The 137157-nt window shown below is 38.4% G+C and overlaps 3 protein-coding genes across 3 annotated transcripts; 2 read left to right on the forward strand and 1 right to left on the reverse strand.

The window, feature by feature from the left end:
• Positions 1-4875: 4875 nt before the first annotated feature.
• On the forward strand, positions 4876-18359 carry ACAT1 (acetyl-CoA acetyltransferase 1). Its single transcript, XM_084306488.1, has 12 exons — positions 4876-4959; positions 6693-6740; positions 8340-8457; positions 9281-9376; positions 10385-10485; positions 12853-12996; positions 14037-14187; positions 14746-14841; positions 15350-15463; positions 15867-15931; positions 16504-16661; positions 17999-18359. The coding sequence occupies exons 1-12, from the start codon at positions 4903-4905 to the stop codon at positions 18117-18119; spliced, it is 1269 nt and encodes a 422-aa protein (XP_084162614.1). The 5' UTR covers positions 4876-4902; the 3' UTR covers positions 18120-18359.
• A 617-nt stretch (positions 18360-18976) lies between these two features.
• NPAT (nuclear protein, coactivator of histone transcription) lies at positions 18977-40235 on the reverse strand. The gene is made up of 18 exons (XM_084306540.1): positions 40100-40235; positions 37230-37348; positions 35580-35640; positions 34276-34348; positions 33763-33803; positions 32431-32661; positions 31850-31934; positions 30505-30637; positions 29824-29915; positions 29653-29740; positions 29272-29368; positions 28785-28910; positions 26338-28032; positions 24195-24310; positions 23997-24105; positions 22875-22932; positions 21008-22157; positions 18977-20222 (listed from the first exon to the last, which is right to left on the reverse strand). The coding sequence occupies exons 1-18, from the start codon at positions 40134-40136 to the stop codon at positions 20145-20147; spliced, it is 4389 nt and encodes a 1462-aa protein (XP_084162666.1). The 5' UTR covers positions 40137-40235; the 3' UTR covers positions 18977-20144.
• A 1243-nt stretch (positions 40236-41478) lies between these two features.
• On the forward strand, positions 41479-107999 carry ATM (ATM serine/threonine kinase; the record flags this gene model as incomplete). Its single annotated transcript, XM_084306309.1, has 62 exons — positions 41479-41550; positions 41633-41745; positions 42900-43045; positions 43445-43609; positions 49159-49324; positions 49616-49854; positions 50672-50835; positions 51210-51373; positions 52724-53095; positions 53648-53842; positions 54190-54285; positions 55278-55503; positions 57282-57413; positions 58118-58243; positions 58363-58452; positions 59474-59645; positions 60820-61019; positions 61567-61649; positions 61762-61917; positions 62385-62460; positions 62613-62743; positions 64193-64313; positions 65768-65944; positions 66728-66897; positions 67208-67454; positions 68058-68173; positions 69078-69204; positions 69831-70030; positions 70357-70528; positions 72575-72739; positions 73015-73147; positions 74179-74274; positions 75546-75717; positions 76377-76518; positions 77158-77334; positions 77791-77965; positions 79096-79183; positions 79533-79688; positions 80699-80801; positions 81474-81562; positions 81657-81759; positions 82732-82880; positions 83866-83970; positions 84524-84643; positions 85523-85757; positions 87679-87846; positions 92575-92694; positions 93672-93886; positions 94416-94623; positions 95548-95661; positions 96054-96212; positions 97467-97605; positions 97989-98071; positions 99394-99534; positions 100472-100588; positions 101339-101488; positions 101837-102002; positions 103263-103349; positions 103436-103550; positions 105631-105694; positions 106364-106500; positions 106624-107999. The coding sequence occupies 62 exons, from the start codon at positions 41479-41481 to the stop codon at positions 106802-106804; spliced, it is 9186 nt and encodes a 3061-aa protein (XP_084162435.1). The 3' UTR covers positions 106805-107999.
• Between the last annotated feature and the right edge of the window lie 29158 nt (positions 108000-137157).

Raw genomic sequence — 137157 nt, forward strand, 5'->3', positions numbered from 1 at the left:
TTTTTTTTTTCTTCACTCTTAGGGCAAAATGTCGCCTTTCACAACAGTGGTCTTCCAGGTGAAGTCATTCTCTAGAAATAAGCCAATTATCACAGCAGTTGCTTGGCTGAATCAGCTCCTGCCAGTTTACATTGATCACAGCGTAGCCAGAATCAGAGGCCTAACTATGAAAGGTTTTAAACCTGCTTCATTCTCCTACTGAACTAAGAGTGGGGCTTTCTTTCTGTCTTTGCTTTACCTGTAAACATCACTTTGAACAATACACAGGTGTGGTCTCTGCATTTCATTTTCAGTTGTTTTAGTGATGGAGATCCACTGTGTAACTTCAGCTGGATACCGTGCACCGCATCCCGCGAGTGATCTGAAACCTGTAAGAGAGAAGGGCTGGTGGCGTGTTGTCTGCTGGTCTGGGGCATGGTCACAGCAAATCTCACTTCCCAAGCGAAGGGAGAGGGCGCATTGGTCATTTTCGGTCATCTAGAAGACTGAAAAGTGACAAAGAGCAGCTGTAAAATCAGTGTATTGTAGATGCTATTGGTGAGAAGTGATGGTAAAAGAATTAAAGAAGGGAATGCACTATTGTTTTTTCTGTACGCTTTTCCCATTTTTAAGTCTGTGGTTTAACGTGATGTGTGTACAGCTCAGGCTTTGCTATCTGTTGGTTTCTACCACTAAAGACATGAAGGAAATTGGCACACCTGCAGGTTTTGTAGCAAGTAGTGGGAGGAACTTGGATCAAGGTAGGTACTGTGTGGGAGTTATTACACCAAGCAGGTGCTAGATGCCTGTAAGCCCCTCTGGCCCCGATGCTGTTCAGCCAGAATTTTGGGGGGCACTAGGGCGTGGAAGAGCCGCTGTCAATGGCATGTCACCAGTCACTGCAGCCAGACTCATGCCAGGGGCCTTGCATGCTGCCAAAAGCTTTTGACAGGCTTCCACACCAAGCAGGAGCAAGGAAGGCTGATAGTCATGGAAATGGGGAAGCGAGGACTTGGGGAGAACTCAGGTGTGGATGTGACTGAGGTTTCCAAAGGCAGAGTGGCAGAGAGTAGGGCAAAACTATTTTCAGAGTCCTGTAGCATCAGCACTGTCAGGTATCTGATAAAAATCAGCATGCTTTAAAACGCTACACCAGGACTTGCTGCCTGCATCCCCAGCTCCCCCTGGAAACAGGCTGGGTAAATTCAATTCAAGCGTAAGAAGTCCATAAACAAAGCTCTTCTTTATTTTTTTATTTATTTATTTTTTTGAAATGTGAATTATCCTAAAAAAAAAAAATAAATCTGAGGAAGCAACAGTTGCAAGGGGAGGGAGGAGGACAATGAAGAGGGAGATCCCAGGGCCAAAACCGTAAAATGCTGGGGAGCAGACTTGTCAGTGCCCACTATCCCCTGAAGGCATCTCTGTGGCTTCTGCCTTGTGGAAAGAGACGTGCCACAGCCAAAAGCATTTCTTCCCTCCTCCCCCTGCGGCATCCTCCTCTGCTGCTGTGTGTGGCCACCATCTCGTAACTTGGCATGGGGTCAGGGCACAGCTGCTGTAAGTAAACTCTCCGTTTATTTACCTTCCCACTTCCTAGGGGAAAGTGCACCCTGCTGCATCCCCAGGCACACGTGTGCATGAGGGAATGCTGGCTTAGATGCATTTTCGGTTTGCCTCATTAAAGGAGTTCTTGCTGTATTTTTTGATGCTTGAGTAGGAGCTTCGTATCCTGGAATGTGCTCTCTGGGGATGAGAGGTTTCTTTTTCCTTTACAGAGCTTCTCTATCTGCTAGAGTTGTTCTGCAGCTTGAGACTGACTTGAATAATTGTTACTTCAGGAACATCTGTCCTCTTGTTGGAAAGTTAAAAATGCAAAGCAATAAAATAACTTCACTGTAGAGCTATGTTGTATGTTCCAAATGTCCATAGAGCTAATACTTATTATCACTGAAAACTGATAAACTACCCTGTGGGCCAGGGATGTGATACTTTGTATGTTTGATTGTCACATTCCAGCCGAGTCCTAAGCAAAATACGACGGTGCATCAAAGAGGTGCTTGTCCACGTCTCAGTTAATCTGGGAAGCTGCTGGCCTGTGTTGTGCTGTGCCTCGGGTGCAGCTTGGCCTCCTGGCCTGGCCTGTGCTGCACATTCCCCTTGGCTATAGGATAAGTTCATCTGCCTGATTGTGATGAAGGAACCTGTAGGAGCTCCCACATGGACTGGCAATTACACCACCTCATGTTCTTGTTATCTTAAAGGGAAGCAGCATGCTCTCCTGAGAATCCTTTTGTTTGACTGGAGAAGTGGTGTCTAGAACAGTTTTATTCTTTGACAATCCTGTAAGAGCTCTGAAGACTTGGGGGAACTTCTCCATGATGGGATCTGGTACCTGCCCCACCTCCCTGGTGTCCCATCCCAGTGCCTAACCACCCCTCCCATGAAGAAATCCTTCCTGGCTTCTAATCTAAGCCTCCTCTGGTGCGGTTTGAGCCTTTTCGCTTGTGTCCTACTGCTTTAATCAATATGTTTGGGAGTCCAAACACCTTTCCAGCTGGGGTGATGTGAACACTGGCCCCAGTGCATGACGTTTGGCACAGTTGGCAGGATCCCAGTGAGCTCTGGCAAAGGGAGAGTGAGGAACAGACTGGGTGGCCGGCTGGCATGCAGCCACAGCATTTGGCCAGGGTGACCTCCCTTTGGAGCTAGGAAAATGAGATGGAATCACCAGGATGCCTCACCTCAGCTGAAATAGTCTCAAAAAAAAAAAAAAAAAAAAAAAAAAGGGAAAAAAAATCAGCAAGATTTGCATTGTACTTGGTTGTCAAGCAAGATGCTTGAAATGAATATGCCACTGTTTTACTGTGAGGCAAGAAGTGTGAGAGCTGCAAATACAGCAGCTCAGAGGCAGCTGGGGCTGGTGTGCCTGTTGTTGAGGTGTGCCGAGCAGGAGGGAAATCTGAGACACCAGGGGGTGTGTGGTGGGAGGGAGATCTGCAGGACTTCACGCTCAGGAGTAGGCAGAGGAGTCAGATGGTGGGATGTGGTGACAGCATTGTTAATCCTTTCGGGATTAACGAAGCATACATGTAGAGGACCCCAGGGGCATCACAGCACACCATCAATGTGCTCAGTTACATGGAGTCACAAAACTCTGCAGAAATAAACCAGCAAAGGCTGTGAGAGCACTTATAGTGAGCATGGGAGCTTGGAGGAAACAGCACCCATTCGAATCCTCCTGAATTAGTGTGTTTGGGTGCTGTCTTGCAAAACCCTGTGGCTGCCCAGGGGCTGAGAGCACTGGATCTTCCGTGAAAATACCTCTCCCTGTGAACGGGGCTGCAGGAAGCCTTAAAACTAGAGGATCCCTCGCCCTTTCATTGGGACAGTGATGCAGTATCTTGAAAAGCATAGCTGAGGCTGGTTGGTATTTACTGGAACTAGCCACACAGTGAGGCATGTGTTCTCCGAATTTTGTAAGCACTGACAGGGAAGCTGTCACCCTGGGCATGCAAACCCATGTGTAAGGCAAGCGTCCCTCTTGCTTTGAAAGGACCATGAACATCCCTGCAAAGAGCTGAACTCGGAAAAGAGGGCAGAGGTATTACTGTACTAGTGGGGCAGCATTGTTGGGCTGGAAAGGAGGCCTAAAGCACGTGAGCTGCAAAGAAAGGCTCCTCAGAAAGAACAGTTCCTGGCACACCCAGGGAAGAGATGGATGGCAACCTAGCCCCTTACTTGCAGGGTTTGTATAAAGAAGCAAAGGGTTAAAGGCCAAGGGATGCTGAAGCTGTGCCTCTTTTACTTGCCCCCCAGGCTGCCTGGCTGGCAGCAGGGCTTGGGAAGGTGTCGTCCCTCTCTGTTGTAATAACAGGAGACAATTTCTGGGGCTGTTGCCCCTGTGTCTGCTTTGTAACGCACTGCAGCTGCTGTAATAAGCAACAGGGTATAGCATTTTAGATGACAAGTCAGAGGTAACCCTAATTTGTGGAAACCTGTCCTGGTTCCTCCAGAATAAATTAATAAATATTCAAATTGGGAAGGGGAGGCAGTTTGGTTCGTAAAGAAACTATATGTGTCCTGGTGTGCAAAAATAGGTTAACAGCTATTGTATGCAGGTGTCCTTCCTCAGGCTGCAGGAGCTTCTGTCACCCCGTCAGGCCGGGCAGAGGCAAGCACCAGGCAAGGTGCTGTCACCCTGCTGCGTGCCTTCTTTGCTGCAGCTGTTGGTAAGTCATAGGATCAGCGCTCCTTTTCCTGGGAAGCCCTTCAAGTTCAAGGGTACCCGCACAGGCACGTGATTTCTCATGGGATTGTGCCTTGGTGCTTGGAGGACTGCAGTTGATGCACAAGGTGCAAAGCTGTCCCGCTGCATGGGTGCCATCCTGCTGCCTGGGCTTACTGAGTGAGGGAGGTGGGGGCACAGGGTGTCATGGGAGATAAAGCACAGTGGAAAATATGACAATCCAGCATTCTAAAATTGACATGGTCAGGTGATGAATTTAACGGGTTGCCCAGGGAGGTGGTGGTGTCACCATCCCTGGGGGTGCTCAAGGAGAGGTTGGACGTGGTGCTTGGGGACATGGTTTGGTGGGTGATGGTGGTGGTAGGGGGATGGTTGGACCAGATGATCTTGGAGGGCTTTTCCGACCTTAACGACTCTGTGATTTATTTCTATGGGGGCAAAGCCAGGTCCCCACAGCATCAGAGCCTCATGGGGACGGGCGGTGCCCACAGCGACTCCCCCCTCAGCAGACCCCCTCAGCCCCCTGAGGCGGGGCGAGGGCAGGGCTGACATGGCACCGCGCCCAGCCAATAGCAGAGCCGATCGCGGTCCCGCCTCCGCCGCGCGGACCAATGGGAAGGCGGGAGGGGGAGCGGGGCGGTGCTGTCCGTGAAGGTGACGGGGCCGGCGGCAAAATGGCGGGCGCGGCGGGGCTGGGCCGGCGGCGCGCGGCGGTGGCCGGGCTGCTGAGGGTGAGGCGCGGGGCGGGGGGGCGGCGGGAGGGGAGGGGAGGGGGGGGGGGCGCTGCGCGGCTCCGTCCTGTCACAGCCCCAGCACCGCTGTGTGGCCCCGGGGGCTCAGCCAAGGTCATGGCTGTGCCTGAGGAGGAGGAGGAGAAAGAGGAGAAATAGAAGGAGGAGGAGAAAAAGGGAGGAGGAGGGAGGGAGGAGGTGAGGTAGGGGCAGGGGGAGGCAGCCAGGTGTGGCCGCGCTGTGAGGGGCGCTGTGAGGAGCTGTGAGGCAGCTCCCCGCCGCCCGGGAAGTCTGGTTTTGTTCTTCTTATTTTAAATAATAAGCCTTTTGTTGGCACGGAGCATGGCCGCGGCTGGCAGGAGGCGGCTGCAGCGCTGTCTCCTTCCCTTGCAGTGCGCTGCAAAGGCGGGGGCCGGGCGGGATCTGGTGAGTGCCGGGATCCAGTGCGGGGCCGTGCAGGGGGGATCCTGCCAGCACACGCGGTGATCTGGTGGGGGGGTCCAGGAGGGATCCTGGGAGCACGGGTGAACGTGGTGCTGTGAGGGGTTTGGTGCCAGCGAAGCCTTCACAGCCCGTGCTGGAGCCCGCTGCGGATGGAGGGCGCTTTGGGAGGAATTTTGTTCAAAATTCTGTATTGGAAACCCCAGCCTGAGCTGGGAGGGGGGAAAATAATGTAAAAACAATTGGAAAAAGGGCTTTTGTTAGTTGGAGCTTGTCAGGTGGAGAGAGAAACAGGCCGTGCTTTGAGCTGTCAGCGCAGTACAGCGGGCGTTGCTTGCTCGTGGATGGTGCCTCTGTGGTGTCTGGGGGTGGCTTTTACTTTTAATTAGCAGTCCTTCAGCTCTCATCCAGCGGTCAGAGTGCCTTCAGTGTGCTGGAATATCATCTGAGTAAATGGCTCGACCTCTTTGTGTTTTAAACGTCTGGTTTCGGCTGGAAGATGGCTCCCAGCATTTGCAGTAACACTTGCGGGTGTATCTCTGCCCATAGCACTGCTGCTCACATGGAGCTCCCTGCCCGTGGGTCATTATGTCCAGGTGTGGTTTCTGTCCTTTCCTTGGTTTCATTGGCATCTCTTGTAGCAATTCTGAGCTTGTTATTCCCATTTTGCGCATGAAATGCCAATGAAGCGATGCTGTAGGTGTAAACTGCCACCATTTAAAAAGCAGTGAATTTAATGAAAGCAGTGGATGAACTGAAGTCCAGAGAAGCAGACGGACTGTTGCTGTATTGCTGTAGACAGACTAATGCTTCTCAAGATGGGTAGCTCCCTGGCTGTCGGACTGCTTGTAAGTGTACATAGCCAGGCACTGGGATGGGTTGCCCAGGGAGGTGGTGGAGTCACCGTCCCTGGGGGTGTTCAAGGAGAGGTTGGATGTGGTGCTTGGGGACATGGTTTGGTGGGTGACATTGGTGGTAGGTTGGTGGCTGGACCAGATGATCTTGGAGGTCTCTTCCAACCTTAATGAGTCTATAACAGATTTGCCAAAAATAAAATGCTTTTTGTTTTTGAAAGAGTATCTGATTATTTTTTTCAGAAGATATTTTTATCATAGATGTTATGGTGAGACTTTGTATTAGATGATATATAAAAAAGGCTTTTTTTTTTTTTGTGTTTTAATAGTCTTTGCTTCTAAGAGTACTTTTTGGGGAAAAATACTTCTGTGGAAATGGTACTTTACTGAAATGTATTGGCTTTGTTCATATGAAATTACGAGGTCTTTATTTTTCAGGCTTTGAAGTATACAAGCCGTGGCTATGCATCACAGCGTACTTTAAATGTAAGTATAAAGTACCATCTGAGCACAGTAAATCCCTGCTATATTTGCTTCTTAACCTCTGAAGTTCAGAAAGTTATCACAAGAAACCTGCATTGTTGACAGTGTGTCTCTTGCCCAAGTCACGTTACTGCAAAAATTGGAATAAAGGTCAAATTTCCTTTTTTTTTTTTTTTTTGCTTTTCTGACTGTTAGTGTGGGACAGAACCAGTTAGAATTGTATCAGGTAACTTAAATTTAATGTAGCTTTCTACCATTTGTATATGAATACAAATATGTCAATACAGATGATGCTTTTTGAAATTATTTGTATGCTATTCCACCTCCCTTGCTGTTGTAATGTGAACGATTAATACATTAACAATTAACATTATTATCACTTAAGTCAGTCATGGCTCCAAAGAAGGAGATACAGAAACAGACCAAATATAACTTGTCCTTTTTTTTTCTGGTTTAAATATTTTCTAGTGTTTTGTTTCTTTGCTTGTCCCTGAATAAAGAAGTCAAGGTGAGACCCTGTGAAGTTTGACCAAACTTCCATTTAAACCAGCACAGTTGGAGTTTTTGCTGATTCTTGTCAGTAGCTGTCCAGGATAACCAGAGATCAGAAATGTGCATCTTTGTGGTGCCAGGTCATCGTGCTGCCCTCCCAGGGTTAGCAGGTAGTCATGCTGATGTAACATCAAAGCCAAGAGGAAAAATAAAATAAATCTGTTTCAAGAGACTACAAAGCATGGATTGAATGTCGTACCATGTCTTAAACCACTGTTTACACATAAGCAGATCTTTAATCTGGTGGAGTTTTAGCAAAGCCTGGTAGGTTTCTTGCTCTTCCAAGGCCCAAGGTGGTACTTCACTAAGCGTGGGGTTAATGTTCATATAACATTATGAACATCATCCTGGTGGCCCTGCCTTGGGCTCTCTCCAGGTCCCTCTGGTACTGGGGAGCCCAGAACTGGACCCAGCACTCCAGGTGCGGCCCCACCAGTGCTGAATAAAGGGGATGAATCACTTCCCTTGACCTGCTGGCAACACTTTAGTTTATGCAGCCCAGGTTGTCCTCAGCCTTCTTAGCAGCAAGGGCACATGGTTGCCTCAAGTTCAAGCTGGTGTCCCCCAGGATCCCCAGGTCCTTCTGTGCTGGGATGCATCGCTCCTGAGCTGGGAGGAGGGGATCCTGGAATATTACCCAGCTCTCTTGGCCCCCTCTTCCCTCCAGGGCCCTGGGACTCTTTCGGGTATCGCCCACCCCAGGGCAGAGCTCAGTGCATTCCAGCTGTCCTCCCGTATAAAGGATAACCCCACACCTCAGCCTCCCATCCCGTGTCCCTTCACTGCAGTGCTCCAGCCATCAGAGCCACCCTGCCCCAACTCTGTCCTCCCACAACACTGTGGCCCTGCAGCTGTGCCCAGATACCCAGTTCCTTGTACATTTGTTATTCCTCGTGCTGCATGCATTCAGAAAGATAATTCTGGTGCTGTGAGCTACTTGCAGGATAAAAGGGAAGCTGTGACATGAATAAAGTGAACAAATTTAAAACGTTGATGTGTGTGTGCACGTGTAATGATGCTCTGACTTCTACTCTGTGCTTTTCCTCTTAGGAAGTGGTGATAGCGAGCGCTGCAAGGACGCCAATTGGCTCTTTCCAAGGATCTCTCTCATCACTGCCAGCCACCAAACTGGGATCCATTGCAATTAAAGGAGCAATTGACAGAGCTGGTAAATATAAATATTATTTATTTTTTTTCATGAGAAAACATCAGACAGCTCTGAATGTTATCAGTCTGGGTCTTTTGGTTTTAAGTTGCTTTTTAAACAGGTGGCTCTGGTGTCTTGTTTTGTTTTTACTTCTAGCGCTTTTATGTCTTTATCCACAAATGGTATTTAAATAAACCTGCTTCAGTCTGAATTAAATGCTGTTTCTAAGAGCAGAATATGATTTAGGAATATCTGTGCTAATCCAAATCCCACTGGACAAGCTAGTTGTCTGGCTGTAGTTCTGTGACACCCCTAAGCTACTTGCTGCTGAAACCAGGGCTCCGTCCTTGTCCTCTCCATTTCTTGACATGGGTACTCACGCTTGTCTGACACCCCTGTGAGCCTTTTCATAGACTTTTAAATCAGGCAAAAAGTCACTTTGGAGAAGAGGAGGGTTAATTTTCTACAGATTTGGCTTCTTGAAATAGCAAATTACAAGAACTTTACACCAGGGCTGTTGCAAGAGAAGCAGTGGGAGAGCAGGCCCCTCCTGTCTGGTGGCAGCTGGCTGTTAGCTTGGCTCGCAGGCGTTATACCAACAAACCTGTTTCTTTGGACATAATTCTGGGAGGTAGAAAGCTTTGTGGGTCTGGGATCCCCAGTTCCTCACGTCCCATGAGTGTGGGGATCCAGATCTGGAAGGCACCAGACCTGGAGTGCTTTCAGCACACAGGTTGGACGCGGCATGGGAAACTTTACTATGGGAAACTGTAATGGGAAGGCTCACAAAAGGGAATCACAACTTTTGTGAGAAGAATCTCAAATCAGGAGTTTTGTTTTATAGGTATCTCCGTGGAAGAAGTGAAAGAAGTGTACATGGGGAATGTCTTGCAGGCTGGGCAAGGACAAGCTCCGGCAAGACAAGCAGTCCTGGGCGCAGGTACGCAGTGTCCTGACGGGGCTCAGGGTGGTCTCACCTTTCTGCAGAGAGCTGCTGGCGAACTGGAGGGGTTGGAGCCCTCAGCTAAGGCGGGGTCTGGATCTGAGCCCAGCCCTTCAGCAAGACAGGCTGCACGTGCTGCTCTTCCCATGGGGGGAAGGGCTCTGTGCTGTAGCCATGTAAGTGAGCTGAAAGTGCCAGTGCTCAGGAATCAGTTTTCGCATGACTACATTGACTACAGCACAAATTTCTTCTCCCTTTTGCTGTAGGGCTGGCTTTCCATGCCTTAGTATGGTTCTAAAAAAAAATGTATGGGTCCAGGCAGAACTGGGTGCTTCCTTGTCTCTGTCCCTGTACGTGTTTGAAAGAGAAGGAACCCCTGCTACCAGGGGCAAAGGGATGGATATGGCTCTTTTCTCTCCCCTGGCCAGTTTCCCCACCTCATCGCTGGCATGGAGGTGACGTGCTGGTAACGGAGCTGTAGGACAGAGGCAGCCATGCAGGGCTTTGGAGCCCAGCTGCAAGAAAGAGAATGCAAGGCTGTTGTCCTGAACACTCAGTAGCAGTAATAACAGCTCAGTAACTGTGGGTGACACCTAATAAATTTGGTCGTGTTCAGTACTGCATAGGTTGAGAGTTCCTGTACTGCTGGGATAATTTCTTGTAGGATTTAGCAACTGGCAGCAGCTTGTTCGTGGCTTCTTAGTTGTGTGCTTCTTAGAGTCAGGGGTCAGGCTGTGAGGAGGAGGAATAGTTCTGTTCTCTGATCTGCTGCTGTCTGAATCCTCACTTGCTTCCTCTCATCACCTGAGTCTGTTGCCTGAAGGAGAGAAGTGACAGAAGTCTCCAAGGACAGTAATCAGGGGTGAAGGTGGGCAGGCCAAATAATGCCAGCTGGATACCCTGGGGTTACATAAAAACTAGTCCCACATGAAATCTTGTTGAAACACCAACACAGAGGTAGTCTGCCCTTAAATAATAGCTGTTTGTGTAACTTACTTGACTTAGGTCTGCCCATCTGCACTCCTACTACAACTGTCAATAAGGTCTGTGCTTCAGGAATGAAATCAATCATGATGGCAGCACAAAGCCTGATGTGTGGGAGTCAGGTATGTGAATTTTGGTGCTGTTTTATGGAAAAAACACACAACTGATGTTGTAGATCCCGTCCTGCTGATGGCTGGGGTCCTTGATTTGGTGCTGTGTTTTGACTTGCAATGATGGAGCTAATTAGCGAGGTTTTATTTAGGGCATGCAACCTTAATGTTATAGTTACCCAAATATGTTTTGGTTTAAGTCAGGACAAAAAAAAAAAATATTGTAGTTAGGGAACTGTCAGATTAATTTTTAGAGCTGAGCAAGTAGGGTAGATTTTGGTTTATGGTATTTGCATCCTCTCCCTATTTTACCTCTTCCCCCCCCCGAAAAAAAAAAAAAAAGAGCTTCAGGCTTTCTGATATGAAAATTCAAGATTTTTTTTCCCTAAATTTAGATTTTGTTGAAAGAGATTTCATCTTGCCTTTCAGATCCTTTTACCACATAAATGAATTAAATGTACATATTAAAACAATCTTGTTTCGAAGTACATTAAAGATGTTCCAGGCTTTTTATTGCTACCAAAGAAGCTGAAACTACTGTTGCTGAACAGCATTTTCATTGAAGAGCTTGTTGGAGGGGAATTACTCATCTCTGCCAACTGTATTCTAAGATTTTCTGTATGAATAGGAAAAATTCTATCCTTGAATGGAAGGATGAGACAATGCACCATTTTCACCAAGCTGCTAAATGCTCGGCAGCAAAGAATAATTCAGAAGTGTGAATTAGAAACAGTTTTGCTTTTAATTCCATATCTAAAACATTTGACAACATCCTTTCTCTAAAGTGCAGATACTGTGAGTTCAACATATATTTTTGGCTTACAAAATAAATGGCTCACAAGTGAGAAATATACTTACCTCTGTATACATTATCCCCCACGTGAGCTTTGGGCTCGCTGTGCAGGGAGCGGCACTTCACCCAGTGCCTGCTGAACTCGGTGGAAGTCCTCCCGCTGGACTTTGAATCGGGTCCAGCTGTGGAAACAGCCACGTTTTGGATTTAGTAACGTGCCTCCAGCGAGTTCACTGCAGTGGGCACGGATGTGGTTGGTTTGACAGCCGCAGGCCGTGTGCTCTGAAGGGAGCTGGGCTTGGAGCTGAGCTAGGCACTGCTCTGCCGCCAGCCCAAGCAAAAGCAGACCCGCTGCCCAGTTAGTGCTCTCAGAGCTATAAATAATGCCTTTTTTTTTTTTTTGGGGGGGGGGGGGGGTTGTTTTTCTTGGCTGGAGACTGTGAGGTATCTGTGGTGGGAACCAGGGATAGATCCCAGAGGCTTGAGTCAGCGCGCATTTAGCATTGTACAAACAACTGCTTTAACTCCAAGTCTTTCACGTGATGGAGTGAAGTGCACACGACTCCCGTTCCTCTGCTCTATTGCTGCTCCTGTACCTCAGCTGCCTTTCCCATTTCCCTGCCTTTCCATTTGTCTGCAGCCTCCTTTGTTTTCTTTATTACTTCATGCTGCTGTTCTGTATCGAGTTTATAATCTGTGCTGAACCAAACCGTTATTTTTGTCTCAATTGTGAGACCTAATTATTACTCTTTTGATATAAAATATCTTTTCTAGTTATATTAACAGCAATACTGAATTCTCAAAGACTAATGCTACATTTTTTTGGTGTTTTTCTTGCAATTATTTGTATCTTAAAAGTGCCATTAATCACAGCTGAGAGTCTGTTCTTCACACACTGAGGTGCCAGAGCTTTTACGGGTTGTAGCCTGATGGAGAGCAGATATGCATATGGCCCTCATAGCTGTTTGTATTTGTTCTGTCTCAGCTCAGCTTGGAAAATAAACTGATTTATCAACACCCACAATGATTCAGCTTAATTCAAGTTCAGTGATCTTTATTTTTTAAAGTCACTTTTTTTTTTCTGGCATTTCAGATGAAAAAACCTGAAGTCCTCTCTTTTTAGGTAGTGAGGTGTAACAATATTACGTAAAACTGCAGGTACTTGTAAACTTCTGTCTCTTGATTGATCTCTTAGATTCTGGCTGCTGCTTGTTCCATAGGGAGCTGCTAACGAAGAGCAAAAATGAGAAATTTAGAGGAGAAAGGAACTGTTTAAAGTAAAACTTACAATCTGATCTTGGAAGCTTTTGGAGTAAAAGTGCAAGAGACCAACGTGGCTCTTGCAGCTTTCCAAAATCACATTCCAGGTAAAAGTCCAGCTGCTCTGTCAGCACAGATTAGCTCTCTTCAGCTGTTGTCCCTGCTGTTTGCCTTCAAAATGCATAAGTTTTTTTTTCCCTTTTTCTCTAAGACTCCTCAGAAATACAAAGTGTCCACTCTTAAGCTTTTCTTAGTATCTGTTCCCAGAAGAAGTCGTGTAGAACACGCTGCATTATTAATAATTTGAACGTGTTTTGTTTGAGCAGGACGTAATGGTTGCTGGTGGAATGGAGAGCATGTCTAACGTTCCCTATACGATGAGCAGAGGAGCAACACCGTACGGAGGAGTAAAGCTGGAAGATCTGATAGTAAAAGATGGACTCACAGATGTCTATAACCATATCCATATGGTAAATATTCCTGCAGAATTCTGAATTATCCACCATACACCTCATGCTGCTTTGAAGACGTTTATTATTAGGCTGCTTCATGTAGCAGACCTAGAAATGAGGAACATTGAGGGAGGAAAATGTTTTCCATTTCCAGGCTTCCTGCAGTAACTGTGATGGAGAGACTGCACAGAGGGTCAAAACAGAGTAGAAAATTGTGTTAATGTTTATTTGTCTCTCACTGAAGCCTGAACAGCCTAGAACAGGGATTGAAAAAACCAACCACCCCACAATTTCTGCCACTGCTTTCTCTCTTGGTGTAGGAGAGAGCAGTCAAGTTACTTGTGTTTGGGGGTAACCACTTCTTATGGCTTGGTGGGCTCTCATGTTTGCTTTCCCTCCCCCCATGTACATACCTCCTATCTTCTGTTAGAAGCTTGGAGTCAGCTGATGCACTTGGCTCATTGGCACAATAACTTACATCAGACAAACAGCTGCAAACTGGGGATGGGTGTGGAAAAAATCTGATGTGAAGATAGCGAAGAGCAAGCATCAAGAAAGAACATTTTGAAAGGAGAGGAACTATTTTCAGTGTACCAACACTTCTGAACCTTGCCTCTAATAATTCAGTTGTAGGGTGTTATTTACTGCCGAGTTAGTGTTCTTGCTACTATCCCTGAAAACATCTCATGAAGAATGTTCTGCAGTCTTTAGCTGTTCCATGTCCTTGGTACAGACCTCACTGTGGCTGAGCAGTGTTCTTCAGTCTCTGAAGAAGTCTGCCTAAGCACTTTAAAACTTGCTTTACATGCAGTTCTTTAATTTACTCAAAAGCCTTGTAAGGAATGTTCCTTCCCAGCTGGATAATCTGGATCCAGAGAACAGGTGCTAAATCTGAAGTTCACACTTCAAAGGCAGAAGCTTCTGGTTGATCATGATTGTAGAAATGAACGCCAAATATTAGCCATGTTCAATTCTGAAAAACTGCTGTCTTTTTTATTTAAGTTTCTAGTTCACTTCTCCAGAAATACCAAACGTAACATGTCTGATTTTTCTCCAAGGGCAACTGTGCTGAGAATACTGCGAAGAAGTTCACCATTTCACGAGAGGAACAAGACACTTATGCCATAGGCTCTTACACAAGGAGCAAAACAGCCTGGGATTCGGGAATACTCAAAAATGAAATAGTTCCTGTCACTGTTTCAAAAAAAGGTATTATGGAAAGGTGTGATAAAATGAGTTGTTTCTTATTGAAAGCCGTAACGTCCGTATTTAGTACAAATGATGCTGCTTAAATATGCAGATCTCAGGATCGTACAAACCCCTACAAGTGTATCTATATCTGTACTTTTGCTTCAGAATAGCTAAGAGTTTTCTGCTATGCAGACTGTCTGGTGACCAGCAGTCAATCACCTGTAATGTGTTTTTATTTTACTTTTTTCTCTGTTACCATAATTTTTTTCATATCTTGGATGACTATGTATTGAATTTAGCTAGAACAGCTTGATGACACGTACTAATTTCCCTGTAAATCACCTTAAAAATATGTTTTGTCCCTTTCATTCACCCATCAAGGAGTATAAATGGATTTGCTGTGAATAAATGGGATTGAGAAATATATATTTTTTTCATTTTCAAACACTTTTGAGATGCATAAATTAGTTACATTTTTTCAACTAAAATGAATTGTTTAAATAAGGCAGCATTTAATTGAAGAATGTGTTAAAAATGGACTGTATTACAAAAAACTCCACTGAATTTGAATTTCAGGAAAGCCGGATACAGAAGTGACAGAAGACGAAGAATATAAACGTGTGGATTTTAGTAAAGTTCCAAAGCTGAAAGCTGTTTTCCAAAAAGAGAATGGTAAATATTGTTAAATCAACTGCTTAATTGTTTACCAGGTACACAGATTCTTTGTTAGAGTGAAGGGCACTGCTCACAAGAGCTCGATTGCACTTACAGTGAGCCATTAACTTTTAAATGCCTGCGAAGGAAATATCCTACCAAGAAATTCAAACCTTGTTTTCACACCAGTATAAGCTGGCCTGAGTGAAAAGAGGTGGTCCAAGAGCCTGTAGAACAGTGAGAACCTGAAGTTGGTGTTCACTCGCAGCCGTGTCCGAACTGGAATCCTGCATTAATGCTGGCAATGCTGCTGGTGTGGAAGGCATGACGTGAACTGCCATTTAGATAAACCCTATGAATACATGGGGCTATATTTGTTCAATCAAACTCATCTGAAAAAAACAAAACCAAGACTAACGAAAAATTGGTAGTTAACTCGGTGCAGTAGCTATTACCAAGGGCCTGGGCGATGTACCTGGGCTGTGCCATTTTCCCCTGTGTTTAAACAACGCGTTACCTTTTCTAGGAACAGTTACAGCTGCTAACGCCAGCACTCTGAATGACGGAGCAGCTGCCCTGGTTCTGATGACTACAGAGGCAGCCAAGAGACTGAAAGTTAAACCTCTGGCACGGATAGTTGGTGAGTTTTTTCTTATCTTTTGACTACAGCACTGGAAAATATCCTTCTAGCGTATTTATACTTTGACTGAGAATCCTGTTTGTCCTGTTAGCCTTCACAGGACAGAAAAGAGGCCTCAGGCATATGGCTGTATCTTCTTAATACAGTCCTTGATATCTTAAGTGTCATACCAGCAAGCTGTTAGTCATAAACAGTTTTTTATGTGGAATAACATCAAACATCTGCAAAAAAATGTTACTAAGCAACTCATTTGAGACATTACACTTCAGGTATATCTGTTTTCAGGGACCATCATATTCAGAATTCTGCCTTGACTGGGATTGCTATTTGCACAAATGAAAATCGTATATGCTAAAAATAAAAGGTGTTTAAACATCTTTTTTGACTTTTTTTTTATGTACAGCTTTTGCAGATGCTGCTGTCGATCCTATTGACTTTCCTATTGCACCTGCATATGCTGTTCCAAAGGTAGGAATCAAACTGCCTGTTTTCTGAAAGACAGCAAAATTCCTCAGTGCTGGATGGTTGGTTGAAACCTTGGTGTATCTTCCTGTAATTACCACTGAAATTATGATTTCTTCATAAATACAAACTACAGGTGTTTTTCAGAGGATCAAGGATGTACATCTTTAAAGTCACAAACTTAGAATTTATCTTGGAAAAGAATATTGCTTTCTACTGCTTTCACCAACTTTGGCCTTGTTTACACTTCTGCAATTAAGCAGCTGGTGTGGCTAAAAGGCAAAATAAATATGGTTATACAGGTACAGACTAGTTCAGAACGAAACTATTGGCAGCTGTATGGCAGTACTGTCTGACTTTAAATGTACTTCGTGTATCAGTGGTCTTTGTATAAATGTGAGGAAAACATGTTCCTGCCATAGAATACTCTCCATTTCTTCCTTTGCAAAAACTAAACTTGTGCTCCAGTACCTCATTTTTGCTTTTTTCCATCTGAAAATAGACCTAATTAGTTCTGTAAAGTACTTTTAGCTTCCTATTTTTTTCACATAAATAATTATTCTGATAAATATTTCTAGATTCTAAGCGAGACAGGCCTGAAAAAAGAAGACATTGCAATGTGGGAAATCAATGAAGCCTTCAGTGTCGTGGTGCTGGCCAACATTAAAATGCTGGGCATCGATCCACAAAAAGTAAACATTAATGGAGGTGCTGTCTCTCTCGGGCATCCAATAGGGTATGTAAAAGAAGCATTGGTTTTTGTTTTGCATTGTTTTTTATTCTTCATGGAGGCACTGCCTTCTACATGTTGCTAACATACTCGATTTTATTCTCAAATTTAATGCAAGTAGGAAGAGCTATAAGAAATGTAACAGCAAGTGCATGTGTACTTGCATTAATACAGGTGTTAGATGTCAGGGTACTTTGAAAAGAGTATGATCACAGTTTTGTTTTCACAAGTAGCTACCACCTTTTATAAAAGCTTGCTTGTTACCACAGCTATCCAGGTTTACGAAGCTTTGAAAAAAATCACTAACATGAGAAAATAAACAGTAATACTTAATCAACCAGTTAAGCTAGTAAAATGTACAGATAAAGTTATTAAAATAGCCTAAGGACTTTTAAGTACAGGGACTTGAATTTCCTTGTATCAGCAAAGTGAAATTCCTAGTCTTGTCCCAAGTATTCCCTGCAGGGAAGCCAAACGTTGTCCATCACCTAATGCAGCAGATGGGGATAGCCTGAGGGATGTCTGTGAGGCTTTTGTGTGCTCTGAAGTTCCTTCACCTGCCTAAATTCCCTGCTGTGTTCTCCAGGAGCTGTAATTTACTCAGGACCCAAGTATATCTCATTAGGCCTCCTTAAGGGTGGTGAGGCTGCAAGCTCCAGGGCTGTGAGGACAAATCCATGTCAGATCTGCTAGCTACATGTAGGTGAGAAGGAGCCACGCTGTACAGCTGGAAGCAGTTGGAGTACTTCGTGGTTCAGACATTTGCCTTCACTAGATCTTTGCCAGCATAATCTGTCAAGATATGCTGATGTCTCCTGTAGAGTAGCAGCTTCCTCTGATAAGGGAATAGGAATTTTTGTCTTAAAACACAATTTCTACAGCCTGATGACAGCATTTACATGTCTTAACTTGGCATGAGCTGGATGACTGTACTGTACTGCATTATAGCAAGTTGTAACCAAAGAAACTGAAATGAATCATTAGGTTTTTTTTGTTTTGTTTTGTTTTTTTTTGTAGTAGAGACTTAACATTACTTTCTTTGAAAGATCTTTGATACTGGCAGAGATGCTATGTAATACATGGAACACCTAGAGGTGACTTCCATTTTCAGAAGAAACGTGGAGGTTCTGTTTGTGCACATGCAGAAATCTTTCTGCTCATTAATACTGTAGCTAAAGAAAAACAGCCCACACTGCTTCTAGATGTAGGTTTGTTCTTTTTGTTGGTTTTATGTTCTTAGTTTTGTTTCTTTCCAATGAATCAGTTCTATATATTCTGCCAATGATCTTGTTTGAGCCAAATTTCCTTCAACCTAAGGTGTGTATATTCTTTCTTTTAATCAGAATGTCCGGAGCGAGAATTGTTGTTCACATGGCCCACGCCTTGAAACAAGGACAGTACGGGCTGGCAGGAATCTGCAACGGCGGAGGTGGTGCTTCTGCCATACTCATTGAGAAGTTGTAGGCCCACACAGCTGCTGGAAACAAAGCCTTAACCATGCTGACGTGAGTGATGAGCAGCACCTGTTACATCCCACCTCTGAGTGGTGGAATTCCTTAATGGCTGTTGTAAAATTTCTAAAACATCACCAATACAGACAATGGGGCTTTTGTAACTTTGACTCAATGCAAGTTTTTATACAGTACAAGAAAAAAGAAATCATGATGATGTATCGAGACCTGACAATAAAGAATGTCTATGTCAGCTGTGCTCCTGTCACTTCCTTCTCAAATGCCACTGAAACTGACTTCTCCGGGTAGGTCATGTAATGCTGCTAGTAGAACAACTACCTTCGTAGAGTCCAGTTGCTTAATTTGCTATTTTAAAGTTATTAATTCAAGCCTGCTTAGCACACAGCTTTTACAAGAGATAAACACTTAGACACTTCAAAGTTCTTTCAGCTGGGGTTTAAGATACCTGCTTTCTTATTTTGCCATTAATTTCATCAGGAAGTCCTCTTTATCAGATGCTTGAAGAGGTAGCAAATGAGCAATGGTGCTTAAATGCTACAAATTAATAAAAATCAACCTTCATCCACTTTTTTTTAATCTATTCTTAAAAAAAACATTCACCCAAATTACAGCAGCTTGGGTGCTGAAAAAGCTTTTTTTTTGGTTGCTTGCTCTAGCCCCTGCCAATTGCTGCTGTTACAGCTGAGTGTTTAATACTGATGCCCTTGTTTTCAGAAATGACTGGGTTATGGCAACACAACACTTCTATACAGTATCCCCAAAGTTGCTTAGCTGATGTAAAACCATTAAACAAGACACACTTTTTATTAAAACAAAAATATTTATTCAAGCTGTAAATGCTATGCAGTATTCAGTTATTGGATGGGTTTAATATAAACATCTACTGCATAATACTGGTTCCTTAGGAATCCTTGTATACTGTCTGAAACATTGCCCTGTTGCTGTACAGAACTCTTGTAAGAGAACTTGCGTTGTTTAAGAACTCGACAACTGGAGAACAAAGGAAGAAACACCAGTAACGGAAATTCTGCAGTACTGGAGCAAGGCTTAGTGGGATTGTTTTCTCCCATGCTAATTCATACTGAAAATGTAGCTCGAACATCTCTTTATTTGAACAATCTATATAATAGCTATCAGGAGGTCTATGTTCAACAGAAGGATGCAAGTTTTACTGTGATTAAAAGCATAATAACAAATGCTTTCTTAACAACAGAAGTGACGGATGAAAGAACTTGGGTTTGCAGTAGAACACTTTGAAATCCTTGTCCAGCTGCAGCTGAACTGTGCATACTGGAAGTACTTTGAAAATAGCTTTTGCATTCAAAATACATCCTACAAATACTTTAAACACGTGGACTATACAAATGAAAATCTTATCTCAAAGACTGGTTGGGAAAAGCTTGATGAGATTAGAAATGCTTTTGGGTGGCTTTTTTTTTGGCCTCACATTTAGCTACTGGTGTTTTTGTTAACTCATTTTGTTAACTCATTCAAAGCCTTACAACCGGGGTTTGACAGTTCCAAGAGAACGGAGTTTTAGTACCAGCCAGTTTTAGCTGAAAAGTAAGTTACTGTAGGATTCAACAAGACAATGGAAATTGGCCAAGTCAACTGTTAGGTCTCAGAACAGCAAATTCCAAACAGCGCCTTCAAATCCACAACCTTTTTGTAAATTGACCGAGCAATTCATGTGGTGAACAGAGAACGCAGCAGAACACAGACAACACGGTGTAACAGGAAACATACAACCTTTCTTACATTACATTTATACAAATTTACAACTTTGCAAGTTAAATGGCTCTGTAATTATGCAAGTGCTTTTTCAAAAATAAACATATACCAACGCAATATTTACACTTAGCAACCTGCTTCAGAAAGAGCATGATTTTGCTATAAAGTGAAACTTCAGTGCACTGGAAGTGCAACTCACCCTTTAGAATTACATGTAAGTTCTCATGCAAATCCTCAGCATAACAATACCTAGCTTTATCTGGTCACAGTTCACCTTGCCTTTTTTTCATTCATCGTAATGCAAAGATAACAAGAACTTGTCCACATCCATTCCTGCTGGGAAAGAATTCGGTAGCTTCTTTTTCTGTAGGAGAGGAAAAGAAGAGCTGTGTTAAATGCTAAGAACCTGGGCACACTGAACCCATCTGTGAGCCTTCCTTTTTCCTCATCCTTCCACGTACTTTGTAGAAATAACCACACAAAGCTCACTCAGAAACCAGGCGGTGAGCTGTGTAAACACTTGTGTGCCCCTGGTGTAACAAGTGCCTGACTGCGGGCCAGGAGTGACTGCAGTTCTCAGCTTGGGCAGCAGCCCACCCCTGCTTGTGACAGGCCTGCCTCCTCTGGCTCTTGTAATGCACACAGCACGGGTGGGCGAACATTCTGCATTTGTTACTTCCATACATAACCTTCTCGTCTCACTGCACCTCTGCTATTTACCATTTAATCAAATCTCCGAGAAAAGGCAAGGTTCCATGCTACGAGGACTGGGAATACACAAAAAGTGGGTTCACAGTCCTGGTGGGGAGTGAGGATGCAAGAACAGCCTGGAGTTTAGTAAGGCCTAGGTTGAGTTTGGTCTGATTTCCAACTTCAATCTAGAAACTTTGAATTTCTAAACTCTAACTTCAATCTTTTATGAGAATTCATTTAATTTTCATAGACATGTGCAATGCGAGTTAGTTACATGTATCTGCAGGTACACTAAGCTTAAGAAAACTGTTAGTTCAGAACGGGCTTGAGGCAAAGTTAGTAACTGACAAGCATAAACAGGGTATCAGGGACTAGGACTAGCACCTCTGAACCACTATAAATTAGATATATGTCTAACATATTTAAAACTTTAAATCAGATAATGCCTGTACTTGCCTTTATTTTCTTCTTCTTTGACGGTGTGGGAGAGCTTTGAAGGTCTTTTCTGTTTGCAGAACGAGAATTCCTCTCGCCCTCACTCAAGTCCTCCAGTTTCCTCTTCTTGACCGTGCTCCTTAAGGACCTGAACTGCTGCGTGTTGTCCTTCAGAGGGGTGGCGGCGCTAGTCCTTGCGATGGCAGCCCGCGACAGGATCATCAGCGTGTGCGCAGCCATGCTGACGCTGTTCTCGCTGCCCGTTTCGCTGGCGGGGCTGCAGGCGGGCAGGTCCGGCGTGGCGGGAGGGACCATGATCCGAGGGGTCGCGCTGTCCTCGTTGAAGCGCCGACAGGTCGGCGTCCTCACGCTGTCTGCAGGGTCATCCGCGTGCCTGTCCCCAACTCCGGACGGCGTACGGGGCACTGGCAACTCTCCGTTTTCAACTGCCTTACTCGTGGGGCTGTGCCACTGGATGTCCTGCAACATCTCCACGCACTGCTTAGTGAACGGGCTTGGCAGGCAGAGGCCCTGGCTGGCAGCTTTAGCTGCTTCTCGCTTCGGCTCCTTCGAGGACAGAGAAGCGGGGGCCGCAGGTTTGCTGTTCCCGTTTGAGAGCGACCCTTGCTTTTTGTTCAGGTCCTGCACCGCAGCGACCGTCTTCTCGTTCCATAGGCTGACGCTCTGCTGACCGTTCGAGAGTTTGGCCGGGTCCTGGTTCTTCTGCTTCTCATCAGCATCTCTCCGCAGTTCGTTCTCTTTATTTGCTGTGGTCTTGTGGAAGGGATCTAAGGGGAGCCCTGCAGCTACCACCTTCCGCTCGGGCTGCGGATCCTTTGCGGACGTGCTTCTGTTGCTTACTTCTGGCTTACACAGAATTCTCGGCAGCGTCTTATCCTTCTCTCGCTTTGCAGCCTGTGCTTTAGCCGAGGACGGTGCGGAGTCAACAGCAAGCAGGGTGTTTTCACTTCTTTCTTTTTGGGGCAAACTTTTAGCAGTCTGAACCTGGGCGTTCCCTCCTGGTGTCGGTAGGACGGTATCAAAGCAAAGCACTCTCCTGTGACTTTCTTGTCTTGAATTGGAGCTTGTGCTCTCTACCGGTACCGCAAGCAAGTTCTCCTCCACCTTCCTTCCTAGTTCTGCGGGGATAAGCTTGTCTGGGTTTCCCGTCCTGAAAGTGAGATGAAAATACCTCAGCAACACGCTTGTTCCTACTGCACGAGTTCATTTCAGCTGGCTAGAAGTTGACCCCAAGATCTGTTTAAAGCCCTCCCCATTATGTAAATAAACATAAATACAGGGCTTGGTCTCCACCTGACAACAGCCCCAATAGAGTGGAAAAGTTACCAGATGTCAAAAGCAAGAAAGACGCTTCTGCTGTGCCAGCTCATACCACTGCTGTGTTTGTGCCCTCTTCCTGGCTTATTCTGCATTCCCAAAAAAGGCTTATGCTTATTTAGGTGTGTGAATAATTCTCTCCCATGAAAACATAAACTCTAATGGCTTATAAAAGGAAAAGCCGTACTGGGATGGTAACTTTGGGATCTCTGGCACAGCCAGAAGGTGTGAGTGGTAGTAGTTTGATTTATTTCTATGAAATTTGAGATAGGACAAACGACAGAGCAGAAATGACAAACTACATTTCTTTGCAAGAAACATTTTCCTCCCTCTGCTATGCAAACCATGTCTGGAGATTGGTTACAATTAACAGGAAGCTGAATTATCAAAACATTATGTCAAATCTTTTGCTTTTGTGGCTTTCCTAAAAGCACTAATTTCCATATGCATGCATTTCACGTGTATGCCTGGGTTTGTGTATTTTTAATAAGCTGACTTACTAGTGCACGGCAGGAAAAAGCAGCAGGTTTGAAAACCGAGTGCTACTCACCGCTGCGTTCGAGAATTCGTATGGTTCAAAGTCTCTGATACACTTGCTACCAGTTTTCCTGGAACAGATAAAGCATTAGTAAACTCCAATGTTTGGAGATCATCTCACAGTCAGTACAATTTACATTTCACCCGACAGAATCAATAAAAACACAGCAACAACACTGCAACTTTGTCATAATTTTAACGTTTACAGATACCTAGCTCAGCAAAGGTATTACCAACTAAGTATAAACGAGAAGCTTGCTGTCTACACCTGGGTAACAGACAGGCCTGGCAAGACAAAAAAAGTTAAACTGCACTTACAAATGCAGAGCCAACATTTCCAAGCAGAAGGGAAGTAACTACAGGGAACTCTAAGTTATCCATCAGCGAACCTAAATGCAGCCTCACTACGCCATCCTAGTTTTTTTCTTAATTTGTGACTTCATTGTCTTCGTTTTTTTATCCCTAAGCCCATCCTTTTTAACAAGAGGTAGATGGGCTAATATGCAGGTTGTCCTTATAACTCAATTGATTTTTTATTTTAAAGTATTTTTCTTACCCTCCTCCCAATACTAAGAAATAATTTTAACTCTAGTCTTGTTTAAATCTGCTATTAATGAAGGAATGTTTCAATGAAATGAATATGCAGAAGTGTACACCTGAAACCAGAATGAGAAAACAGGCAGCAGAATGCAGTTTTGGTAATAGATACGCAACACAGCTATTAAATTTTTTTCCTTAATAAATGGTTAAAATTGTTGCTCTTCTAATGAAGTCCATATTTATCTGTGTCTTGGTTTCAATAGCAGCAGTAGGCTTTACTTATAACCCAGGAGATAAAAAAGAATCAGAAATATAAAGAAAACTGTTGGTCTTAAACTGCAATAGAGTCTTTAAACATTAGATTTCCAAAGTAGGCTTGTTCCAGATTTGGGATCAATCTAATATGCTGGGAGTTCTTCTTTGTAAATGCAGCAGATATAACTACTGCTCACAGGAATGGGCCTCTCTTAAAGCCATCCCAGCAAACCCTGGGCAAAGAAGTGTTGGCATTTACAAAAATGTAATCAGTCAGAACAGACACATCTTTGGAAACCTAACTTTTCTTCTGCCCTTCTCAAGAACACAAGGTGAGTACCTGTGTTGGTCTTGTTTCTTGCTCCAGGAATCTTCTGTGATTTGGGAGGGATGGGAAGTTTGGGGATGCTTCTGTTGCACACCGGATTAGCGACAGGCATATGCAGAACCTTAGAAGAATCAAAATATTCCATTATGATTCACCAAAAGGCTTCAGCTTTAATTTTGAAGACACAAAGATTCCTTTATGACACAGTACCTGGCGGGCAGGGGCTGAGAAAGCATTTCCATTTTGTCCTACCACCGAGAGAGGAATCATTCCCACCATGCCTTGCAGAACGGGCTGCACTGGGGATGCAATTATGATGGCAGAACCTAAAAAACATCAAAGTATTAACACCGTACAGAAACTAAAATATTTGTGAAGGTGACAAGAAAGCAAAAAGAAAAGTTTTAAAACAGGATTTCCTAAAAGTTATATGGTTACACCTGTAGCAAGAAAAGCTCTGTCTTTTCAGAAGAAAAATCATTGCTGTTAATGTATATTACTACCAGAAAACAGGCTGTGGACAAGTTATTTCTAGTTTCAACTGAATTCTTCAATTAAACTCTGGTTTTCTTTGTAAGAAATGGTTCAAAATTCAGCTTGAAGTATAACACATCTATGTTAAGGCTTGAACTTTGAATTAAAGTAACTTACAAAAAGCAGAAAAACTAACATTGAATAGTTTGTTTTGCTGCTTAACAAAAGGAAACTATTATTTGCATCCTGTTGCATACAATTACCATGCTCACAAGTTGTTAGCAGCATTTTTTCCCTTCCGTTGTACCCACAACACCTTCCCTGTACAAGCACACACAAGCTGGAGAAGGCTAGTTTGGTCTGCATGTACGTATCTGATGTTTATTCTGCCTGGTAAGAGGTGTTACATGTGGCGCACGAAGACTGGAGTTAATTAGTGGTTTAAGATCATTTAATAAAGCCCAGCAAGACTTATTTGGGCTATTTAACCTCAAGTTCCTATTTAAATCATGATTAAAATAGTTCTTTTAAATCAGTTCTGCTAGTAAGTTGTGTTTCCAGCTGCCAGACATATGGGAATTATAAAAAGTGAAAGAAAAATTTATTCCACGGTTCTTTGCTTGCATGAGCATCACCAGGAAAAAAATAAAGTAAAATGCAGAAGAATTAACAAACTTATTTCTCTCTATGAAAAACAACAAACAACAAACAACAACTAAATACAACTAATAGCTGCATTAAGAAGCCCTAATGATTTGAAACGCCAGGAATCTTAAGACCCTGCACACCGATCAACACCTGTTGAACCGATCTCTGACCACAAGAAGTGACTATGCACAGAAATAACTGGGACAAGTTTTCAGTTTTGGAAAAAAATAATAATGTGAATGTGCTGATTGTAACTAGTTTATGGTTAGCTTAACATTTTTAAAAGCATTTAAAAACGTTAAGTAATGTAGCAATATAAACAACCACACCAAGGAAAAAAATTGATTATGGAAAGAAATAATGTTATACTTCTATTTATATTACTTATATTCATAATTTAATCTACTTCACAGAATCACAGAATCACAGAATTTTCTAGGTTGGAAGAGACCTCAAGGTCATCGAGTCCAACCTCCAACCTAACGCTAACAGCCCTCCACTAAACCATATCCCTAAGCTCTACATCTAAACGTCTTTTGAAGACTTCCAGGGATGGTGACTCCACCACTTCCCTGGGCAGCCTGTATATAAGTATATATACTTATATATATACTATATATAATATATATTTATTATACATTATATTATGCTTATAATAATTATTTATTTTATTTTTTTATTTATTTATTTTATTTATTTATACTCCCATTTACATTTATTTGTCTAAATACACTTCCAGGGTAAATTAGGCCTTTGGAAAAATGAAACAATATAAAACAAGGCAGTAATTTTAGAAGGACTACCTTCATCTAGCCAGTTACCTAAGGTAAACATGGATATCCCTAACATTCTACTTATAGCAACCATCTTATTAAAACAAATAAAAAGCCTGCTTTATTTAGCAAGTTAAGGCAAAGTTAGCAGAAAAAAAAAACACAAGCATCTTATCTAGTGCAAGCCAAGGTACCCCTCCTAAATTTAGCACTGCTAAATTTACATGATTTAAACTTCTGAAATGTGAGGATGTTTTTTTCAAAGCAGCATAGCCAATGACACTGCCTTATCTTTATTTCGTTTTTAGTAGCAATTAACATACTCACAACATACTAGTTTCAAGGGGCAGATAGAGCAGTCTTTAAAAATTCAGTTTACTTCTAATTCACTTACAAAAAAGAGAACCAAAATGCTACATAGAGAACACGCTTCCAGTTGTTTTTACTAACGAACTTACCTTGTGGGAAATTTGGGGAGACGGTCTGGTTTGCTGCAAAGGTGCTGCTGGATCTGGGAGGAGTCCGTAACTGCTGTACTGCTGCTGGAGCTTGGGCAGCAAGAGGCATGGAATTGCCAGGCAGTACAACCACGTTTGATGGTGTTACAGCTGTGCCCAAGGTAGCTGGATCAGTCACACAGGTGGCAATATAAAGGTTGTTGGAATTGCCAAACGCTGTGCTTGTTGCTGGCATCAACTGTATAAATCCCCCTTCCTTGGAAAGATTACTTGTACCTGCAACTGAAAAAACCGTGCAGTCCTCACTCGGAGTGCTAACGGAGGTGGCCACGGGATCCTTCGGTCTGAGCACGAGAAGATTCTGCTCCGCCAAAGCCGAGTCCACACCTTTTTCTGGGTCCTCTGAAGTGAGGCATTTGGGCAGGCCTGTAGTTTTGGTTGGGGATTTGGCCGGGGAAGACAGTATGATGGTTGGCAAGTTTTCTCCTGTGATGCTGGAAACAGCATTATTTAACTCTGTGTCTGAAGAAATAAAGGGATCATCGCTGATGATGATCTTCAGGGACATGATATTAGAAGGATCAACATCCATTGGTTGGCTACTGGAAGATACACCACTTACACTTTTGGCTTCAGTACCCGACTCATCTGTTGAGGAAGCCGTTTCTGGGAGAGGAGAGTGGCATATTTCCGATGTAGTAAGGTTATTTTCAGTGGATACTACAGGAATTTCTGTACATGCCTCAGCACCAGGGGAGAAATATATATTATCAGCATCTACTTTTGTAGAAGACGAAGGCTCCTGCATTTCCACTTGTGCTCCCTCTGAGCTTGAGGGTCCTGAAGGGAGGTTAAAATCCTTTTTAGGATTATCGAGCGCATGCTGATCACTCGAGTATGGTTTGTTAGAAGTGTCAACAACTTCAAGCTGCAACTCCGTTTTGGCAAGATCTGGAATTTTCGCTGCAGATCTTGCAGCACAGTCTGACTGCATACTCTGCTCCTGCTGATTCGCATGGTGGCTGGAGTTCTCCTGTAAAATACCAGGCAGTGGAGCTGTCTCGTTTGTTACAGGCTGTTCTTTTTCTGCATCTGCTGACAGGCCAGAAATTGGTGCATTATTTTTTCTCAGCAGTACACTGTGACCAGGGCTTCCATCAGAAGGGCTTTTACTAAGTGTTTTTTCAGATATTGACGTATCTGGTGATAAGCAACATTTACTTCCAGACTGCATTCTGTTTTCACTGGCTGTAGAACCTTCTTCCAATGAAATCAAAGAAATCTGCGGACTACCAGAATGAACGTATTCTAAATTAGGACTATTTTGTACACTATGACTTAGTGTGCCCTTTCCAATTTCCATAGGTTTTTCACTTTCAGAAACTAGTGCAGGCGACTCTTTTTTATCATAAGCATCTCCACAGTGTTCGTTACACTCACTGTCAGGAATCTGCCTCTTGTCAGGCTCAGTCAAAACAGGCACAGAGTCAAAAGCAATTTCAAGCTCGCCAATATGTTCAGGGGTAACAGTTTTAAGTACATCAGCCTGCTTCCTTGATCTACAACTTCCATGCAATTGTTCACTGGTTGCATTTTTCTTCGCTGTATCATCATCATTAATGGTGTTCTTCAAGGCACATGACGCTTCTTCTAACTGAAAACCTTTACAGGATAGTGCTTCTCTAGAATTATCACCTGAAAAACAGAGACTATGTTTGTTTCATATTTATTACAACAGATGATCCTTTTACAGGGTTTTAGAATTGATTACTCACTTCAACGGAAAGATGTGTCACACAAAACTAAGTAGGTATAATGCTGCTCAACCTTACTTTTGAGCCAAGTGAAAAATATATGAAACATACAGATAGATTACACAGATTGGGCAACCTGGTAATTCATTTTGAGCATAAATAATAAGCACATACATAGTAAGTAAATGGCTCAGGTCATTAAATCAGATTTCCAGAAGCTCAAAGAACATCTCAGGATAGAGCCAAAAGGTTTTTATTTCTAAACATACCTTTTGTCCAGAGTATGCCTATTTGGGGGATTAATTAACCAACAGATTTCAGAAAAGAGAGAAAATAGTTATATGGCTAGACAAAAAAACATTATCTTTGTATTTATGTGCTCCACGGTGAGAATTGCAATGTCTCTCTTCTGAATGAGAAAACAATTTTACAGATATTCTGATTTCATTTAGGAGCTTAACCACTTGTAAGTACACTGATGGTCTGCTGTTAAATTCAATAGCCTGAAACTTTCTACCAGACCAGGTACACGTGTATGTCCATGCAATGTAAACATTACCACTGAAAATATAAAGATTTTGAAATGTACAATCAGATTGTCTGAAAATACTCTCATAATGAAAAATGAACAGACTAAAAGAGACTGTAGGGGAAACGAGGGGAAAAAACAAGAACAGACAAACCTATACTTACTAGTTTCTTCTGTTCCTAAAGAACTTTCAAGTGTTTCCAGGTTATCCTCATCCACCAGGATTGTATTTTCTACCCCACTCTGACCAGAAATACCAGCAGGTAAATTCTTGTTTACCTTGTTCTTCCCTATTTTAAAAATGATGCATGAAGAATGATTAGGAGTGTCATTTTACACACATGTAATTATTGCATTTTAAATGAAGCACATAGATTTCAAATTCAAGAAATGCCATCCTGAACTCAAAGGAAAACATTTTTCTGAGTTCATTACAAATCCACCAATAGCATAGAAACTTCCTTCAATTTTATGTGAGGATATCCCTGATAAAACAAATAGAAAAAAAATTACAGTAGAATAGAAAAAACAAGTACGGACTATCGACCTTTATACCAGAAGAGTCTAAGTAACAGGAATAACACACTAAGCCAGCACAAAACCAGAATTTCAGCTACATGAAACCGTACGATTGAGAATAATACAGCCTACCATAATCAAACAAGTCAAAGAGTGCCTGAAAAGCTGGATCTGATTCTGTCTGTTCCAGAATGTCCTGTATAGCCTCTTCTGACATATGAATTTCACCCTGAGAAAAGACAAGACAGAGAGAACTGTTAGACAATTAAAAACCAGATACCTCTATTTCATAAACATACAACTGGCTTGAACTCTCCTTAGGCAAGGGAAGTTGTGGGGTAGCCCCTCAGGCAGAATTTATCCTTTAAATGGGCTTAGCTGTGTTTCAAAGTGTGAGAGGGAGGAGGGCAATCTGATACTGGACAGTAGGCAGAAGTTCAGCATAGTCCCTGTAACTGTTCATTCTCATATGGCTGGTCTTCAAAAATTGTAAATAGGGCAATCCACACCTACCTGAAGTCCAAGAATTTCATCAATTGACGTCTCTTGTTCTGCTGGGCCACTGTCTGTCTGTTTGGGTGCCTGAGTGACGTTGCCATCACTGGAACACAGCCATTGTTAGTTCAGAACTCCAAAATAAATCAAATGAATGTACATATGAAGGTTAGAGGTCCTTTTTACTACCTGCCCAGGATTTTGTTGATGTTCTCAGCTAGCTTCTCCTGAAGAGATTTGTTGCTCAGGATCTTTTCTCTGGCATTTTCAATAACCAGTTGCTGGAACACAGAGTTTTAAAGCTGTCAGGTTTCACTCTTATTATTACCAGAAATTGAATTTCCAACTTACTTGTAAAATCAATCAACTCAACACACAGAACACTCTTTGAAACAGCAGACAGCGATAAACTATTTTAACCATTTCTTGTGTTACTAGTACAAACTCCTCCTCTATCTGAAGGAACTGACTGACTTCTGCCCGTTTCATCTTTACACTCCACCAGGACAGCCGATCTATGACTGCATGACACCTCTATGAGAAGCATCACAAAACATTCCTCTTCTTCTGCTCTCCTCAAGTACAGCAAGTCTTATTGTGGTTTCTGGTTTTCATTTTCTAAATAAATACTGCATTCTGACAGCTTAGAGGTGTCTTAGCAAAGCCAGTAAGTCAAGGAAAAAAACCTCTACCTACCCATGCCACAATCACTAGCTCAGCACACAGAGCTGGTTCAAATATAAAACAATGACTTAATTAACTTCTAAAGTTAACTGCTATAATACTGATGATAAATGACACATAAAAGACTAGTTCTCCTTTCTGAAATCAGTTCTTAAATGTAAATACCTTCCATAAGCATATACTCACTGGGAAGTTACCATCTATAAATTCTTCAAGTGGCTCACTTTCTTTTTCTGTTACTACTTCATCGGGGTCTTGAGAAGTTCTACTTGCTGAAAGAGGCCCAGAGGTCGCGATAGTTTTCCTCTTCTGAGATTCACTGAAACATTCCAAGACATTTATGGCATGTTTTGTGAGAACATAACAAACAACAGAGCTAACAGTCACTAAATCAAGTATCTCTCTTCCTTATTAGCAAATCAAAGATTTTAATCAACATAAAATTAACTACATATTGGAAATACAATAAAGCCCTATGCTTGCTTCAACATGTTGTATGTATATATTGTGTCTGAATTCATAAAGGTTACAAGCAAACACACAAAAATCGTGGATAAACAGCACAATGGCAAATTGCATTTCATGCCCACTGGTCAGTATTTTTTCCCTCCAGTACGCACTACTTTAACTGGTGGCACAAGTTCTAATTTACTGGCACTTAAGAAAAATACTTTGGCATCACCACTGAAAGTAGTGAGGTACAGCTGTTGTCAAAAAGGCAACCAAATGTTAGTTTGCATAAGCATTTAATGGCAAATATGAAATGTAATTTTTTTTTTTTTTATATGAGACCTGTGTGAGTGTATATGAGTGTAGACTATTTCGAAACCATCAATCAACATCAGCACTAAATCACATATAAAGAATTAGAACAGGAATCAAGAGGATACTGAAAAGGTAACAATAAGTAAGGATCTGGAAAACTGATAAGCAACTGACAACCCTGATAAGAGTGGGATTTAGGATAAAGACAACAAAAGGAACAGAACACAAAGCACATTTCTCCCTTCATTAAAAGGACACTTGAATCAAAGAGCAAAAAAAAAAAAAAAAGCATGATCAGTGTAAGAACAGTATTTTACACTGCTTTTAGCATGATTATTAAAAAAATTACTGAACTTTTACAAAAGTAAGCCAATAGTTACAAAAGTGTACAATAATAAGCCAGTAGTTACAAAAGTGTAGCCAATAGTTTTTCTAAGTACAGACCAAACATACATTTATAACAACGTTTAGAATTTTCTTAAGGGTAAGGATATTTTGGAGGGAGTACTAAGTCTCAGTCTTCATGTTTATTTGTCTATCTCAGAAACTAAACCAATGTAAAGATCAGCTATACGCAAGGAGCACAGGAAGCCTCGCACCAGTCTAGGATTAAGTTCTTAGACTTGACTTTCCTTGGTGAAACACCAGACACTGGCCACTGTCTTAAATGTGGTCTTAAATCTGAAAGAATTCACCACCTGGAAAAAAATTACACTAAGGATTACAACACTGCCTAATCTCTAAGTCATCCAGAAGAGCTGCTTACCTTTTCCGTCTTCCTGGAGAAAGCAAATTTGAATGGAGCTTTCGTTCCTGTGTTGTTGGAACTTGAATGTGTATGAAATCTCCTGCTTTATAAGGGAAGAAAACAACCATGATGCCAGTATTTCTTCCCGCGACATTCTTAAGGCACTAAAGAAATCTACATATAATATATTATGTTCCAGGGAACTCCTGGGAGTTCATCGAAAATGATTTGGTATTATCATGAAAATGAGGCACTACTTTTAAACACATCCTGAGAAGAATCACATCCTCTCTGCTAAAACAAGTGTTTTGGGGGAGGGTGATTACTCATAATACAATAACGACAAATTGATGCACTTTTGATCTCTGAACTTGCATCAGTAAGCAAGGATGCAAGAGCCACTTCTCTTTTGGGCACTCCTTTTATTTTAATCTCTTGAACTATTTTGGAGAGCCAGGAAACAGAGCAGGAATTTTCTAAAACTTTTTTCAGTGGATGGTTAGCCTCAGTTCTAGAAAAATTTCACCTACATCCATAGACTTTTCACACAAAAACAAACACACATATTTTAGAGAAAAAAAAAAAAGAGTGCAACTTACTGTTGATTTTGTTTTCTTGGGTTTGTGACTGGTGTACAAGCAACGTATTCAGTCTTGCCTGTGATATATTCTGATTTATTGCTGGCCTGTGAATAACTTGAGGAGGTACAATAGAAGAGGAATTCTGTGGCACTGACTGATGGGCTACGGATAATAATCCTGGATTTGGAGGGGCTGATTGCTGAAGCATTCTCTGTCTTTTCATTTCTACAATTCCACTTCTAGTACGTGCTGGAGAAAGTAAAGACAAGATGAAAACACATGATAAATGATCTTAAAAAGGCTGTTGAATTCCAAGAATTAGTCCTTGAATATAATAATTTTAGACCTAATTACAGACGCTTCATTGGAACTTTTCTGTGCATCAACAACTAGTTTATGAAACTTAACAAGTAAGCAATATGTGCCTTTGTCTTCTGTGTTACAGGTTTGAGATAAAATAATTCACGAAGTACAGACAAATTACACAAGCATGGTTACAATTTCTGTCACTGCTTAAATATTTAGACGAGCAAATCATGCCAAAATGACATTTTCCTACATAATATTCAACTCACTTAACTGACCTTAACTGAAATAGTTAAGCCAATAGATGTCTGCATTTATCAGACCAAATCTCACAAGTTTAAATAAGAGCATGCTGCCCAACCCAGTGAACCTCAGATCCAAAAGCAATCACTACCTATATCTCACATTCTCTTTTCCCATACTGGTTACTCAGCCATACTACAAAGAGAAAACATATTTTCAAGTTAAATAACTTTGCCCTTTTAACTGTTCATTTGGCAGTTTTTGTATTGAAAGAAACAATTCTAGATAGAGCAAATATCTTTTTTGTTACAAAGAACACTATATTCATATTTTATTTAGGCATATATTTGTATGCATATAACAAATTTTAAATTTGCCATTCATTTTTATATTCACCTTCTACAGAATTGAAACTGCATCATAAGGCGTTATGGTTGTTTTCAGTTCCTCTGTGAACCACAATTTAAATCAACAGCTGCAGCACTGAAGCAGCAGTTTTCAGACTTTTTAACCGTGTAAATTTCTAAGAAGTTTTCAGCAGAGAAAAGAATGCTATATAGCGAATTTAAGCCCCTTGCAAAAGGCTCGTTTTTTCTGATTTCCCTTTCCTGACCATCACAGTAATCCATGGACTGTACTGGCAACAGCAGACGTGTTGAAAAACCACTGCATTAGAGATTGGGCAATATTTTAAGGGTAAAGATGAGTTATTGATTGCTGCAGCATTCCCTCATTCTTCACCAGAACAGATCATTCGAACATAAAGCCTACTAATCCCATGCAATTGGTTCAGTTACTTACTCCTTTGATTAGCAGAAAATCCTGTGGAATTCTGCATGCTCCTATAAAATAAAACAGGCGATATAAATAAAAGAAGCACAATGAAAGCACTCAACTACATGTTGTGATGGTATCATGCAGTTAATGTCAGTCTGGTCCCAGTCAAGCATTTTTTCAGAGAGCTTCAATCTACTAGTGTTTATTTTTATTATTTTAAACAATGGTCACAAATTCTTCAAATGACACTTACTGACGTGTTTTTGATCAAGTAACCACAATGGTATCGGATTCTATATGACTCATAGCATATTGCTTTATGGCAGGAAGGCCACGTATAAAACCGTACTAATGCCCTCCTTATCAGCTGTCTTGAAACATACACACAATTACCAACTCTCACATACCTCCTATCTCTCACCATCTTTCAGAGGCAATAAATATCAAAACCATTCTCATACAATAAGGAGAGTTGATCAACATAGGACCTCAATCTTACAGTACATTTTACTTTTTTTGGTTTCAAAATTTTATTACCTGATCTGAGAAAGTGTGTAATCTAGTTTTTTCCACAAAGATGACATCATCGCTGGAACTTCATTTGTTGTTTCTAAAGCAAAAGATAAAAAACAAAAACAAACAAGCAACAACAATGAAAAAACACAAACCAAACGAAAAAAACAACACACTTTTTAAGTGTCTAAAACAGGTAACACACTCAGAAGAAGTAAAATCACAATCAAAATAATAATAATAATGGTGTGATTCAGGCATCATCTAGCTTTAGGTATCTTCTTGCCTTCTCAATATTCTGGTAATTAGAGAGCTCTCCTAATTTAACAAAATTAATTTGACATGATCATACACTCATCATGGATATACTTCTCAGTTTCAGAAGCCTTAACGAAACTGAGGAAAGTGTTTCAAAATGGTAATCCTCAATGGAATCTGCATGCGGTTTTAGTATCTGGACAAACACATGCTAACCTAACTTTCTAACTCAATTCTGAAAATGGGATTTATATTCTGAATTCACTTATGTGATTTTGGAAATTGTAACTTTACACATGACCCTTTAAAAGTAAAGGTTTCTTTTAAGATGTCACCCAAACAAGTAAAAACACTTGGTACTTCTGACATACATAACGTTGAAGTATAAATTTATGGAAGTAAGCACATACATTTAAGTGTTTTTCAAGGTGCCAAGTGCAAATGATTGTAAAGAAAGTGTGTTTGTGTCTTAATTGCCATTTCTATTAAACACGGTTTGAAAGGAAAAACACACTTGAAAGAAATGCAAACATGCTACTTCTTAAATTAGTCTTGAATCTAAGCACTGCTAAAATCTAATCACACAACATATCAAAAATTTTAAGATTAGGCAACAGAAGCTCAATAACCATTTTAAAAAATTGAATAGAAAAAGTTCTCTCTCTTTAATATTCAAATATAAAAAAGTTACTATGAATTCATTTTAATCAGTTTTAAAAACAAGACAAGAAGCATTTAACACCATAGGATTCTTCCTCATTATTTATCTCACAATAAACTGTTCAACTTTACAAACATAAGCTTCCATATTCTGCACACTTCATTATATTTCTGTGCTTTATTCAAATTTGAAGTGAGAATACTTAGGCTGGAAACTGCAGAGAAAGATAATTTGCTCACACGATGCTGTTCTAATTGGTAATCTGCATAACAGGGAAACCTTGAACTTCAAGCATAGATGGGGGTTGCTCAAAGTCCAAATCTAGGTGGAGATACTACCCTTTTCCTCAAGGACTTTCACAACAAATAAACACAAAGAATTTTAAAAGAATCTCACCCTGAAGACTTACCTTTTGTTTTCATGGCTACATATTCATTCAGAATAGTTGTCAAGTTTTTTCCACACAAGGACTGGAAAAAAAAAAATACAGATCTTAGAATCTGCACCTATACTTGTACTTCAACTGCTGCATCACATTATATTCAGGTAGTTCTTCAGAAGACTATACCATGCTGACCCTCAACACAGGAACTATGCTCTCAGCTGGTACTGAGTTGTCCCAAACTAGGCAGAGAGCAATCTATGGAGCAAAATGCCATTGCAAACACAAAATTTGCAGCAGATGGTATTATTGCACAACGAAGGTAGAGCAGTCAGACCTGCATACCCTCAGGTCATCCTTGTTATTACAGAATAAAGACACAAGCAGATGATGAAGAAGAGCTCTGACAGATTAATGAGTAGGTACCACACTGGAACACTTCACATTACGACGCAAATGTGAAAAGAACTTCTGCCTCAAGTAAAATTCTTAACAGTCACACTGAATTAACTTTTGTATCATATTTACTTATTCTGTTACTTTAAGTGAAATGAAGAGAATTAAGATTTTCATGTTATCACTGTCATTTGCTGTACCTTCTTGTCTTGTTTGCTAGAGGAAATTCTATAGTGCAAGAAAAAAACAAATCCCTTTATTGCAAGTATTTTGAGCTCCAGTGAAACTTTTTTCTTAGACACTATTGTATTATCACTTTCCTATGAAAAACAAGAAAAATCTTTCCACTGACAACAATAATAGTAATAAAACAAACAAACAAACAAACACACCTGCATAATCTCTTTCTATTTACCAATGTTTTCTTTCCTAACTCTTGCTGGCCATAGGTTTGTCTCCACTCCATCCCACCACAGTAAAGTTGACCAAACATTTGTAAATGAAACAGGTTCAGAAGTCTGTTTTGAACAGACACATCAAGACCTCAAACAGCAGAAAAAACATTCCACACATTTTGAATACTGCGGATAAAACACCAGACCACAAAATAACTGGTATATTATTAGAATGAAATGGAAAACAGGAAAACATACAACCATTAAAGGCTGATATGCAAAACACACAATTTGCATGCTATATTAAAAATCTCATTTTATATACATTAAAAGTACAAAGTATCTAGTCACCCTACAGCTAAATACACAGACCTACATATATAGCTACCCACTGTATTTAGATTCCTCCCCAAAGTTCCACATTTCACCTGGGACAAAACAGATGATACCGAGCAAAGAGGACCATAAAAAAAAAACATCCGTCAACAAAATTTGGTGCTCTCAGATAAAACTGAGGTAGCTTGCTTAAATTAGTATTTACATGAAATGGCACATTACCGGCTGCTATATCTAGGATAAGAAAGCAATCTTCAGTAAATAACAAGAGCAGCCCTGAAATGAGTAAAACCCTCACAACACCCTTATATCAATCAATCCTCAAAGCTGCAAAGAAGATTCGATATAAAATGTCAAACACAATTTGCGTATTTTACACTTAAAAAGGAGAAAACAAGTAACTGCTGATACCGTGGGATGCCAAAAAATAGAACGAACAATCATTATTTTAAATGGCATTCAAGAACCAATTGTCACATTGAAAAATGTCAATATTCTTCTCCACAGATGTAGGATAATTTAAGTTGCTGCTCTGCCAATAAAAACTCACCAGCAAGCAGGCTGGAATAAACCCATCCTCTGTACAGTGCTCTGCGTATTCTTTCAAATCCGAGCTTTCTAAAATAAATTCACGGCAGGTAGCTAGAAGTTTTTCCTGTTGTAAATACCCTGCAACAAATCAGATTAAAAAAAATGTTCTATTTCATTCATTATCTCTGTTCAGTAGGTATCAAAGCATTAAAATAACCAGTTGTGTGCTGAAATAATTTGGTAAGGATCTATATGTTGGACAAGGAAAGTAGAGTTAGTACAGAAGAGTGTGTATCTCATAAAATACTCTTTTAATAGTTACAACAAGAAAGGACAAAAACCATTATTGACACTAAACCATATTGACAAATATTCAAGACTGGAAAGGGGGCACTATTAACAATTTTGGATTCTTGGCTTAACAGGCTGGCAGATTAAACATTCAATGGGCTGAGCACCCACCCCAGTTTCGTAATTAAAAGGAATTATACATTACTTTATTAATAAAATGCAGTGCTATATAAAAATAACTCTGCACCCACCTTCCTATTTCAAAACAGGTAAAATACGCAGTCGTTACAGTTGTATTTCATTTTTTTCAAATAATTGCATTGTATGAAAATTAACCAAAAAAAAAAAAAAAAAGGCTTTTACCCCTCAATTACAATAATTTACACTTTGAATAGATGCACTAGCTGCCATTGGAACAGTATACATCCCAGGACTTAATGCTAACAGGAAGAATACTGGAAAAATAATTACTTTTCCAAAATTACAATCCTTGGCAAATATGTTTGGTTTCAATCAAGCTTTTTGAGTCTGCTTTAATCTTCACACACTCTATGCACTAAAAGATAGAAATAGCTTTATCTGAATGATGGATTCTAGAACAAAGAAAATGTATTTTCTTTCTTGTCTGTAGCAGAACTGAACATGAAATGTTTGAAAGAGTTGTTGAAATATGGAACTCGTTATGCAATGCTGAATATGTGTATTTATGTAGAATCCCCAATTGGTCTGCCTCAGTCCAAGAATGCCTACCGAAAAGTGCTGCCTGTAGTTTGTATGAAGACACAGTATCTTTTGGAAGATCCAAGTATAGAAGGAAAAAAACATCCCACTTAAGACATAAAGCTCTTGTCCGTGTTTCCAACAAATAAGCAAACTTTAAAAGCAGTCTGGGAATAACCACCATGAGTTTAATCATGATATGTGAGCTGGCCTACCTGGCAAAAAAAGGTGTTTGGACCTGCAGAAATGGAAGGGCTGTCCAATTTCATTTTTCAAACCCATTTTGCTAGAAAACTCTCAAACTTGCTAAAAGCTGTAAGCACATTTGGGGGAAATACAGTTATCTGCCAGCCTCATTCAAACCCACTAAACCATGAGGACAAGGTATTAGGTCAGAAGGAGCTTTGATCTGTGCTGGTCTGGCTGTTCTTACAATCAAACTCCACTGGACAATGACATAAAAAGTTGCATTTGTTCTTTCTCAAACCTACTGCTACTACACTACACAAGGGATGACAGCCGCATACACCAACATCCTACAAAATAAGGCCTTCCGGACTTTAAAAAACGTCTGTATCAATTTTTTTCTGGGCATCTGAGCTTAAATGCTTACGTGCTTTACAATTCTGTAACATCACACAGCCTTCAACACTGCCAAAACCAAATTAAAGGCACAAAAGGCTGAGTACCTTCTGAACTAGGAATGAGTCAATATTTTGTTCCATCTTAAGAAACATAAACACACGTCTAACCCATAGTACTATCTCTCTCTCATGTTAATTAGAAAAAAATAGTTTTCTTCTGCATTTTTCTCTGGGTGATCTCTTCTTATCAATTTAGTTTTGTTTCCTAACCCAATACTCACCACCCTTCACAGCAACAGAAAGCCTTGGCTAGAGAAAATCATAACTAAGATGGAAGAACTGTGCTGGAAGTTTGTTTGCGCTCACAACCCAGGGATGCCTCATGGACGAGGAATCCCTGTTAGAGGACAGAAATAACTACGGGGCACGTCCTGTTCTACAACCTCGGCTGCTCAGAAGCTTTCTGGGCACGATGCACGCAGCATGGCACAGCAGGCGCGGGATGGGATGGGATGGGATGGGATGGACTGTCCCTAAGACGTGACATTGCCCAGATTTTCTACCGAGTATGTTTGTGGCCCTCTGTTAAGCCTGTGAGATAAGGTGTTTGCCCAGGCACCTCTAACTCAACCAATTTGTGGTAGGAAAGTTCAGTGACATATCTTTATTGGGTAATTTGAATTCTTCGTTTACAATGCAGGGAGTTTATAAAAATCCTCTGTGAGTTCACCACCACAAGGCATCTCTTACTAGCCTCAGTTCTCAACACACTGGGCAGCATTTATAATAAACAGAGCCATGGGAACACTGCAGAAAAGACTCAGCTTTAATGGGTTTAGATAGGAAAAACGCTGGACACCTGGATACAAGACAGGACAATGCAGACACTAAGAAATCCTAGCGACCCGTGCCAACAGGTGCTCACAGCTTATCTACCTCATACTACAGTGGTGTAATTTTTGGATTTATGCCTGTTTGCTCCCATTTTGCCATTACCCAGACACCCCAAGCCATAAGGTCCTTTAAAAACCACCCATGTCCTGACACCCTTACTGTAAGGCTTCCCAAACACCAACCGGGCTGAGTGCTGCCTCCCCAGCCACCAGCACCGTGTGGGAGAGGAATAAACCCCCCTCAATTCCCTGTTGGTTCCCCAAACCTCCCTCAGCGGGGACACACCGGGAGCCACTGCCCCCTCCCCAGCCTGAGGGGGACCCGCCCGGTCCCCCCGAGCCCCCCGACGACGCCCCCGGCCCCGGGCGGGCACCCCCTCCCTCCGCCCTCCCGCACTCACCCAGCACCAGCCGGGCCACGTCGGACGGCAGCAGCATGGCCCGAGGAGGAGGAGGAGGAGGAGGAGGAGGAGGAGGAGGAAGGCTCGGGTCCCCTGGGGGGGCTCAGTACGGCTCGGAGGAGGGCAAGGCGCCGAAACTCCCCCGTCCCCAGCGCCGCGCCCGGCCCTTTCCGCCGGAACCCGCCGCCCTCCTGCATCCGCTTCCAGCTCCGCCCCGCTCCCCGTTTCGCTCCGGTTTCGCTCCGGATCCGCTCCGCGGCCGTTGCTGCCCGCTGGAGGTGGGCGCCCAGCCCTGGTGGGGGCTGTGAGGGGCAGGGGGGAGCTGCTGGGGGTGAGGGGGGGCTGGCGGCTCGGCCCCCTCAGGGGGCAACGTGCGCGCCCTCAGCCGCCCTGCACCGCGGGGGCACGAACACGTTGTGAGGCTTTAAAGTCCTGCCTTGGTTTCTGGTGAATGCCCAGGGGGATGGATGCGGGCTAAGGCAGCAGGTCTTTAAAGTTTTAATTGCCTTGTCTGTCTAAATGGGTGTTTCTGTGCTCTCAGCTCAGGAGGCAGTGAGCGGGGTGCCCGTTCCCAGCGGCTGGGGGTGGCTCAGCGGGTCTGCCTGGCGCTTTCAGGCAGAGCTTCTCTGTATCTGGCCTCAAGTGGTAAAAAGGAGAAGTATGGAAGCTGTATTCAGTGCCATTTTCGTGATCAGCATAATCTTCCAAAAAAGAGAAATGAAAGATTTAGCTAATTTCTATCTCTGGTGAAGGAAATAAGGCATAGTTTTAATCAGTCCCTGAAGCAGAAAGTCGTTTCCCCAAACATGTTTTTGTGTAGTCAAACGTCCTTTGGCAGGGTGAGACCTAAAGGACTACCTGATATGGTGGGGTGTACCCATAGAAATGGAGGATATTCAAGAGGAAGAGACTTTTTGCAGTGCTCCTATCTCCGGGCATCTGGTTAAGAGTGCTTTTGGTAATGGCCAACTGCTGAAAATGAGCAATTTGTCTGATTGTCTTCAGCTGTGTTATTCTATTACCCTTGATAGTTCACTCAGTATTGTCTGACCAGCTCTGCTCTGCTGTCACTCACAGAAACAAAATAAGTCAGAGTGGTGTGAAGGGGGCCTCTGCTCTTACTATCTAGGATGGTTTGCTGTGGGAATAGCCTCCATTCTTGACATCAGATTTGTCTACTTCAGTCTCATGACCAGTAGGACTGACCCAGAGATAAATCACATTGTTAGTGAAGTAACACTGTAATTGTGTTTGAACATTGAATTTTCAATAGATCGCGTTCCCACTTTTTGAACTGGTTGGCTTGGCTTTGTATTAAATAAAATAATTACTGTTTTATCCCTTTCTTTTGATTGCAGACACAAATGTTAAGCTGAACCATGAGTTCAGCATTGCATGATCTGCTTAAGTGCTGTCATCGCCTTGAAAATGAGAGAGCTACAGAGCGAAGGGTAACAAGTTTTCTTCTGGTGTGTGTGCCTAAAGCAATGAAGGGAACCATTAATAATTCCTCTTCTTGAAATAAATTTTCAGAATGAAATCGAAAATTTCAAGCGACTCCTCCGTGATCCTGGAACTGTTCTCCAGCTGGACCAGAATTCTGATTCTGGGCAAGGAAACCAACTCAACTGGAATGCTGTGTTTAGGTAGTTTCCTTTTCCTGTCCAGATCAAAGTTCTTTTGCATGGAACATCGTTATTTTGTTCATCAGACTTATATTAATACTTCTGCAGATTGATTCAGATTTCTTTTTGGTTTGTAAACAAGAAATGACTAATGTTAGTCTCTCTCACAAGGAGCTAAAGTTAAATTAGCCAAAAATTCATAAAGTGGTTCAGTGCAACACATACCAGACGCAGACAGTGCTGTAGATCTAACCACTAGGAAACTAATCATTAATTAGGTAGTTGATTTTTCATACAAAAATAGTAGTTACTTTTGTTTATTGAAATTCTCTGTGTCTGATTTTCAGTGTATAGTTTGTGTGTAGATTGGAGATAGCTCATCAGAATTGTTTGTGTTACTTAATTCTTCAAAACACAATGGAAGGGCTGTGGCTTTTCAGTTAAAGAAGTTGTGCTGTGAGGTTTGTAGAGGCCCATGTTGGAAATAGTCTGCTTTAGGTATAATACAAGGAAAGACTGAGTGGGATTGTGGTAAGTTCTTAGAGCAGTTGAGCCCAATGTTAATTTCATGTTAAAAGTACATCTAAAGTATTAGTTTTCATAAGCTGATGTCTAGGCAGCTTTCCAGCGTGTTTTTTAGTTGGACAATATTTGAATAGTTCTCATTTCTTAGATGTTCCACTAATAGTGTGAGAAGTATTTGACAATTTTTTTATGTTGCTTTTGGGATGACCAGTAACATAAGAGAATACAAAACTGGACTTTCAACTAAATACAAGTAGTAGGACAGAAATTCTACAATAATTGGCAGTAACAAAATGAGCGAAAAGTTTATTCATGCTGTATTTTAATTGCAAATCATAGAGAACTAGGACTTGAAGGGACTATTATTATTTTGTGGTATAATTTTGTATCATAAATAAAAACTTGGTATTGCATTTTTTCTAATGAAAAATGTTGTATGTAATATCATGCAAAGATAATAAGAAAGTTTGGTTCCTATTCATGTTGCTTTTGAGTTATCTTAAAAAAATAAGCCAGTTTTTGTTGTTTTTAGTTTTTAATAATTAGAAATGTGAAAAGGTTAAGAGCCAATGTTCTGGCTTAAAACATTTACCTGTTTTATTAGTCATAAATGTGCAGATCTTTCATTGGTATCTCTTATATTTTTGAAGTGTCTTGAAGAAATATTTCGAGAAGGAAATGGAAAATCTCAGACTGACAAAACCAAATGCATCTGCTTCAACCCAAAGTGCCAGACAGAAGAGGATGCAAGAGATTGGCAGCCTGGTCAAATATTTCATCAGACATGCTAATAGAAGTCAGTAATAAATGGTTGTATAAAATTATTGTTTTGTTTTGATGCCTTACCTTAAACTTCAAATTCCTTCCCTGAAATGAGTTGCCAGGGTGAGATCCATATTGGTTGCTTCCAGACATTTATAATTCAAATATCTTCATGTGAGTTAGTCCTTTGTGTCTCTGTCCTTGTTCATGATTAGTGGTGCCTTTTTCTGATTATTCAGTGTGCTTATAACTGGTGTATCTTCTCTCATGCATAATTTCATTCTTAGAAGCAGTTTAAGTGGATGTTCTCTAACAGAATGGTTTCTGAACTGTAGTTTTAAGTAAACACAGAAATGTTCATTTTACAAGCAATTCATTCCACGTTTATTTGGCACGCTCTGGATTAATTAAAGTCTACCGTTTTTTCCCATAGGAGGACCCAGACTGGAATGCCAGGAACTTCTGAATTATGTCTTTCAAATTATAAAAGATCCAACAAGTTGTGCTGCTTATGGCTCTGACTGTAGTAGTATACTCCTAAAAGACATCCTCTCAGTAAGGAAGTACTGGTGTGAGATACACCAGCATCAGTGGCCAGGTAACATTTTCAAGCCTTCTTAGAAATGTCTTTTACTGTTTGGAAGTATGTTTAGGGGCATTCTAATTGTTTGATGCTTTTCCTGCAATGCCATGTTGTATGAAGTCCTACACAAACCTTTATTAAATTTAGTGTCAGCACTGAAGGCTTGCGGTTGAAATATACAGAGCAGCAAAGGTTAGGAATTGATTTATTTCTGCTTACTGTTTGTGTATTGCTTGCTGAAACATGCACTTATAAAAAATGGAGTTATGTGCAAGTTCTCTACAGGGTTTAACATGTATAATGATTTTATTATGTATAAAGAATCCATGGAACATGAGTACAGGAAACAGCCTCTGTAACACTGATGTGGGTGTGCAGTTGTTTACTAGTTACTAGGTACTGGCTAGTATCATTTTGGAATATTTAATGTACTAATGTCAGATTTTATTATTTGAGTTTTGTTGGCTCATGGAAGTCTAAAAAAGCATTGATTCACTGTTGTTAGGCAAAAGAAGGGAGTAGAAATTTTACAGTTTAGTTTGTTGAATGTTGCATGTGTAATTCTGGAGAAAGTGTAGAAGTGAAGCATAGAACTTTGCATTATTTGTATGGTGTAGTGTTTTAGAGGTAGTTGTTTTCTGAAAAGTGTTTTCTGAGAAAATGCTCTGCTCTGTAGCTTAAATAGTTGCTTAACTCCAGGATGGAAATAAATTTGCAGAGGACTCAGAGAGGAGTCTTGTAATACTGGGAGTCAAAATGGAGGCCAAAAATTTTGTGTAAGGTTGGCAAAGCTACGAGGCTGAACTGTACCAGTATGGTATGGGAGATGTGATAAGAAAATTGGAGAGACTGAGGGTGGGATCAGAGAAGCTAAAGAAGATGGTAGCATTTGGCTGTAGAGGTAGAACTGGAAATTGGAGGTCAGAGTGGAAGCTTGAAATGTTTGCGGGAGCTTCCTGAGGCTAGAAACCAGTGAGGTGGGGGGAAAAGACAAAGGGGGCTGCCAACCCACAGGTAAGAACTGGGAGCTTTGGTAAGATTGAGAATAGGCAGATAGGGAATGGGACAAGAAGTCAAGGGTGTTGGAGGCAGATATTGAAGAAGACAAAGAAAGGAAATGGAGTCTGAACGTCCCTGGAAGGGTTTGTACAGGTTGCATGAGGAGCCTGTGGAAGTTGTTGTGTAGCAGTTAGGTAGCTTAGGAACACGTGAGCTGAGTCTATTGGAATATGGCCAGAAGCTCCTAAGGGAGGGGCACAATGGAATGCAGTCACTGAAGTGAGGCAGGACGGAAGGCCATAAATCTAGGGGAGGTTAAATCTGTTATATGAAGCAAGTTGCTTTATTAGAGGAAGAATATATGAGCTTTATAAAGGTTATTGTAACCTTTGCTAGTGATTCCAACTTAATGCTTGTTTATAAAATCTCAGAGTACAATTGATAAGTTTGTTTTCTGTTGATAAAATCAGTGATGTGGTACAGGAGTTGAGGATTTGAGTGGAATAGAATAGTTCAGTTGGAAGGGACCATCAGAGACCATCAAGTCCAACTGCTTGGCTGCTTCAGGACTAACCAAAAGTTAAAGGGTATTCATGAGGGCATTGTCCATTTGACACTTGAACATTGACAGGTGTGGGGCATCAGCCACCTCTCTAGGAAGCCTGTGTTTGACCACCCTCACCATAAATTTTTTTTTCCTAGTGCCTAATCTGACCCTTCCCAGCATAGCTTTGCGCTGTTCTCACAAGTCCTGTCAGCCATTACCAGGGAGAAGACGCCAACACCTCCCTCTGTGCTTCCCTCCTCAGGATTAGAACATAGATTCCAGCTCTTGCTCCAAAGCAGTTAGATTTGGCAAGCAAATACCTACTTCATGAGGCCTTTATCTTTTGAAAGTTCTGAGCTTCTTGATGTAGATAATCATCTTCGTAAAAATTATGAGGAGCTCTCACATTGGTGTATATTGTCTGCATTGTCAAAGGACTCACCAAACTCCAGTAGAAGCAGTATTTCAGCAGAAGCTGAATGCAGCCTTACTAAAGGAAACCAGAAGACCCACGAGGTGCTCATGGGGCTGTGCACCCCATGCATCTTGGGCACTGGCTTGTTAATGAGTGGATATTTTAGAGACCTATGAGGACATCAATGGGCATTTGATATTATCACTCTGGAAATGACTCTGCAAACTTCCTGAGGGTGCACTCAATTCCCTCATCCAAGTTATCAATAAAGATATTAAAAAGGATGGGCCCCAACACTGACCCCTGGGGAACACCACCGGTGACCGGTCGCCAGCTGGATTTCACTGCGTTTACCACCACTCTCTGGGCTTGGCTATCCAGACAGTTTTTAACCCAGTAAAGCGTGTATCTGTCCAAGCTGTGGGCTGCCAGCTTCTCCAGGAGAATACTATGGGAGACCGTGTCAAAGACCTTATTGAAATCTAGGTAGACTACGTCAGCAGCCTTTCTCTCATCCACCTAAGGACCTGGCACTGAGGTCAGGCTGACAGGCCTGTAATTCCCCGGGTCCTCCTTACAACCCTTCTTATAGATGGGCATCACATTAGCAAGTCTCCAGTCATGCAGGACCTCTCTGGATGACCATGACTGGTGAGAGATGATGGAAAGCAGCCCAGCAATCACATCTGCCAAGCTCCCTCTGCACCCTTGGGTGGATCCCATCTGGCCCCATGGATTTGATAGTGATAGTCCAGGTGGAGCAGCAGGTCTCTAACTGTTTCCACCTGAACTGTGAGGGGTTCTTCTGCTCCTCATCCCATACTTCCAGGTTGTGAGGATGAGCACCGTGAGGATAAGTGGTGGATAAGAGTGGGAAGAGGAGATGAAGGACAGCATGAAAGCTGTGTTTGAAAGGATCATGAAGGGTATTGACTCACTTAGATGAGGCCTGATGGGGGCTTGGGAACATGAAAATCTAGAGAGGTGGCAGAAACAGAAGTTCCATTATGAAAAGACACTAGACAGTGCTCTTTAGAAGTGACTCATGTGCAGCCTATTGGACTTGGAGAAAAAAGCTGAGTCAAGCAGTGAGGAGGACTGCAACTCCTCCAATGACTTGTGTGGAGGACTGGTTCACAAAGTGTCTATCCTATAAGTAGAGCTAGGAGGATGGTGCATGACAGCGGGGTTTAGAGATGATTTTTACAGTTTAGGCTTTTGTCTCTCCATGAATGGAGGTGGTGTGCCTGCTTGTTTAGTTTGGTCAGGTTAATAAAATTTTGTTAATGGTAGTTTTCAGTAGACCCTGATGGCCTCCAGAAGACAGATTGTATCACTGGCTGCTATACTTCTCCCTTTCCTATATTCAAATCTTGATTTTTAAAAGATCATATGCGGTATTTGTCTTCTTACCTGTTCATCTCTGTGTACATTATGGCTATATTTGCTTTCCCAGGGAATCACAAAAGCAGTTAATAGTATTTGTAGTCCAACCTTCCTGAAGCAAGCTCAGCTATGAGATCAGCTGGTGCTGTGGAATCAAATTTTTTTTTATGCTTTTTGTTGACTAGCTTGTTTTGCTGCATGTCTTACTCTTCAGATTCTTGGCTTTGTGTAAATCTGTCTGCTTTCCTTCAGTGTGTGTTCTTTGAGGCGAGGTCAGCAGGGAGCACAAAGAGTTGCTATGAATAGAGTTCAACCAGAAAGTGCTCTGTGGGTGTGACAGCAGGAGTGGTTTTCCAACCTGAAGAAGTTCCAGTACAGAAATCCCCCCCGGTTAGGGAGCTTTGGGCTATTGTGGCCTTGAGCTGCTGTGCAACTGGCAATTGTGTAGGACTCCCAGTTATGAGAGTGTTGGAAATGCTGGCTTCAAGTTTCTTGCTGAGGGTCCATCATCTCGCAGTGAGATCACTGATGCCCATGCCACTTCCACCCTTTATGTAGAAGAGACACAGTTAAATCAGGTGTCGGCACTGTTGTCTCCAGCTTAAACGTTTGTGACCCAGTAATGTAGGGCTATGAGGCAACCCTGACTCCCATGATGCAGTCACCTGAGCGCTGCAAATGGCCCTATGCCTGCTTGGGAAGAATGTGTTGGTATTCCTTTTGAATAAGAGGCCAGAGTTATGAAAGACCTGGTGAAGGTGGCATTTTGAGCTCCTGGAGGAGACCGCCAAGATGTCTGTAAGTCTACCAAGGCCTGCACAACAGTGAAACAGTAACCCTTGCAATTTATTTGTAGTTGTCCTGAGCTGGCTCATCCACAGTTCAGGAATCTGAGATCAAAACTGGATGAAGTCATTGATATCAGCCCTTCACAGAGCATTCAAGAGCATTCATATTTTGAATACCTCAGAGGCCTTGATCTTGACTCTGTCTGTCAAGAGCTCACTCACCTTAAACTGATGAACTACTCACCCGTAGAGTTGAGTTTTGTCAGGCTCATCCAGGTGCTAGTCAGTCTAGTGAACAGAACTACAGGCTCCTGAAGTTCATTCAAGCATGGTGAAAGTATGGGGCCAGTTCTTGACAGAAGGCCCCAGTGGTTCCCCTTCCATGGGGAAGTTCAGTGGTAATTGGTCATTCTGAATCCCAAGGACTATATGAACTCAGAGCATGACTGTGAGCTAAGTAGTCATAGTGGCTGGGATTCCCAAAAGATCATTCTGCCTATGTATTTTCTTAGAGAAAAGGCCTGAGAGAGGTGGATGTACCTTCATTCAAAGTGTCCTCACAGCACAGCTGCTAAAGTCATGGGTTTGAGTCAGTCTTTCTTCCTGGTGTGGATGTTTGCATTGGCTACTGTCCATCCAAGGACTGAGGGACAGTATCACGTCACTTGTAGATGGCATAAAGCAAACAGTAATAAGGCTTTTGTATCTGTCACGTTAAACTCATGATGATGGTGGATCAGTAATGTGCTACTCTGATACTCATGATGCTCATGGAAGGATGGTGTTGTAATTCTTAAATGGGCCTTGAGATAAGAAAGCAAAAATCTGTGGAAGGGACCTTTCCTTCAGAAAAAAAATTAAATGAATGCAAAGTATGGATGTGTAGCTTTGGGGCCTGGAGTAAACTATCTGAACTGCTTCTGAAGGAAATATGGTGAGTCTTGGTACCAATTGCTCTGATCCGTTGACCTGTTCCTGCTGCACCAAATTCTCTGTTAATGTATTTGTAGCTGTAAATCGCTTCTGAGTACTTTTATTGTGTATTCCACAGCAAATGGAGCCCACTGCGCTATAAGCAGTCAATGTAGAGTGGAAGGAGTTGAATCTAGAAGTAGTTGTGAAAGTTGGCCATGTGGCTGTAGCCACTTTGCTCTGTGTAACACAAAACAGATTTTATCCCAGCTCAGAATGAGTATAACTTTACTTCTAGTGCCGACAAGACCCCATATATTTTCTGTCTTTTTTTTCTTCCTGATTAACTTTAGTGGATAATGACATACAGCTGAATTCAGAAAGGTGGTTTATGTATATTTAATGTAATATTTTGCTTCCAGCATTTTTAAAGTAATCTTCTTAAATATATGTCTGTATAATTATGTATTTATAACATCTCTACGCTATTACATATACTTTCAAAATACATTTGCAGATCTGCTGATGCTGTATGGACAATTTTACCTTACGCCTTCTGGGAAGATGAATAGAGTCTTGGTGGCTAGGATAATTCACACACTAATGAGGGGATATTGCTTCCAAACTGATGAGTTGAAATATGATATGTTTAACTTCTTTTCAAGAGCAATGCAGTGTGCAAGGTATGTTGCAAGTGTTCCTTTTTTATGTTAATACCTGCTTTTATAGATAATAACTATTTAAAGTATTTTGGATTAAACTCGTGTAGTAGCAGGTAATCCTCTTTAGGCGTATTTCATCGTTCTGTCTTTGAACGCTTTTAATAAATTCTTTATTAACAACTTCTGCACTTATTATATATGCAAATAATATTCAGATTATAGTTACATGCTAGTATTTACTTTTAAATAATTCATGTGAAAAGAAATATGATTATTTGTTCTGGAAGTTTGAGTCTTTGGTTTATATTGCAGGCAAGACAGAAATATTGCGGGCCTGGATCATATTATTGCAGCAATGAATATCTTCTTCAATACATTTGCTGTTAACTGTCGCAAGCGGATTTGTAAAATTGGAGAAGAAATTTTGCCTACAGTGCTTTATATATGGACTCAGTATAGACCAAAAGATTCCTTGAAGGAATCAATAATTGAGTTATTTCGTCTCCAAGTTCATATGCATCATCCAAAGGGTGCAAAATCTCAGGAAAAAGGTACTATTGAAAGCTCCCTGTTTTATTTCTAGCACTGTATAGCTCAAATTATTGTGCTAATTTTCTGAATTTTGTTACTGAGTCTTGGAAATACTGATGGAAATGATGATTACTTGCCAGTAGTTTTATTTTATAGATCTACACGGAAAATAAGTTTGCAAATTGTGTGCATTACAATTTCAATTTGTGTGCACTGTGTGCAAATTGTATGCATTAATTGTATTAAGTCCTGTAAAGTTTGGTTGTTGTTATCCTAAAGTTATTACTAAATCAAAGCACAAAGTCTTTGTCAAAGGGAATAGTAGTTCAGATTGAATTTAGATTGCCATGTGTATCATATAATCATGAGTGTTAGGAAATGATTGCAGTCTGACTTACTATATAATACTGGCCAGAAAACATCACTCAGTAATTTCTGTTTGCCTGTCATGGCCCGGTTTGGTTATAGCATCATTATTTTTTAAAAAAGATGGCTATTTATGACTTTGGCTACAAATGGCAAAGAGTTTACAATTAGTCAATATAATGGCTTACCCACAGCATTTCACTGTAGTCTTTTTAGTTAGATAAAGAACTGAATATTTCAAAATTCTTCCCTATGCTTATTATATACTATGATTAAGTTGTCTTTTAAGTTTTTTCAATCTTTTACTTCATTCATTCTCCATTATAAGACTTATTCTGCAGGCCTGCATTTGTTGTTAAGTTTTGTGTGCTCTGCTCTGATTTTTGCTATATTTTGTATTGTCTAAGTAGGTTTATATATTGTATGAAGTGAGTGGCACGTGTTATCTTTTAATTTTTCTTGCATGTACAGGTGCATATGACTCCAAAAAATGGCAAAGTATCTTACATAACCTATATGATTTGCTGGTGAATGAAATAAATCTCATAGGCAGTAGAGGAAAGTATTCTTCAGGCTCACGAACTATTGCTGTGAAGGAAAATTTGGTTGGATTAATGGCTGATATTTGTCATCAGGTAACATTTTTATCTGAATATAAATTTGATGTATATACTTATGGTATAGTACATTTCGCTTTTTAAGCTGATACGGCTTTAACATTTCCTCAAAATCATTTACTGAAGTATTAGTTCCTTTTGTCTGTGTTCTGTTAGTTTTTAGTTTTTGTGCAGGTTAGAATATTTGGACTTCTAAGTTACGCTATTTTTCACTAGTATTCCATATTAGAATGGAAGCATAAGTTCTTTTGTAGTAAGAAATGGTAACTAATGCCACTTACTGGCTCTTAAGAGGCTTTAAACAGTAAAAATGGATCAGTTAAGTTTGACATTTCAGTTTTCCTGTAAATACTTCTCTTTATTTTCTTACTTTCTAATTTCTCTTCATGAAGGTATTTACAGAGGACACAAAAGCTCTGGAAATTACCCAGTCGTATACGGTTTCACAGTCCAGTGATGAACCAGTACCAAGCAAGCGCAGGAGGATTGAACTAGACTGGGAGGTAATTCGGGAAAACCTGCAAAGATCGCAGAAGGATTTTGATGTCATACCTTGGTAATAACATCTTTACATGAACCAAATACCACTACAGACATCTTAATGTGTTAAATTATTTTCCTGAATACACTGTGCTTTCAAATTAGGTGTCTGAAGGTGCTGTAATTACATATCTAAGCAGTAAGCTTAGATTCTCACAGCATTTGGAAAGTAGTGAGTGGTATCTTGCTTTAAAAATTTGATACCTTTGATTTCCTGAGAAATAACAAATGGGGTCTGGTAGATTGTGTTGCAGTGTGTAACATTTTACAGCCTCTTATTTTTTATCTGTCTTTTGTGCTAGATATTACCAGTCGTCATGTAGGTGAATGTGTCATCCAGCTCTTGAGTATTAGGAAATGAAGTTGAGGTTTACTGCTGCCTTAAGCTGGCTGGGTCACGGAACAGCAACTGTTAACAGTTTGGCTGTTCTGAACTAGTTCTCGCAATTTGCCTTAATACCTTGCCTAAAAGCTGTTGAAGTGCAATGCCTGGCATCTTAGCTTGGACACCAATGAAGGTGAATTTTTGTTGACATTAGGGACTTCTGAACAGGAGGTGCGGGTTCATAATCTTCCACTGGCTGCCCCAGGAGAAGGAATCTGTAACAGAAAGTAGAGAGAGATTTTTCTAGGACTTGCCAACTGTAGGCTCAAGAATGTCGACTTTTAGCTTCAGTAGATTACACTAAATGATTTTGCTGTTACCGTTCCTCCCTTTTTTACTTTTGGAAATTGCTGTACAGGGTACTAGAATAGTGTAGCTGCTAGTGAATTGGGTTGTGAGCAGGGGCACGGTGTGTGTGTTTAATGCTCACTCTTGAGACAAGGTGACTGTTTAGGACCTGACTGAGAAGTTAGCCCACTGTTCTGAGGAGAGGTAGCAGTCTCCAAGAAGTACTATGAGCACTATAGAGTTGCATCCATTGCTATGAGCAAAACCCTTTCAAAATTCACCATTCCCAGCTTAACTTTTTCTTCATTTGATGAATCTTAATTTTCATATCTGTTGAAGTGTTGTCATTTTTATGTAGTTTCTTCCTGGAAGTCACTTCCTGAGTCAGAGTGTGTAACAAGCTAGTCTAGCGAAAGGACAAAAATAATTTTTGTCTGATTTTTTTTTTTTTCATGGTCAGAAGCTAATGAAGTCAGCTTGTAAGAAACTTCTAGTGATAGTGAGGCTACACTGGCAGACTTCCCAAGTAAAAAAGTAGAACTAGTGAATCTTTTAACATTTGATAATAAACAAATCAGCTGAATACTAGAAAATATAAGTGAGAAATGGCAATCAGAGAATACAGCGTTTATTAACTTTTGAAGACACATTTATGTATGCTTCATATTGATTGCTTCACGTTGTGTTTTTAAGGTTACAGATTACAACTCGATTAATATCAAAGTATCCCATGAGTCTTCCCAACTGTGAGCTACCTCCCTTACTCAACATACTTCACCAGTTACTGCCTCAGCAGCGATGTGGAGAAAGGACCCCTTATGTGCTGAAGTGTCTTAAAGAGGTAGCTTTGTGTCAAAGCCAGAAAACTGATTTGAAAAGCACCTACAAGTTAGAGCTCAAGAGAACCTGGGCAAAAGTTTGGTCTCTTACCATTCGTAGCGTAAGTTTTCAGCAAATTGAAGTGGAGAGCTTTGGGTTACTTGGAGCTATGATTCAAGGAAACCTTGTTGTAACAGATAAAGAACTCTGGAAGATATTTTCAGGACCTCCATTGAAACCTTCAAGGTAAAACAGGAAGCAAAGATATTATTTCATGTCTGATTCACATTGCATTTTACTGTGTAACCAAAACCACTGCATTATTCAAAGTATTACTATTGTTGTTTTTGTGTCTGCATTTCTAGTTAAGAACTAGCCACATCTGTGTTTTAAGCACTTGAAACTGATGTAAATATGTGCCTAAGTGTAAAAGCAGAGGTGGAAGAAGAGAGGCAAGCATCTTCAAATGTTAAATGTGACTAAAAATATAAAATCTGACTGAAAGAGATGTGGTTGTTTTTTTTTTGAAGTTAAAAAGTAGGATTTCTTCTAAATATATATTTGATTCTGAAATCAGTGTCCGGAAACAGTCTTTAAAATAAACAGGAAACATCTGTATTAGCAAAAATATGGCTTTTAAAAATGCAGGTTCAAGTAAAGGAGTTTTCTAGTATGTATGCTATTAAGTTGTTTGTGGATTTGATGCCCCCCAAGAGTGCAAAAATACTGACTTTGCTCTTTCAAATACCCATTTGTTTTTTTCTCATAAATGCCCTCTGTTCCTTTTTTTTATTATAGTTCTGCAGTATATTGTTTAGCATTACTGATGTCTGCCTATTCAGTGCCAGAAAATTTGGACATAGGAATGGATCAGAGTAATTGTGAAAGAAATCTGGTTTCTGCATTAAAGGAGGCAATAATGAAATGGGTACTGTCCTGCTGTTTGGAGGAAGAAATGGAAGAATGTGTGAAGTTGCCTCCTGTGCTCTGCAGGTAGAGTCTTTGTGGCATAATTTTATATGTAAACTTGCTCTGTAATGCAGAAGACTGTCCAGGGGAAAGTGGATTTGCAGACCTGTATGGTGGTAATGCTTTGGTAGAGGTAGGTAGAGGTAGGTTTTTTAAGCTCACTGTAGGATATCATTTTTGGAGACATAGTTTAGGCATCTACCCAGAGCATAATACATACAGGAAGTATGTTAGAAATCTTAAGTGAAAATTTAAGCCACTTTGAAGGTACACAGTGAATCTTATCAGTGTTTGTGCACACTACAGGAAACCCAAGAGCATGTCTGATCAAAAGAAAAAACAAAATAATTTTCTTTTTTTTTTTTTTTCAGTGATTTTCCTCATCTTATGATACAAAAAATTCTTGTGAGCCTTACAATGAAGAACAGTAAAGCTGCTATGATTTTTTTCCAAAATGATGCTAAGTGGTATGTTTTTAAATCAATCATAATAAATAGTTATGCTTATATTTGCTATTTTATCAAGCAGAGACAATGAAACGCATAAATGTTCCTTGAGCTCTTTTGCATCTTTCTGTACAACATCTTCAATACCCCATAAAAATAAGAGTTTTTGCAATTTGTTAAGATGCTTCAAGCAGATGTTGAAATATCACCGGATGTTGCTGACAGAGTCAGATTCATGTACTGAACAAAATATCTTAGGAGGAATAAGTTTCTCAAGCAATACAGCTAAATATTTGTCTCTTTACATACAAATACATTAGATACTTTTAACTCCATAATATATTTTTCAAATAAATTGTAACTTTATACAAATATCTATTCATGCTTGTTAACATTAACTTCCATTCTAAAGGAAGCATATATTTTAGGATTTTTCATGAAGATCAGAGAAAATCTGTAAAGATTAGGTGATTAATTTCTGTGTCCTCACGCTACTCAGTATTTGTGGCCCAGCTACATGTTACTTGAGTCTCTTGGAGTAATTCTAAGAATGCTGTTGCATCTTTCACTGATGCATATATTCAAGCTCCTGGACTATATCCAGCTTGCTCTTAATGAAATTAAAGTGTGTATAACTTCTTGTAATGAAAGATAAAACCATTAGTTCCAGGCTTCTTTTGAATTTATGCTTCAGTTGTGTGAAGCAGATTGATGTCAGCTATCTCAACACAAACCAGTTGCTGGTACGTGAGCTGCAATAGAACTTATGATGCCTATACAGGCTTTATTTTTCCTTGTAGTTTCTTCAGACAGAGCTGAAATGGTAAGTATCCATTCCACAGTGAAAGTCACCTCAGAAATAAAAGATTAACCAGTTTCATTAACTTTTTAACAGAAGTTAAAATTTAAAATTTTAAAATTTTATTTTGCCTCTTTTTTTTAACATTTAAATAATAGTGTTAAAGACTTGTGTTCATTGACTGCTGAAGTAAAATCAATGTCTCTTGTTCAAGTGTGCAGCACTTCCAAGGAAAAGAGGAAAGCGATTTTTCTGATGTGGAAGAACTTTATCTACAGACAACATTTGATGAAATGGATATTTTCACTAACTTTGCAGTAAACGTTGCAGATAAAAATGTGACTGGTTCAAGACTTGCCATCAACCAAAATCTTAGGGAAACACTGGAGCACTGCCTTTCGACAATGTCAGAAAAGCTTTTAAGCAGCTATGCTCCTGAGGTAAGTTAGAAATTACTGTTTCATCCTTATAAATGTGTTCCTAAACAATATATTTTCAATGAAAAGTGTAGAGATTTTCATTTCTTTCGTTTCTAAAAATGAACTGCAAACATTTTAAAAACTGTTTTCAATAATATGAAACAGATTGCTCTGTGCTTTTGTACATCATTGGCAAACTGTAATTTCCTTAGGTACATGTATGTGGGAAGCTACTTACTAGCTGTGTGGAAGTGGAAGTATGTGTGAAGTTGCCACATAGATCTTTGTTATGCTACTTTTTGAGATGTTTGCTTCAACTTCTGTGTCCTTGTAATGCTTTAAGCTCTTGCCAGTTTTCAACCAAGATTGAGGCACAGAGATCTCACATAGGTTTTATAAAAAGAGGCAGCAGTATAAAGGCAGAGAAAGCTGCAAATACAGGCTGTATTAACAAGAACACAGTCAGTGCTCAAGGCAAATGATTATCCTCCTCTTTTTGGTGCCCTCTAACTGTGTCTAGAATGCTGCATCCAGTTTTGGGCCTCCCAGGTCAAGACAGTGAAGGCCACTGATTAAGGGCTAAAGCCCTTAAAAAGTAGCTCTTAAAGAATAAGGGCTAAAGACCTGTAAGCAGACACGGAGGGAGCTGGGTTTGTTCAGCCTGGAGCAGAGATGGCTCTGGGGGGACCTAACAGGCTTTGAGGGAGCCTCCCAGTGCCTATAAAGTTATCTGGAAGACAGCCCGGCTCATCACAGTGGTGCATTGCAGGAGGGCCAGGGACAGCAGGCATAAACTGAAACAACAAATTAACACTGATGCAAGGAAAGTTTTATAGCTTGAGGACAGTCAAGCAGTGCCACAGCTTGCCCAGGGAGATTGTGTAGTTTTCATCCTTGAAAAGTTGATGAAGACAAAAGCAGCAGGCTTTTTAAGCTTCCAGTTCCATTGACAGGCTAGCTTTGATTTTGATACAGTGCTGTGCCTCCTTGGCAATTTGTCGTTAAGGTCCTATAATATTTGGTGAGACAAAAGAGGGAGTGTTACGGTTTGAAACAAGATACGTCAATTAGGCACTGTAAAACCTCTTCCTGGTTTTGCATATGTAAACAGTGTGTATGCATGAGTTTCTCCATCTTTTTGTAGATACATGTTTTTAAACAACGTGGTAGCAAATCCTCTTTGGTCTCTTTCCCAGAGAAAGTAAAAATATTTATCTGCTCTTTCTTCTCCTTTGATCCAAAGAAGTTAGACAGGTAAACAGGGGTCTCCAGAATGTTCCTGCAGTAGATTTGCGGGCATTCACAACCCTACGTGCCATTTGTTTGTTGAAATTGGTTGCTGCTAAGAAGAAACATAAATTTACTAAGATAGCAAGAGGCAGTGGTAGGAATGTGTTGTAGTCCATGTCTAGGCTCATACTACTGCTTGTCCCGGTGTGGTGGTTTTACTCAGCTGGGCAGCTCAGCTCCACCACAACTGTTCTCATTCTCCCTCCTTACGCTGAGGAGAGATGAAATTATTACTGTGGTGGAACCTAAAGGACAGGGAGAATTTAAACTGTTGTGAAGGAGGGAGGCGTAAGGGCCACGGGAGATGCAGAGAATATTATAACATGGAGAGCCAAAAAGACTTGATAGGGAGCTAAGACAAATGCAAGATGCAGAACACTAGAATGCAAAGCTTCATTCATGCTGACAAAATATGTATATACAAGTGTTGAGAAGAGACTAAAGAATTTGTATTTTGCTGAAAAAAATCATATTAAACCACTGGTGCTTATACTGTGTGTTTAATTTAGTCTAAGCTTGTTGCTGCAGAACATCTTGTTCGATGTGTCAGTCTCTCAGTTGGTGTTCTCGGCTGCTATTGCTACACTGGTTTATTTACAGAAGAGGATGCCTGTAAATCAGAGTTGTTCCAGAAAGCTAAGGTAAGCAGCAATGCATTTGCAAACAACTTAAAGTAGATTATTAAATATAAAATCATTTAAAAAACTCTATTCATATTAACACACCTTCAGACCATGAATATTTCCCCTGATTTATGCTTAAAAAAAAAAAAGGCAGAGAGGTTTAAATATGTTACTGCTGCTGAAAAAATCAATGAATTCTGTCAATATACCAATATAGCAAATTTACAGATTCTAAATATTGGTATGTTTCTCTATCACCCCTTTTAGAAAGATAAAATAATCAAGGATTTTTGGGCAAAAGGACCATTTGGGATAAAAATTCCTTTCATTTATAGGTCTTTCATGCAGAATTTTTTTAATATGGGCTAAGCCAGTATGAAGACAGCTATTGTTGTTTTTATTGTTGTGTGAGGTGCTTTTGCACTTAAATATGGAATCCCGAAACTTTGCATTATGGACAGATACCATATTTTCCTTTCATGATGAAACTGTCAGTGTTTCAGGCAAGTCTGTGCCATTTACTTGTTGCTTCTGGAGCAGAATGTTTGGGGGAAAAAAAAAGAAAAATAATGTGCCCAAACTCGCTGATGCACACTGTAAATATCAAAGCTGTATGAATCAGAATGTATGAATGATAATTATGTCCTTTTGTCTGTGTGTGTGCTGTGCGTTTGCCAACATATAAAGGAATTTAACTGAACTATTTGTTGTATTTTTATTAGTCTCTCATTCATTATGCCGGAGAAAGCATTTCTAACTCAAGAAAGAAACTAAATGAAGATGCCCAGATCAACTCACTGAGGACTTTGATAATGCAGTGTACAAAATGCTTATGCAATTGTACCAAGGTAAAGCTTATAAAGTAATTTTTGTTTCTTTCCTCATTAATGAGATCACAAAATTGGATATCACGTGTCGTACGTGAAAAAAATGAATTAACTTATCTGTACATCTTACTTTCTTACAGAACAGTGCTAATAAGATGCTGTCTAATTTATTCCTGCATTTGTTAACATCAAAATTTATGAATGATCTTGTAGATATTTGCAAAAATCTGGTAAGTACATTCCCTGTGTTTCTGAATGCAGAAATGGTATATTTCTTATGGTATAATAGTTTGGAGGCAAACAAAATAAGACACTTATTTCTATTTAACATTTGTATATTTTGAACACAGGCATAGGGGAAAAATGAGGACAAGTAGATAATATTTGATCAATATTAGCATGCCTGTTCATATTAAAAAACAATGCTATTTTTGGAATTTTTTAATATTATTTAATATTGTTAAATGATATATAGATTTTATGCCACAGAGTTTCTATAACACGACATTTAACTTTAATGCATGTGGAAATGTTAAGAACTTTTTTTTTTTTTTTTTAGTTTGTTGGGTTTATGTGTCTTAAAAAACACTGTAGAGATGTTTTTTTGTAGATGTTAAATGTTTGAGCTGTAACTGGCTCTCTTCTCTTTTACAAAAGTAATCTTATTTTTATTTTTTACAAAAGTAATCTTATCTTTTACAAAAGTAATAGGATGGCACATCACTGGGTTTACTACAACTTTTGAAACTTCTCATTTTGGCAGATTGTGCTGTAGTCAGGTCTAGGTAGGCAAAATCCTTTTTTTTTTTTTTTTTTTTTTTCAGGTTAGGAGAACCTGAGGAATTTACCTTCTGTTAGCTTCTCATCTAGTAGGGAAAACAGTAATTACTGTGCTCTCAAAAAGGCCGTACGCTGCCTTTTCATTTCTGTGTAATTATGAAGTATGGTGGGAAGTTTGGTGTCTTCCAGAGAATTGTTTTTCAACTACTAACAATGTCCTTGGCACTGTAAAACACAAAAACATGTCTGTCTCAGGAAGCTTATGTCTTGAAGAGAATAGTTCAAATACAATTCACATGTTTAGAAGACAGTTTTATCACGAAGAGTGAAATGCATCGCTTCAGTGTAGCCCTTATTTTCTTCACCTGTTCGAGTTGACTGGAAAACTGTAGTGTCTTTCCTCGTTCTATGCTTATGTGTTTTCTCCTGTCATTAAAAGCCAACTTTAAAAGAATATTGTGTTTTTGTCAGATGACATTTACTGGAAAACCAAGTGACTTAGGAGAAATGGATGTAGTGGGGCATGATCCTGAGGAGAGTATAATGGAAGCAGATAACCAGGTATCTGATAATCTATTTGACGGTCATTCAGTGACTGACGTCAGCGGTACAAATGAATCTGGTGACATGCAAAACGTAACAGGTAAGCTTTCTCTCTGTCCAAAACTATTTGCGAAAGATTAAGACCCCGCTCTCCTGCCTTGTTTTTACAAATTGTTCTTTCCTTGAATGACAGTTAGGTATCATGTTGTTCTGTTTTTAGTCAGGTAATAGTTGAACCAGGTACATTCTAAACAATTTTTGTATTTCATTAGTGTTTTAAAGATATTAATCAAGTACTCTAGCTCATCTGGAAATTAGAAGTTTATTTTTTATTTTACAAATAGTGAAATGCAGGAAACTAGTTAACTTGCTCAAAGTCAGAAGTTTTGGAAAAGAAGAGAAGGTGTGTCTGTAGACTACCTGTCTCTGTCATTAGGTTGTGCTTCATTTTCTTAAAAGTAGTCCTTTTTCATTTCTTTTGCTGATCAGTAATTCTTGGCAAGGTCAGCTTTCTTGTATCTCTGGACCAGTAGGAGGAGGAACATGAATTTGTATGTTCTTAGGACAGGTGTTTATTGCTGTTAAGACCTGTAAGTACTGATGTTCTCTTTCATTTTAATTTGTTTCTTAAAATGATGCGTATTTTAGTGTCTAATCAGGACTATGGTTTCTGTTTTGTTATTGGAAAGGAAATCATGGTGTTATACTACTGCAACAAAGAGCTGGTCTGTTTTCTCCATCATGCTGAATAAATGTGTTTAGAAATATCTTCTCCAGCCATCCAATAAATGGTTCTAAAGTTTGGGATTGCAGAAAGTTACTCTAAATGTGGCAGAGCTCTAAATGTGACAGGAAGTGACATTTGTAACTATTTCTTTTAGGTTATAATTGAAATTTGGATGAGGACATTAATATAGTGGTAATTGTCATAATTTCACTGTTGGGGAAGCTTTGAATCTGTAGTTTAAAATACATCCTAAGTAATAGTGAACAGCACAAAAAAAATGGTTCTGTTGTGTTCATTGTACTTTGACGGGAGAATAATCCATCTGTATGAGCACATAACATTGAAAGCATCTGTTTTAAAGAGGGCCTTTTTAGATGTAGGAAGCATTCAAGAAACTACTTACTGTTGCAGTATCTGCTCAATAACAAATAAAGGTTTCTAGTACTCTGTCTATTGTAAGAACTTAGTTTTGTAAAGACATAAAATGTTATAAGGCTTTTTTGTTGTACTTGGAGAGGCATTTCTTACATGTGAACCTTATTTTCAGGTGCTGTGAGTCCATTAGCTGAAGAACAGTTGACAAAGCAGGATTTACTCCTCCTTGAAATTTTGAGGTTCTTATGTATTTGTGCAACTACAGTCCAAACTCGCACAGTGAGCTTCCGAGCCTCTGATATACGGAGGAAGCTGTTGATGTTAACTGATAGGAGCGTCTTTGACAGTGCTAAGCCATTGCATCTGCACACGGTGAGTGTGAGATTATTTTACAGAAGACTCCCCTCTGTTCCAGTACTGTTTTTAAAATTGTGAATTTTTAGTGCCCTTTCTCTTGTCATCAGTCCTCTGAGAAGATCAGAAAAAAGGTACTTCTGATGTTTTGAAGTGTGCTGGGGTAGGCGGGGAAGGAGCAGTTGGAATTTGTTGTAAATTAGAAAATAAACAGCTGAGAAGTATAAACGTCTTGCCTTTATCATTAATTATTTGTTAAATACCTAAAAATGGTCTCTGTCATAGAATAGGATCTGTATTTTAGTTTACAAAGGAAATATTTTTGGTTGCAAAACACAAAAATTTCATAAGCAATGTTACTGTGACAGTGTGCATAAAAAGATGGTAGGATTCTAACACGTAAGAGCTGACATTAGGTATCCTTACTGCATGATGACATTCTATGTGGCAGTTACTGAAAATGTCTTCTAGTTTTTCTTGTAGTCTACTTACTTTCTTAAGAATTATTTTCCATTTTGGTTCTTTTTTCTTTTTTTTTTTTTTTTTTTTTTGTTGTCTTCCCCAGTACTTGGTCCTTTTGAAGGAGCTTCCTACTGAAGAAAACCTCTTGCCTGAAGATGAAGTTCTTATGCTTCTTAAACCTCTTTTGTAAGAGAGAAACTATTTTAGCATTATTAGAGCTATTTTAGTTCAACAGCTACAGGATTTGAGAACTGCTTAGTGGTTCAAGATTTTTTTTTTTTCTTTTTTTGTTTCACAGTGCTGTGTGTTCCTTCTACCGTCGAGACCAAGATGTTTGTAAAGTAATTTTAAACAACTTGCTGCCTATAGCAGTAAGTTTGGGCCAGTCCAGCGCACATGCAGAAGAGACAGGGGATGCTCAAGGGCAATTTTTGGCAATTATTGAAGCCTTTTGGTATGTTTTATCTATTTAATGCAGAAGTCTGTTTGCTGGGCATAAGATTTTTAACTTCGTTATCCACGTGATGACTGTGTGTCTTGCTATTGGTATCCCATGAGTCCAAGTGCTTTCCCTTTATCCAGCATTTAACTTTCCAGATTTCTATGTCATATTTGTATCAAAGTGTCTTTACAGTCCTTAAGATGATAGTGTTATAGAAATAAACACTACACATTTGTATATTAACAAAGATTTTACTCTCAACTGGATAAGCATCACAAGTACTGGATAACAAATGATAACTTGAGCAATCAAAAATAAATATTACTTATTATTGTAGATTACCAGGAAAATCATGAAATCCTGCCAAATTTACCTGTTAAGCACAAAAGAATGAACTGCAAGGAGCAGAAACAAACTTGTTAGAATTTTCTCAAAATAGTTGGCAACTTTTTCATTTATTCAAATGTTCCGTATTTCAGGAAGCTATCTCAAGGAAAGAGATACACAGCACCAGTAAGAGTAGCGCTTTTAAACTGCATGAAAGCCCTGCTTGAGGTAATCCCATTTTTATTTAAATTCATTAGCATATTACATATATACTTATGATGTGCTTGAAAACAGTTTCTAAAGATTTTTGTGCGTACATCAGTAAGTATATCACTGTAAGTATTCTGTCTATTTTAAACCTCAATATTCATTTTTTTCAGGCTGATCCTTATTCCAAGTGGGCTATCCTTAATTTAAAAGATGGAGATCTTCCTGTGTGTGATGCTTTCCCACGTTTTCTCGCCGATAGTCACCATCAAGTTTGCATTCTTGCTGCAAAGTCGATTACCAGGTGATGATGTAGATATTTTTTCTGTTTATAAGAATAACAGTAATTTTCACTTTAACTGGGTCTTACTTCTGCTACTGTATACCTGCTGTTTCTAGTAGTTCTGGGGCATTGATCTTGAGGGAATATAAAAGCCTATGAAGTATTCTGTGTATATGTGTATGTGTGTATATATATATAAATATATGTATACATATATATATATATATAAATATATATATATAATTATGTACATATATATAAACTGCGTATAATTGTAATTTTTGCATTAGATGCATTATGCAAAACTTGAATATGAAATAGTTGTTTATCCTCTAGAAATAAGTTGGTCACATTGTGTAGCATGGAAACTATTTTAAAGGATCTTGTATATTTGAATACCATGTACAGTTCTTTCTCCATTTCTCAAAAAAAATAATATAATGGAACTGGAGTAGGAGTGGAGAAGGGATGTTCAAAAGTAAGGAACACTTTACACACATCAGTTGTTTGCATAAATTGTAGCCCTTCAGCATAAAAAGAATTGAATTGCAGGAGATATTATATTACAAAATCTGGAGTGGAATAAAATGAAGATTATTAGTCTTTTCCAGTTTCAAGACTACGGTACATCAATTGAAGCTAACATGTTCAAGATTCTAAAAAAATATGGTTTACTTCATACAATATTCAATTATGATGATTATTATCCTACTATGTTCAACTGTCTAGATGCCCAAAGTTTACAGGGGCTCAAGAAGTGACTGGACAAATTCATGAAAGAGAAAATCATTGAAGGATACTAAATATAGTCACCACTTCTAACTCATAATCTGCCTAGGTCTCCAGTGGTCAAATATTAGGATGTTTTCAAGGGTGTTATTCTACATACAAAGCAAACATATGGTGACCTTTCTTAGGTATCTGTTGTTGGTCACTTAGAAATAGCTAGAGTGATGTTTGGTCCAATCCACTATGATGTTCCAATTTTTGTAGCAGAGTGAGTTGTGCCTTTATCTAAATATATATATATATTTAATACGTATAATATATGTATATACATTATATGTAAACACATATATATCTATATATATTGTATACTATGTGTGTGTGTGTATATATAAATATATATATATATGTATTTGAGAAACTCTTTATACATGTACATTTGTTTAGTAAATGTATTCCCAACATATTTCATGAGGCGGAATGTTCCGTTGTGACAACTAGTTGAAGTTTAGATTCCTGCACTGGCAGAGATTGGGAAACTTTCATTTCAGTTTTTAGCCCCAGCAGATAATCTTCCTGTTACTGAAAAAAGTTTGAGGGAGAGGAAGGAAGGACTGCTATATACAAGAAAATGAAGAAGAAAATTAGAGTGTATAGAAAAGCAGAATCTTATTATTTGCTTTGCACAATATGCACCAATTCTGTAGACTAAGTGTTACGCTAATAATTATTCTTTTTTTGAAGTTTGTTTCAAGATGTGAAACAGAAAGATTCTTCTGGATTGTCAAAACCTCTTCCCTTGAAGCTCCAGCAAAAGGCTTTTGAGAATGCCTATCTCAGAGTTCAGGAAGGAATGAGCAATCTGGTAACAACATCTAATCATTAGTTTTGCCAAATTTTCAGGTTGTGAATATGATGACTTTTGAAATAAGTGTGTTTAGCTTTCCAAGAATATTAATTCTTCATGGTTTCTGGTAATCTGAGGTGGTGGAACAACGTGGTAATCCTTTATACGTTCAGTCAGTCTGTTTTGTCCACGTTAAAAATCTGTCAGCTTTTTCAGTGTATGCTTTGGACTGTATAATGCTACTTGTTGCAGATTTTACTACTGTAACATTTAAGAATCAAAGGAAAATGGAACCATACTATTCTAAACAATATATAAATAGTGAATAGGTGGCAAGGTAAATTTAAATTATGTACTTTTACAGTTCTGTTTTTATACTACATATTTTGGTAAGGTAATGTTTCCAGTGGTATTAGGATACTGATTTCCACAAAATTAAAATTTGCTTAAAATATAAAATATTCAGATGAAAATTCAAGTAAAAGAAAAGTATTTTTTTTTTAATAGCAGTAACTGGAAATGTAGTGGTGTATATTACTGCAGAATTTCTTCAACTATTAATATTTCTATTAGTGTCTCATTTTTCCCTCTTCCTTGCTACCATGCCTAGTCATCCATACTTTCCATAATATTTTTTGTTGGTCTATCATATTTCCACCTGCTGTCTCTATTTGTTGTGTTTTCTCTCTTTGTTGCACTGGGTTGCTGTCCTGTAGCTTGGGCTTGCTGTTGAGGCCTCATCCCTGTGATCTCGTTCCATCTGTTGCCTACAGACTTCTGTTGCTCCAGCTCTTCGTTGTTTCATCTATTTTCTCTGTTGCCCCAGCTCTCTGCTCTGTCACCTCTCCTTGCTGTCATCTCTCATTAGCTTCTGTCCTTGGTTCAGTTTCGTGTTACTTTTATTCAGTATTTGTCACTAGTCAACACTGTGCATTAGGAAAGGAAGAACTGTATTTGAATCACAAGGTGGCTCTTGCATGTATGCTTTAGTGGTTTGTGCTTTTCTCCTCACATGGTAATACATATGTTATTATTAGGAAATTAATAAAAAATAATAATTAAAAAAAAAAACTTGAGGAAAATCCTGCTGCTGTATCTGCTTTAGAGGCAGTAAATTTTGCAAAGGAGCAAGAGGAGACTTGTTAGTGTCTCAGTTATTTGTCTGCTAAGTGTGTTGCCTTTGTTTGAGTTGCTAATACTACATGTGAACTAAAGTATATGAGATACAAGCTTGTATGCTAACATGCTGGAGGCAGTAAATTCTGGTTGAGAGGTGGAGCAGACAGCTGGGGGATTTAATTTTTAAGCAACCAAAGCAGTATTTTCAGAAGTGTTTGTATCAGCACCCTTTGTTCTAATTTATTAATTTAGTTCTTCAGATATTTGATTGTTTTAACAATCAATTTGTTTTAACAGCATTAGATTATTTTAACAGAATTTTTATGTAAGGTCTTCATTATTTCTTCCTGCAGGTTAGTGACGGTGCAAGTTCTGAAGATCTCTTGGATAAGCAGTGTAACAGAAAAGCAGTTTTGCTGATGCTTGTAACCATGGTTCTGTGCTGCAGTCCTGTATGCGAAAAGCAAGCTTTGTTTGCTATTTGCCAGTCTGTGAAAGAGAATGGGTTAGAACTTCACCTTGTGAAAAAGGCAAGTAAAAAAAATCTGGTTTATATTTAGGTTATAAATGAAGCAAAGCAAATTTGTAATGGTGCAAAATGCTTTTGTCAATTTTGAAAGTTGTTTTTTTTTTTTAATGCAATGCATGGCTAATGTGAGACTTAAATATCTGAATGAGTTTGTAATTAAATCTAATAATCTGTATAATGTTAACACAGAAGTAATGATATCATAAAAAGCAATTTTAACAGTAAATCCTGTACCTTAAAAGCACAGATCTAAAACACAAATAGATTTTTGAACATTAAAGATTTCAGAACTCATTAAAAATTCTTTCTATCCTCTAAAAGTAAGTTGAATTTTCCAATGTGGAAAATATGTAAAGTAAATGCAGTGTATTGGAAGATGGTATGTGTCTTGATGAACTTTTATGTTGCTGTTCATAAGGGTGTACTGAAATAATTGCTGTTCGTACTACAGTCTATCATGCTGGTCATTTTTTTGATGTGTGTGGTCTCTCATTTTTATCACTTTCTACTCAATGTCTCTTGTTCTATGTGCAGTCTTTACCCAGCAAAATATATACCAGTTTGTCCTTTCTTTGCATGATACCTCTTCCAAGGCAGGTATAGTTCTTGATTGCCTTCTTAGAAGAAACAGAAATTAAAAAAAAAAAAAAAAAGGTTGTGCTAAGTAGGAACTGAATTACATGAATAAGTGTTAAAAGGGTAGGGGGGTGGACAAGTAGTACTTTCACTATGCCATTGTATCATGTATTGTTTGTGCTACTTTATAATCTTATTTAATGCACAGGTTTTGAAAAAAGTATCTGACATTTTTGGCTATAAAAGTATAGAAGACTTCATGACATCACATTTGGATTATTTGGTGGTGGAGTGGCTGAAAATAAATGACAGGGGATACAACCTATCTGCCTTCCCTTATGTACTTCTGAACTATACTAGCCTTGAGGAATTCTACAGGTAAGTTTGCTATATGAAAGCAGTTTATCTAGATTTATTTACAATTATGACACAAGGTTTCAAATACCTAAATGTAGTTACGCATCAAGATTTTACTGTAGGAAGAAGTATTGAGAGCTTTTCTAATGTATTAGCATCTTCTATACTATAGTTATGCTGCAAAGACTTTTTGTCTAGCACTAGCTAGACAATAATTACAGGCTTAGTTATAGAGGAATCTAGCGGAGGAATGGTATTTGCTATATTATGCTTGAGATTTTTTCAAAAATGCAATTCAAGGACATTCTGGAAATGTATTTACTACGTGTAGGTCTTGTTACAAAGTTTTGGTTCCACACCTGGTCATTAGAAGTCAATTTGAAGATGTGAAATCACTGGCCAACAAGATTGAAAAAGACTGGAGGCAGGTTTTGGCAGACTGTTTTCCAAAGATACTTGTGAACATCCTCCCATATTTTGCCTATCAAAGCCACGGAAAGAGTGAAGTAGCACAGCAAAGAGATACAGCTTCTAAAGTGTACGACGTGCTTAAGGATGAAGACTGCTTAGGGAAACAGGTATCAGTTTTAAATGCATAAATTGAGTTGTATGACATGAAGGAAACTCCTATATATATATTTTGTAAAAATACAAATAATTCATGTTTATAGATACAAGATTATTGTTGTAATACAGCCAAGCTAGCTGAATTTGTATCCCAGATTTTTCAGGTAATTGGGGTTCAATAGTATCCTTCAGGCAGACAGTATCTGAAGTATAATTTATTTCAGAACGTGATAAAAAGAAGTTTAATTATACAAGCCTGAGTTCCCCTGTTACATATCTCTTTATGTAAGTCATGTTTTCCTCCTAAAATATTTTTAATACTTCCTGAAGGCTCTCCTTCTTCCCCAGAGGCAGACTGTATACAGAACAAGTAGTAAGAATTAATCTTACTTTTATTTTTTTTTCCAAATGCAAGGGAAGCAATTCTTCTGCCTGTGACTGTCATAGGTAAGACCTAACCAGGTGTAATTTCTGAATAAATTGTATGTCTTGACTAATTCAACAAATAGAGAATCCAGACAAGAAAAGATGGGTTTTCACAGAAGGAAAAAAAAAAGTGTTAAATTATTTTAGCTAATTTTTTTCTTACTAAAATACTATTTTTCTTCTTCTAGGAAATCGACAATTTATCTCATAATAATTTATCAGAAATTGTGGTTGAACTGTTGATGACCTTACATGAGCCACCTAATGAGGAGGCAGAAGGGTCTCATCTCAGTAAATACATAGGGTAGGTATTTGTAGATTTTAAAAAATTTGTAGTTTTTTTTTTAACGTATTTCTATAACATTATATATGAGTGTATTTGTATAACATTGTGTATTAAAATGTGCCCTTCAGGCATAAGAAGAGAGAACTTTGAAACTGAGAATTAGTGGACTTTATTTTCATTAGTGATGATACCTTATGTGCATCCTTTCTAAATAGTTATTCCGTGGTATCAGGAAAGGGGAATCTCTCTACAATATGTCAGTTAATGGAAAGAATGAATAGGTGGGCAAGATAATTCCATTGTATGTTAATAAGCTCTGGACTATGGCAATGTTGGATTAGATCAATTTAAACTAGGATGGAAAGCCACCCTGTAAAATTTTACTTGCAGTAAAATTAGCCAGGTTTTAATGACTAATTTCAAGTCATTCTTTCAAAGGTCTGTAAATACTTATAAGTCAGAAGTGAAAGTAAACCTTTTCTTAGCAGTTCCTGTAGTGGCTGCTCTTGTACTTGGTAAGAAAATTGCTTAAACAATGTCAACTTAACTAATTCCTGGCTAATAGAAATATTTGAATGCTAAAAATAGTTTCATTTTCATTTTTAGATTTTCCTCCAAGGTACCTTATATTAGACATATTTTTTTTTAGCAATATGGTCTTTCAAAAAAAGAATAAAAGAGTGTTAAAGAGAAATGAGACCTTGAAAACTGCCTTAAAGGTGCAACAGAGTTAAGAATAAAAAGTGTGTCACTCTGCTTGGTGTTTTGAGAGCTTCTCACTTACTGAAAGTAGAAAGGATTTCCTAGGACTTTTCCTTCTATTCCATGAGACATATGTCATTTAACACATGGGGTTTGATTCTTGGGGAAAAAACAAAACAAAACAAAACCAAAAAACAGCACCTCTTATTTTTTCATTCAGGGAACTGGATCCTTCACCTAATCCTCCTCATTTTCCGTCTTACGTGATTAAGGCAACCTTGGACTATATTAGCAGCTGTCATAAAAGCAAATTAAAAAGTCTCATAGCCGTTCTTACTAAAAGCCCTGTAAGTATGTAAAGTATGTAATAATGACTTTTTTTTTTTCCTTTAGAATATAAAATTCATTTTATGGGTACATCTAAGTTTAGTTAGACATTTTCATCATGTATATTTGAGGAAGAAATACAAACTTAAACACATTTCTCTTTTTTTGCCTTGTGAAAAGGAAGAAGTCCTAAGTTCTGGGATATGGTAACCTCACAAAAATTCCAGGGCTTAGAGTATAATTGCATAATGCATATCCAGTAATGTATAAATGGAATTATATTAAAGGCTGGGGAAATGTGTGTATACCAGATACAATTTAGATGTAATTTATTTATTTGGCATATGTCTGAAAAACATTCTAAAGTAATTATGTTTGGACAGTTTTTTTCTAATTACTGTCTACAATTCAAATATTAAAGTTAGCTTCCCTTAATGACAGTGTAAAATTCTTTAGTCTGTCATATTTTCAAACACTTGATTTTCTGTTGTTAATAGCAAATAGGAAGGTGTATAAAATGATGCAGCATAAACATATTCCTGTTTTCTAACATAATTCCTTAGAAACTTATCTTTACAAAGATAATGCTATTTTATTGCATATGTTGTGAAGAACACAGCTTACTTTACCCATCCATTATTTTTAGGATTCATTCCAGAAAATTCTTCTAGCCCTTTGTAAACATGCATCAGATACAAACAATGTCTACAAGAGACACAGAGTTCTTATAATTTATCATTTCTTTGTTACTCTGTTACTTAAAGAGATAAAAGATGGTTTAGGAGGAGCATGGGCTTTTGTCCTCCGTGATGTAATTTATACCCTGATTCACCACATCAACAGCAGGTAAATATGACAATTACGTCATGGGTGTCAATAATCCAAAAGCCTTTTTATTTTTTTATTTTGTTCCCTTTTGGAAATATATTCTTCTGTATGCTTTTTACTTGATTTTTAAAGTGTTTCAGTCAATTTGTGTGTTTTTCAGTTCTCCTTTATCTCCTGAGCTAAATCCTTAGAGCCTTGATAATTTTTGTTTAGAATCAGATTTTCCCATAAAGATTCTTCATATTCCTTTTTTTCCTCTATTCTTCCCTGTTATATAATAGCTTAATACTCAAGACAATGGCAATTTGTATTTCATTAATTTAATTTTTTGTTTCCTGTGGCAGACCTGTTATCAGAGACATATCCGTGCGCAGCTTCTCACTGTGTTGTGATCTTCTTCATCATGTTTGCCACACAGCAGTTACATGTTGCAATGATGCTTTAGGGAGCCACCTCCACGTTATTGTAGGAACACTAATACCTCTTGCCGTGGACCAACCGAAGATTCAGCAACAGGTAGTTCTGAGTTGCAGTTGTTTGTATTTATTCCTTGTCTGTTAGCTTTTAAGTTTATGTTCACTTCATAAAAGGAATTCTTAAATTAGTGTTCAATTTCAGTTCATTTTTTCTGTGCTTTGTAAGTATACAAAGCAATAACATCATAATGTTATTTGGCATGTAACTCTATACCTATAATTGTTTAGATAAAAATGTCTACTTTTGGTGTTTCTGTGTTCTGTATTTGTAATGCCCATGGCTTTAAGCAATGATGGAGATGTATTCCATCATAATTGCTGAGGTTACTCTATCACTTACTTTCTAATTCTCTGTTTACTTAACCTATTAAACAGTTACCTTTTTTAGTTCTTAAAGAACTTTAATGCTGTCCTTATGCCTTTCATGTCTTCTTTGAATTTCTGTGTCGGTTTCAGTCAAATATGAAAGATGTATAAAACCTTCAAGGTAAGTTTCAGAAAAAATGTTCTCAGTAGAGAAGAGACACCAAACCAGTGGTACCAGTAAAGAAAAAGAAAGACAGAACATAGCTATATGTAAACTGCTGGTGATGGCAAGTTGGTTACAAGAGATCAAGCAGCCAAGCAGTAGCCTACAAAGCGCTCACCTAGCCATGGCCACACTGCTTCTTACCTTGTGGAAAATTATGCAGGAAATACAATGGAGACCTTTGGAGGGGGAAGCTGTTTAGAAGACAAAGAAGAAATAGGTGCAGAGAACAGATGTCAGTGGTTCAGCTGTTAATCAATTAAAACGATACTAAAAGTATATTTAGCACTTCATTCTTAACAAAGAAATGAAGCAGTTTCTGTTGTGTGACAAGCTTCGTTTTCCTTCTGGTGATAACTTTTATGTGGGGTCTGCTGGGGATGGAAATACAGTTAGTTTCAGAGACTTCTAATCTCTAGCTGAAGGTGAGAAATGAGTATGCTTCTTGCACTTGAGTCCTCACACTTGCCTTCTAACTTACTCTGGTGACATTTTACCATATGTTGGTTGTGGTTGCAGTGTAGCAAGCGGTATGTTGACCTCTTAATGCTTCCAATTCAACTGTAGAGCTACACTGGTTCAGCTGATAATTACCCAGCAACCTTTTTCCCAGCCCAGTGGTCACCAACCTGACGTTTTATAATATCGCTGTGCAAATAATTTTACATGCACAGCTGTGAAAGCAACGTGTCAGGGCATCCCTGGGCAGAAACAAAGTGGGGAGGACAGAAATTTCTCCAAATTCAAACTGCTGTCATATATGAAATCTTCTGATGTTTCCTGCAGAGACGTCCTTCCTCTAGTGATGAATTTTCAGTTTCTTCTATTTATTTTCCTTCCAGCATTGAATGGAAACTAGTCAATAATTTTCAAATAAATACAAGTGTCCAAACAAAAACCTCATCACTTAGATTGTAGATCTTCAAAGCTGCCTGTATTGAATATCCAGTTGCATTCATTAGTTAGTAAGTAAAGCACAAAAGAAAAACGTTTCCTCAAAGAAAATGTGTTATCCCTTATGCAAGCATTTATTTAAATTGTAAACCTGCTATGAAACAAATTCTGCCAGAGTTAAGAGGTTTGGACAGTAAATCATTATTTTAGGCGCTTGTTGGGATTTCAAATTACTGACACTAGACAGTAGAAATTAAAAATTAGTAGATAAAATAGAAATAGTAGAAATTTTAAAAGTCCCAGTAACATCAAAAGGCCTGCTTGGGTGTAGTGTGTTGCTAAATCATACTCAATATTGTATTGCCCAATACATGAAATGAGCTTTATCAAAAGACAGGATAAAACTGTAGGTTGTGATAATACACACTTTGTTATCAGTTAGGAAAGAGGCAGTAGCAAAAACTCCTTTTTAGAGTATGCCTGTGATTTTCCTATGCCTCTGAAAATTTTACAAGTTCTAATATTGTAAATGAATTATCTTTCCAAGTTTTTCATAGAGTTCTCAGTTTATTGAAACTAAGAGAAATGCAGACTTTATAACCTAAAGAAATACATCTCCAAAGTGTTTCTCTTTTTTACTTTTCATTTACTTTTTATGCTCAGGTCCTAGGCTTATTGAAGTATCTGGTGATAGACAATAAGGATAATGAAAATCTGTACCATGCAATCAAGCGCTTAGATCCTTTTCCTGAATATTCTGCTTTTAAAGATTTGCGAACAACTCAGCAGAAGATAAAATACAGTAAAGGACCATATTCTCTTTTGGAGGTAATTACATTTTAAATTATATCTCATGGTGTAGTGGTTTTTGCAATAAAACTTTTAAAAGCAAAATAGTTTTGGAACTATATGTGTAATTGAGAAAGATTTAAATTAGATGTGAGTCGTTTTTATTGCCAGTTTCAGAAATTGAGGTATTCCTAGGTCTCCATTCTTATTTTGCATCTCTTAATCTCCACGTTGTGGACTGCTGTGTACCACTTCTTTACTTGAAGCCTTTATTTGTGTGTAACCTGTGCTTAATACAATCTGTTGTTTTGCAGGAAATGAATCACTTTCTCTCAGTTAGTGCTTGTGATTCACTGCCCTTAACACGACTTGAAGGACTGTATGATTTACGCAAACAGTTGGAACGATATAAAGATCAGATGAAGGATCTCCTGAAGACTTTCCAGGGTACAGACATCTGATTATGTGTTTTATTTCATCTGTATCTGGTTTTCGATGTGTAACAGTATAACCCTATTCTAATTTGACATCAAATTTTGTGTCCTGGTTTTTGGTATGTTTAGCAATGTAACCTTATTGCAATTTCACATGCAGAGTAGAATGGCATGTATTATTGATACAAAATCTGAAATATCTCCTGCAGAGCCTGTTATAAATATTCTATGAAGTGTTATATGACAGACAGGGTAAAATGCCCATATAGTTCTTGGAGTGGGGCATACATTATTGTGAATGATGAGGATAATGTGTAAGTATATTGTTATATGGCTGCTTAATGAGTTTTCTTGTATATGAGTTTCCCTGCTCCTTTACAATTACATTTAAGTAGCTTCATTACCAAAACTAGATTTTAGAAAGGCCTAATATGTTAGAAAATAAATCTCACAAAAGTTTGAAAATAATATAATTTAGTTTAGTTGAACCTTACCATATCACAATGTTCTGCTTTAGCTCCCAGTCCAAACCTAGTTCCTTCCTATTTTGGATTTCAGACGTTTCTAACAAGGCCATTTCATTTTTCTCCTCTACGTCAAATCTGCATCTGCTTGTTTTACTGAATGAGTGGAATATAAAAAAAGATGATGTAATTTTCTTTAGATAAATGGAGAGTAAAATTCGAGGAAGCACAGTCATCTGTCCTAAGGCCCTAAGTGCATTATGTCCACGTCTTGAATATCATTTACAGTTTCAGTCTCAAAGTTCTGCTTGAAAATAAGGGTATTTGTAAAAGGCCAGCAAGTTTGTGTGGGAAAACATCAGAGTAGAACTTGAACAATCTAGACCTTGTAAGCTTGGAAGAGGATTGAGTAGGAACAGAGATCTGTGAACTGCTGAATGGTGTGAGGAAGCTGAGTAGGGAGCAGCTATTATCACTTTTATCACAGTATGAGAACAGATGAAGTTCTGTGGCAGGACTTAGAGAAAAAGAGAAATTACGTTTTAATGTGTTTTGTTTTGTTTTTCTTTGTGAATGATAGAAAAACCAGAAGATTCTGTAATAGTGAAACTGGTGGTGAGCTTACTGCAGCTGTCCAAGAAGGCATTTAATCATGCAGGTGAAAAAGCAGTGCTGGGTAAGTTAATGAGTCTCACAGATCACCTAGGGCTGTCATTGCAAACGAAGATTTGAAACTATGGCTGTTCTGTGTTACTTCCCAATGCTGTTTTGCCTTTGCTGCTAGAGGTAACCATCATTAGAATGGTTAGAATGAATCTTCTTTTCAGTCACTGCATATAACAATTTAGACTAATATTGTAAATTTAAATCAGTTTAGACCCTAGTCTCTTTTATACTCATGAAGACACCTGCCATTACATGGGTCGCTTAAGTAGGTTGAAAAATAGTAAGAAAAATGGAAGAGAATTTACCTGAAAATTTGAAAGGCATATTTTAGTGGAAATCAAAATAATTATTGTCCATCTTAAAGCCTCTCGTGTATTATTAAATTTATTCTCACCATTTATGTTGAACACCTGATTGTTGTTTAGTCCAATGTACCAATGTCAAAATACAAATCTGCTTTTCCCCAAGTGGGAATTCCTTCCATGAAGGTGATGTTTACTGAGATTAGATGTCTAAAACAGCTAGATACACAAATCATGAGAACATTTGCCTTAATATATGTATTTGTCTAAAGTACTAATAACCGATTATTGCAATTGCAGCTCACATTGACTTCAGTATGATACAACACTCTGCAGCACCTCTGCAAGCTGTATGTTTCAGCCCTTTCTGCATTGTGTTTCTTTAGATGATGTGTTAAACTTAATCCAAAACACAACCTGAGTATCTTCAGTTTGCTCTGGTTGTTAAAAGCAATATTGTAGAAGATGGAAATGTTATCAAGCGTGGCAAGTAGAAAGGAAAAAACAGAGAAATAAATATTGATTCCTTTCTAATGAAAATTAATATCCCCCTCTTTTAGAAACTATGTTCAAAGTCAAGGTCATTTTTTTCCTTGTATGTAGTCTTGTGTTTTAGGGAATGAAAAAATGATTTCCCTTAGTGGCTGTGATTCTGACCTTTTGCACTTACCTGATTTGGATACAAGCAAAAATAAAATCTGTGTCTGATTTAATCTGCAAAATCCAGAGCAATATACATTTTGAGAAAACTGAATTAGAAAGCATAACTGTATTATTTATGAGGATTAAGCTGTGAAACACGCATGTGATTTTAATCATAAAGCTCCTGAAGTGATTATTTATAAAAGTTTGCAGCTTTTAACCTCATAATAATGAGCTCATAACAATGGTTTGTACTAATTGACTAGTCACAGCATTTTTTTTAGGGTCAAACCTTGTTTTAATGTGTGTAAAAATATAAAATTACTTTCATTTGCAGAGGCTGTTGGAAGTTGCTTGGGAGAAATAGGTCCCATGGATTTTTCTACCATAGCTCTTCGGCATGCTGAAAACGCACTGGATTCTAAAGCAGCAGACTTACTTGAAGATAAAAAGCTTCAGTGGGTCTTTATAATGTTAACTCAAATAAATACTGCTTTAACAGATAATTCGTGAGTATATTTATTTATTTAATTTATTCAGTCCAAAGTTTAATAGGGGCTGTTAAGCTGTATGTTGCTGATATCTGAGTAACACCTCTGAAAGTGCATTTGGTTCATACCTGTTAACACACAACCATGTGATTCCTCAAGGCTCAGATTACTTATCCAGTCAAGCTGGAAATTGTCTCATTAAACTTGAGCCAGAGAATCTCTTCTGTGCTGTAGAGGATAGCGATGTTGTAGAGTAAATACTGAGGCTTTGCTTTATAACAAGGTATGGGATGGTGTATTTTCAGGTTGCAGACGAGAAATTTCTTCTCAGAGTAGTTACACATTGGAACAGGTTGCCCAGGGAAGTGGGGGAGTCACCATCCCTGGGGTGTTCAAGGAAAGGTTGGACATTGTGCTTTGGGACAGTGTTTAGTGGGTGACATTGGTGGCAAGGTAATAGTTGGACCAGATGATTTTGGAGGTCTTAAGGTCCAACCTTAATGATTCTATGCTTCTATTCTATGATTCTATGATCCTAGTCATGAAATTTTTTTGATGTGATGCACACGTTGTTAGATTATGGAATTCATTGCCTTGTGTGTTTATAAAGGTGATTTTGAAAATAAAATAGCTGAATGAAGTTATTAATAATGACATTCTATATGTTGTTCTTTCAGTATTGATGTTAGAGCTGCTGCTGTTTCATGTTTGAAAAACATATTAGCCACCAAGTCTGGCACTGAATTTTGGGAAGTTTATAAAAAAAGAGGTGATCCCATGTTAATCTATCTACAGCCTTTCAGAATGTCTAGGAAAAAGGTACTTCTTCTAATATAGCTTATTTACACGATATGAGGGGTAGGGAAAGCATAGAAAAAAAAAAAAAAAAGTAAATTTGAAAACATTTTTGAGATCATCTTTGGTGAATCCAAGGGTTGACCTTTTCATCTGTCTTATTGCAGATGTTGTTGCTTTTGTACATCTGTTTTTCCTTTCTGTTTCAGTATCTGGGGCTTCTTCAGATAGGAAATTACCAATGTGATGTTAGAAAGCTATGTGCTTTCATTACTATACTGATCATTTCTGTTTGCCTGCATAGAAATCTAATGCATTCTTTCTCAGGATTCCATCATTTGATGCAAAAACCTTGTGGAAAATAAGTCAGAAAAAAGGTTACGTAATTAACCATAAATCAGATATTTCCTGGTTTTCAAACTTTTAATGTGAAACCTAAATGTGCTGTCTAATGTGACCTTGTTGATGTTATTTGTAAAGTTTTAATATTAATACTTTCAGATTTCCGTGTAAAACTTTACATTTACATGAACAAAGTCGATCTTTTCAATCAGTTCATGCACAGTCAGTATTGTTTTAATATGTTTTAATCTGTGGAGATCGCAGTATGTTTTTTAAATGCTGCATTTGTTTATATTTGCAATATATGTTTTTCTCTTCTAGTTTTTTGAACTACCAACTAACAATTCAGAGGCTTCTTTAGAAACTTTGGATGACGCAAACCTGTGGCTTCCTCTGGGAGAAAGTCACGAGACCTGGATCAAGAGCCTGACCCGTTCAATACTGGACAGTGGAGGTGTAAAAAACGAAGTTCTCCAGTTAATGAAGCCACTGTGTGAGGTGAGCTGAGTTATACACAGACTTCTGTGGGCTGTGATGCACAAAATTATATGATTACTCAGGTTGATAACAAATAGTAATTTCTTCTGTTAAGTTACTACTTAGTAGTAAATCAAATACTTCACAGTCAAGATACTGCACATAAAATACATTTTTGAATACAAGATTTGAGAGAGAATTGCAATCAGTTGAAGTATGTGTGAGTATTTAAACTGAATACTAGTACAGCTATATTGAGTGTTACACGTTTTTGTATGTTACACGTTCATTTTTAAACATCACATGTTTGTTTTGAATAGTTTTCAGGTTTGTGTCTAAATTGATACATTTTAGTTTTTAGTTTTGTTGTACAGTAAGACAGTAGAATAGCTGTTAGGCTTTTTGAGTTTATTATAACCTGAGAAAGAAGGGCTTTTGGTTCTTTTTCTTAGCAGCTGTTCCCTAACTGCATTCTAGGTGAAAACAGACTTGTGTCAAACCTTGCTTCCATACCTGATTCACGATGTCCTTCTTCATGATTCAAATGAATCTTGGCGAAATCTTCTGTCAGCTCATGTCCAGAAGTTTTTTACAGCCTGTTGCAGATTTGTCTCTTCTAGTAGATCAGCTACACCTCCAAGTTCTGATTCAGGTAATGTCACAGTATTTTTCTTTCAGTGAGAAGAGGGATCCTGGTTGTGAGAAGACTCTTCTGACTTCAAATACATGATGTGTACTTGTAGGTAGATAGAATTCGAGAAACTTCTGTCCAGTTGTTTGGTCAGTGGAGGTATCTGTCATTTTGAAGCTTATCATTGAAAGGACACAAGTGGTTTCTTCTGTATATCTCCTTTTATTATTCACAACTGGATAATGTTTCTTACTTGCTGAATTCAGATGTGTTGCAGTGTTGTATGCTGCAAGACTAAAACTTGGACTGTCTCTTAAAATCGCAAACAGGCAGTTAAGTTTCTTCCTTCCTTAAAAGTGAATAAAGGCATTTTCACCTAGATTTTCCCTTTGGAAAAAAAGATTAACCCTTGCTTGAACATCTGTCCAATGTTGATGATGGTCTCCCTATACATTAAAGAGACTTGTTCCATTCCAGTAGAATGAAAGGAGGCTGTAATCCAAAATAACTGTAGCTGAGTTTGAGTAAATGCAGTAAGTTCCATTCAAAAGAAAGTACTGCTTTGGAGTAGACAGAGAGCTATTGGACCTTCTTTTAGCCTGAGGATAAATGTTTGAATTGCTTTGTCTGGCTGGAATGTACCTTCTAATCCAGCAGACTGGTGTCCTTTCAGATTACATTGTGCTTGGAGTGAGCAGAAATTTACGTAAAAAGATCTCTGTTATTATACAGCGGGAGTAGTCTAATATGACTGAACTCAATTCCAGGAGCTGAAATCATATATTTCTCTTATTTGTGCATGGCCCTTAACACAAATACAATAACTTCAGATTAATATATATATATTTTGTGCAGTAGCTATTCTGCCATATCTTCCATACCTTCTGAGACTTACTTCTTCAATAACAAATCAGCAAAGGAATCAGTCTGTATAATGTCTTGTAGCCTCTTTACAGGCAAGTCATACAAGCTTTGGGTTGCTGAAGAGGTAAGTTCTACAAACTTGCAGTTAGTTCAGGGACTAATGATAGAGGTCTCTTCAAGCATTGTGCTTCTATGCAATGGATCTTACTGAAGCAATAAATGCAATATAAAGGACACTGTTATGACCCAAGTTCATTATTTTCTCTTTTTTGAAATATACATCCTAGAGCAAGAAAACCAGGTTTTCAGAAGTCTGGATAAAGTGTCTCGACGAACCATGCTTGCTGTTGTTAATTACTTAAGAAGGCAAAAGAGGTGAATTATGGCTTTCCAAAATGTTGCTTAACTTTAATTTTGACTGTTTTAAGGTCTGTTGATGTTCTAGATTAAAAAAGAAAAATCGGATAGAGAACATTGCTTAAAAGAATAAAGATCTAGTAGTAACCTTACATTTATTATAGAATAATATGGCTAGCTTTAAATGATAATAACTATGCTGAAAGAGTTTTCTGAAAACTTCTTGCATGATAAACTTCTTATGGTATGGGGTTGGGACTTGGGGACTAAGGTAGATTCAGTCTTTGGAAGGCTTTATAGTTGAGTTGGATTTATTTTGTTTAATGTTAAGTCTGTTACAACAGTATTAAAGTCTCTATTTAATCAGATCTGTTTCAGGTACAGTTTTTGATGACAGTTTCTGGCTAGATCTGAATTACCTTGAAGTTGCTGTAGCAGCACAGTCATGTGCTGCTCACTTCACAGCCTTGCTCTATGCAGAAATCTACGCAGACAAGATAAATATAGACAAACAGCAAGAAAGGTACAAGGCTTGAGGATTTCAGTTTCTTGACATTTCTAGTAAAATGGATCATGTTTTATGTTTCCCAGTAGTATTTTGTTGTGTAAAAAGCTATGGAAACTTCAGAATAAATGCTCAGGCATGTGTACTGACCTTGAAAATACTCTTAGTCCTTCAAAGTGATCCCAACCTTCCTAGTTTGCTAGCTATGTCACATTTGAAATTGTGGCATTTTAATTACTAACCAGAAAGTGTTCTGTGTGTGTGTGTGTTCTGGAGGAAATTAGTTCAAGCTAGTGCTTCTGGATACCAAGAAGTATTTAATCTCACTTTCCAAATGGAACGCTTTTCAGATTTTATTTCAGGAAATTAATAGTGTACTACTGGTCAAATTATGTCCAAAAGTGAAACAAGGGGGAAAGAAACCACAGACCCTTGACCAGAATTGTATGGTTTTAATTTTCATAATTTCATAATTTCTAGTGTATAACTGATCCTCTGCTGATCTGTGTAGAGGGAACTTTCTTATATAATGCACAATTACCTTTATCTTCTAGTCTAACAAGATCCAAATATGGAACTAATTTACTAGCTTTGGTTTTGCGACAAATAACTCTAGCCAGTGAACATATAACAAAAGTATGGTTGTAAGCATAGATATTATATCGTTGTTTTTATTGTTTCACAGAAGAGAGCATTATTGCTTCAGGAATTCACAAAAACACATTAGCAATTTGATTTAATAAAAATCAAACATCACAATTGTTCCCTTCTTTCCTCCCCCAAAAACAAAACAAAACAAAAACAAACCACAAAGCATTGATGTTGAAATTCCTTGATATGGATATTCTTGGTTCTACTTTGCCATTCTGGTAAATGCCATTCTGCCATTTTGAGTAACCTGGGAATGTGACAGGCTCAATCTTGTGTTTGGTATATGTACCCCTTAATTCTAAAGTGTTTATTCAGCACTACTTTAATTCTTTGTGTGAAATTTCATTTAACTTTACTGGTTCAAACATTTCTTGTAGGTCTTTTAAAAAAGCTAAAAGTTTGACATTTGAAGAAGAAAGTCAAAGAACAGCTATTACTATCCTGAGTGAAAAAAGTAAAGAAACTGGCATAAGCTTACAGGTATATATGTTTATGTGCTTAATAATCTGCAAACCTTCTTATATAATCACAATTAACAGTAGGTCTCATCTGAGCTGAAGGCTGTATTTGAAAGTCCTACCTATGCTCTAATTCAAAGTGAACTCAGTGGCCTTGACAGACAAGTTAAATCAAGTATTAGTTCATATAAAACACTAACTGACAGGTAAACTTTCACTCACAGCAAAACAGACTGTTTCCCAAGCGAATCGACCTTATGGAGGTAACCAGTAAAGTAGGGTTTTTTTGTTGTTGTTGTTTTGTCAGAGGGAATAGCTTATTTAAAAAAAGGTAAGTAAGCTGGTGTAGAAAGTTTTATAGTAATCACAACCATAGTAGCATGGTATCTACAAGTCTTATTTAATACATAAAATCTTATTCAATAGCCTTGTCGAAGTTAATTCTTTCCTTAGTTCATTGTTCCAGAGCTGCATTTTTTTTTAATAAATTAGGTGGTCCTGAAGAGTTTTGCTATACTACGGAATTTTTCTTTCTGTGGTGATAAAAGATTCAGATATCACATATAGGAAAATTAAGCAATGATAACAACGTTAATGGAAGGGACCTTTATTTATAAATTTACATCATATGTATAAAACTCGCTCGAACTAGTTCCAAGAGATGTAATTCTTTGTTTTGTGGTCTTTGTTCTAGGATCTTCTCATGGACATCTATAAAAGCATTGGAGAGCCTGACAGTCTCTATGGCTGTGGTGGAGGAAGAATGTTACAGCCATTAGCACGGTATAACTCGTTAATGGTCTTATGTTCTGTAAATAATTGATTTCATTTCCTAGCAAGGAACTTAAATTGAAAACTTCTCCTTGACTTACAATAGGATAAGAACATATGAGCACGAAGCAGTATGGGAGAAAGCTCTTCTAACATATGACCTTGAGGCAACCCTCTCTCCATCTACTTGCCACGCAGGGATAATAGAGGTAATTTTATTTTATAATAGGAAATGAATATAGGAATTGATATCCGTTGTACTGTATAAAGTTATTCATATTAAAACCAAAATTGTTTTAGGACAAAGAAATCTCTTCAGTTATCAAGTTCAGTCCTCTCTCGTAATAGGTAGCCAAACGGCATGATACAAGACAAATCAGCGTTTGTCTGAAAACACCAAGGCTTACTGTCCTTTTGGCACTCACCCATTTTTCCATATCTTGGATCATGAATTTTGTGAAATATTTAAAAATGTTTTTCATTTTATACAAATTTTGGATGCCTCCTAAAATGATGAGATATAAAAAGTAATACAACTGGTTATTTTTATCATCTCATTATTTAAACATCTACATTACAGTAACTGTGTTACTGAAACTTGTATTTCTTATGAAATCAATACATAGAATTGATGTTGTCTTATTTTAATGTCTTAAAATATGTTGCTTTTTAACCCTTTTTTTGTTTTTTTATGATACTTATTTAATTAGTTTTACTGTTAAACATAATGGCTGCACGTGTAACCTGGGTAAGTGATCACAATTAAAAAGTTGTTATTGTCTTTGAATGGATAGAAATTAAAAAGTTGTAGGAAACTTTTTCAAATCTCCACTAGGAAAAATAGTTCCCTAGGAAGTAAAACCAGTTTTGGCTTACTACTCACGAATGATGGAATGGAGAAATGTCAGCAGATAGTTCATTTTGTACGCATCATAGAAATTTTGTTTCCAGGAATGTCAGCCACAGTAGCAATGAAATAATTTTCCAAGGTGATTGGTATTAGTAGTGTGATTTAATAGTTATCTTATTAGAAGTTTTTTTGTGCTATGTTTAGACATACTTTTGGTTCCATCTTTCTTGCAAAGGTTTCTTTGTCACCAAAGGCAAAACTAATACTTTTAAAAAACAATTCGGTTTATCAAAGGAGGAAAAGCAACTTTCAGTAATTTTGTTAATTACAGGCTTTGCAGAATTTTGGGCTTTGCCACACTCTTTCCATGTATCTAAATGGACTGAAACATGAAAACACTGAGTGGTGTGCAGAACTACAGGAAATACAATACCAGGCAGCGTGGAGGAATACGCAATGGGACCAAATCTCTTCTGTCAAGTAAATCAATTTATTTTTTTCATAGTTCTGTAAGTGAATGGCAACTGTTTCAGTTGCAAGAAAAAAAAAAAAAAAAGACATTAGAATATCATTTCTGCGGTGCAAGTCACCTACTTTATTTTAGTCATTGAATCAAAAATCCATTGTTTTCACTTGGACCTATTTTGTTTGCACATCACTTTGTTATCCTCAATAACTATGTAGTTGATTCTTCTTTTTGTTTGTTCGTAACTATCTCTTAATGCTCTTCCTAAGTGAAAATTTACACTTTTTACTCATATAGTAAATGTGTCTTAATTATATATGAGGGATGGATACTTTTTAATGTTTAGTGTATAAACAAATGGGAAGGATAATAGTAAGCCATGAGAGGTCTTCAAAAACTGAATTAGAAGACAGCAGTGTTCATTCATGGCTACTGCACTGTAAGAAGCAATCTCTTCCTTTGTGTCATGTTCTATACCTAGCATTAGTTATTTCATATGACTGGTCAGGATATAACCACAGAATGGCTGAGGTTGGAAGGAACCTCTGGGGACCATCTGGTCCAATCTCTGCTCAAGCAGAGACTCCTACAGCAAGTTGCCCAGGTATGTTCAGGCAGCTTTTGAGTATCTCCAAGGAGATACATCCCATATCTTTCAGCGTAATGCCATGAGAATTGTTAGGATTAACTTTTTATTGAGATGTTGGTTTTGTCTTATTATATAACTGTATACATATACTCCAGCACTCCAAACATTTTGACAATTATTGTTTTTTCTTTGTTTTAAAAGAACAGATTGTGTTTATAAAATACTAAATTACTTTGAAATGTAAAGGGTTACTTTGTAATTTTTTATCACATGAAACAGCAGTTCATCCAGCCACGGAAAAATGTACTGGCAAAATATTCATCTTAAAGCTAAAATTGAATGCTTTGCAGAGAAATACAGTTTCCTTTTCATTTTTAAGTTGTTATTTTTGTTTTATTTTTTTCTTTAAGAGATGAGACGGAAGGATTGGGGTACCACAAGTCATTGTATGATGCTCTTCAGTCTTTACGAGATAAGGAATTCTCTGCTTTTTATGACATTCTTAAAGATGCAAGGTAAAAAAACAAACAAACAAACAAACAAAACAGCTGTGTCAACATTCTGCCCTTACAGAAAGGGGCAGGGGTAAGGCAGAGGGGGAAGGAGAGATGGTAGTCACAAGTTACATAAAAAAACAGTTGGGGTGGTTCTGTGGGCTTAAATGAAGATTCATTCATAGAATAAAATCAGTTCTTCTGGTCTGCAACTTAAATTCTAGTTGTTTTTTGTTTTTTGTTTTTTTTTAACATGAATTTATCTTTTGTGCATATACAATTTGCGTGTTAATTGAGATTCATTTCTAGTATGCATTTTTTACTTCCTCTGAAATGGATTTGAATGCTTACTTGTCTTTTTCAAGTCAGTTATAACACGTGCCTTGGAGTTTATAAGTATGTTTATCATGTTTTCACTTACTGACAAATTTAATTTTTTTAACTTCAATGGTATTACAAAATAATTCCAGACAGAATGGATTTGCTGTTTAATTTCTTCTCACTGTGGAAATTGTTATGGATATTTGTAATTCTTTGTGGATACTGGAAAAAAAAATCTCTGTTAAATCCATAGGGTGAATGAAGTGGAAGAGCTATGCAGAGGCAGTCTCGAGTCTGTGTATTCTTTATATCCAACTCTTTGCAGACTACAGCTAATTGGAGAGTTGGAAAATATAGGTCCGGTATTTTCCAGGTATTTTTTACATATTGGTTTGTCCTGCTTTTTCAGTTTTCTGTATGTTTGATAATCAAGTCTAGCACACAAATAAAACGACTTCATCAAATTTTATTCCTGGGCATCTCATATTCCATCTTAAAAACTGTACAGATTTTATCTTTAGGACAGGAAGACAAATCCAGATCCTCTTTATTTCCAGACTGGATTTATTCCTGGTCTAGTTTTAATTACTTGATACTATGTCAATATTGTATTTTAAGTAATTGCTTTCTTTCCTTTGTTTTGAGTTCCCTGGTGCACCCCAAGGCTGCAACCATATCTCTTAGCCTTTGGTTTGCTAAAATGACTAAGTCAACCTCCACTAGTTTCCTTTCTGACACTGTTTTCTATTTCCTTGATCATCCCCATGGTTCTATTGAATGTTATTTCAATTTGAATCACTTTTGTAGTGGACCAGTATTACCATCAGTGTTCTAGCTGAATTCTTAACATTGCTTTTTAATAGTGCTATTAACATTGCCTTTTTCTGCCATAGTTGTATCAGCTTGATAACTTATAGTCATTCTACAGACATCTGACCTTATGAACCTTTGGTATTTACAGTTAATGAACTGTCTAAGAAAGTCATACATACAATGGCAACCTATATGGCACAGTTTTGAATTTATTCTTAGTTTGATCTGTATTTAACTTATAGAACAAAATAAGAATCCTTTTGATGATTTTTAATGCTTAATCAAGAATGTTTACAGCAGGGTTTTAGGGACTCTTTCTTGTCTTAGAACTGTAGATTGTAAACTACCTTTGTACTTTACTGTTGTTACTCATCTTGCGTTTCACAAATATTTAGCAGGAATTGATAACAGATCTTTTCCATTTTGGTAATAACTGCAGATCTTCTACTACTCAACAACTGAATGATATTTATTTGAAATGGCAGAGACAGTCCTGTCTTCTCAAGGATAGTGACTTCCGTTTCCAGGAACCCATCATGGCTCTGCGCACTGTAATTTTGGAGATCTTGCTTGAAAAGGAGGGTGAAAATACTAAAAGAGAATGTATTAAAGACATCCTTACCAAGCATCTAGTGGAGCTCTCTAAATTGTCAAGAACTGCTAATAATACACAGGTAACAAATTCCAGGAAAGATCAGTGATGGATGCTTAGGTTTTTAGTGTATCAAATAACTTGATTTTTTCAACAGTACTGAAGTTTAGCTGTATTGTAAGTTTATTCAATGAATCGATTTTTTGGAGACTTAAAATATGTAGAACTTACTCATTAATTGTATTTATTGTCATGTTTTCTATTTTTTTCTCATAGTTATAAGCCAGACTCTGAAGCAGATAACACTAAGATGAAATTGTTTACAAAAGAATGCTCTTATAGCTCTATTAGTTCGTTTTAGTACAGTTTTATATATCCAGCTTTCACTTGCATCATGTTGTTCTAGTGTCCCCGATTAAAGCTGCAGAAAGAACTCTGTTGCATCTGTATATTGAGTGTTGTTTTTGAGGATTTATATCCCCAAGGCACCATTGCATTGCGTTAAATATCTCTCTGTGAATGACTTAATGGGATTTGCAGTAACAGTGGTTTCTGCAGCTGCTAATGCTGAAAAATCCATTTAAGATCCAGAGTCAACCTTGGCTCATTCTTGCTAGTGTGTCTACAAGTAGTAACACATCAAGAATTTATAGAGCAACAATATCCTCCAAGAACCTCTGAATGAAGTAATTCCAGATAAATATGTAACTTGGAAATGTGTTCAACACTTCAAATACGTGAAAGTACATTAAAATTTGATTTCAGGAAGTTTCCAACTCTCTTTGTGCATAATGGTGTCATCAGTAGAAAGTTGCCTTTGATTTCATAAACTGAGAGGTTTACTCAGTGCCTCTGGAATTATCTGGGAATTATTCTTAATAATTTTTTTTATCTCATGCCTGCCCATTTGGGATGGCATCAGCCATCAACACAGTGCTGATGACTGGCCTGTAAGAGCCTAAACAGAAGTTCCTATTTTTTCACTTAGGTTTTCAATTCCAGAAAAAAGATTAAAATTGAGGTGCTATATTTGGGGAAGATTAAAAGGTTCTGGAAGATCAAGCCAGTGTGTTTCTGGAAACACTATAATTCCAGCCTTTTCAGTGTTGTAGGGCATGGATAACTTTTGGAACATACTTCTGGACCTTACCAGTCTTTCAAACCATGTGATGATAACTCTTGCCTTTTGGCATGCCACTAGCTGGCAGAATGAAGTGTCTGAATGTACGAAAGTTTTGGAGGAAGCATTCTTCACAATTAATGGCTTTTCTTTATCTTTGTTGCCACTACTATCCATTAGGAGGAGTAGAGTGCCATACGGAATCATCACACTGACCACTAATTGAAGTACTCAAACTTAAATTTTCATTTACAAGCATTCTTACATTTTAATTATTTACCTTATGTAAAATGCTTATTTAAAAGTTTGAATGATGTGGTTGTTAGTTGCACGGCTTGTGAAAATACGTTAGCCTCAATCTTCGACGTGGTTAAAAATAGTTTGGTCTTCTTGCTATCATGTAGTGACGCTTGATTACTGAATAATAAGGATGTTATTTCACCAGTAGTATGAGTAAAGAGGTAGATATATAAACAGATTAATATATGATGGTCACATTTTTTGCATTATTTTTCTTAGGTCTCTTTCAACATAATAATTGTGTATTTATCATTTTAGCTTAGTGATTATTTCAGCAGATATTGGTTGTAGAGTTTCTGTACCTTATATTTCCAAATAATCTAAAATGTTAAATGTTAGTAGTTCATTTTGGGGTTTGTGAAGTTCAATTCCATATTCTCTTTTTGTTGCAAGTCGGGATTGTCTGCAAATTTGTAGAATGATGACTTCATCTCTTTCTTCAAAATACATTCTTACCATTAGATAGAATGTGCTGCACATGTAGAGCAAATTAAGATGGAGTTTAAAAACAAAATTTGCTTTAAGATCCATGTATTTGACTTAAAGAATTGTTGATGATCATGTATTATTTTTTCTATTTCAGCTTTCAGAAAGAGCTATGTTTCAGATCAAACAATATAATACAAAGCAATATGAAGTTTGTGAATGGCAACTAGAAGAAGCTCAGGTTTTCTGGGCTAAAAAGGAAGAGAGTCTTGCACTGAATATTCTTAAAGGACTGATAAAAAAATTAGATGCTGATTGGTTTCAGGTATGTGCTATATAGTGTGTTAATTTATGGCAATTAAATTATTGAAAATTGTATTGCCTCTTTCTGAAGCGTTTCCTTGAAACTGTAATAGTGTACATGTTTCTGTTACAGGAAGAGTTGTGTAAAGGATTTTATCTCTTGTCTTTATTGTGCAAAAAAAAAAAATATATATGTGTGTATATATATATATAAAGAAGACACTAATGATACATTTTATGGTAAAGAAACACTCCTCCATTGCAGGCATTTCCCTTACGTCCGTAGGGAATCTCTGTGAAAAGGTGGGAGTATGATTTGGGACTTCTGTTTCAGTGGGAGCAAAGCTGTACTGCAAACTATACAGAAATTCCAGGCAGGTTTTTGGCTGATGAACTTTAACTACTGTACCTTAGACTTCTTGAACTAATCCAGTATCAAGGAACATAGATGTGATCTGGGGCACTGTTTCACATCTTTGAATCCTTCCCCGTTTACAAGCACCCCTGGGCTTTTTATTTTTAACTTGTACTTCTGAAAATGGAATCTTACCTCAAACACGGAAGTGTTTTCTCATCAAACTTGACTTCACCAAGTGCCTCTGGATCTTCGTTATTTTAGATCCCTTCGACAGCTTCCTGAAAAATCATACCACTTGATGTGAAGCAAAGACTACATGCATATCTCCAGTTCAGAATACAAGGATTTAAACAAAAAATCCCTCTCTCTTGTCTCAGCAATGAACAATAGGAAGTTCCTAAGAAAACTTGTAAAGAATAGTTGAGTTCAATAGCCAGAGTACTCCTCCAGACTAATTTGTAGCACAAGAACTTCCAGAACCAGATGTGGTTTCTTTGTGTATAATTCTTTCCTTTTTTTTTTTTTTTTTTTTTTTTTTTTTTTACCATAAATTTGTCCAGTCACAGAGTTTGTGGAAGTTTTTAATATCCAGGTGTTGTGGTTTAACCCAGCAGGCAGCTCAGCACCACACAGCTGCTCACTCTCTCTCCCCCCAGGTGGGATGGGGGAGAGAATCAGAAAGGGAAAAGGGGGTTGAGATAAAGACAGATTACCAGGTAAAGCAAAAGCCATGTCACTCCAAACGTCCCCCCCTCTCCTCCTTCTTTATCCCTGCTGTTACTGCTGAGCATGATGCCACATGGCATGGGATGTCCCTTTGGCCAGTCTTGGCCAGCTCCTGGCTGTGTCCCCTCCCAGCTCCCTGTGCACCCCCTGGTACCTCGCTGGCAGGGCAGCACCAGGAGCTGAGCAGTCCTTGTCTCTGTGTGAGAGCTGCTCTGCAACAACTGAAACCATAAATGTGTTATCACACTGTTTCATCAAAAATCCAAACACACAGCATCATACAAACCTCTGTAAAGAAAATGGATTATCCCAACCAAAAACATGACATTCCTCTGTGACAAGGAATTCCACAGCTCAATGCTCATTGTCTTAAGAGCTGCTTGCTTTTGTTCATTTTGAACCCCCATCTTCATTTGGGGATAGTTCTGATCTTTGAAAAAACAATAACCACATATTCCCTGTCATCATTCTCCATAGCGAGGTAACACTTTATAGTTTTGTTTCTAGACAGGAATAACCATCTCACAGTCACTGCTGTGTGTAAGCCATGTATATGTTCTCTGCCTGCCCTCTTCATGCATCATTTAACATTTATTTTTTGCTGGTAGCTTCATCTGCTTTTTTCATTCAATTTATTTTCTTGTATTACCTGTCATAAGTTTTTCAGTCTTTTTATCACCTTGAATACCTCAACATCATCACCGGATTTTGTTTACTATGCATTGCCTTCCCCACACTATTGTCTTTTGAACAGCACAGATCACTGGGTCTTTGGAGCATTTTCAGGGGTGACTAATGACCCTTTAAAAAGTGTCCCACTTATTTCTCTTTCTGCTGCCTATCTTACTTTTTTTGCCCCTCCAGGAACCATGCTTTTTGTTTCTTGAGGCTTTGTTTCTTCAGGAGCTTTTTGTTGAGGAGCCATGTCACACAACTGCTGGAATCTCTTGGAGTAGACTGGTATCAGACAGTTATTCCTTATCCCTGTGCTTGTTGACTTCTTCTAGAAGTCCATTTGAGCTGGGAAATGGGATGCATCCGAGGATGCTAAGACAGCTGTTATTTCAGAGCCACTCTTGTATCACCTCTGAATGATCATGGAGATTGGGGGAAGTTCTGATGACACACACCAAGAGGCAATCACATCCATATTCAGAAAAGGCAAAAAGCAAGGTCTGAGAAGCTACAGAGCAGGCAACCTCATTTCCATCCCTAGGAAAATTCCAGAACAGGTCTTTAGGGAAGTTATTTCCATGCACATGAAGGACAAGAAAGTGATTGGGAAAAGCGAGCACAGATATACTAAGGATAATGAGGCTTGACTAACCTGATCGTCTTCTGTGATGAAACATTTTGCCCAGCAGATACAGGACAAGCTGTGGATGTCGTCTGTCTTGATTTGAGCAAGGCATTTGCAACAGTCTCCCACAACATTGTCCTTGACAAGCTGGTACGATACAAACTGGGTCGATAAGACCACAAGACAGGTGGAAAACTGGCTAGACAGCTGAGCTCAGAGGGTGGTCATTGATGATGCAAAGGCAGCCTGGTAGCCAGAAAGAAGCAAGTTTTCCCCAGGGTTTGCTACAGGCTCTGATACTATCTTTATGACAGAGATTTATGTGACAGGACTGAATTCCTTCACCAAGTTTGCATATAACAGCAAACTGGAAGGAAAAGTGACTGGTGAGTCAGACAAACCTCAGTAGTCTGGAAGATGATACCAACAGAAGTTGCATGAGATAAGTCCTTCACTTGGGACTGAATAACCTCAAGCAGTGGTACAGGTAGGGGTCTGACTGGCTGGGGTGTAGATTCGCCAAAAAAGGACCTGGTGGTCCCAATGCTAGAATAAATTGACGTTGTGCCCTTGTGGCAATACAGGTGAACCGTGTCCTGGGCTGCATCACCAAGAGTTTAGCCAGTAGGTTAAGAAATGTGTTTGATTATTCTGCTTGGCACTTAGCCCACAACTGAAGTACAGTGTCCAGTTTTAGTCCACCCATCAACAGAGGCACTGAGAAATTGGAGACATTCAACAAAGGGCTATGAAGGTTATTAGAGGAGCGGGGAGCTTGGCACAGGAATAAATATTTTAAGGACTGGTTTTATTCAGCCTTGGGAAGGCTCAGGGGGCAGATCTAATCACAATCTTCCAATACGTAAAAAGGGGTTGTAAAGAAGATGGAGGTAGCTACTCACAAGTGCACAGATGCACAGCGAAAGAGCAAGAGACAATGGGCACAAGTTATTTCAAGAGAAATGCCATCTGGATACAGGAAAAAAAAATTCTACCACTACCACTGTAACACATTTCCCAGAGAAATGGTGAAATCTTCTGTGCTGGAATTCGATAGTTCAAGGCTGAGTTTAGGAGAGTCCTAAAAACTTAATCTAAAGCCCTGTTTTCAAGGGAAGATTGGGTCTGGTATCTCTCCAGAGGTTCCTTTCAGCATCAACTTTTCTGTCATTCATTGGTTTACTTTTACAAAAGCTGTTCTGGCTTTTCTTTATATTCATCTATCAATTCTTTTTGTGTTGTTGTTGTAAAAACAACTCCTCATAGTAATAATAATTTCTAATAATGTTTTAAAATGCTTTCATAGTATTTGTTTAGTTGTCTTCATATTGTTGTGGTTTTTGTTTTTGTTTTTGTTTTTTACAGTCTGTTTTGTGTATTTTTTCTGTTTGATAAAACTTCGTTTTGCACACTGATGTGGTAGAAGTGTCTTCATCTTCCTTACCTTCCTGTTTAGCCATGATAGCTTTCTTAGAATATTTTTTTTTTCTTAGAGTATTTTTGGAAGGTAGTAGACATTCACTTTGAATCTCTATACATTATGAAGGAATATCACACTTCAGAAGATTGGAGTGTTTAGGGCAAAGTTCTACAGATATCAGGACAAAATCAAGAGTTGCTTATCCGCTTTTCATTTATGTGATTGTTTCATATATTGGTTGATAAAGGCTTCAAAAACATAGTTTGAATCTCACCTTCCAGTGTTACATTTACATTGTCTACATAAGGAGGTTTTGTGTTTTTGCAGTCTATGATATTCATCAGCATTTCACAGTCAGTGTTGCCATCGTGATCAGGTGGTCTTTAATATATACCCTGTACTAAAAGTATTTTGGAAATTTGTCCTGCTGTAGAATTCAAGCTGAGCTTCCAGTCTGGAGGCAAGTCCACTGCAAATCTACTCCATCATCTTCTCAGAGCACTTTTAACCAAGTTTCCATGGAGAAGTCTGTCTGAAAAATGTGATGATCACACAGTTATCACAATACCTGAATGTTCCCTACAGCGTGCACTATGGTACTTCAGATTAAATGGGGATATTAGAAATAACATTTCTGGAAACACGCTCTGAATTTACTTTATTTTTATTAAAATTTGTTATTTTTTATTGTGTTTTTAATTGTTCAAACTGTCAGGTATTTTAAAATAGGCACTCTCCTTTAGTCTCATAGAGAAAGTAATTTAAGGTCATTGCCTACTGTTTATGTAGATAGTAAATGACGTTGTAGATGCATTACATGTAACAGGCCTAAGTGATTAAATTATGCTTAGAAGTAAAAAGTTTTATAAGTAGCCTACCTACTATGTTCAAGGTATTTTCATTTGCTGCCTTCCTCTTATTTTTCCAAAAATTTTCTTTCTTAAAGGTGGAGAACAATCCTCATCTGAAATTGATGTATACAGAGTGTCTGAGGCTATGTGGAACCTGGTTAGCAGAAACGTGCTTGGAAAACCCTACAGTCATCATGCGGAAATACTTAGAAAAGGTGAGTCTAGTCTTTGAAATGCACAGCCTTTGAGATAATGCAGTATTAAAATGTCAAGTGAATTTTACAATGTAGCTGCCTTTTTTTTTTTGTGGGTTGAAAATACAGATTCTTACAGAAAATACAAGTTTCGCATATTATTATATAACACTATAATATGACTACTATTCCTGTTTTCCTTTTTCCTTCCACCCTATCCCCATCTTTACACATTCAGGATAGATCACTGACTCCTTTGTGTTTACAGTACAGGGATTGACAGGCATTTACAGTCTCATTCCAGGAGCTGGAAGGTCTTACAGTAATGTTGTAAAGTACTGTAATTTTTTTTGTAAATAATCTTAGCCACAGTAGAAACATTTTTATTAATATTTGTCTGCTCTGCATTTCTTTCTTTCTAATTTATGAAACTATACATAGTTGCCTTTCTCTGTTACTCTCTACACGGTTCCTCTGATGATTTGAATCAGTGACTTGCATATGCAATTTCCTTCTCTTTTTGGCACTATCTTTGTTTTTTTTCCTCTTCATCTTATGATGTAAGGTAAAACTAAGTTGCAAAGCTTCATGCGTACTTACTCCGAAAGACAGATAATTGTAGGAGATTCCCGTATAGTTGTTAAAGCTGTTTCATGTATGATATTTGACTGTTTGCACTGAAAAACACCTCAAAAATTAAATTCACTTAAAAAAATACTCAGTTTTATTATATATATATATACACTATATTTCATATATGTATAAATTTCATATATATATATATATATATGAAATATATATATATTTCATTAGAGGCAACCTTAACTATTCTGAACAAACAAGTGTCCCTGCTTGAGCATGGATTTGGACAAGATGACCTCAAGGGGTCACTTCCGTTCTGATATTCTGCGATTATTAATAGCATTTGGTCAGGTATTATGCAGTAGTCACTATTCACCTGATTATCAGGCTTTTTATTATTGTAACTTCCCTTTTAGGCTGTGGAAATTGCTGCAAGTCACAGTGGAGACAGTGATGAGATGAAGAATGGAAAGATGAAGGCTTTCCTGTCTTTGGCTCGTTTCTCAGATAATCAGTACCAGCGAATTGAGAATTACATGAAATCCTCAGAGTTTGAAAACAAGCAAGCATTATTGAAGAAGGCCAAGGAGGAGGTTGGCCTCCTGAGAGAGCACAGAGTTGAGAGAAATAGGTGAGTGTTCAGACGGAGGTAGTTACTGTGGAGCCGTTAAAGGCTTTGTCTTTACTAACTCTGTCTGGCTGGGCAAGTGGTACAGCATGGGTCACACCTCTACAACTGAATTTTTACTTCTTTTCATAAAACAGTGCCTGAGCCCATAATGCTTGTTGCATAGAGTTTCTTTCTTAACTGGGCTTGGACATCATGTAGGAGAATCACTAGTTGATGTGGGCCAAAACTAAGGAGCTTTACAACAACTGAACAGTATGGATGATTTCATCAAGACTGAGATTTTATCATTAGAAAGGAAAAAGACACTGACTGAAGATTTACTTAGAGTGGTGGATTTGTGTTGGATGTGCACCAAAAGAATAGCTCCTGCAGTTTTGTTTTGTAGATGTTTATTTTACTGGGCTTGTTAATACACAAGTTTAAAGAGAAAAAAAAAAAAAGGTTAAATTGCAAAGCAACAGAATTTGGACAGCCTAGTCCATTCATTGAGAAATAATGTGTTGTTTAAAAATAATGTCTGTTCACATAGATATACAGTGAAGGTTCAGCGAGAGCTTGACCTGGATGAATGTGCCATACATGCCCTAACTGAGGATCGTAAAAATTTCTTGTGCAAAGCAGTGGAGAACTATATCAGCTGTTTGCTAAGTGGAGAAGAACACGACATGTGGATCTTCCGACTCTGTTCCCTGTGGCTTGAAAATTCTGGAGTTGATAGAGTCAATGAAATGATGAAGGTATGTTTGCTGCTTTTTTTTTCCTTATTATACTTTTACATTCAATTATCCACATCCTCCTCCTCCTCCTGTTTGTAAAGGATGAATTATAGTGCTGTGATGTACACTTTCTTGTATAGCTCCTTACCATTTCCATCAAAACTTTGCTTTTTCAGTCATTGCTCGTAAGTTAGGTGCTCATCAGTAACGCTCTAATTCTCACTGCATTTTAATTTAATTTCAGTGTAATTTAGCAAGTCTGTAAGATTTAACATATCTCATGATCTTTCACTGTTGTTACCTTGTTCTTTACGTACCTTGAATGCTGCCCATATCCTTCTATGTCCTTTAGTATGTTATTCTAGATATATTCTATATACTTGTGGGTGAAAGGATGTACTGTTAGACTATCTGTAGAACACAGCAACCATGGACCGGAAAGGTTCTCATTCTGAGGTTGGTTCGTTCATTTCTGCAGTGATGTGGGATATCTGTCAATTCTTCCATGAATGATACGTATTTATAACAGAGATCTGTGTAATTTGTAATTGCCTCATTTTGTGTTAACTTTGTATTAACTTTCAAGAGTAGAAAGTGTTCCTTTTCTCATATTTTTAACACGTAGTTGTTTATTGTCTTAAAAACAAGGTTGTAATTTTTTTTATTAGGACTGTTTCTTGCCACAGTGAATCTAGAAATGTGGGCATTCTGAATTAACGTATCTAAGCTCTGCTCTAGTAGAATAGCAAATAGTACTTTCCTCATGAAGGACATTCAAGAGGCAGGAACCAAGATGATGTGATACTCACTTGATCACTCAGCAATAGTTACCCTGATTAAAAAAAAAAAAAAAGCAAAATCAAAATTTCTAACCTGGTATTTTATGATTACAGTCTTTGTTTTGGTGTTTAATGCAGCTTTCTTGCTGAATTTTCTCTACTACAGAAAAATGCAGAGAAAATCCCTTCATACAAATTTTTGCCTCTGATGTACCAACTGGCTGCTCGAATGGGAACCAAGATGATGGGTGGACTAGGATTTCATGAAGTTCTGAATAATGTAATTTATGCTTTTTTTGTACCTAAAGATACCTTGACTGGCTTAATGGTGCATACTCCTAAATAATATGTATCTTTCTTTATGCAGCTGTAGCACAATGAGTTATGGAGGTGGTGATGCAAAATCAATATTGTGGGTGGAGGGAGAGAGAGAATTGGGGAATTCTCATTGCTACTTTGTTGTTTTTGTTGTTGTATAAGAATAGTCTTATGCAGGTATAGAAATGTACCTTGAATGTATTACAATTCTGGAGGTAATGTCTAAGTGATATTACGACTCTTTATTTCTTATAAAGAGCCTTAGTAGCTCAAAAAAAATAATTTTGTTAGTTAAGTCATTTTATTTCTTCTGTATAATTTTCAATAATGGGATCTTTTTCTTTTCCTTGACAGCTGATGTCTAGAATTTCACTGGATCATCCGCATCATTCTTTGTTTATAATATTGGCTTTGGCAAATGCTAACAAAGATGATCTCCTGACAAAACCAGACTCGATAAGAAGAAATAAGTTAATTAAAACTGCACCAAAAGAAATCTCCCAGCTTGATGTGGTAACTATAAAAACTTATATTTCTATTCAGTTTTGTAATAAAAAATATTTACTTATTTCAAGGGCTGTTTTAGTGTAGAATGCAGCAGCAGAAAGAGTGGAAAGAAAGAAGTACTTTGTGACAAAAAGCTTTCTTTTGTGTGTGAATTGATAATTACTGTTGAAATTGTGTTTTACTGAGGCTAAACAAAACATAACAAACATTTTCTGCAACAAATACCCCCAATTATTGCATAGAATTTTGTGGTGAATGTCCTTGATGAATCATTCTCTAAAAGGCACTTCAGTTGCAGTAAGTGTTTGACTACGTTTACTGTTTATTGTTAAAAGTAGATACTGAGCATCTTTCTGCTTTAAGTGGTAACATCTGTTCTAGGTATTTAGCCTGGCGCAGTATACCTTTTGTTCCCTTGTATGACTTTAATTTGTTAAAAGCCATGACGAAGTGTAGTACTGACCTGCAGTTTCATGTTAATGTTGTCACTGTTTAATTTTTGTTGGAACCTGCCCATGGAATCATCTCGTTTCTGGATTTATGTCCTTTTTCTGCCCCATCATTATAGTCCTGGCATGGTTGTTACCATGGTCTCCTGTTTCCTTCTGGAGAGGAACCACAGTTTCCCATGTTGTCTTCTTGTCACCAATGCACCTATAGAAGCCTTTCTTGTTGCCCTTGATGTCCCTGGCCAAATTTAATTCTAACAGGGCTTTGGCTTTTCTAACCCAATCCCTGGCTGCTCAGACAATGTCTCTGTATCCCTCCCAGGCTCTGTCCTTGCTTCCACTCTCCATAGGCCTTCTTTTTCTGTTTGAGTTTGCCCAGAAGCTCCTTGTTCATCCATGCAGGCCTCCTGGTGTTTTTGCCCAACTTCCTCTGTGTTAGGATGCATCACTCCTGAGCTGGGAGGGAGGGGATCCTTGAATATTAACCAACTTTCGTGGGCCCCTCTTCCCTCCAGGCCTCTTTCCCCATGGTACTCTACCAAGCAGATCCCTGAAGAGGGCAGAATCTGCTCTCCTGAAATCCAGGGTAGAGAGCTTGCTGTGCTCCCTCCTTGCTGCTGCCCTCTGGATCCAATGGTGGTCTTTAAGGTCTCTTCCAACACAAACCATTCTATGATTCTAATTTTACTTAAATGACTGCATGTTACTATGCATCCTTATCTTGTAATTTGCGATTGATATTTTTATTTTATTTTATTTTATTTTATTTTATTTTATTTTATTTTATTTTATTTTATTTTATTTTTTTTAGGACAGGATGGAGGCTGCTAGCAATATAATCAATATCATAAGAAAAAGGAGAGCTCGTATGGTTAGAGATATTGAATCCCTTTGTGATGCTTACATCATATTAGCAAATGTAGATGCTAGTCCGTGGAAATCTCAAAGAAGTAAGTCTTGAAAAAAAGATTTTCATTTTCAATAGTGAAGATATATATATATATATATATATATATATATATATATATATATATATATAAATATATAAATATATATATTCTTGGATGAAAAAAATATATAAAAGAGATACTGTGATAACATTGTGCCTTTTGATAAATGTAGTGTTTAGTCTGGATTAAAAGCTGTAGTAGTTGCTTATACTTTAAGGACTTTGTGACTATGAAACTCCAGAAAACCCCAATTGTGCGTTGGTCATCTTCATTAGTTCAGAAGATGTATGCAGTAAGATTTTGTATCTCAGAAACTGTTTTCGTGACCTTCAATGTGTGTTCATAATTCTAACTGTAAAGCTATGAATTCTATTTAATTACAGAAGGAATAAGTATTCCTGCTGACCAGCCAATTACTAAACTGAAGAACCTGGAGGATGTTGTTGTCCCTACCATGGAAATTAAGGTGACTGAAGTTGAAATAGTTCTACATTATAGTATCAAATCTTAGATTCAGGTTTCTCTAATGACAGTCAGAGCATTTCTCTCTTCATCAGATTCCCATGTTCTTCACAGGCCAGCCTATCTGGGCTCTTTTTCATGTGAGGCGGGAGATACAGGGTGAGATCCTTGCTTTTGGAAGGCCTTTAGAAATTTTTATAAGACCATGACCCCAAAGTATACGATAGCATCTTATCATATGAAGATGATTTTGCCCCTGTTAGCACTGGCTAGTCTTTCATCATTGAAAGGGGTGATGAGGCATCTAAACAACAGAGAGGATGTGGAAATCTGAATCTCTTATTTTATAGGTGCTAGCTCAGAGTTTTAAGGAGACGTTACATGTATGTAAAGCTGTGAAATTAAATAGATCTGCCTCTTCTGCTCTTCCCAGTTGGCCAGCTTGTGTGCGTTAGCTCAGTAATTTAGTAATGGTAAATGATCCATTCCCATTAGCATGAGCTTTTGATTGGATGGGTGCATTGGCACCCATTCTTATATGCCTGAATATGTGGGCATGCTTCCTCTACCTAGGAAACGTAGCTGTTTGAGGAGTGTGGAGCTGTATTTTGGGCCAGCTGCCTAAAATGTAAGTGTTTGAAGCTGAGCTTCCATTGAAGTGCCCCTGGCTATCTCTGTACAGCTGAATAGAACAGCCCAATGGAATATTTTATGCTGTTTGACTTCAGAGGTCAGAAATTGCCACCCATGCTAAATAGCACTTGTTTGTACGGCTCCTCTTGGTCTTGGGTATTGCTCCTTGTTAAGATACAATTGTTATTGTCTTTGCTTCTCTTCTTCCCCTGTACAATTTATCTAAAACAGTAGGAGGTCTGTAGTATAAACAACTCAAATGGAATTTCCTTACAGCTAATTTAGTAGGGTTGCTTTGTGGCATGGGGATATCCAGGATGGTTTAAGATACAGATCATACAGATTTGGGCAGTTTTAGAATAGTAGATTGGATCCATTTGTAGGCTAGTGTAAATCTGATGTCCGCTGACCATACACAAATATTTTTTGGGAGAATGCTAGTTGGCATGGGCTGGAATTGAGTCCCAGGTTGTTTGGAAGCGGCAGGTCCCCTCCACCAAGGGGGCAGACAAGCAGGAATCAAACTCATTCCTTTGCTCAGCATATCTTTGTAAATTTTATGGTTATTATCCTTGTAGATGACAGAACGTTTATATTAATACTTAGAATATAGTTTCCAAACAAATCATTAATGCTTTCTCTGGGGCAAATGGAGATCATATTTCTATTAATTTTAAACTAATATAATTTCAGGTGGATCCCACTGGAAAATATGAAAATTTGGTGACAATAAAGTCTTTTAAGCCAGAATTTCACTTAGCAGGAGGCCTGAATCTGCCTAAAATAATAGACTGTATAGGATCAGATGGTAAAGAAAGGAGGCAGCTGGTTAAGGTAGGTTCTGTCTGTTGTAGGGGCATCTCAGAGATTTGGAATGTTGGAATTTTTAAGTTCTCATCTCAGTTTTCTCTGGTATCACTCGTGTACTATATGCAAAATTTTCACAGTTTGGTGTCAATTTTCTCTGTTTAGGGAACAGAGAAAGAAAATGCATTTTCCTTTAATAAAGGAAATCACAAAGTATCTCATAATTAATGTTATTGTAAATATTTTCAACAATATGCAGTAGCTTACCTGACAATTACCAGACCTGCTGAGTTGTGTGGTCATGTGACAAGTGACCTGCAGCAAATAAAAGCCATCAGCATTTTCTGTAAAATACCTCCGTTTTTCTTTTTTTCCCTATAGAAAAATCATTATGATTCAGAGACAATTGAATACATGCACGTAGACACAAATCTCTAAACAAAAAAATTTCATTAAACTCAGTTCGTTACATTCTGTCTGTCCCTTATGGCCTTGTAAACATTCATCAGCTGCTCTAAGAGTTCTGATTTGCTGTTAAGTATGGGGTAGTTTTGAAAGTCTTAAAGGGAAGCCTTTAAGATGTACAATCCTTAATCAGAATTGCAGTACCAACTGATGCTGCTTCAGCTGTGTGCTGGATTGCTAAATACGGTAAATGAAACACCTTTTTAAAAAAAGGTACCTTAAGGAATGTAGATTCATTGAAACCTTAATTGAATAACATTTGTGAAAGAAGAAAAAAGTGATGAGTTAACGATAATACTGCTTAAACAACTGCGTACTATTAGAAAACCAAATATAGATGAAAACCAATTGTTAATTACATTTTATTGCAGTTGATTATTGTGGAAAAGTAATTTGTGTTTTGTGGATTTATTTTTTCTGTATATTATAAAGTTGCAAAACAAGAAGTTGTATGCTGAAAAAAAGTTCTCTTTAACTGCTTTTTCTATTTATGCTACAGGGACGTGACGATCTGAGACAAGATGCTGTTATGCAACAGGTTTTCCAGATGTGTAATACATTGCTCCAGCAAAACACTGAAACAAGAAAGAGAAAATTAGCTATCCGAAGATACAAGGTAACCCTGAACAGATGCTGAAAGTGGAGGAATTAATACTAATGATACTGATAAAGCATATTTTCCTATTCTCCTCTTCTTAATCTAAAGACAATTTCAAAGTATATTTATTTATGTGTTGTTAAAAGTGTTGCTGTGATGGCGACCTGAGTAAGTGCTCTAAAAGTATAAGTTCTTGTCCTTGACAAGTGAGATTTGTGTGTTCTGGAATCTCTAAAGGAAAATATGTGAACTGCTAGCATAGTCTAAGACACAGTTTGATTCACATTCTTAAAATAGTTTTCAATGAAGATGCATGTTTGTACGTGTATAAAAATGAATGAGAGCAGGGAGGAAGAAAATGAGGGGTTATGTTATGAGATAAAGAGACTTCTATAAGAAAAAAAAATTAAGGAAACAGGCAGTAGCTATTTCCCTGAGGTCTGGACATTGTTCATTCTCAAGGAGAGTTCTGTCTTCTAGAATACTGATACAAACAAGCAAACTGAATAGACTAAGATGTATTGAAGTATGTAGTGGAAGGTCCTCTGGGCTAAAAAAAAAAATAAATTGCAAGAATATACTAGAAGAACCTTGAGTTTATGTTATATATGCATAGCCATACATTAAAATCATATACTTTGGCCAGCTATATGGTTTGATTTTGTGTCTTTTTAAACAAACGCAAATATCCGCCAAGGATCTGCAGTATGTATTTGTAGCTCTGTGTGTGTCTCCCTCTCCCATGCAGCACTGGTTTTGTTTTCACAGGTAGTTCCCCTTTCTCAGAAAAGTGGCGTTCTGGAGTGGTGCTCAGGAACAACTCCCCTTGGGGAGTTTCTTGTGAATATCGAGGAGGGAGCTCACAAGAGATACAGGCCTAAAGATTACTCAAGTTATCAGTGCCAGAAGATAATGATGGTGAGTCAAAATAATTAAAGAAAAATATCTAGCTCATATTCTGCTACACAGAAAAGGTTTCTTTAAGTATATAAGGTTATACTTTTAGTATATAACAATGGTATTAATTGAACCAAAGGAATGGGATGTGTTTTTCACATGTAGCCCATGAGTTGTGTATGAAAATATAGTCGTTTAGTAAAACAGACAAAAAGGTGCATTAATGATTGCTTTAAAAAATGCAGTTCATAGCTGAGAGAAACGAGTGAGAACAGCATTTGGGGAAGGGAAAGAGGGGTAGGAGGGGAAGAGCTGTATTTCTTTCCAAAACAGTCAGTCACAGGAGAAACATTTCGTATGTATTTAAAGGATGCACAGAAGAAACATTCTGAAGAGAAATACAACATCTTCATGAAGGTCTGTGAGAATTTTCAACCCGTGTTTCGTTATTTCTGCATGGAAAAATTCCTGGATCCAGCTGTGTGGTTTGAAAAACGGTTGGCATACACTCGCAGTGTGGCTACTTCTTCTATAGGTATTGTACTGAACTACGAACGTGGCTTTTTAAATTATGTAAAAAAAAAAAAGAATTTATGCCATTTCAGGTGTAATGGCTTTTCAGCTTTTGTCACATGTCAGGAAAAGGTGGGGGGTGAACAAAAAATTTCATCAAGAGTACCATCACTATTTTTGTAATTAAAATTTCTGGCCCCCCAACCCCTTTTTCTGCAGTAGAAACACAGAATGAAATTATGTTTCTTTATTTTCTCTATATGTGGTTTGTATATTTAGGTTCTGGTAGTTTTTACCTAACTAATTCTGTTACTGTGCTTTAAGATTTTTTTCATTGCATCTGTAGTCTCAAATGTAGTAACTGATTTGAAAGGCTTAATCTTTTACTTTCCATTTGCTGGCATCATTAGGCATGGCCAAAATGGTTATTTAAGCTTTGGCATTTTTCTTTGATTTTTCTATTTCAATTAATAAGGGTATGCACACAGATTCTGGACTTCTTCTGGATGACTCAGTTTCATATCGTGTCTCTGGAAGATATTTGATAGTATATTGTACCCATTACAGTAGACTGTATCTTATATGTTAGCATATTGTTTATACGCTCCCTTTTTGCTGAAAAATTAAGTAAATCTACAGTCTAGCAGAATTCAGATGAAAGAATTTTATAGGAAATATTAATCCATGTCCATTAGATAGGAAAAAAAAAAGCATCAAGGTTTCATGTGAAGGCTTTCTGAATGTGAGGACAGTAAAGCACTGAAGTAGGCTTACAGGAAAGATCTTATAATTTGGAGATTTTTAAAACCAAATTAGACAGGAATCACTTAGGAAAAATTTAGTGGTAGAGCTGCCCTGACTGAATCATGGTTATATGACACTGTGGGTTAAAAGGTTTTCTTAGAAATAGTAATAATAAGAAACCCCTCACTTTACTGTGTACTTTTTATCTTTTTTTTTTTTTTTAATTCAAAATTGTGAAATTGTTTGTTTAACCTATCTACAGAGAGAAGTGGGCAAGAAGTCTGTGAAATAGATAATAACCTTACGCATCGGTATCAGAACTGCCATTTTGCAATTGCGTTCAGTCAACCTTTTTTTTAATTTGTGGAATGACATTTGCTCTTTACTGGAGTAACACATTTACATGGGGGAAGAAATAGTCTCACTTTAAATTTGTTTACTTGTGTTAAACTGATTTGAATAATCTTCTGTTTGTTAAGTGATCCCTGTTTCTTATGGCATGTAAATAATGGTTTCAGAACTTACCTTTTTCTTTTAGTCGGCTACATACTTGGACTTGGAGACAGACATGTTCATAACATCCTGATAGATGAACAAACTGCAGAACTAGTGCATATAGATTTGGGTAAGTGGGACAGAAAAGACAGCTTTCGTTTTTATTTACTTGAACTGTTGTTGTTGTTTTTAAACGTGTATTATTTTTTCATTTAGGAGTTGCTTTTGAGCAAGGTAAAATCCTTCCCACACCAGAGACTGTTCCATTTAGATTAACCAGGGATATTGTGGACGGAATGGGTATTACTGGAGTGGAAGGAGTCTTCAGAAGGTAAGTGATCCCATACGGCATAGGGGTAAGGAGGCAGCAGTGTATTTATGGCATTATGGGTTGTTTTATGTTATCTGGGCACCACAGTATAAAAAGGACATGAAACTGTTGGAGAGTGTGCAGAGGAGGGCTACGAAGATGGTGAAAGGCCTGGAGGGGAAGACGTACGAGGAACGGCTGAGGTCACTGGGCCTGTTCGGCCTGGAGAAGAGGAGGCTGAGGGGAGACCTCATCACAGCCTACAACTTCCTCGTAAGGGGGTGTCGAGAGGCAGGAGACCTTTTCTCCATTAACACCAGTGACAGGACCCGCGGGAACGGGGTTAAGCTGAGGCAGGGGAAATTTAGGCTGGACGTCAGGAGGGGGTTCTTCACAGAGAGTGTGGTTGCACACTGGAACAGGCTCCCCAGGGAAGTGGTCACTGCACCGAGCCTGTCTGAATTTAAGAAGAGATTGGACTGTGCACTTAGGCACATGGTCTGAACTTTTGGGTAGACCTGTGCGGTGTCAAGAGTTGGACTTGATGATCCTTAAGGGTCCCTTCCAACTCAGGATATTCTATGATTCTATGATTCTATGTTAAGTAGTCTCAGTGCTTGAGGGGAGACTTAATTTCTGTTGATAATATCCAAAACTAAATGCTGACCTCTAAATCATGCACTGTTATTCATGTAACCAGATAAACATTCCATTATTGTTACTTAGTGTCTCATATTCTTCACTAAATAATGGGTTAATGTCACCCTCTTGTGAATCTCAGGGTTGGCTCAGTGCTTCTAAAGGCTCCACAGCTAAATTTCATCCCTCAATTTACACTGCTAGGGTTTGTTTTCTTCAGGGCTATGATCCTTTAAAACTGTACTATATATCCAAGCCATGAAGTTCCTTTAAATTGTTTTGTTCTCTTATTTCTGTTCATTTTTATTTTGGTTTTTAAGTAATTTGTTGTCTTTTTCCTCTTTTGATTCATATTTTTGGTATCGCTTTGCAAGTGCAAAATATAAATCTCACAACAGATTTGAGCTGCAAGACAGAAAACTACCCAAAGGGATGAGTTTCTGTTAACTCCCATCTTATTTCATGCTAACGACCCAAGAGGGCCCCAAAAAGCAGGTCATTTCTCTCACTGGGGGCTTTCATTATATTAATGCTTGCAAACCCTAAATTTCATGTCTTTCAAAAACATGTAACGTAAGCATTGTCTTTGTAAGGTAGCATTTAATAAGTCCTACTGTACATTTGTACTGTGAAGGAACAATCACTGCCACTTCTATTCTAACCATGATGCTCTCAAATTCACTGTTTCTTGTTATTTCTGAGACTTTTGTCCCATGATACAGAAAAAAGTAAATTGTTTGGCTCTGGCAGAAGGAAATACAGTTTCTGGTGCAGATTTTGTTTCTGCCTTAGCCATACTGATCTGTAAGTAACAGAACAGGTGTAAGTGTACAAACAAGGCATCTCAAGATTGGGTGTGAACAGTCAGTTAACTTGTAGTGTATGTTCTGATCCTGAAGTAGGTAAGGAGGCCGACTCTTTCCCTGAAGAGTACCTGTCTCGTAAGGAAAGTTTCTTATGACTTTCAGACGCCCAGTTCAGTGGGGAGTGAGTGTAAATAGCAACATCTACATCTAAAGCTGTTGGAGAGATTTCAGAAGTAGCTTAATGTCTTTGGCCACTGGATCTCCTTGTTCCATATGAAGGTAGCCCGCCAAGATTCTCTAATGTCTTGCAGAGCACCTCTGGCACGCGCATTTTCACCCAGCCAAGCAGTACTGCCATTGTGGCATACCACAGCAATCGGTGGTGGCTCGGTGCTTAATTCTTAATAGAAACAGTTCAGACAGTGAAACAGGTAATCTCTTTCCCACAAGGAGTTAATTGGTTCTGTATATATTCTCCTTATGGTCTAAACTCCTTATGGTTTTAAACTTCTCCTTTTTCTCTAAAAGGGAAACACAGGTTACTCATATGTTAGAAATTAGCCTTTAATAAGGGTACAAATACCCATTTCCAAAATGATGAAAATACAATTTAATTTACTCCAAATAATCTAAAAATGCGGTAAAATATTTTCTAGATGCTGTGAGAAAACAATGGCTGTTATGAGAAATTCTCAAGAAGCTTTGCTGACCATTGTAGAGGTAACTATTTTATCATTCTTTCCGATAGCAAGCTGCCACAATATCATCAATTTCTGGTCTTTGTACACATTACTATACTATGTAAATTTATATTTATGGCTTGTCTTTTAATTATTTTTTTTTTAATTTTCATTTAGTAGCATTGATCAGATTTGTCAATTCATGTAATCTTCAGTAAGATCAAGACCAGTCTGTACTTTCTATGGGAACTATTTGTTTCAGGCATACACACTTCTCCCTGTTCAGTAACTAAAATATTTCTGGCTATCTTCTAGCTGCAAAGCATCATTCCTAGCATGAGTAGTGCCAGGTGAATTAAATCCTCTTTGTTTAAGTCACAAAGAAGTGAATTAAACTTCAGCATTTGCTATGCTTTAAAAATAAATAATATGTGTCTGGAAGTTTATTAAAAATGATCTCTTCATTGCTGTGAATGTCAAAACTGAGTCAAGTATGCAGAACACACACACCTGCAAATGATCCGATGTTCTTTCATCGTTACACTGTCTACTAAGCATTTTAGCCCAATTCTATTGGATTTTCAAAAAAAAAAAAAAAGTTTAATCTGGTTAGCATGAACATCACCAACTGACCATTGCTCTTCCTGTTAGGTCACTGAGCTAGCTGTAATTAACAGTTAAATTAAATAGATGTTTGTTTACTGTGTAGGTGCTGCTGTACGATCCCCTCTTTGACTGGACCATGAACCCCTTGAAAGCTTTGTATTTGCAGCAGAGACCAGAGGATGAGGCTGACATGAGCTCCACACTCGGTGCTGATCCCCAAGAATGTAAAAGAAAAGCCAGGTGAAAAATTTATGTATTTTTTATTGTCTCTTGCTGTGTTTTACCTTTTTATTACCAAAATTGCTCGTTCTGGTCAGGATCATACCTAGTGCCATTGTTTTTCTGTCTTTATTCCGCCAGCAGCGATGACCAGAGTTTTAACAAAGTGGCTGAACGCGTCCTGATGAGACTTCAGGAGAAGCTGAAAGGCGTTGAGGAGGGAACGGTGCTCAGCGTGGGAGGACAGGTGAACCTCCTCATCCAGCAGGCCATGGACCCTAAAAACCTGAGCCAACTCTTTCCTGGATGGAAACCCTGGGTGTGACTTGAGAAGTTCTAGGATTCTAGTATATATTTCTAAGCAGCAAGTGTCTAAACATTTCAAGTTTGTATTTTCCAATGAAACATTGGATCAGGTCAACTCTAAAGGTTTATACCTATTAGTATTAGGTGGATGCTTTGGGAGTTTGTTTGTTTTTTTTTTCTCGAGAACCTGTTACCAAGAAAGCATTCTTTTTTTCCCTCCACGTATGTTCACCATACAGTATAAAACAGCCAGTGCTGTGACGTTCCTTGTGACTTGCAAGGACTTTGCTCAGGCACACTGGATGCAGTGTTCTTTAAGCCTGAGATTCATTTCCTTTGTCTGTCTGTTAAATAGTTAGTCTGGATTATGATAATCCAGTATGGTGACATGGCTGGTCTGAAAACCAGGAGTCATGAAACAGCCAAAGTGCATTTCAGAAGGGAGGGGGCATCCTTTAAAGATAAGGCTTTAATGACACTTGCCAAAAAGTGTAAAAGAAAACAAGAGAACTTCATGTTTAAAGACTTGAAAGTTGTTTATTTTTTTTATCTTTGTTAAATGGACAATTTTTTATAGAGATAAGGTCATTGAGTCAAATGTAATACTGCTGTTTTTTCATGTTGAAATTATGATTGTACCTAATTTCATAGCATTTCTTTAATACTATGAAACAAAAAAAAAAAGATCATAGTTTTTGTAACTCTAACTTCTGTGACTGACTGTACAGTGAAGCCTAGTATACGAGTTAACCCCTCTGAAGTAAACAGTCATTCTGTATCTGGAATACCTTTCAGAAACATTAAAGTTTTATTTTGGGCACACACAAACACACAAAAAAAAAAGATTCTGAATGTATACATTTTTACAGAAGGCATTGCTCATTTTGAAATAAAAATAATGGAAAGAATAGTCTGTGAATATTGATCATAGAAGAATCCCCTTAAATAAGTGTCATTGGTATATTTAATAAATCTTTCTGAATCATCTTTGTAAAAATATGAATAAAAATTGGGACACTCTCACATTATCCTAGTTTATGCATTTTTGCAGCGGTGTAAGCGAGGAAGTTCTGGTCTCATTAACATTTCACTGTTTTTTATTTTATTCTCACAATTTTGATGCTGCTTCTTTGTTTTATATGTTATTGTCAACATAGCAAGATGTATCTTTTGTATTTTGTTTCCATCAAGTTGGCATAAATTTCTGTTTATGTTCAGAACCAAGTGTGTGTCCTGTTTTTTCTGTGACAAATAACTCCCATGCAGGAATACAGTGATGTGTTCTCTGAAAATTAAACTTATGTGACAAGCTAGAAAGGACTGAACAAAAAACACTTGAAGAGTTTATACTTTTAAGCATGGATTAAAAAAATACAATACTGTTACTGATTTTTTCCTCATATGTTTTATAGTGGAAATTCTATGGGCTTTTTTGTTTGTTTTCCGTATTAAAGCTCTAGCTATTCATACCAATGAATGTTGCATAAAAGCATTTGTCAGATGCTGTCCTTCCCTCATAAGTTACAGATGCTCCACTTGAAAAGGAACACTTTCATCTTGCTGAGCTGCAATTTAGCTTTGTTATTTAAAATAAGCATTGAAACCATTAATATTAATACAGGTGTCTAAGGAAAGTGTAACGTCAGAGGAAATAATTAAATTAATTATTCCTCTGCAGTGCTCTTAACTTGGTACTTAGTGTCTAGATTTTGAATGCCCTTATATTTGCAATTGTTCAAGGTGAAAGAAATGCAAATAAAAATGCAGGGTAAATATGGTAAATGTAATTGAAACCTGCTTACATTCTTTGTAAGCTCCTGTAGCAGTCACCACCTAGCTGACAAACGCGTAAGCAGTTCAAATGATTAACAAATCCTGGAGTCTCCAAACCACTGTCAAAATGAAGGAGTTACAACACTTAATTATGAGATCTGAGTTCAACTAATCTAATGTTCTTGAGCGAATTGCCAAGTTATCTGCGCAAAGCCTCATGGAGTCAAACAGTAGCCATCAAAGGCTGTGCTTTCTAACTATTTCTGTTCCAATGATTCCTTATTTTTTAAACATCACAATTAGAAAGTGAATAGTTGTCAAAAATGCATCACCTATAGGTACGTGCTTTGCTTGTATAAAAATAGGAAACGGTAAGCCTGGGAGGAAATGGTGTTTAATTCTCAACAATGGCTGTGTCAGAAATGCTACTTCTGAAGATAAGGTGGATGAGTGTTTGAGAGTCTGATATACATTTACTACATTAGCAAACTACAAGTACATGAAGACAAGTTAAGTTGCCTGTTGATAGTTGGTTGGTTTGTTTGCCTTGGAATTTGTTTTAGTAAATTGAAACCCATTTCGAAAAGATCATTTCTAAGGAAAATGAGCCCATGATCTGACATGAAGAGTTTTTAACAGTTTTTGTTTTGTAGACAGCAACATCTTTGTTTAAAATTAGCTGTTTGTGGTGTAACTTCTGTTGGACAAATGTCCTCAAGGGTGTGAACTGTAAGTGTACCACTGTGTTAGCAGGTAAATCAATCTGAGCAATATACCCTGACTGAACCTCTCTGTCAGCAAAATGGTCACTTGGTGAGATGCATCCTGTTTAGATAAAACAAGGATTTGTGAGTGAAGATCTGAGAACATCCATTGTTCTTACAGATGAAAACAAATGAAAATAATTTTTCCAGTAACTGTGAATTAATTAGGTTGCTACTCTGTGCTACTATGAAATTCTGAGTTCATAGTATGTATTCACTGCTGCTATTTTTTGAGTACACTAAAATGTTAGGCTTTGTATTTTTCAGGGAATAATTCACTTTTACACGTTACCCCTACTTTTTCAAGTAGTGTTACTCCATACCTGCACCATGTGGTAATGCTTTGGCAATAAAGAGTCGATAGAGATACGTTTTGTAAACAGGTGGTTCCAAAATCTGCTTAGTTGCATGACGGGTGAATGATGGTGCAATAATTTTTTACTGCTGCTTTCATCCCTGTGAACTTAATTCGAGTGTTGTCTCGTGTAATGTATACAAAGCCTGAAACAGATCTGAGAGACCCTACCTAATAGTAGCACTTAAGGGTGACACTGAAACATTAGCATTAAATAAAATCGTCCGTTTCAGCAAGGAGGTTGAAGAGTGGCTCCCTGGGAGAGCAAAACCACAGTGAGAAAGCTGGGAGCTAACTGGGTGAGGGAGGGTTTAGCTCCTCTTCCCTTCACACTTCAAAATCTTACCTGTATCCTGATGGTATGAGAAGGCTAATGTGGTCTTCACATAGTGCACGTTTCATCATCTGTCCTGTATGTTAACGCTGTGAAGCACGCCTGTACTTGAGCATTCTGAGCTGCATAGGGAATGATGTCAGTGATACCTTTACAGGCACACACAGCTTCGGGTTTCCCCTCTGCCTCTTCCTTTCCCCACCCCTGTACATGTGCCCAAAAAAAAGTGTGGTGCAAAGTGATTTCGCCCTTTCATGCCCTGGAGAGTTCCCTTCTCAGCATCGTAGCTGTTCTTCCCCCAACGTGTGTTGGGTTTACGTGGCAAGGCTTTGGTCTGCATTTTCTGACTGTGCCTGCAGGTCAAGTCCAAGGATGGCTCTGGCTCCCTGTCGGTGTCTCTTCTGGGTACCGCATGCACTTCTTGCCTTAGGTCAGAGGGGTTTCGTGCAAGGGTTTGGGTCAGTTCATTAAATAGCACTGTTGCAGAACAAACAGCCAGCAGTTGTTTCAGGATGTTCTGAATACCGTACTGCATGGCCAGGTTGTAACACGAGGTTATCTGGGGGTGTTTGAGGACATAAAGCCTGTTGGGAGGAGCCGAACCTCCAGTAGTGCTATCTGCCGTCTCTTTTGGACATTGTTCCTGGAATGAACTGCCTTCCAGACCAAGGCGGAGAGTTGCTCAGAGAGAGCTAGCTGGTGCTGTCCAAAGGCCAGCCCAGAAATTGAATTATTAAGCACTTGGGAGAATTGGGGATCCAACTTGCTTCATATGCGGCAGGCTTCCTATCCCCTTTTGTATTCAGCGTTATAGACAGACCTTAGTTAGAGCCAAATCCAAGATGAATTACACAGCTCTTCCAGGCTGAGAGCTAATTGTTCAGAAAGTTGCTGTCCTTAGGACCTCTTCTTCCCTAAATGAGTACTGACTGCAGCAAAAATAAATAAATAAACAAACAAATCCCTTCCTGAGCAGTGCTTCTGGTGCTGAGATTTTCTAATTTGGCAGGTCGGTAACTCCTACACTAGCCAGCATTGGTTTAGTTGTCTCACTAGACTGCTCCAGCTACACCTATGCTGAAGCTAGAAGGAAATCTATCTGTACCATAAAAATGGATCTTCTTGACAAGCCTCTGCATGTCAACATATGAAGTCAAATAAAGCTATTGGGGAATTCTGTGTGTGGCAGCACCGACATCCTGAATATGGCTGAACTGGCAGGGAGGAAGGCTCGAGGAGCCTGGTGTGCTCCAGCGCTTGAGCAATGCGAGAAGTAAAGGAAAAGGTCTTGGAAGGAGGAATAGAGCAACTGCAGCTTACAGGGGAACTGTGAAAGGCAGTTCAGTAAATGTTTTTGAGACAGGTTAAGATAAAAATTCTTGCTAGTGATGAGTCAGTCTGAAGTTTGTGCACTGATCTACATTATGGAAGCCTTATGCTGTGCTCTGCAGAAATGTGTTCTGAAAAGGGAGATTATTGCAAATATGATTTAAAGCAGAGCTCAATTCCACTGTCATTTGTGTTTCTAAACAGCAGAGTCCACTCTTGAGCAGCTGACGTGGTTTTTCAGTCAAGCAGTACTTGCTTAGTCAGCTTCTACCACTGAAATTATAACTATACTTCACATTGCAATGAAGTAGAGCAAAATACAAATGAATAGTAGCAAACTTACCATATAGGATTTGTATAAATTAGAAAAATTTCTTCCTTGGAGAAAAGGTGAACTTGGTAGTGCTACATTTGGTCTTGATGCAATGTCTTATGGGATGCTCTCTTACAGGAAAAGGAGTAAGAGTTTCTTTTCTTTCTCAGTTAAGGTGCAGAATCTGAGACAATCTGTATGGATAATGTTGCAACTTAAGAAAGTGGAAGTCTAGGAAACAGAGTGGAAATGAAAGTCATGATATTTAGGTATTTAAAATAAATATGTCTATACATGCTTCAAGTCTTTATATACATGTATATACATATTTTAAATCAAAGCCAGAGACAATTCTTTTCTGTGCTACGGAAATGACGATAGAAGAGAATTAACTTTCCCTAAGATTCCACATCTAACTATCTAGTTTCTGTAAATATGAGAAACAATCTGATGGCATTGCTCTTTTTTTTTTTTTTTTTTTTTTTTTTTTTTTACTTTCTATTGCTCTATTGTCAAAAAATGTTTTTCATAAAATAGTTTTTATAAAATCAGACTATACTTGGCTTTTAAGTACAGGTCACTGGAGGTTTTGTCCAGACAGCAGCATGCATATTGAATTACATCACTTTCAATTATGTAAGTGTAAATGAGAACAGAATCTGACTCTTAGATTCTGTTTTGTTTTGTTGTTTTGACTCACTTCCCTAATCAGTCGATAATTTATGTTAACACACCTAGACCTTGCGTAACACGTAAGTATATCATACACACTAAGAGCCCCTTGGCTATCTCAAAACACAGAAACTGAGGCCTAACTGATGCCCTATCAGCACACAGCAGTCCTATGGGTGTAATTAAAACCAGTTTTAAAGTTTTATTTAGGTCTGTGAAAACCACTGTGGGTGCAAACCACCATGTGACACACATCTGTTTATAATTACCTCTTATCATTTGATCTTAATTCTGTCATTTACATGCAAGGTCTCGCAAGGCAATGACAATAAATGAGGTATTGTGTTAAGGCAGACATTACACAGGGAAAGATAACACAGCCCTTTGAGACTGTGGTTCTCCTCAGCATATATGGTGATAACAAAGCAAGAGGGTTGTCATCATTCAGGTCCAAATTAGCAAGGTTTACTTTATGTAAAACGGGGAAGTGAGCTTGTGGGCTCCCTGTTTGCGCCGTTCCTACCGCCCTTGTCAACCTTTCCTTCTAACTCCCACAGTATTTTTGTGCTTGTTCTAACAGGTTCAAAGTATCTGTTTGTTATTATTATTCCCAAAGCCCTTTCTGCCTTTGAGCTTCCTGTTTTCATTAGAGCATCTGCATTACAGATGTAGCTGAGGGCTCTTCTTATAGCTTGCTGCTGTAAAAGAACTACTCATCACTTAATTAAAGGCATGTTTGAAGACTTTACAATTTATATCATGTTTAAAAATCTATGTAAAATCATTTTAATAAATTGATCTGATATTATACATACATATACATATATATATGTGTGTGTGTGTATATATATATATATATATATTTATACACCCTATTGTCCAATTTTTATTAGAGGTATGAACATCTCAGTAATGATTCAAAGATCGAAGCCGAAATTCCTTTAAGTGGTATATTCTTTATTGCAGCGCTGGATGCACGGGGGATCTCTCCACCTATCGTGCATACCTAAAGCGGAAAGCAGTCTTGAATTTATACAATCAATCTATCAATATTCTACAAGCACCTATACATATGCATTACCTATCCCCGCCTTCCCTCGCTTCTTATGCTAATTAGCCTTTTGGCACCTTGCGCCTGCGTAGAGCCTTCCAAGAATTGTGGGCAGGGGTCTTTGAGACGTGGGCAGGGGTCTTTGGGAGGAAGACCCCGAGTCTTCCTCACAGTGTACTTTTCACCTTTGGTCAGGAATCTGCTGAATTGGCATGTTTCTTAATTGCGAGAGCTGGTTGTTGCCAATTCTTCCGTTTGTTGTATCTTTATAATGAATTCCAATGTCCAGTTTTGAGATTTATAGTCCTTACGTTTGTTTCTCTGTCCGTCTGCCGCTTCCTTATCATGAGTTTCAGTGTCTTGTTTCGAGATATACAGTCCATGTCTGGGGATTGTCCTTGCCTCCCCAATGCCTCCCCAATACCTCCTTAATCAATCCCCCCTTTTCTTTTCCCATGCAAATTCTTTTGCATCAGATACTTTCATTATTTACAGTAACACAACAAAGCAGGCATCTAAACAACATGCACACAAATATTCCTAATACTACTAATACGATTAGAGCAATGAATACTTGTTTCAACCATTGGAAATTGGGCAACCAGGAGGTTAACTTATTCCATATTTCACTAAAACTCCATGAAAGATCATCTTTACTGATCTCATGTAGGATCCTTGTCTGCTTCCATATTTCTTCCAGGTCGGTAGAGATCCTTCCACTCTGATCTACATACATACAACAACTTGTGTTTATTACTGTACAGACTCCCCCTTGAGTGGCCAGTAACAAGTCTAGGGTCATCCGCTTTTGTAATACTACCTGTGATAAACTAGATATCTCTTCTTGTTGAGCCTTTATAGCATCCAGAATTTTGTTTTCTAACTTCTCTATAATTGCAGAAATATTAACTATTGCCTTTTCCAATTCACTCACTCCTAACCATGGGATAAACCATCACACAAAACTATGAAAAGCGGTGTGTCTCTCTATCAATGGATTGTTAATTTTTCGTCTGATTCTCCGCATATGATTTCTCAAGTAACCTCGAGGCACTACTTCATGTACTGTCATATTGGGGACTACCGCTCCAAGAGTGCAAGTTCCCTTCCAATTCTCAGGCAAGACCTTACGGGCTGTATCATTGCATAGCCAATACCACCCTTTTCCTTCTGGAACCGTCCAGCTGGTTGAATTTGCCCAGCCGCTAGTCGTACTAATATCAATTGTTCAATTACAAGATGTCTGATTTCCCACATAAGTAGTATCCGTATTTATACAATGCTGTTTTCCTATACCCTTAGGCGGGTTACACCTTTGTACACATACATAATAGGATTCTAACGGCATGAAGCTACTCACTTCTAGTTCCAAAACGTCTTAATATTTTCGACCCCAAGATGTGTTTTCCCACAAATTAGTCCAAGATAAGTTTGCAGGCAAGGGAATCCCGATTAACGATACACCCTTATTCCCACGCTGTGGCAGATGGGTGCATACCCAACGGTTCGTCTTATTAGTTACTTGAGAAATTGTTTGTATTAAGGTCAGGTGTAAATTCTCATCCCAAGTTGCCCACCCCGAATCCGAGAACCGCACCCCTGCAATCATTAGGATCTGGAAAACTGTAATTTCGTTGGTCCAATTGGAGTGGTGGTCTATATCCTCGCCAGGACCTTCTTCACCCTTGAATTGTGGATCCAAGCTGCTTGCTTCTTAATCTTCATGGCGGTGTGTGTTGTCAGTAATACTTGGTATGGTCCCATCCACTTTCCTTCCATTTTTTCTGTAGGGGTTGTCCTGAAAAAGTCTTTATATATATATAATTCCCGAGCTTAAAGGGGTGGATTGGTTGATCCAACCCTCTAGTCCTGGTCCCTAAAACAAATTTATGTACTTTATTTAATTGTTTCTAAAGTTCAGTTATATAAGCATATAAATATTCTGATCCTAACTGCGTTAGGTCCTCTCCACTAAATAGAAATTGCTATGGCCTTCCATATAAGATTTTGAAGGGACTTAAATTCCCTTTTATTCTAGGTTTAACTCTAATTCCAAGTAATGCTAAAGGGAGGGATTGAGGCCATGACAAATTAGCCTCTTGTCCGATTTTAGCTATTTGTTGTTTAATTAAATGGTTCATTTTTTCTACCTGTCCACTTGCCTGTGGTCTATAAGGAGTATGCAGTTGCCAATCTATCTTTAGAATCTTACTTATCTGTTCTACCACTTGTGCACAAAAATGTGAAACTCTATCAGAAGACATTGCTACTAGAATCCCAAAGCATGGTATTATTTCATTTAACAAGACTTTAACCACTTCTCTTGCTTTGTTTGTTCGACAGGGAAAGGCTTCAGGCCTTCCTGAAAACGTGTCAGTCAGAACCAGTAAATAATGATACCCCCCTTTTCTAGGGAGTTCTGAAAAATCAATTTGCCACTGTTGCCCCGAATAATTTCCTTTATCGATTATTCCAAATTTTATTCTATTCTTGGTATTGGGGTTATTGTGTAAGCAAATGCTACATTGTTGAGTTACTTGTTTTATCATATCGTCCCACTAATGTCTGACTCAGGCTCTTATGCAGTGTGCCAGCTCCCCAATACGTTTTATTGTGTTCTGTAAGAACTATGGGCCATGTCAAACTAGAGGGTATTACTATGTGGTTATCTTTTAAATATACTCATCCATCTGGTTTCATTTTACCTTTCAAATCTTCAATTAATTTTAAGTCTTCTTTTGTATAATTTGGATATAGTTTAGATTTTACCGTCTGGTATCAAAGACAATGCCTTCACCTCAGTTATTTCAGCTGCCTGCTTAGCCTCTGCCAATCGATTTCCAATTTCAAAATCGGTGTTCCCCTTTTGGTGTCCCTGACAATGCACGATAGCTACCTTTTCTGGTTGTTTTACAGCCTCTAACAATTTTAAAATTTCTTCAGCATACTTTATGTGTTTTCACTGAGCGGTCAGCAATCCATGTTCTTTCCAAATTGCTCCATGAGCATGTGCCATGCTGAATGTATATTTAGAATCTGTCCAAATATTTACCCTTTTTCCTGCTGCCAGTTCCAATGCTCTCGTGAGAGCAACTATCTCCGCCTTTTGAGCTGATGTCCCAGGGGGTAAAGGCTTAGACTCGATTACCTGCTGAGTAGTTGTTATAGCATATCCAGCTTTACGTTGTCTTTGCATAACAAAACTGCTCCCATCCGTGAACCAAGTTTCTTCCGCATCTTCCATGGGCTCCTCCTTAAGGTCTGGTCGGCTGGAATACACAGTCTCTATAGTTTCTAAACAATCGTGAATCACAGGCTGTGCCGGAGCATCACTAAGAAAAGAGGCTAGATTCACAATATTAGTTATCACAATTTCCACGTTGTCCTGTTCTACCAATATTGCTTGATATTTCAAAATCATCAATTCTTGTTTAAGTTGTTTAAAGACTTTTTGTGCTTCTCCAGTCCAGACTAACTTTGACTGGTTAATCTTTATCAATTCACATAGAGGCTTTACCAATAGTCCATAATTATAAATCCAAAGGCGACACCAACCTGTCATTCCTGAAAAGGTTTGTAGCTCCTTTACCATTTGAGGTTCTGGAGTCTGGCAAATGACTTCCTTATGTTCAGTTCCTAGTTCTCGTTGTCCTTCCGAAATTTCAAATCCCAGATAGGTCACACTTTGTTGAGCCAGCTGGACTTTCTGTCAAGAGACTTGATATCCATTTAAACCCAGAAAATTAAGACGACTTATAGTCCATTGAATACAACTCCCTTTAGTCTCGGTAGCTATTAAGAGATCATCTACATATTGTAACAAAGCACCTTCAGTGTCCGGAGGCATCCATGTTTCGAGTTCCCTTGCTAATTGGTTTCCAAAAATAGTGGGGCTATTCTTGAATCCTTGAGGTAGTAATGTCCACGTAAGCTGCGTCTTTCTGCCTGAATCGGGATTTTCCCATTCAAAGGCGAATAGGTTTTGGCTTTCTGTGGCTAAGCCTAGGCAGAAGAAGGCGTCTTTTAAATCCAGTACGGTAAACCAGACTTGACTATTCTTTAATTTAGTCAGCAAAGTATAAGGGTTTGCCACTACTGGATGTATATCCTCAGTGATTTTATTTATGGCCCTCAAATCCTGAACTAGCCTATAGCTTTTTCATCTGCCTTTTTAATTGGCAATATGGGTGCATTGTATTCTGATTCGCATTCAAGCAATAATCCATCCTGTAAAAAATTTATTAATTATCTCTTTAATTCCTTTCCTATCTTCTATCCTCAAAGGATATTACTTAACCTTAACGGGTTTCTCTCCTGGCTTTAATTTAATAATTATTAAGGTCACATTTTTAGCTCTTCCAGGGACTTCGGTAGCCCAAACTCCTGGACATACTTGATCTGTGATCTCTAAAGGTATTTCACTTTTAGGGTCAATTTGTATTAGTGCCAAGCTTAACACATTTATTAGTTGTTTTTCTCCTATTCTTAATTCCATTTTCCCTTTTTCAAAGACAATTTCTGCTCCTACTTGCTCTAATAAATCTCTACCTAAGAGTGCCCATGAGGAGCTAGGCATATATAAAAATCTGTGTATGCCCCATTGTTTCCCTAACTTGTACTTCAAAGGTTCACCAAAATAAGCCTTTTCGGTTACACCTTGTCCTGGTTTCAGTTAGAACAGAGTTAATTTTCTTCTTATACCAAGCCAAGGACATCTCAGCTTCTTGCTCTGTCCTGCCAACAGGCAGGCTGGGGGTGCAGTAAGAGCTGGCAAGGGACAGACCCAGGACAGGTGACCCAAACTAGCCAAAGGGGTATTCCATACCATCTGATGTCATGCTAAACAATATATAGGGGTGGCTAGCCGGGGGGAGGGGGCCGGACTGCTCGGGGTTAGGCTGGGCATCGGTCAGCGGGTGGTGAGCAATTGCATTGTGCATCACTTGTTTGTACACATTATTAGTAGTGGTACTATTATCATCATTGTATTATTATTATTATTATTATTATTTTGTCTTATTAAACTGTCTTTATCTCAACTCACGGGCTTCAGTTTCCATTTCTCTCCCCCGTCCCAGAGAGGGAGGGGGAGGGTGAGCGAACAGCTGCGTGGTGTTTAGCTGCCGGCCGGGTTAAACCACAACACACCTTTTACCCTAACATAATAATTCTGTGAAGGCATTAATGCTTGATTTAGAACTGAATACGTTGCCCCATATCAATAAGAAATTTCACTTCCATTCCTCCGCTGGCTTCATTATAACCAGTGGAGGATCCGCTAGGGTAGATTCCCCAGGTCCCCGTTATTCCTGTTGAAATCAGGGGTCGATTACCCTAGGAAAAGGCTAGTCAATTTGTCCTCCGAAGCCAGGTCCAAACCGTTTTGTTTTATTTATTTATTTATTTATTTATTTTCATTACATTTCAGAGTTGGTCCAAAAATTCCATAGGGGTTTCTTTTAGACCTTGTTGGAAGCATATTCTCAATTCCCAATTCATCCAGGTTTTAGTATTTACTTAACCGTTCATAATTTTCGGGATGATTAGGGTCTTAGTGGGGATCGGTCAGGGGAATGCAATTGTCCACAGTTCCCTGAGCGGTCCCATCGGCAATCTGAGCTCGCACATGAACTCAGGTTGTTTTAAGAGTTAACTGGTTTTCTGTTTCTGTGACAACTCTCTCGGACCCATCACGGTCCCTTTGCCCCAAAGGGCTAACACCCGTGATTTTAAGATCTCTGCCTCGGGCAGAGGCAGAACTATTAACATTCCTACATCCTCTTTCCCTGCTCATTCAACTTCAAACACCTTTAACACTTTCAACAACCCTTTTAACACTTCCTTTATCTTTCTCCAGCCTGTACTTCTCTAATGCCATCATCAAAGGCTCAGTCAGGGGCCAACTTAATTCCGTACCTTTTCCCACCAAGATGCTGAAACATCAGTATACAACATTTCATCCTGTTCTGCTTCTCAAAAAACAACATTAACTGTAGCAAAATATTATAGTTTAAAGTTCCATTTAGGGGCCACTTTTCTCCACATTCCAGCTTATAAAGCGGCCACCACTGATTACGATATTTTATCAATGTTTTCCTGTTTTCACTTCCACCGGGAGATCCTCCAATATCCTTCCAGTGACTTAAAACACATCCTAACACACTTTTCTTTAAAATTTCACTGCTTGTTTGCCCCCCCATTTTCCAGTTTACACTTTCAGAATACACATGTTACTTACAAAAGCGTATCACAAAACGTATCACTCACAAAAATACGGGCACGCAATATCTTTCAGTAGCGATGTCACAAAACTACTATTACCAGCAATATTGCCAAAATCACAATAACAATAGTCAGAGTCAAATTCCACATGCGATAAGTCAGAAAACCAAACTGTGTAACACCGTAACGATATCTTTCTTATAACAATGCCACGAACCTACTATTACCACCAGGAAAATAGCCAAAATCGCAGTAACAATAACCAAAGTTAAATACCATACTCCATGAGTCAGAAAACCGAAATAGACAACACAATTCCAGATGGACCTTAAAGCGAGCTCTTTCCTTAAGGTCCCCAAATATACTTATGGTGCTTACCACGAAGTATATACCAAACACTGCCTCGTAGAAGATCACCTTCTGACTTACAGACAGTTCCAGATCCAGATGGACCCCAAGGTCCCCAGATATACTTGTGGTACTAACCACAAAGTATATACCAAATACTGTCCTGCAGAAGTCACCTTCCGACTTACTGGACAGTCCCAGATGACCGGTCTACCAGAAAACCAAACCAGAATAAAGAATATACTCACTTACAATGATGGGGTCCTTGTCTGCCTCCGCAGTGATCCGGTGAGTCGAGGAGTCCCTCCGGGAAATCCCGGGGGTACCCTAGGGAGTCCTGTCCCCAGCGGGTCCTGCGGTCCGGCAGAGAGGTCGTCCCATCTGGGGTGCCAGATTGATTCAAAGATCGAAGCCGAAATTCCTTTAAGTGGTATATTCTTTATTGCAGCGCTGGATGCACGGGGGATCTCTCCACCTATCGTGCATACCTAAAGCGGAAAGCAGTCTTGAATTTATACAATCAATCTATCAATATTCTACAAGCACCTATACATATGCATTACCTATCCCCGCCTTCCCTCGCTTCTTATGCTAATTAGCCTTTTGGCACCTTGCGCCTGCGTAGAGCCTTCCAAGAATTGTGGGCAGGGGTCTTTGAGACGTGGGCAGGGGTCTTTGGGAGGAAGACCCCGAGTCTTCCTCACAGTGTACTTTTCACCTTTGGTCAGGAATCTGCTGAATTGGCATGTTTCTTAATTGCGAGAGCTGGTTGTTGCCAATTCTTCCGTTTGTTGTATCTTTATAATGAATTCCAATGTCCAGTTTTGAGATTTATAGTCCTTACGTTTGTTTCTCTGTCCGTCTGCCGCTTCCTTATCATGAGTTTCAGTGTCTTGTTTCGAGATATACAGTCCATGTCTGGGGATTGTCCTTGCCTCCCCAATGCCTCCCCAATACCTCCTTAATCAGTAATCAAGTGATTGAATTGACTCCAAATTAATTTCATTAATTTCTTAGCTGGAGGAGGAGGCTGTCACATGTCCAGTAAATAAAATAAGTCATTTACTTTGATGAATGCTGGCTACTGCCATGCATTTAACATATCCAGCTGATGAATAACTCATTATTTTGCTATTGGTCCTCCAAAGTCTCTCCATTGACTAATTTGAATTTACTGAAAAAAATTATTAGAAAGAAAATTAGGGTTCCCTTTTGTGGGATGCTCCATTATTTTTATGGTATAAAGGTGATTTATCCTTGTGGAATAATATGAACCTGGTGTTTTTCCTGAAAGATTCGTGAGATCAGTCCTAGGAATGGATGCCTGGCCTTTGTGATATCTTCTTGTCATGTGCAAGGTGACACAGGTTTCCTGGTAATGGAAGTAATAAGTGCATATAGAACAAAAGTGCTTCAAAGAACCTCATTTGCCTTTATGAGATAGCCTGTTCTTCTTCAGAATGGGCAATCAAGAGCGAAGTAATTCTAGAATTAGTAAGTACACCTGCGGTTGTATTACCTTGATTAACAAATCATATGTTGACAGTAGAAGACAATACATGAAAGTGACTGCATCATCCCAAAGCTGATAAAACTTTGTATTTTTAAATAAATCTAGCTAATCCTCAGAGTAATTCAAAACTATAGATAAAGTACAGGAATCCCAGGTGGTTGCATGTTGCATATTTCAAAATGTGCTTTAATGGAGTGTTAAGGTCTTGGGAGTCAGCCAATTGTCTTGCTACATATTGCTATAGAGCAGGATTGGTGGTAGTGATTGTGTATGGGACTTGAGTGTGACAAAAAACAGTTTTCTTAGAGAGCATCATGATAAAAATGACTAGTGTCTGCTTATTTTCTCAGAGACAAACAACACCTGTGTCTGGAATGATGACCAGTGAACGTCTGAAATAAACACCGCATTGTGACTGGCAATGATGAGCCCAGCACACAGCATTTCCTTTCCACAACTACTTTTATCTGGAGTTCTAGCTCACTGCACAAAATAGTAAATGGATTTTTTCTTTGGAAAGTTATGAAATCTGCCAGATTAAAAAAAAAAAAAAAAAAAAAAAAAAAAAACACAACAACATTCCAACTTCACAAGTAGATCTATTTCATAGGTCTTGCAGGATAGTACTCAGAGCTATTTATACACATTGTTATTTAGGATATTATTCAATTAATAAATTGGGAGGAATATGATATAAATAAAGCATTTTAACTGTTTCTTGCGTGTACCTTCAGTGATTAACTAAATTGACAATAAGGATCTTGTCCATGATATCTTTTTTTTTTCCACAGAATAGGTGAAATTAAATCCTGGATGATGCATGGGGCAACAGTGAGGAAAAAGATGAATTTATGTATCAGGAAAAAAAAAAAAAAAAAAGAGTTTGCTTTTTTCTGCTTACTCTGACAGAAAGAAGCCTCCAAGCACTGATTTCTATATGCTCGTACCTGCTGCTGCCATCATCCATCTTTTCCAAAAATCTTCTCCTGCAGCACCTTCTTCAGTTCTGTATAACATCAGGGCTTTTGGCAAACATGACTGCAATAGGTCTAGAAGTGAATATTTTATAAGAAATATTTGGAGGAAAGTTTCATGAAAAAAAATAGTCACATTAGAATATTAGCTTGCTTTTTCTAAACAGATGAATTCTGCAGAATACATAAAATATTGATAATTTCTAACAAACTTGGATAAGGGTTCAATATATGTGAAAAATTGTAATATATTTCTTTCTTGGACTAGAGAGGAGCCATCCATATGTGTTTCAGGTGATCAAAACAGTAACAGATCCTCTGCATTTCTCTGCATTTCAATCAGTTGAACTTCCAGGTGGTTTACTGTGTAACTGCACTCATTTGATTCAATCTGTCTTTTGGCAAAATTGCTGTAATCAACCTTCATGCCCTGATCTATTTGTTTTGGTGTCAGAAAACACACCAGAAATCTTGATTCCACCATTCAATTCCTGTCTTGCTAAGCAGAGAGAAACGGAAAAGTTTCAGCTATCTTCTTAGCTGAGCATTCTCTCTGGGTGTTTTGGAACACCTTTGGTGAGAAATGGCATGAAAAAATGGGGAGCAGGTTGAAAATCACAGGAGTCTTTGAAAAATGCATCGTGTTATCTTGTATTACCAAGACTCAACCTTCCTTGATGGAAATTATTCTGATGAAAGGTAATCACATCTGCTTCTCTCATCCTTTGGAAAAGAAGCATAAAAATATGAGATGCCACGGTAAATATACCACAACTAAAGTGATAGGATGTAAGTAAGTAAACTATTTTTCCTTTTTATGTTTTGTCATGGTGCAATTGCTTTGTAAATGAGGATTCAGATGGGTCTGTAATTCCCACCTACATACATTCTCCTTACATCATACTCCTCCTAAAGGGGAGCATCTTGTAAATGATAAGTTGACTTCCCACCCCAGCCTCTACACTACAACTTGAACAGCAACCTACGTAATGCTGCCTAATGCTTCGTTAGCATTGCGTACAATTGACGTGAGGTATATTAATGATGTTTCATTCATAAAGCAACAATAAATAAGGAGGATAAAGTCAAACAGTGTCCTGGTTTCGCTGGGATAGAGTTAATTTTCTTCATAGCAGCTGTAGATAACACAGGGATATTTTAGTTGTTGCAGAGCAGTGCTCACACAGAGCCAAGGACTGTTCAGCTCCTGGTGCTGCCCTGCCAGCACAAGGTGCACAGGGAGCTGGGAGGGGACACAGCCAGGAGCTGACCCAGGCTGACCAGAGGGATGTCCCATGCCACGTGGCATCAAGCTCAGCAATAAAAGATGGGGGGAGTTGGCTGGGGTGGCTGCCACTGCTCAGAGATTATGTTATTTCAAGTTATTTAAATATCAAATATCAAGAAGAAAGTATTTTATCCCTAAATCTAAGCAGATGTGCATACCAAGACATTTGAAGTTAAAGAACTTTTAAGCAATTTTTTAAGCATTTTTAGGCATATAGTTTTTCAAATTTGACTGAAGTCAGAAGCCTGTGCACCACAGGCTCACTCTGTAGCTAACAGAGGTAGAAAGGCACTTCCCCAGAGCAGTTTTACAACAGCTAAGCTATTAATGGCCATAGGGAGATGACAATGGGGACCTTAACATGCTCCTTGCTCCTTGCTGATACCTCTCTGGTAAGTGACTAAAGGCAGGTGGAATAAGCCTGACCTCTAAAAGTCTGCTGTAAAAATGAGGCTCCACTGAAATCAACAGAAAAACAAAAAACAAAAACACAGCTTTAAAATAACCAGAGCTGTGCTCTTAGTAAGAGCATGCCAACCACAAATCTCTGAATCAGTAAGATTGACAAGTATGCAGGTCTGCAGAGACTGTGAATTCAGAAACCTAGTTCTATCCACCGTGATCTGTTCGACTGAAAACATCGAATTTATGCAAATATATGTCTAAATTTCAGTCAGTGGCTACTCTGTGCATCCCGAATGAATACCACAGCGAGTATCATGTACTGCACAGTGACACGTAGAGTACCTAGCTGGATTTGATGAAAGTGCCTGCTGCAACACCTAGCAACTCTGCCTACGAAAAGAAAAATAATGATCTACACTGCTCCCATCCTACTGAGAAATTAAGTCAGAAACAGTTTCCTGCTGTGAATACTCTATTTCAATTACTTGGTAGTACTTGCAGAAACAGGCTCTTGATCAGGTTTAGGTCCTTTACTAGAGAGACTAGAAAACATGCAAAACATAATGAGGTTTCTAGCAAGCAAACAAAGCTGCTTAAAGAATACACCATCCACAGCCTCTCAGGAATAAGCAAAGGAAGTCAACTTGGCCTATAAATACTCACATAATTATTAAACTGCTTTCAAGTGGCTTACAATAAATGAGTTCCAGTCCATTATACTTGCTTCTGAAAGGCAGATGTTTATGTTTTCACTTTGATGCTCAGCTTTGTTTTCCCTTGGATCATAGTTTCAGCTGTTCTCAGCTCCACAGTGCATCTCTAACTGTGGGACTCAGAAAAGACCAGGGGCAATCAAAAATACTGTTTGATTTATATTACTGTAAGGAGTCTTGTTTTACAACACCATATGGCAAACAGAAAACAACACAAGCTAGTGTTGGAAGCTGAGTATCCAAATTTGTGCTGCACTCCATAACTTGAGCAGTGACAAACCAGTAACAGACAAGCACAGACTTTATCTCCAAGGGTCAGCGCACTTCACCAGAACATGAGGATCTGTTCCTCTAAACATGACTAGTTCTTTGTTGTATTGAAATATTGAAATATTTGACCAGCAGGGCTAGGGAGGTGATCGTCCCCCTGTACTCGGCTCTGGTGAGGCCGCACCTCGAGTACTGTGTTCAGTTTTGGGCCCCTCACTACGGGAAGGACATCGAGGTGCTTGAGCGGGTGCAGAGAAGGGCAACGAAGCTGGTGAGGGGCCTGGAGAACAAGTCCTACGAGGAGCGGCTGAGGGAGCTGGGCTTGTTCAGCCTGGAGAAGAGGAGGCTCAGGGGCGACCTTATCACTCTCTATAGGTACCTCAAGGGAGGCTGTAGTGGTGACAGGACGAGGGGGAATGGGCTTAAGTTGAGCCAGGGGAGTTTTAGGTTAGATGTTAGGAAGAATTTCTTCACTGAAAGGGTTGTGAGGCACTGGAACAGGCTGCCCAGGGAAGTGGTGGAGTCACCATCCCTGGAAGTCTTCAAAAGACATTTAGATGTAGAGCTTAGGGATATGGTTTAGTGGGGACTGTTAGCGTTAGGTCAGAGGTTGGACTCGATGATCTTGAGGTCTCTTCCAACCTAGAAATTCTGTGATTCTGTGTGATTCTGTGATCTAAATCGCTCAATTATCGCATTTGTCTTGAAAAAAATGCTGGGTAAAACAGCTCTTCTTTTCCAGTTTGTATTTACAGATCTACTCCTAAAAATAATGTTTTAATCCTACCCAACATTTTTATTTTATTTTATTTTACTTTATTTTATTTTATTTTATTTTATTTTATTTTATTTTATTTTATTTTATTTTATTTTATTTTATACTTTATTTTACTTTATTTTATTTTTATTTTTATTTTTTAAGTAAGATCAGGCCATCATTATCCGGATCCTTCTTTAAATCTTTTTTTCTAGCCATCATTAACTATTCAAGACTCTTGAAGATATATCTAGATATATCTTCCTCCTGCAATACAGCACCATCCTTCTCTCGGTGAGGGCTGTGCCCCCCACCTGAAGTCCCTGTCATGGGTACTTCACTGCACGTTGTGGATGAGTACAAACAGGGAGGGTGTGTAGTACAGTAAAACCCACTGCCGATCTGTGAGTATATCTGGAATATAACCAGAAGGGTATGGGAGGAAACAAGCAGAGAAAACAGAAGGCAAATTGGAAGGGAACAGGTCCATGAGCAGCCTCTCACAAGAGCTGCTCCAGAAAATGGACTTGTGTATCATTAGACATTAGAAAGGATGCGAGAGGTGGACACGAGGCTGAACAGAACACCACACCATAATTCTGTGATTATCCTTAAGGTTGGGGGAAATAGGATTTCTTGGCCAATGTTAATTCAACCTATTTACCCCTATATATAACGACATGATCTTTGATTGCAATATTATAGAACTTCTCTATTTCCTACACAAAACCATTGTCATCTACAAATGTACCACATACATATGTTGCTCTAATTCCTGCTCTACCTGTAATTGTTAGAAGTTGATACAAACTGATATAAAAGACTTTTGAGATGATAGACCTATTTTTTAAAGGTCCTTTGCAACTGGAGGCAGGTCATTACCACAGGCAGTCACCGTGACATGTACAATCAAACTAGTTTGGATGCACACATGACTTGCATTTCTGTGTCTTTGTAAACCACTTCCTTAGTGTCTTTGAATTGTTACCAAGAAACAGGACAGTGTAGGAACATGAATAAATAATAACTAGAATAATCTCAGACAATAAGAGACTTTGAAGCTCCTGGAAGAACTTCTTTGGTTGTAATATTTTATCTGAAAAATTGAGACTATTATCTTAATTAAGACGTGTAAAGCACAGCCACTTCGGAACCTGCTCTTCCATGAATGAAAGGGACACTGTCTTTGTCAGCAGCTGATTGATTCCAGGAGTTCATCATTCATCAAATTGGACACTCATCAAGATTGGGACAGTAACGTTGTACTCAGGAGGTAGGACAGTGCTCAAAATCTTTTCTTTTCTTGCCCAAACTGTATCATCATCAGCACTCCTGTTTCAGCTACATCGACATAAGAGCTTTTTTTTTTTTTTTTTTTTTTTTTCCCCAGAGATTAAGTGGGCATCCACAAATCCTGCACATGAAAACCAAAGAAAGTAACATGGGTAACCTTTCCAGCTAAAGGAATACAAAATCCTATCACACTTTCTCACCAAATTTGACCTGTGGTAAACAGACCTGGACACAGTGTGGATCCTGTCTGTGGTCACACCTGGTGACTGAGCCTTGTATCAGACAAGCTGATCAGAACAGAAGTGCATATTTTCTGAAAAGCAGCAGATAGGATTAAAATTGACAGAAAGATAAAAAGAAAATACAGATTGTATTGTAAAGGTAAATGGGATACAGTTTCTTAGTATAAGAAACTGTATAAGTATAAGGCAGAAAAGAGCTACCTAAGGAAAAAAAGCTACCTAAGGAAAATAAAAAAGTACTGTTAAAACCAGAAATAATTCTAAGCAATAAAAACAACAAAAACTTAGACTGAAAATCAAGAAGAGTTTTCTGGCAGATCTAAACACTAGAATGAGGAAAGTACCCAGTAATGAACAAATCTGCATTATCTGGGGCACAAAATACATGAGTTTAGGGATGTCTAAATACTATGATTATAATTTTCATAAAAATAGAACATCCTTTCTGTTATCTATGGGGCAGCACGAAGATAGACTCTGGTTCAAAGGAAAAGCTATCAATGTTGCTGCTTCAGCAAGGTTAATCACAGGCAGTGATTACTTACGATCTGTTCTCTTTTTGATGCATAAACTCAACTTCCATTATTGCTCTGAGATTATGCATTTTCAGGGAGTGAAGAATAGACTTGTAAGTGACGATACTTAAATAAACCTCATTATGAGGGGAGAAAAAGGAACACATGAAGAGTTTAGGGAAAGGAAGGAAAAAGTGGTTGCGGTGTGTTTTGTGTGTGTGTGTGTGTGTGTGTATGTTTATTTTTGTTGTTGTTTCTGTGTAAAAATCTCTGTTAAAAATAAAAATAAAAATGCTAATTAGATGGCCTGCATGCAGAGTATTTCTTGTTGCTAATTAACCATGCTTAAACCTTCTGTCTAGAGACATTGCCTGTCACTATCCATCAAAATATCTGGCTTTGAGGCATATTTCTAGCCAACACATTCATTTTACCTTCACACTCATTTTTCTTCCTTGTTAAAACGTGATTGTAACTTTACCATACACAAAAATTAAAACAGCCAGTCCATGAAATGGCGTATTTGTCCCAAAAGCATGAGTTTCAGAGAGTCGTACATGAGAAAACTGGTATGTAAGATCCGTGGCTGGGCAAACCCTCCCTGCCATTACCCACAGCCTGTAGGAACGGCGGTTTCCAGCAGGGGAGGTAAGAGCTTCAGGAGTCTGTTTCACAGCCCGGGGAGGCAGCGCCATCAGGGTGGGCTCCCCTCAGGGCAGCACGCAGGGCGCGGGGCAGCCATCTTGTCCTCCTCGGGCTGCGCGAAGGCGGGAAGGGCCGCGGCGGGGGTCGGCCCTGGGACTCGAGGCAATTCGTTCCTAAAAGCTAGCTTTTTAATAAAGATACCTATTTCAGGAAACAAAGCTCTCTGAAATACAGCTATGGTTATTAGCCCTTGAAAAGACAGACTGCAAAAGGGTGTATTGGGAACATCGGTGGGTGATAACGGCGAGCAAAGTTGCCCGTTCCCCTTCCAACTTCTAAAGCATATCCCAAAGTGAGATGGCAGTATTTACAGCTTTTGTTTACTCTCCTGATTTATTTTTTTTTGTCAATAGAAGTAGCAGTAGGGTGCTTTTTAGTCTTTATTTTTAAAATTCTGATAATTATTTAGTATGTGGCTTCTATTATTCTATATTTTATATTATAATTGTTCAATTATTCTATAGCTTAAATTACGATCAAATAGTTTAAATTACCATCAAATCATAAACATTCAAGATGGGAACACTGGTTGGTATTCTTCCAGACATTTCTCAACAGCAATATAAGAAGGAGGAAATAATACTGAAAAGAAGGTAAGTTTTGCCATAGGTTTCAATGATATTTGATGACATACAGCTGAATCTTTTGTTCAAGCTCCTTTTAAATGGATACATGCGTCACTTTGTACCTCCATGCAATGTCCATCATTTTGCTCAGTAAGTGGAAACTCTGTTTCATAAATCAAAGATTATCAGCTCACCTAATGAATCTCTTTATTTCTGGATAGCCCAATTTGTCCTGTGATCAGATGGGTATTGTAGGAACTCATGTACAACTTTGACTTTCTTCGTCAATAATTTCAAGACCTGATAGATGACTTCTGAATTCACATTGTTCCATGTAATGGAAATTTTAAAATCAATCGGAGAAACTGGAGACTTTATTTTGGTTTATTAATCCTTCTTATCACACAACATATTATCCTGCATTATTAATTGAGTGCAAAACACAAGTAAATTATTTTAAAATAAATCTTTAAAATACAGTTAGCACTGTAACAATCAGTTAGACAAAAGAGAAGGAACAAATACATACTCTGATTAAGCCAGGAGATAATCTCAGGAAAATTTCTGTCTTTTATGTAATGACATTCAAAATCCTTAAATGAAGAAGACAAGAAGAACCCACCCTAGATTTACTGATGTCATTACAACTTGGTTTGAAAGACAAAGACTTTGAAACAGCGATCAAAAAGCTGTGCCAGTAATAGAATTCTGTTTGAAAATAGGCCCGAGTGTGCTTATGCACAAGATAGCTTTCAAAAGGTGCTCAGGCCAGTTTGAAGAGCCAGATCTTGCCAGAGGCCTTCATCTTCAACAGTACTTCAAATTAAAATTTATTAGAGAAAGTAATTATGTGTAATTTCATATTAAATTAAAATGCAAAGGCAAAAGTATTAGTTTGACAATTTAAGAAGAAGACAAAGGTATGTACATTATTATACAAATGTGTAGCTATAAAGATATAATAAATATATGACATTGCTCATAGGAAGAACGGAGACCGTACTAAATGCTGACCTAGCTGAAAATACAGGGGCTAGTTTCTTTTCTGTGAGTGAATTCTGCTTGGGAATAGGGAACTGCCACAAGAGGTGTCGTGGCTATTAGGTCTTAAGATACTAACAGAGAGTATCTGCTAGCCCCATGCCAGGAGCAAGTGTTCCTGTGAAGCAGGAATGCTAATTTGACCACTTACCACTCAGGATTTGTTTCTTTGCTCATATTCCCAAATGAAAGTCTGTCTCAGCAGTAAGTGAAAAATGTATTCTTCATGAATTGAGGATTTTTCAAGCAAGGAAAGAGGAGAAACTTTATAGGTTTTGATTCAATTGAATTACAAACTTCCTGGCATGAAAGAGAGCCCTAGTTTGCTTCTTCCAGTCTTCTTTCTCAGGCAAACCACTTTGGACACTATCAGAATACATTTATTTTATAAGAGTGAAATATTTGAGTTACAGAAAAGAGACTTTAACCATTTATTAACCTGCATATCATACCTTCCTTGCACTAGAAATAGGAAGTTGCCCAGCCAGAAGCTGCCCTGCATCTCAAACACAAAGATATCAAAGCTACTTTTCTGTTTTTCTTTGAATAGTGAGTTCTTTCCACTCACTGTTTTCATTGGAGTGGGTAACTTTGTAGACCTTCTTTTTTATTACAATTATGAATGCACTGGGCAAAAAATTCTATGCCATTTACTCTAATGGGATCAGAATTTGGCCTTTCTATGTGAGTATCATTTGTGTTTCTCATCACAAGTGATTTTATAATAGCTTCCTTAACAAGATAATCCATCAAGGAACTGATGTCAACTGCACCTAGTAACCTACTTAACAGATCCAGTTTGGCAACTATTACACACTAGTGCATGTCATCAAAGCAGGGTGTAACTTATATTAAATAACTATGGCAAACACATTTGATAGTGGACCAGAGTTGCCGGAGAAGGTTGAAGGTGATAACTTACGAGCAGAATAATTGTTTGGCTTTGGAGTACTTCATCTTGTGACTGGAACAGAGAAAACACCTACTGCTCACAATGGCAGTGCAATCATCAGATTGCAGTAAATGGCTGAGTTTAGTAATGATACTTACAGCAGTGTGTTCATGAAGGACTTCACAAAGATCTCCTTTCACTTTGGTTTGTGAACAGGCATATGATAGTAAATGTCCCTGGAGGAGACTTTATTCAGATTGGCATCTTCATTGGATACATTGCCTGATTGAGTTGGTCGTATTAAGCTTTACAGGGAAGAACCATTTTTTTGTGGGTCTGGTCATTTTGAAATAGAAGATCCAATAGCTACTATGTGTTTCTGTGACTAGAGTGAAATAAATTATCTTGCAGATGAATAAATAGCGATAGGCATTGTCTTAATTCCAGCAAACGATTCATTATACATATAGTCTTGTTAATGGTCAGCAAAAAAATGCAGTTTTTCTGGATCTTTGGAAAGATCTTTTATTTGATACAGCATTTTATCATAGGAACATTTCTTTTCTTGATGGTAATTAGAAGTTAGAAACTATTTCATAAGAAATGCTTGGAATTATTCTTCATCTTATATATGTACTACTTGCATTTAAGTATTGCCAAGTATTTACAATACATCATGAAGTCATATCTACATGATCAGTACTACCTTTAAAAGACTTTTTTTTTTTTTTAAGAGAAAAGATAGCCATCACTGAGTACAAATAAGGTATTTTAAGTTTACACCTTCTCTTTATTTTCAGTTACAGGAACTTTTGAGTCATCTGTGACAGTTGATTACCTAACAGACACAAGAGAATCTTAGAGAATAGAGGAAATGTCAAAGCATGTAAATAAGATCAGGGCAGCCTGATCTAGTGGGACGTGTCCCTACCCATGGCAGGGGGTTGGAACTAGAGATCTTTAAGGGCCCTTCCGACCCAAGCCGTTCTATGATTCTGTGGTTCTATGGAGTAGTGGTGTGAAAAGGCATGCTGGAGTTGGATGATGGGTCCACATTAAAGTAGCTATGTTCATAGGGCAGAAAAAAGCAGAATTTATTGGCAGAGATGCACCTTGCATCAGGAACATACACTCCTGTCATTTTTAAAATAAATCACCTTACCAAATAGCATAAGTAAACCATCTTAAGGACACCTGCTGGAATGAGTTAAATCTGCGTGTAGGATTTTGCTTGAGTGGTTATGTCAGAGAAAAGATGTTTCCTTGACTCTTTTGTGTCTTATGTTTTAGGAGATAAAATTTTATTTTATAACCTCAACTCTTAATTTCACTGTTGTGAGTTATTTAATTTTGGTCTTCATTGTTACTGTACACTATGGAGTATCCCTGTAGGATCCCTTTGAACTTAGTTTGCTTGTTAAGTTTCCTTCATGTCTTCACTGCAGAGTATGTGCCAAAGGACCTGTATCAATCATCTTTCCTTAAAAGAGGAACAACTTTTACCAGCAGATTTTGTTGTTGTTGTTGTTGGCTTGACCTGCGGTATTATTGGTGTTATTAAAACACCACCACCAACAAACCATTAAATTAAATGAATGGTACTGACAAAATTATCTTTTTCCTTGAAGTAATAGCTCATGGTTTTGACCACAGGAGTAAAAACATCATCTCTTGGAAACAAAACCAACTTTCACTCTAAGCCATTTTCGCTCTGTCAACAGATTTCCATGTTAATGTAACATTCAAATCTCCTCCTGTTGCAATAGAGAAAAATTTGGTGTGAGCAGCAGGCAAGATCAAATCAGGCGTTGGAGCTGAAGGATGATTGCTTGGTAGCAACCATTTTGGTTTATGCTGGCCATCCAGTCATAAGGTGGCCTGTCTATGGTGAGGAGTGGAGTAACAGCTTGGCTGGACATTTGGGGAGAAAAAGAAGCTGGAAGCATGGTTACTGTTGACCTGAAGGTAAGCAACAAGGTCTGTTCATGCTAAACAAAGGTTTCTTGAGTGGCATAAGTTGTAGTGGAGACCATGGTCTTACAAGGATAGCTTGAATAGGTCATCTTTCACATGAGTTCCATCTAGAATAATTTATTCCGTGGGTTTTTAGCAGGAAGGTAACCATGTGAAGGTCCATCCTACTTCACATAGGTCCCTCTGGTATTCTGCTGAACTTTCTTGAGTATGTTATATCATGAATGTGTGGCACAGGTGCATCTGGATTGATTTTTTTGTAGTGTTGGGAGTAGGAGGAGCATCATGCTCAATCACCAGTGGCCTGCACTGAATACTTTGGCATTTAAGCATATGTCTAACCATATGTCTACCTGAATATTTAGTTCGCATAAAATTAATTGCTTTGAATGTTCAGAACTGTGCTCAAAATCTTTTGGAATTGTTTCCTGTGTGTAAAGTCTATAATCAGCTCATTGAAAGGTCAGGTCTTGCAATCTGTAATATAATGCCAAATCAATTTATCCTATTTCCATTGAATCTTCTGAGTACTACATGAATATGGTATATTGTGATAATACACAGTAACAATATATAATATTGGAATGTAATTTTATATAGTATTGTAAACCAACATTAAAATATCTGCATAACATAGTCAATATTATCAAGGGAGACATAAACATGAATAGTGTCAAAAATCTCAGCAGAGGAAGGCAACTTTGCGTCTTGGAGACACGCAAGAGTGTCCTCCTGTTAGGTGGCTAGATAAATGTTTGGTGTATGACTGAAATGTAGTTATTGAATGATTTAGGTTGAAAGGGACATCTGGAGGTCATGTAGGTCAACCCCTATCTCCTTGGAGATACCAGTGTGAAGACTTCTTTCCTTACCTAATTGGAATTTACCATGTTGCAGCTTGTGTCTTGATTTGTATGCTTCCTGCTGTGTACCTCAGAAGATTCTGGCTTCATTTTCTCTACACCCTCCGTCTGGAGTTCAGGAAGGCAATCTTTCCCTTGCCTTCTGTTTTTAAGGCTGAACTAACCCTGTCTTTCAGCTTCTTCTCATATACCATGTGCCCCAACCCCTTTATCATCTTGGTGGTCCGTGGCTGGATCTGCTTCATTATATCAATATATTACTTGTACTGGGGAGTCCAGTGTTGGATACACTACTCTGGCTGAATCTCACATCTGCCAAGTAGAGAGGAAGAAACATCTCCCTTAACCTGCTGGCCACTCATGCTAACGCATCTCTTGCTTATCACCACTCATGTGACGGGACTGGATTAAGGCGTGTGCTCAAGATGTCCCCAGTGTCTTCAAACAGACATGCAAAATAATCCCCTTTCTGTTATTCTTACAGCAAAATACAAAATTATTTTACAATAATTACTGTAACCCTCTGCAGTATAGTTTTTCTTACACTATCAGCAACGCTAAAGAAAAGCTAAGCATTACTACTCTCATAGCCTCATAAAAATGCTATAAAATATTCACAGACAAGAAGATTCTAGTGGCTAAATCTTGTGAACTGAAACAATAATATATTTATCCAAAATACTGCACTTCATCACTGCCCTTACAGAACACTTCTGAAACCCCGACGCTGTAAAGGAGCTGATAATATCCTAGGTTTATGTAATGCTTCTTTTCCTTATTATCATTTCTTTGCAAGCTTCTTAAACATGCTCAAACAGGTGATGTATGTTTTCCCTGTCAGCTCTCCTCCCTAACTAAATAATTTACTTTCTAATGTAATAAATGCCGGGCGTAGGCTTCCCAGGATGGATGCTTGAATCTAACATTCCATCAAGCAAGCTTTGATTATAGGGTTTTTAAATTACAAATCTACAAGGCGGATCTGGAACAATACTGTCATGAAACTAATATATTAGTTATCTCGAGGCAAATCTCAGAAAACAAAGTCTAAAAATGTGGTGAATTTATCTCTCTGTTACGGTCAACGTATAATGATTTACTGGTTCTTATTTCGAGATGAAATTGATGCTGGGTTATTATTTCCAAATGTGGGTGTCTAAATATATTAGGACATAGAATATATATAGATATGACAGCAAAAAAGGTTGAATTTTCTGGAGTATTCACTGTATGAAGCTACTGTTAAGTTTAAAGAGATCTGAAAATAAGAAACCTCAGTGAACTCAACTGAAGGCTCTGCATGACCACCACTTGGGGAAGTCAGACCACATCTACATAGATGCCTGTGCATGAAAATGTTGGCCCTGGACTCTAGGACGTGCTGGTTCAAGCAAATAAGCCTGTGCCTGTCATCAGCGATAGTTTTGTGATGGTGTGTTAAAACTGACTACCGTTGACAAAAGCAGTACAAAGACTTTATTCTCGATATTAAATCCTATTGTGCGCTTTAAAAGCTGAAAATACTGCAGCAAAAGTCAATGCTGTGGTACAATATATATATTTAATTTCCATCAACTTTAAAATATATATATATATTACTTTTTGTAATTACCACCAACAGCTAGGTGTACTAGAGGTTTACTCAGTGCTGTTCAAGAACTGCTGGAGAATAATAAAACCCTAGCGTACGTATGCAGCTTAACGCTGTGCAATATGTGCATTGCACTTTGCTTGTACAGACAGGTTTTACTGAATATTTAGCAATTCCTCTAACACACCGGGCCAGTGAGTATCATTCTGTCATCAAACTAAAATAGACGTGACATCTTTTCTGGCCTGGAGGGGCAATTGTTACGATTGCTCATCATTACGATTTACATTGCAATATAGTACCACCAGTGGAAACGGGACAGGCTTTGCCTTCCCTTCTTTTATCATTGGGAGATCTGTAGTTATAAACCGAACCAGATTTTCCCAAATGACTAAGCGCCATTTAAGGCAGTTCTGCCATGGCTCTTCTGTTTTCTAATTTTGGCGGGAAGACGAATATTCCTCAGGGTGTTTCTTGCCTCTAAGCCATGAAGGCATCTGCACAGATGCTTTCTGTGACAAACTAGTCTTTGCTTTGAAGAGATGCTTATTACCAAAGCAAGTTGGTTTTGGCAGAGAATTTCGAAGATTTTTTCCCCTTTCTTTGAAGGAAAAAAGGACAGGTGAAATATTCCTATTTATTTATATTCATGACTATATAAAAGTTATCTGATTCTTCTTCCAGTTTAAAAGACTTATGTTTCAAGCCAGGCAAGTTTTCCAACACGGGTATTTGAAAAGAACCCTAACATATCCAGCGGAGGGCCACAAAGATATGGGGCCTGGAGCATCTTCCCGATGAGGAAAGGCTGAGAGACCTGGGGCTGTTCAGCCTGGAGAAGAGAAGACTGAGAGCGGATCTCATCAATGTGTATAAATACCTGAGGGGTGGGAGACAGAGGCATTTGGCCAACTTCTTTTCAGTGGTTTGTGGGGACAGGACAAGGGGCAATGGCCACAAAATGGAGCCCAGGAAGTTCTGTACCAACATGCGAAAGAACTTTTTCACAGTGAGGGTGACGGAGCATTGGAACAGGCTGCCCAGGGAGGTTGTGGAGTCTCCTTCTCTGGAGATATTCAAGGCCCGTCTGGACGCCTACCTGGGCAGCCTGCTCTAGGGAACCTGGTTTGGCAGGGGGTTGGACCCGATGATCTCTTGAGGTCCCTTCCAACCCCTACAGTTCTGTGATTCTGTGATATGTATCATGACTACCCTGTTCTATCACTTTTTTTTTTTTTTTTTTTTTTTTTAATACAAACATCATTTTTGGACTTTTGCTTTGAAATATGTGTGCAAGGTCAAAAATGTCGTTTCAACCATTTGGTATGCTTAATTGCCTTTGCTGAGCACAACATTGCATAAATCCTGATGAATACAAAATGCAGATAATATAATGGATAATGTAAGATTATATCATACAGTAAAACTGGCTGCACACAGAGAAGGGATGAGGAGCACGTTACCCAGTTTTAAGTGTCAGTGTCAGCAATGGAATTGTGCTTCTGAATTCTGATGTAGAAAAGTTTATGTCAGATGAAATGGAACATGTATTTATAGTCTGAAGTCTTAGGTCTGATTGTCATGCCAAATAAAAATACAACCACTATTT

This window comes from Netta rufina (assembly GCF_964035555.1).
Source record: "Netta rufina genome assembly, chromosome: 1".
Classification (NCBI taxonomy): Eukaryota; Metazoa; Chordata; class Aves; order Anseriformes; family Anatidae; genus Netta; species Netta rufina.

What these genes read in the sequence shown, in the direction of transcription:
- ACAT1 (XM_084306488.1), top strand. Translation starts at nt 4,903, where the DNA reads ATGGCGGGCGCGGCGGGGCTGGGCCGGCGGCGCGCGGCGGTGGCCGGG. An exon ending in GCCTGATGTGTGGGAGTCAG is followed by an intron (nt 10,486 to 12,852) that starts GTATGTGAATTT and finishes TTGTTTGAGCAG; the next exon opens with GACGTAATGGTTGCTGGTGG. An exon ending in TGTTTTCCAAAAAGAGAATG is followed by an intron (nt 14,842 to 15,349) that starts GTAAATATTGTT and finishes TACCTTTTCTAG; the next exon opens with GAACAGTTACAGCTGCTAAC.
- NPAT (XM_084306540.1), bottom strand. Translation starts at nt 40,136, where the DNA reads ATGCTGCTGCCGTCCGACGTGGCCCGGCTGGTGCTGG. An exon ending in ATGAAATTCTTGGACTTCAG is followed by an intron (nt 29,369 to 29,652) that starts GTAGGTGTGGAT and finishes GTCTTTTCTCAG; the next exon opens with GGTGAAATTCATATGTCAGA. An exon ending in CAAAGAAGAAGAAAATAAAG is followed by an intron (nt 20,223 to 21,007) that starts GCAAGTACAGGC and finishes CCTCTCCTACAG; the next exon opens with AAAAAGAAGCTACCGAATTC.